This window comes from Monodelphis domestica, chromosome 1 (genome assembly GCF_027887165.1).
Source record: "Monodelphis domestica isolate mMonDom1 chromosome 1, mMonDom1.pri, whole genome shotgun sequence".
Lineage (NCBI taxonomy): Eukaryota > Metazoa > Chordata > Mammalia > Didelphimorphia > Didelphidae > Monodelphis > Monodelphis domestica.
Window position 1 is genome coordinate 738,379,582 of NC_077227.1, and position 143,616 is coordinate 738,523,197.

General features: G+C 43.3%; 2 protein-coding genes across 2 annotated transcripts; one reads left to right on the forward strand and one right to left on the reverse strand.

The window, feature by feature from the left end:
- Positions 1-15,241: 15,241 nt before the first annotated feature.
- ALMS1 (ALMS1 centrosome and basal body associated protein) lies at positions 15,242-115,754 on the forward strand. Its single transcript, XM_007477862.3, has 17 exons — positions 15,242-15,343; positions 20,380-20,559; positions 26,389-26,548; positions 45,462-46,625; positions 48,136-48,269; positions 61,951-63,524; positions 72,801-72,967; positions 85,757-85,882; positions 93,940-94,104; positions 95,616-96,586; positions 100,253-100,367; positions 101,052-101,258; positions 103,415-103,662; positions 103,869-104,052; positions 107,924-107,984; positions 113,733-113,832; positions 115,362-115,754. The coding sequence occupies exons 4-17, from the start codon at positions 45,602-45,604 to the stop codon at positions 115,404-115,406; spliced, it is 5,121 nt and encodes a 1,706-aa protein (XP_007477924.1). The 5' UTR covers positions 15,242-15,343; positions 20,380-20,559; positions 26,389-26,548; positions 45,462-45,601; the 3' UTR covers positions 115,407-115,754.
- Positions 115,755-122,580: 6,826 nt separating this feature from the next.
- LOC103099638 (C-type lectin domain family 4 member K-like) lies at positions 122,581-132,214 on the reverse strand. Its single transcript, XM_056818973.1, has 6 exons — positions 132,089-132,214; positions 129,067-129,310; positions 128,405-128,551; positions 126,519-126,670; positions 124,884-124,999; positions 122,581-123,626 (listed from the first exon to the last, which is right to left on the reverse strand). The coding sequence occupies exons 1-6, from the start codon at positions 132,212-132,214 to the stop codon at positions 123,476-123,478; spliced, it is 936 nt and encodes a 311-aa protein (XP_056674951.1). The 3' UTR covers positions 122,581-123,475.
- Between the last annotated feature and the right edge of the window lie 11,402 nt (positions 132,215-143,616).

Consider the following 143,616-nt stretch of genomic DNA (forward strand, 5'->3'; position numbering starts at 1 on the left):
CCATGTAAGAATAACTGCAAACAAACCCATTATCATTAGAATTCACATGACTTGCTCTATGATACTTAAAAAAACTTTGAAATCATGAATACTTGTCACAGTTTCTACAGATTTAGCCAGTTTTACAACTTTGGCAAAGATATTTTTAACAAAGTCTATTATTACCATCATTCCAAAATTTGGTAGGAGAGAAAGCTGAAAAATCTCTGTACTGTTGAAGAGTTACAAATACAAGAAATCCATTTTGAAGCTACTAGGCTTCACAGGAATAATCATTCCCACCTCCCTGATGAGATTATAACATCACAGGGTAACTAAGCCACTTGGGCACCTCCCTCCCTCTTGGTATGAGACTATAACAGTGTAACAGAACTGTTTTCAATATGTCCCACTCATTTTCATGTGGAGCTGAGGACTAAAAAGCGAAAATCACTGCAGATGGGACATCCATTACATTTACAACAAATGCAGAGATGGGAAAATACAATACCATTGCGCTCTACTTCAGCTACAAATAGACCCTAACCTCTTGTTACAAACAACTCAAGAGGCAGGTGAATGATTAGAGGTAGGGATGCTCCCAGATATCTGAAAATCATGTCTGAATACCCATTAAAACCAATTTAACTTATTAAACAAGTAAATTCCCCAAACTTGTATGCAGGTTGAAACCAATGTTATGTAGTTCATCCATCAGCTCTGTATGACAATTAACAATGGCAAAAAAAAGGAATAAAATGTTGTTTATGCGCTTTTTACAAAGATATTCTTCAGTACAATCACAGTCATAGGAGAGGTAGAAATAAAGACAACATAACAGAATATTTCAATTTTGATAACTCATGAAGTGGTTAAGAGTAAATTACATACATCATGTATTTAGAATTGAGCTACAGAGACTTCTTCATTCTGGTGAGGGGAACAAACTGAAACAGTTAACATCACTAAGGCAATGAGGTCTGAAAAGGCTTAAAAATGTACCTCCAGACTCCTTGAGGTTCCTTCTCCTCCCATGTTTTTTTCGCCCATTTAAATTATTATTTTGAGGGATTATTGTTTTTCTTTCATGTTCATGTGACTGACCTGGAAAAAGCAGGCCCAGAGAGAAGCTGATGTCCAGTGCCATTCAGTCTTCTGAACTTTTGTTGCATGTCAGAGATGGAGATTTATTCCTCAGAACCTTCTTGCCTTTGTTTGTTCTAGCTTTTCTCAAGGAGTGTTTTTGGGTGTACCGTAATAAATAGTAGTTCATTGCTAGTTGGGATTGTTTTTGTCACTGTCTTTGTGTCTTCAGGGCCTAGGAGCATTCTGGTACATTGTAGGATATTAATAAGGCCTGGTGGATCCTTTGATGGCTAGCATCCTTTGAGTGTTTGACTGTTTGAAAAAGCTTATTTTAGAAACAAACTTTGAGAGAGGCAAATCAGATAATTGTCTTAACAAGTGGTTTATTAATGCTAAAACACTATTTAAATATGCTCAGGTAGAATAAAAGCTCCTTGAGGGCCAGCATTATTTCAGTTTTTGCCTTGAGTTAAAATAGCAGCTGTTGCTGTCACTGACATTTTCTAGACAAGGAAAATGAAACTCAGACAAGGTCAGCTTGCAGCGTCATCATGGCTAGTGTCAGAACTGGGACCCAACGGGAGATTTTTGGGTCTGTCTTTTCCAGTGTTCCCTTCTGCCAGGAATTGATGATCCTTAAAACAGTTTTAAGGTTCTTGACTTTATTGTAAACATTCAATTTCTCAAATTTGTCCATGATACAAAGAGGCAACAGGGATAGAGCCTAGGCTTAGAGTTTGGAAGAATTGGATCCGTAATCTACTTCTTCTAGTTATTTACTTTAGACATGTTAGAGAAGGGTTGCCATCTGCTTTGGTGGAGGGTGTTTGCATAAAAAGTGTCAGTTAATATAAAGACATGAATTTAGAGAGCCAACCAGAATTAAAAAAATTTTTGTTGTTGTTGTTAGGAAAAAACAAACAGCCAATCCTCCCCAAGAAGCTTGAATCTAGCAAGGGAAATGAGATGTGTGCATAGATAGAAACTCTAGTACAGATTAGACCAGGATTAGAATAGTTAGGAGAGGTGGAAATGCTGTCTTACATATGACTCGAGATAGGGAAGAGATTCTTTCTGTGAGGAGCCAGGGCTTAAGGTTTCTAGTTAGTAGGGTCTGAAGTAAAGGCTATTATTCGGTAATGCCAATATCAGAAAGCATCGATTCACAGTAGAAATGGAGCTTCCGTCGTGGTTTATATATGACTAGGTCTTCCTTTGTAGTGAACATCTGCCCAAGGGTCTCTAAGGTAGAATCTGGTTGTAATGAATACCTTACCAGAAATCTCTTCATTAAGAAATGCTTTCCCATTGGCTTTGAGTTTTAACATATGGTCTCTCAGCATTGTGACTACCTGGCACCATAATGAATGTACTTAACCAGCCTGCTAGAGATAAAATAGGTAAAACGAAATACTTTGTAGCCAAGTCAGAGAGGGGAAGGCACCCCGCTCAAACTACACCCCCCTTTTCCCTTCTTAATTTCTGCATATTTTGATGTGTTTAATTGAGAGGCTGCTCCTGGCATTATTTGAGGTGCAAAGTGACTTGGGATGTTAAATTTTAACTATTCTTCAAAACCAAGAATAAAGAACAATAAAAAGAGGTCATATTTATTATTATTATTTAAACCCTTACCTTCAATCTTAGAATCAATACAGTGTATTAGTTCCAAAGCAGAAGAGCAGTAAGGACTAGGCAATGGAAGTTGAGTGACTTGCCCAGGATCACACAGCCAGAAAGTATCTGAGACCAAATTTGAACCCAGAACCTCCTGGGAGTCTTTGGGCCTGGCTTGTTATCTACTGAGCCACCTAGCTACTCTCCTCCCCTGCTCACCCCAGAGGTCATATTTTATACATAAGTAGCATGCATTCATCAATTTTCATCATGGGGAGAATCAGCTGGATTCTTGGGTCAGGGACCAGAGGAACTGTTCTGGAAAATTGGTTATGACCCAAATCACCAAAACACTTTACCATGGATATATCAAGGGCATAGCAATGCTTTTAACCCTGTTCTACAGAACCTTTTGTAATATTGTTGTAATGATGTTTTACTTCTAAGACCAAATCTATGTAGTACTTGTCAAATAGAACAGAAATAGCTAATTGTCTAAACTCGGTAAGAGAAGAGTCTAGCAAGCATAGTGGGGCTTGAAGGAAAGGGAGAATTATGGTGGACACGAAAAATTAGTTACTCGGATGGCTTATTTTTTTCCTAAATCTTGATGAGAGTGGGATTGGAGAGGTTAGATATTCAGGGGTGGTACAGATGTGTATATGGATAGCTTTATCAGCAACATCACCATGTATATCCAGTTAATAATTTAGTACTTTTTCCTCTTATGCTCTTTTTTTTTTTAAAGGAAATGGAGTCTTGGCAATCCCCTAATCGAGAAGAGCATAGTTCTTGCTTCCAGCTTACTCCTTCCACCAGGCTTAATACCAGGAGGGATGAGAGTGACTTTTCTGAATTGCCCTCTGTGGAGGAGGGATTATTGACTATATTGGAAGAGGATGAAAAAGATGAGACCGGAGAGATTTCATGTTCCCAATTGCTAGGTAATTCTCATATAATAATAATGGTTGGTGATAAAGGTGATTATAATTACAATAATAAAGCTTCACATTTTTGTAGAGCATATTGTGCTTTTCAAAATATTTTCATGTATATTCACTTTTTAAAAATTTGTGTGTGTTTTTTTTAAACCCTCACCTTCTGTCTTAAGAGTCAATACTGTGTTTTGGCTCCAAGGTAGAAAAGTGGTAAAGGCTAGGCAGGGGGGGTTAAGTGACCTGTCCAGGGTCACACAGCTGGGAAGTGTCTGAGGCCAGATTTGAACCTAGGACCTCCCATCTCTAGGTCTGACTCAATCCACTGAGCTACCCAGTTGGGTTTGGGGGACATCTGGGTAGCTCAGTGGATTGAAACAATTAAGCAAAGCAGTTTCAACAAGTGATTTGGTAGTTATGTATGCAGTCGTATCCTTCTCTTACCATTTGTGAAAAGAAAGGAAGAATGGAGGGAAATACAGTTACTTATCACTGAATATGAAAAGGATGAACTCACCTATAAAATGGAAGGGAATAGTACAATGGATTATAAAGCTGAATCCAACAATGTATTTTATACACACGTTGAGAAAAGAAACACTTGTAAAGATTCACAGAGTTAAAATAAGGGGCTGGAGCAAAGTTCAGTATACTTAAGCTTATGAAAAGCACTTAAAGAATCTGATCAGTCTAATAACCAGCCATGACCAGAGGTCTCAGATGAAGGATACTCCCCCTTTCTGACAGAAAGAAGATGAACTCAGGCTATAGAACAAAACATACATTTTTGGAAATGGCTAATGGGAGAATTGGTTTTCCTTGACTACATTTTTTTTAAACCCATACCTTACATCTTAGAATCAATACTGTGTATTGGTTCCTAGGCAGAAGAGCGGTGAGGGCTAGCCAATGTGGGGGTTAAGTGACTTGCCCAGAGTCTGCCAACTGGGAAGTATCTGAGGCCAGATTTGAACCTAGCATCTCCTGTCTCTAGTCTTGGCTCTCAATCCACTGAGACACCAAGCTGCCCATGACTACATATTTAAAAAAAACAAACAAAACCCTTACCCTTTGTAAGGGGTAGAAATGTGAGGGGTTTTTATAAAAGGTTGGACTGGATTATTATTATTATTATTTTTATAAAACCCTTATCTCCCCTCCGTCTTGGAATCAATACTGTGGATTGGTTCCAAGGGAGAAGAGTGATAAGGCAATGTGGGGGTTAAGTGATTGATTTGCCCAGGGTCACACAGCTGGGAAGTGTCTGAGGCCAGATTTGAATTTAGGACCTCCCATCTCTAGGTCTGACTTTCAGTCCACTGAGCTACCCAGCTGCTCCCTGGATTATTTAAGAATAGGGTCGCCAGGAATTTAATTAATTCCAAAGAGATTTATTTTAGCAATTTATTTATAAAATATAGAGTGAAAGTAAGAAAACCAGAGAGAGGATAGGGTAAGATATCTAGGCTACATACTTAGTATTTTGCTCTGGCCCAGGCAGGGCTAGTTAGTCCTTAGCTGGAGAGGCCTCGACCTTGAGCCAAGGACCTGGGGATGCAAGGAGCCTCTCTCAAGAGGGTAGATCTCTCCTGAGGCTAGTCCCTTCAGAAATCCAAGGAAAGGGAGTCAGCCTTTCACTCACCATGTGTCAGTCCAAAGGGAAGCAGTTTGAGATCTCAAGCCTGAGCTCCTCCAAAGTCAAATCCAAGACAAAAGACCGAAGAGAGAGCTCATAGGAAGTCCTTGGCATTTTAAAAGATCATTCCTTTTCATTACTTCCTGTGATTTTCTTCCATTTGAAGTGTACCAATTAGAGCTAAAGCTTTGCTTAGGATTGCCCAGGGGGTAGTCAGTCGATTCTGATTCGTCATCCACTGTTGCACACATGGGTCACAGACCTCTCCCACTCAAGTGTGATTAAATCTAAAAATGGGCAGGGGAGAGTTAATTTAATCTTCACACTTTAGAATCAATACTGAGTCAGTTCCAAGACAGAAGAGAGATAAAACTTGGGCAATGGGCCCAGGGCCACACAGCTAGGAAGTTTCTGATATCAGACTTGAACCCAAGACTTCCCATCTCAGGCCTGGTTCTCTATCCCTTGAAGCACCTAACTGCTCCTGTATATTGCTTTTGGGGAGTGCTTGTCCAAGCTGTGGATTTTATCCTCTTGTTAAAATTACAATCCAGGCAACTACTCACTCTCCATTTTAAATATTCTTCAAATTTATCCATCTTGAAAAATAGACAAAACCGTTCTTTAATTTACTTTTCTTTTTGAGCTTTTAAATGATGTTAAACATTTGTTAGACTATTGTTTCACTACGGAGTTGGCTAAATTTCGTTGCTCCTATATTTTATGAAGAAAGATGCCACAAGAATTCTATGCAGATGATAGATATTGTCTTTCATCATTGACTACATTGCCTACATGATTCTTATTTTTAGCTGTAACAGATAACTGTGTCACATCCTCTTTTTGAATACTTGTAGGCAGAAATGCTTTCTCTTTTTAAAGCTTCAAGAAGGTCTTGTATTTGTAAATTACATTTCATATTTTCCTGGAATTTTAACTCTCTTGAGTGCTTCTGAAAAGAGAGCAAGAACAAACTCCAAAGTAAATTTAAACCCAGAATTCAGAAATGAAGAAAAAAATTATTTCATATCTAAAGAAAGTCAGAATTTAAACTTTAGAATATTGAGTTTCCTCCTTATTCTTTTTGTTAGAAAGAAATAAAAAATCACTCATCATCTTAGCTGGATTGACTCAAGGCAGGATGTAGACTGATAATAAAAAGGGTTAAATATGTAAAAACTTTTTTAGTATGAAATATGCCTGAAATTTGTAGCAGTTAGTCTGCATCCTTCAGTGGTGACCACAGGACCTTGAGTAGCAATTTTTTGTCATCTTTGGAGCAAAGTTGGAGGCATTACCTCATCAATGACTACATCTGGTTGATTCCATTTCCATCACTATAGTCAGGGCCTCTTCATGTATCTCCTGAATTACATAGTTAACCTTCTGGTGGGCTTTCCTGCTTCAGGCCTTTTTTATTCCTCCTCTGCACAGATGTCAGAGTAACCCTGCTCAAGTGGTCAATCAGCTAACATTAATATTAAGGAAGACTAGGAGAACCTTTTCAGACCTGACGAAGGAAAGCCAGATGGCAGAGGTGAGGAAGGAGAGCATTCCAGGCTTGGGAGATAGCAGGTGAAAACGCTTGGATTTGGGGGATGGAGGGGTGTGTGAAAGGAGGTCCATGTCACCGGATTGAAGAGGATGTTTCCTGGAGTAAAGTGCAGGAAGACTAGAGAGGCATCTGAGTAATGTGGAAGGAGAGGGTTTTGTTTTGAGACTTGAAATTCTGTATTCATGAGAACAGATTCTTAATTGAAAAAATAAAACTTAATAAATAAAAATTTCTTTATCAATATTTATTTCAAAGAAAACCAAAATCCTTGTAACAAATTTCCATATTAACCATGTTCCAAAAAGAAAAAAAGAAAAGTAGAAAAAAAGAGGAAAAAAGTTTGAACCTGTCTTCTGAGTCAACCTGTCCTTATCTAGAAGCAGGTACCATGTTTGGAATTGTGGCTAGTCATTTTTTTTAGTCTGTTACTAATTATCTTTACAGTATTGCTTTTGTTGTTGAAATTGTTCACCTGCCTGATTCTGTTCACCTCACTTTGTTATTAGTCCATGTAGGTCTTTTCAGGTTTTTCTAAGACTTTCTTCTTCATCATTTCCTATAGCACAATAGTATTTCATCTCATTTATATACCATATCTTATTTGGCCACTTCCCAATTGATGGATACCTCCTTAGTTTTCAGTTCTTTGTCACCACGAAAAGAGCTCCTAGGAATATTTTTGTACCTGTGTACCCTTTTCCTCTTTCTTTGACCTCTTTGGAGTAAAGCCTAGTGGTGACATTGCTGGGTCAAGGATATGGATAGTGTTTTCACCCTTTGGGTCATAGTTCCAAATTGTTTTCCAGAATAGTTAAAATGAATTCACAGTTATATTGATAGTGTGTTAGTGTCCCTATTTTTGCACATCTACTGTAGCATTTTCTGTGTCATTTTCCAGTTTTATAATCTTAGACAATCTGGTGGATGTAAGGTACATCAAAGTATCTTTTAATTTGAATTCTTTAATTATTAGTGATTCCAGGCATTTTTTTCCCTATGGCTTTTGATATAGAGGACCAGCTCCTACATACAATTCTCATGTGGGTTTAATCACCTGAGGAGGGAAGCTGAAAACTGGGAAAGCAATGGGTTAAGATTAAGAACTAGAGAAAGTGAGGCATAGATGAAACAAAAAGATAAAGAACACAGAGAGAAAACTTTAGTGTGGTGTCAGCAGGTCAGTGCTCAGGAGTCAGAGAGTGAACTGAGCAAGCTGCACTGTTTATTATAGGTTTCAAGGATGGAGGGGTTTGCTGGATGTCAATTAAACAAGTGGCACAACAGAAATATTGACATAATATTGACAATCAATTACAAGATAAAAGAATTGGAAAGGAACATAATAGTATAGCCGGGTACCCAGGAAAGAAGATCATTTGAAAGTCCTTCCTGACTGGAATCCTGGCTCCAAGACATCCAGATGTTAAATGTATGTCTTTGACAGTACAAAGAAGCTATAAAAATTGCTTGTTTTAGCCTTTGTTAAATTTATGGTTGGACTGAATATTGAATTGGTCGCCAGGGATTTAATTTCTAAATCCCAAAAATGAATTACTAAAGTAAAATGGAATTAATGGTAGTTTATTTTACAATAGAGGGGGAAGGTATTAAGGAAGAAAGAGAGAGAGACAGACACAGAGAGAGAGAGAGAGAGACAGAGAGACAAGATAGAGACAAGACAAGATAGAGACAGAGACAGATACGTGCTCTGGCTTCTTCTGATACAGATTGGGAAAGGAGTCTCAAGATGATAGACCTTTTATGAAATGGTTGTTCACACCTTTTTGTGATTAAAATCCAAAATGGGTAGGTCTCCATACTCAACTTTTAAGTACTATGCTTACATTTTTGGGGTTTAAAATCCAAAAATAGACAGGGGATTACAATTTAATCTTCACAATCAAGGAAGAGCTTAGTACCTTCATTATTACAATCGGGAGAGCCAAATCCAATCTTCACCCCTTATAGACTGCAGATAACAGTAGAGACTTGATTTTTAAGTTCCACAAAATTTAATACCTAACCAATTCAAGGTTTCAGAAATAAATCATGTGAACTATTAGAAATATATCTATAAGTCTGGTCCATGAACACTTTGCTCAGCTTTTGAGTACATCTTTAATATCTTTTGATTCGTTATAACTGAAACCTTTCATTTGATAGCTAAGATTTCTTCCTCTGGAAACTGCCTATTCATATCCTTGAGACAATTACAGTTTTCCTAATATTGAGATAGTCTTGCATTCCTGCTATAAATTCCTCCTGGTCATAGTGTGATTATTGTGATATGTTGCTGTAATCCACTAGCTGATATTGTATTTAAAATTTTTACTTCACTTGTCATTAGGGATAGTTTTTTTTCCCTTGGTTTTCACTTACCTTGATATGGGTATCAAGATCATATTTATGTCAAAGGGATTTGGTAGTAGAAATCTTTCTTTTCCTATTTTTTCCATATGGTTTATGTAGTCTTGGAATTAATTGTTCTATAAATGTTTAGTAATATTCACATGTAAATCCATCCAGTTGTATCTTCTCCACTGGAGCATATTTAGAGCTTCTTCAATTTTTTTTCTCAGATATCATTATTAAAGTATTTTATTTATTGCTTTTTTGTCTTGGACAATTTATATTTTTGTTAGTAGTCATCTGTTTCATTTAGATGGTCAGATTTATTGACATGATTAGGCATAATATTGCCTCATAGTTCCTTTTATTTCTTTATTGGTTGTGAATTTACATTTTTCATTTTTGATGCTGGTTGCTTGATTTTCTTTTTTTTTTTTACAATCAAATTTCAGTTTTTTAGTTGATTCTGTTTTCTAAGTATTCAATCATATCTGCAAAGGTAATGATGTTGTTGCTTTGTCTAAGCTTATTCCCTCAATATCTTTCTTTTTTTACTGTAATAGCTAACATTTCTAGTGCAATATCAAATAATAGTGGGATCAGTGGACATTCTTTACTTTGTCCATGATTGTATTGGAAAGGCCTTAGTTTATTCTCATTCCATATGCTGTTGGTTCTTGGTTTTAGATATATATTCTTTTCTGAGTCATGGAATGTTAATTTCCAGGAAGGCTCTGTCCTCTGAGGAAAGCAGAATTGCAGTAGCTTAAAAGAGATGTGAGATGCACAAATTTAGAGCCATGTCTATTCTAGATGTTCATTTAGGCTCTTTGTGCACGTCCTTGGGTAGAGTCTTTGGAGCTCCTGTTGGTCTGATCAGCCATAGTCAGAAACATTGGACATTGCCCCCAAACATAGTGCTGCATTTTGACCTGTTGGAGTACAAAGGACAACAACCAACCAGCCTCTCTGCTCTCCAGTTTATAGTTCACACAGCCCAATCCCTTCCTCTGCCTGAAAACTTTTGGTATCTCCTTATGCTCTCTCAGCTTCAATTTACACTCCTGAGCCTACTATTTGAGACTTTCCACTTTCTGGGTGTCTCCTACTGCAGGGTGTCAAACAAATAGAAACAGAGGCTGCTTATGCATACAGAAGAATGTCTGTGGACCACATATTGATGTAGTTTTAAAATATAACAGTATCAGGGGGCAGTTGGGTGGCTCAGTGGATTGAGAGCCAGGGCTAGAGACAGGAGGTCCTGGGTTCAATCTGGCCTCACTCTTCTTAGCTGTGTGATCCTGGGCAAGTCAATTAACTCTAATGGCCTGGTCCTTACCATTCTTCTGCCTGGAACCAATGCATGGTTAATTCTAAGGTGGAAGGTGAGAGTTTAAAAAAATATAATAATATCTGTGTTCTTATATTTTTACTCATTTTGTTGGATATTCCCCACTTAACATTTCACTCTGTGTTGGGTGGCACTTGTGAGTGTGGTGGGCTGCAGGTAGAGGTTCATGGGCTGTGTGTTTAACATCTCTGTGGTATACTCCTGCCTGGAATACATTCCCTCTTTATCCAGGGGAGTGCTTTCTGTCCCTGATTCCCAAGAGCACTTTGGATGCTCTTTCTTGCATTCATGCATGTCTTTTCTCTTGTTTGGGCATTTGCATTATGTGCAAACTTTTAGAACCCAGGAGTTTTATACTGGCTTATTCTTTTAGTTTTGTCTCATGAATTTTTAGGTGTCTCAACTGCTATTTTTTTCTTCTCTGTATCTATTTTCATGCATCAATCTGTGTTCCATGTATTCCACCTCTGGCTAGTAATCTGCCATCCCTCTGTTTTAAATTGTAGCCCAGGCAACAAGCATTTCTTTACACTTGCTGTGTCTTAGGCACTGTGCCAGGTTTTGAGGAGTAATGGGGAGAGAGCCATCCTGCAGCTTGGCATGTTCACATAGGAAGTGTGCAGGGTAAGAGGAGTTCAGATACCATTCCCAGACTCCTCTTTCCTTTTCTTGATTTCAGGGGGCCCTGGTGAAGAGAGGGACTTAGACTCTAGACTCTAGATTTCACGCAACATGTGAATGAATTATCAGAAGTCCAGATTCTATTTCTTAATTACATGCTCCATTACCAGGACAACAGATAACTTCTTTTGAGATGGAATCTGTCTTTGTCCTTCCATCTCATCCACTGACTAGACAGAACCAGGCACTCCCAAACCTTCCTTTAAGTAGGGACCTTCCTTGGACTTCTCCATCATGACTCTGTGCCTGGGAGCATAACAAAGAACTGAGTAGAGAAACCACCTACCGACTCTTCTTGTCGGAACTGTTCCCAGGTCCTCTCTCCCTTGATCCTTTCTGTACCTTGGCTGGATTGTTCTTGGGAGGAGCAGCTCATGGGGATCAATACCTTTTCCTGCCCTTTCTCCTGGATGGATTAAGTGCTCTTCTCCCTCCCAAAGCCTGACAAAGGCCACATTTGCCTTCTTCTTGATTGGGTGAAACTTTCTTCTCTTCCCTTATGGATACCTCATTCTCACTCTTGTGCTCTAAGGAATGACGTGGGGGATGGTTTCAGAAAAACCTGGGAAAGCTTCTATGAACTGATGCCAGGTAAAGTGAGCATAGTGACCAAGACTGTAAAGTCATGATGATTACCTGGGATCAAGACAGTTCCAAAGGGCCTTGATGGAAAATGCTCCCTACCTCCAGAGGGAGAATTGATGAACTCTGAATGGAGATTGAAGCAGCCTTTTGTAAATGCTTTTATTTTTAATGTGTATTCTCTTTTTTCAATACGGCTAATATGGAACAAAAAAATTAGGCAGCAATCACCAGGATGAGCAAAAAAAAAAAAAGAATACTTCCTTCTCCCTCCCATTGTGGAGCATTGGAAGGTGATCTTCTACTCTCTTCTCCTTCCTCTTGCTTCCTGCTGGCATTTCTTCTCTCTGGGCTGGTTAAGATTTCTGTCCTCATGATGCAGACTTGACTTGACTTCCCTGCTCACAGCCTTTAGAGGACAGCCATTTCCCTTTCCTCCTGGGGCCGCCCTACTTCTTTCTTGGCTTATCTGCTTCACATCTTTTCCTCTTCCTTGTAGTTTTTTGATGGTTCTGTGTTACAGTTGGCTCACCCTACCATGTATATCTTTAGTACTCTCTGAGCTATGATACATTCTCATTTGATTTTTAGTAATCCATGACTGACAGTCAGAACTTCTCTGGATGTTCCTGAATATTGGTTCCAGTGCAGAAGAGTGGTAAGGGCTAGGCAATGGGGGTTAAGTGACTTGCTCTCAGGGTCACACAGCTAGGAAGTGTCAGAGGCCAGAACTGAACCCAAGACCTCTCATTTCAAGGCCTAGTTCTTAATCCATTGAACTCAATCCAACCTAGCTGCCCTCCAGATTATTAGTTTGAAGGTGATGACCCTTTGGATTAGGGACCATTAAAGGAGTTTTGCAGTGTGTTTCAGAGGCTGGTCAGCCACTCTTTCTTGTTTAGTTCAGGCCCTAGTATGTTTTCAGACTGTCCAGACCTAAAGACATGTATGTATGTATGTATGTATGTATACTCATGAGTGAGCTCTCAATGTTATCTGCCACAATTACCACAAGTGCTGTCACTTGGACAGAAAACATTCTTTATTCACTTGGTTTTCCCTGTGTTCAGTTGGGGAAAACTCTTTGGTCTGCTTCTGGATCTTGTCCAGGAGTCTCTGCAGGGGCATTTGGAATACTTCATTTTGCAATGGGAATTAATCATCATCCTTATCCTATTGTGTTTTTCATTGTCATATTCTGATTTGGCTTAGAGTCAAGAGCACTGTTATTCTTAGGATATTTTCTTTTTAGGTTCCAGAAATTGCTGGTTAATGATGAAACTTTTGAGACTTCCTTCATGTTTTCAGTTTAAGGCTTTGTTGAACTATAAGCAAAGTTGGATCTGTGGATCATGACTTTAAACCAAATGAGGACTTCCTTTCCCTGAGGGCATTTTGTCATATGGCAGTGTCCTGAGATGCATAAAGAACTATGTAATAGTTAATAACTATCTTTAATATCCACTAATGTTTTTGTATTATCAAACTTTTCAGTGAATGAGGATACGAATAACTCCTCCTGTAACCCTTTGCTGGCATCATCTACGACCCAAGAGGTCTGGAATGAGACGCTGTTTCAGCAGAATGAGCTGGAGTTTGTGCCTCTGAGGTAGGACTGCTTTTCTTTGATTTTGTGAACTATGGATTTTCCTAGTAATTTTTTTTCTTTAGATATTAATAATTTGGGCCTAAGAAAAACATCCCACATATACTTGCTTGCCATTTTGTTCTGTTATGGATAATATAGGTAAAAATTCAGTTGTCATGCATGGAAAAAGACCAGAGTTTAAAAAAAGAGTGGACATATGTCACTTAATGTTAGATTTTAAGAAGAAATTAAAAAATATATTTTTTGCAGTTTTTTAGCTTTTCCTTAGTTCAGAGTACATTTTGATTTTTCCTTTAAAGCTTTGCCCTTCAAGGTTCATTTGATGACTAGTAACCTGGTTGGGACAAGTATTTTCCTCCTCATGAATGGACAAATGGAGTTATCTTCCTTCTCTTACCTGCTAGGAAGTGTCTGTATAAAAAAGAAGGAAAACACTGTTTAAAGGCAGGATATCTGTCCCTAGGGAATCCTCTCAAATGATTGCTGTGAAGTAGACATCATTTGGGCATTTCTCTGTCTCCTTGAGGTCCCTTTCAGAGCCTCTTAACACTAGAAAATTAATCCGCTACTTTGCAGTCAATGGAGAAGGTTCTATACACATAGTGGGTTTGGTAAAGAAGTACCTAGGTTGCTGTCCCTTGGGATCCATAATTCATTGTATAGTTTCTTTTCCTTCCTTCCTTCCTCCCTTCCTCCCTTCCTCCCTTCCTCCCTTCCTTCCTTCCTTCCTTCCTTCCTTCCTTCCTTCCTTCCTTCCTTCCTCCCTCCCTCCCTCCCTTCCTCCCTTCCTTCCTTCCTTCCTTCCTTCCTTCCTTCCTTCCTTCCTTCCTTCCTTCCTTCCTTCCTTCCTTCCTCCCTTCCTCCCTTCCTCCCTTCCTTCCTTCCTTCCTTCCTTCCTTCCTTCCTCCCTTCCTCCCTTCCTCCCTTCCTCCCTTCCTCCCTTCCTTCCTTCCTCCCTTCCTCCCTTCCTCCCTTCCTCCCTTCCTCCCTTCCTCCCTTCCTCCCTTCCTTCCTTCCTTCCTTCCTTCCTTCCTTCCTTCCTTCCTTCCTTCCTTCCTTCCTTCCTTCCTTCCTTCCTTCCTTCCTTCCTTCCTTCCTTCCTTCCTTCCTTCCTTCCTTCCTTCCTTCCTTCCTCCCTTCCTTCCTTCCTCCCTTCCTCCCTTCCTCCCTTCCTCCCTTCCTCCCTTCCTCCCTTCCTCCCTTCCTCCCTTCTTCCCTTCTTCCCACCTTCCCCCCACCCTCCCTCCCTTCCTCCCTCCCTTCCTCCCTCCCCCCTCCCCTCTCTCCTTCCCTCCTTCCCTCCTCTCTTCCTCCCTCCCTCCCTCCCTCTTGACTTGCCCAGGATCGCATAATCAGGGACATCTAAGGTCACATTTGAACCTAGAACCTCCCTTCTCCAAGCCTGGCTCTATTCAGTGAGCTCTATTCATTCAGCTGCTCCTAGTCACTTAACTATTTACAAATGATGGGTCTCATTTAATCAGTAAATATTCTAAAGGTGCTTAGAGTGAGGACATTGTGTCCTTTCAAGCACATTTCCAACATAACCCTGATTTCTCTTCTGTGAGATTCTCACTCAGAAGGCAATTTGAGGTAGAGTGGAAAAGAGGGCTGCAGCTATTCTCATGGACCTCAGCTTCCAGTGACCTGGTTCAGTCACTTTAGGCAAGGCTTTCCCCTTCTGCTTCTCTGTCTCTGACCCTTTGAGATACATCTATATCTATCTATATGTCTGTAGATTGATAGAGAGATATGAGTAGATAGATACTATCTGTTTATAAAAGTAGATAGATACAGTATGTGCTTACATTTGAAAAGAAACTATTTCCCCCCACCCCTTTTTATCTTCCATGAATCAGGGGGATTCCAGATCTATGTGAAGTTAGAGAAACGCAGTCCAGGCAGTCTCAGCTGTGTCTGTCCAGCTCCGAAGGCCCCTCCGACTTCTGTGACAGCACTGTCAGTGGGTATCCTCGTCCGATGCCCAGGGTCTGCCCCCCCACCCCTTGTGATCCATGTTGCTATTTATCTAATCCTGTATCCAGTTACTCAGAACACAAGCCTCTTTGTGCACCTGATCCATGTGATGAGTTTTCGACATCATACACAGCGGACAGCGATGAATGCCTCAGTTCTCCTCTGTCCCCGAGGAGGTGGGGGGCTCCCTTGAAGCCAGAAATGTTTCTGAGCAGGACGTGCCAGAGCACACTTGCAGATGACGTGGCCTCCATCAAGCTTTCACCTGCTTTCCTCCTTTCTTGCTTAGAGAAAGTCAGACAAGGTATTTCTTCCTCTTCAGATAGCTCTGTTGGTGGTGTGAGTTTTAGTTATAAGAACCCAGAAGAACATGAGACGAAGCCCAAGCCTGAGGGTTTGAAATCACCAGAGACCAAGCAGAAAAAGCTGGTGGATGCGCCCCCTCCCCTTTCTTCCCGGTTTGTGTCTTCCCACGGCCAGTCTGGCCAGAGTTCTCTATATCCTGGTGTGAGGCCAGCACAGCTTCCAGCAGGCAGTGATGGTACTGCGACAAGGTCAGCATATCTCGGCCCTGGTGTGAGGCCAGCACAGCTTCCAGCGGGCAGCGATGGTGCCGCGGCAAGGACAGGTCATCTCGGCCCTGGCGTGAGGCCAGCACAGCTTCTAGCAGGCAGCGACGGTGCTGTGGCAAGGACAGGACATCTCGGCCCTGGTGTGAGGCCAACACAGCTTCCAGCGGGCAGTGATGGTACCGCGGCAAGGGCAGGACATCTAGGCCCTGGTGTGAGGCCGGCACAGCTTCCAGCAGGCAGTGATGGTGCTGCAACAAGGGTGGGATATCTAGGCCCTGGCATGAGGCTGACACAGCTTACAGCGGGCAGCGATGGTGCTGCAACAAGAATGGGATATCTAGGCCTTGGCGGGAGGCCGGCACAGCTTCCAGCGGGCAGTGACGGTGCTGCAACAAGGGCAGGACATCTAGGCCCTGGCATGAGGCCGGCACAGCTTCCAGCGGGCAGTGATGGTGCTGGGACAAGGGCAGGACATCTAGGCCCAGGCATGAGGCCAGCACAGCTTCCAACGGGCAGTGACGGTGCTGCAACAAGGGCAGGACATCTAGGCCCTGGCATGAGGCCGGCACAGCTTCCAGTGGGCAGTGATGGTGCTGGGACAAGGGCAGGACATCTAGGCCCAGGCATGAGGCCAGCACAGCTTCCAGTGGGCAGTGATGGTACTACGACAAGGTCAGCATATCTAGGCCCTGGCATGAGGCCGGCACAGCTTCCAGTGGGCAGTGATGGTGCTGGGACAAGGGCAGGACATCTAGGCCCAGGCATGAGGCCGGCACAGCTTCCAGCGGGCAGTGACGGTACTACGACAAGGTCAGCATATCTAGGCCCTGGTGTGAGGCCGGCACAGCTTCCAGTGGGCAGTGACGGTACTGCGACAAGGGCTGGATATCTCGGCCCTGGCATGAGGCCGGCACAGCTTCCAGCGGGCAGTGACGGTACTGCGACAAGGGCTGGATATCTAGGCCCAGGCGTGAGGCCGGCACAGCTTCCAGTGGGCAGTGATGGTACTGCGACAAGGGCTGGATATCTAGGCCCTGGTGTGAGGCCGGCACAGCTTCCAGCGGGCAGTGACGGTACTGCGACAAGGGCTGGATATCTAGGCCCAGGCGTGAGGCCGGCACAGTTTCCAGTGGGCAGTGATGGTGCTGCGACAAGGGCTGGATATCTAGGCCCAGGCGTGAGGCCGGCACAGCTTCCAGCGGGCAGTGATGGTGCTGCGACAAGGGCTGGATATCTAGGCCCTGGTGTGAGGCCGGCACAGCTTCCAGTGGGCAGCGACGGTGCTGGGACAAAGATAGGATATCTAGGCCCAGGCGTGAGGCCTGCACAGCTTCCAGTGGGCAGCGACGGTGCTACAACAAGGGTGGGACATCTAGGCCCAGGCATGAGGCCTGCACAGCTTCCAGTGGCCAGCGAAGGTGCTGCAACAAGGGCGGGACATCTAGGCCCTGGCGTGAGGCCGGCAGAGCTTCCAGTGGTCAGTGATGGTGCTGCAACAAGGGCGGGACATCTAGGTCCTGGCATGAGGCCTGCACAGCTTCCAGTGGACAATGAAGGTGCTGCAACGAGGGCAGGATATCTAGGCCCTGGCATGAGGCCAGCACAGTTTCCAGTGGTCAGCGAAGGTGCTGCTGTAAGGGCAGGACATTTAGGCCCTGGTGTGAGGCCGGCAGAGCTTCCAGTGGTCAGTGACGGTGCCTCGACAAGGCCAGGACATCTAGGCCCTGGCATGAGGCCAGCACAGCTTCCAGCAGGCAGCAATGGTGCTGCGACAAGGGCAGGACATCTAGGCCCGGGCGTGAGGCCGGCACAGCTTCCAGTGGCCAGCAAAGGTGCTGCGACAAGGGCAGGACATCTAGGTCCAGGCGTGAGGCCGGCACAGCTTCCAGTGGCCAGAGATGGTGCTGCGACAAGGACAGGACATCTAGGTCCAGGCGTGAGGCCGGCACAGCTTCCAGTGGCCAGAGATGGTGCTGTGACAAGGGCAGGATATCTAGGCCCTGACATGAGGCCAGCACAGCTTCCAGTGGACAGTGAAGGTGCTGCAACAAGGGCAGGGTATCTGGACCCTGGTTTGAGGCCTGCACAGCTTCCAGTGGACAGTGAAGGTGCTGCAACAAGGGCAGGGTATCTGGACCCTGGTTTGAGGCCTGCACAGCTTCCAGTGGACAGTGAAGGTGCTGCAACAAGGGCAGGGTATCTGGACCCTGGTTTGAGGCCTGCACAGCTTCCAGTGGACAGTGAAGGTGCTGCAACAAGGGCAGGGTATCTGGACCCTGGTTTGAGGCCTGCACAGCTTCCAGTGGACAGTGAAGGTGCTGCAACAAGGGCAGGATATCCAGGTCCTGGCATGAGGCCGGCACAACTTCCAGTGGACAATGATGGTGCTGAGACAAGGGCAGGATATCTAGGCCCTGGTGTGAGGCCAGCAGAGCTTCCAGTGGTCAGAAACAGTACTGCAACAAGGGCAGGACATCTAGGCCCTGGTGTGAGACCGGCAGAGCTTCCAGTGGTCAGTGATGGTGCTGTGACAAGGGTGGGACATCTAGGCCCTGGTGCAAAACCAGCACAGCTTCCAGTGGACAACGAAAGTGCTGCAACAAGGGTGGGATATCTAGGCCCTGACATGAGGCCAGCACAGCTTCCAGTGGACAGCGACGGTGCTGCAACAGGGGCAGGATATCTAGGCCCTGACATGAGGCCAGCACAGCTTCCAGTGGACAACGAAAGTGCTGCAACAAGGGTGGGATATCTAGGCCCTGGCATGAGGCCAGCACAGCTTTTAGTGGACAGCGAAGGTGGTGCAACAGGGGCAGGATTTCTAGGCCCTGGCATGAGGCCGGCACAGCTTCCAGTGGACAGCGAAGGTGGTGCAACAGGGGCAGGATTTCTAGGCCCTGGCATGAGGCCAGCACAGCTTCAAGTGGACAGCGATGGTGCTGAGACAGGGGCAGGATATTTAGGCCCAGGCGTGAGGCCGGCACAGCTTCCAGTGGCCAGTGAAGGTGCTGCAACAGGGGCAGGATATTTAGGCCCTGGCATGAGGCCAGCACAACTTCCAGGGGCCAGCGATGGTGCTGCAACAGGGGCAGGAGGATATCTGGACCCTGGTTTGAGGCTAGTACATCTTCCAGTGGACAGTGAAGGTGCTGCAACAGGGGCAGGACATCATCTAGGCCCTGGCATGAGGCCAGAACATCTTCCAGTGGACAGTGAAGGTGCTGTGACAGGGCCAGGATATCTAGGCCCAGGCCTGAGGCCAGCACGGCTTCCAGTGGACAATGAAGATGCTGCTACAGGGGCAGGATATCTAGGCCCTGGCGTGAGGCCAGCACAGCTTCCAGTGCCCAGTGAAGGTACTGCTCCAGGGGGAGGATATCTAGGCCCGGGAGTGAGGCTGGCACAGCTTCCATTGGATAGTGAAGGTACTGCTACAGGGGCAGGATATCTGGACCCTGGTTTGAGGCCTGCACAGCTTCTAGTCACCAGTGACAGTGCTGCAACAAGGGCAGGATATCTAGGCCCTGGCATAAGGCCAGCACAGTTTCCAGTGGACAGCGACAGTGCTGCGATAGGGGCAGAATATCCTGACATCACTTTCCACCCTGTCAGTGGTCAGCCTGTCCCCTCCTCACCTGTCAGTATAGACAGCCCAATGGAAGCTCTTGATAAAATTGTGGCATTCCATGAGGTGGCAGCTTCTATAGAACCTGCTAGAAGTAAAACCCAGTCTATACCTGTTCAGGCTTTCTTGGGGATTGATCTTGATTGGAAACAGAACCTTTCTTCCTCAAGTTCTCAAACTGAAAAACCTTTGCTGACTCAAGAAGCTCAACAAGTCCTTCCGGTAACTCCTTCAGTAATTCCGCGCCAAAATATCACTCCAGAAGCATCTGTGAGGACATTTCCGGTTCTTCCAAAACTTGTGTCTGCCTTGGTCTTATCTCATGAAGAATCAGCCAGACCAAAGTCGCCAAACATTACTGTTTGGAAAGCCCCGTCATCTCTGGACAACCAGGATGTGGGCAGCCAGCTGAACGTGCATCCTCTTCCTTCCATTGATGCCACGTCTCCTTTGGGAGAGCTGCCCCATGCTCTGTCGCAGCTTCAGGTGTATTCTTCCACTTTGACAAATCGCATACGCCATGCTCTCTCACCTAGTTACATGAGTCTAAGCGAAGTGCTCCAGCCTCAGGCCTCGAATGCAGTTCTGAAGGATGACAGCAATACCAGAAGTCCAACCCTCAGCGAAACTGGAATCATAACCAGCGAGAGAGTGACTGAACTGCTCAGAGGGGAGAAGTACAACATGAGTGATGTGCCGAAGCCCCCCATAGCTGGAGCTTCCCAGAGCAGCCACGACAGTGCCAGGGACTCCAAACTCCAGGCTTTCACGGGCCAGTTCAGAGAAGGGGCTTTGGATTATAGCGTTCCTCCATCTCTCTCCCAGGCTGACTTCTACGTGAGCACGTCTAGCACGTCCTCTAAGCCAGACCCTGTGGAGCCGCTGCTTTCCAAGGCAGAGCACCGAGAGTACCAGGACGGCACTTCTCAGACAGTGCCTGACATCCAAGACCACACTTCCCAGACGTCCCCTGAGATATCCCAGACGCGACTGTCTGAGGCCCCGGTATGTCTTTGGTGGGGAGGCTGTCTGGGGGGATGGAGGAGGGGAGCAGCTAGGTGGGAAGTTCAAATCTGGTAACATTGTTAGTAAGGGAGGGAACTGCCTCCGTGCATATCTGGCTCCTTGTCATCATAACCCAGAATAGACCCAACATTTTAAGGCCAAAAGGGACAGGAGAGGTTCCTTGGTCTAGCTCATCCTTTGTTGGAGCTGTAATAGTTAAAATTAAATTATGAGGCTGCTAGTAGCTTAGGAGCTTTATTACATCAAAGTAGTGATAGTAAAGAGAGGGAAATATAGGAAAGAGGTAGAGAGTTGATTAGTTGACTACCCTATTTGCCATTTGATGGATTGAAGCTCACCACCATCAGGGGTTCCTTCAGGTTCCAAGCTCCAGCCAGAAGAGAGTAAGAGAGAGCCCGAGCAGTGCCTTGGCCACACCTCATAAGCAGTTTTCTCTACCCACTAGCTTTCCCACATCACATCTCAGGAACCAGTCATAGTTCCTTAATTTGCCTGGTACCGCCCAAGGGGGCAGTGCCTGTGGCATCAGTTTCCTGTCTCATTGGTTTCAACTTCCTTTCTCTGAGGGTTTGTTTATATCTACACATTTCAATGGTCACTGATTGATGAAGTCAAACAAAGCAACATAATGGAGAGGAAAATTCCTTTTACACAATCCCTTCGGTGATTTTATTGGAAAATGAGCATGTTGTAGTCTTCCCCAATTGAGAGTTTTGGGAGATTAACATGCTTAGTCACCCTAATGAATCATTTCCACTAAAAGATTCTCTTACTAGAGATGTATAGAATATTGCACTTTACCTAGAGGGAATTACAATAATTTGGGGATAAGAGGGAATTAAAATAATATAATAAAAATAAAATAGAAACAAAAAAAAGATTGATAGACACATTGACATAAAGCCAATTAGAGAGCATTCCCCTTTGTCATAAGAGTTTACATTCAGAATAAATGATATGTTCAATCTTCTTCAATTCAGTTCATTATATCCCAAAGTTCATTCTGGACCTTTTGATGTAGTGTGTGGTTTCCACAGGCTTCCTTATGGCACCTTCTCCAAAAGATCTGCTTTCTTGATTTGGGGTGTTGGTGAATTTCCTTTCCTAAAATTTCTCTAAAAGATTTTAAACCTTGGATTTTAGGATAATTGTATAATCTCCCCTGTGGAGGGTGTTGACCAACACCAGAATCACATGGCAGAGTTATGGGGTATATGAATCAGTTGTCAAAAGAAAAGCAAAAAAACATACACACAAACAAAATAGAAGAGAAAAAATTAAATTCTGGAAAAAATATGTCAAAAACGTATGTGTACAAAATTATGAATAAAAAAGAATAAATCCATAACAGGTCCTTGAATCAGCAGCAAGGCACACTTAAAGTGATTTATGTCCTACAAGGCTGCAGGACAGATGCGGCAAAACCACACTACCCATTGGCAGCCAGGACTACAGAAAATTGCCATACTAAAAAGAGAAGGGTCTAGATTCTGAGATAAAAGGGAAGTATGATTTCCTGGTCTGATTTTACCTTCAATCTCAGGAACAAGGGAGCCAAAATGAAAACCAAACCAAAGTACTTGTAGGAAATAAGGCATGGGAAAGTTCTGCATCTGCAGTTGTCAAACAGCTGCTTCCTTGAACCTCAAAACAAGTCCTCTCTCTTAGTGTAGATTCTAATCAATCCCATAGGAATTGGTGGTCTACTTGCCCTTGTACTTCTTGGCACTGTGCAGTGGCTTTTTTGTGATCCCTTCTTCTGGAATCAGACACAATTATTAGTAAAAGTCCCATAATACATAACAATCAGTGACAGGTTTCTATAGTCTAAAGCTTTTGGGAATGCATTTTTATTAGGGCTAATAGATACTGTAAACATCCTTAAAAATCAAAAGCATTAATATTGATTCCATGTACTTGACGTATAAAAAATATGAAGAAAAAATTCAAATATCCTATTGCAAATAAAAAGAAAAACAGTAAAATAAATTTCAAGAATTCAGTGTCAGCCAAAATAGTGTCCAACTTGTCTATGGACTTTTATAATGGTATTATCTCCAGTCCAGTCATAGGAGGGTACAAATAAAGACAATTGCATGGGACAGGACAGTGTCGATAGAAGGTACCCAGTTTACATGTGAGCAATGAATCCAAGAGTCCTTTTCTCCAATTTTGATAGCTGTTGGAGTGGTTAACAGTATTTGAAACAGACCTTCACAGGAAGGCTGAGTTCCTCCAATACGCTGGATGGAAGTTCTTTATGTATACCTTGTCTACTGAGTGTAAGTCACAGAGTGAGAAGTCTGGAGGTTCCGCTTGTCCTGTAGCTCCAGATGCATGGAGTTCTTGCAATTTGATCTGTAAGTCTTATATATAAGAATCAGTAGAAGTGTCCCCTCCCTAGTAATGATGTATATTTAGGGGAAAAGGGCTTAATCTGTATGGGGGATGCCCAAAAAGCATCTCAAATGATGAGATATGTAGATCTCCCCTGGACCTGCTTCAAAGATAAAACAGAGCTAAGGGGAGAACCTCAGACCATTTAAAATGAGTCTCAGTGTACAATTTTCCAATCATATTCTTAAGATTTCTATTCATTATCTCAACTTGTCCTGAGCTCTGGGGGTGATATGGTAAATGAAATTGGGGAGCGATCCCCAAATGAATAAATTTGAGACAAAACAGAATCAGTAAAATGAGTTCCCCTGTCTGAATCAATTTGTTCCCCTGTCTGAATCAATTTGTTCTGGTGGGCCAAAGTGAGGGACAATCTCCCTCAAAAGCTGCTGTGGCCCAGGTGCTAGGAAAAGCTTCCAGCCATCTGGTCAGCTGATCCAGTATGACCAGACAAACTTTATAATGTCCAACCTTAGGCACAGCAATAAAGTCAATTTGTAAATGCTCAAAAGGTGTGTAAGCCAGAGGATGCCTACTAAAAGCCTTGCCACAAAAAGCATGTTGATTGTATGCCTGGCAAGTGGGATAGACTGTACATTCTTTAAAGGCTATGGTAGTCATATCAGGGGCTATCCATAGTTTTTTAACAGAGTCTATAATACCCTGAGTGCCAAAGTGACCAGGGATAAGCATATTTGATGATAAAAACTTCTAGGGAGTAGGGGTTTTCCTTCAGATGATACCCATACCCCATTGATCTGTTTTGCTTTAAACTTTTGTTTCTATTTTTCTACTTCCTGTTCATCATGAGAGGTATATGTAGGGAAGGAGGTAGAGAGTTAGGCTCCAGCCCAGAAGAGAGTAAGAGAGAGAGCCTAAAGTGCCTTTGTCTTGCCTTATAAGCAGTTTTCTGTACCCGCTAGCTCTCCCACGGTACATCTCAGGAACCAATCATAGTTCCTTAATTTGCCTGTCACCACTGAAAGGGGGGGGGGGCAGTGCCTGTGGCATCAGCTTCCTCTCATTGGTTTCAACTTTCTTTGTGGGTTTGTCTATACCTACACATCTTAGTAGTAAACGACCTCCAGGTCACTGATTGATGAAGTCAAACAGCAACATAATGGGGAGGGAAATCCCTTTTACAGAGGTCTGAGGAACTTGAGGGCCTCACTTGTGTTAAAGCATAGCGACAGGCCTATTGACAGTTCTGTGAGGAAGTAAATCAGACTCCTGGGGTCCCCCATCCAGGACATGGCTGACTCTGGATTTGAACTCCTGATCTTGAGAGATCCACCAGACTTTGCCTCCCCAGGAGCAAGTGTGGCTATTTGAGGGCACATGATCTCTGCTAGTAAAAAGTTGAGGCTCTGTTGCAGTGTTTGTGCACGTGGAAGAGAAGGTTCTCTCTGTGACCCTCATCAGTAGCCCAGGCCAGGCTAGGGGCATCTGGAGGGAGCCAGAGGAGAGAAGAGATGCTCTAGGGAACACTTTGGGAAGTGGGGAAGAGGAGCTGGTTCTTTTTGAGACAGGTAGGCAGTGGGGATGAGGGCAGAGTGCTGGGTCTTGAGTCAGGAAGATCTGAGTTCAAATCCAGCCTCAGACACTTCCTTGTGAGGGGTTCCTAGGTAAGCCATATCCTCTTGTTTGCCTCATTTTCCTCAGGTGTAAAATGAGGAGAACAAAGACTCTACCTCTTTTTCCCAACCCAGTGCCAGCACACAGCAGGCACTGCAGTTGCCTGTCAGAGTGATTGCATATCATGCTCCTTCATGCCCTTCTCTGGCTTGGCCTTGAGGATGCCCTGCTGGGGCACCCTGGAGTTTGAGCTAGAGGGGAAGGAGTTGCCTGGGGTAGGGGGTCATGACTTTCCCAGACAAGAGCTGGGTGGCCCTCTGCCTCCCCCTCTCTGCCATCTCCCATGCCTGCAGGCCTCTGCTCAGCCTCCTGGACTCCCTGGCTTCCTGTGAGGTGCTCTCTGGAAGAGTCCAGTTTTCTAGGGGCAGCTAGATGGTTCAGTGGGTAGAGAATCTGGAGATGGGAAATCCTGGGTTCAAATGCAGCCTCTGACACTTCTCATGGCTTTCTGCCTTGGAGCCAGGACACAGTGTTGATTCTCAGATGGGAGGTTGGGGCCAAAGAGGGTTGGGCTTTGTTTTCCTGGGCATGATCAGGCCTCTCCACACCTGCTCATGCCTTTTACCTCCGGGAACGCCCTAGAGCTGAGGCTGGCCTTTTGGCTTCTCCGGTCCCCCAGACCTCCACCCTCATTCTTCCTTCGCTTAGCACAGCTTGGGACCATTTTCCTAAAGCGTGATGTCTGTGTGAGGTGGCCTATGGCAGGGCCAAAGGCTAGGCCTAGCCCCTCTCTGGGTAGGAGGAGTGATGGTGGGGGGCCTCAACCTGGTCCTCAACCAGGAGTCCTTCTAGGACTGAGCCAAGGTGGGGGGCAGCCCTGGGCACTGGCAGTGACAAGCAGAGGGAAGGCCCAGCATCGGAGCCCCTGGGCATGAAGGATGGCCGGGGGGGAAGCAGGAAGTGCATGTCCAGGTGTGGGCACGTGTGTATATATGTGCATGTGAGTGTGTGAGAGTTCATGTGAACATGTATGTTAGTGTGCATATGATGTGTGTATGTGAGCATGTGAATGTGTGAGCCACGTGTGTGAGAGAGAGTGTGTGTGTGAGCGAGCAAGCATGTGCTCCTAGATATAGAACCCTAGCTGGCTGAGGCATCCAAGGCTTTCCTGGCTGACTAGGAGTCTGTGTGATAGTGATGGCGCTTGAAGAGCATGTGGCCAGGGCGGGCATCTTTCTGCACTCGCATGTGTCAGGTCCTGGGTTAAGTTCCAGGGACTCGGGTGCAGTGCACATGCCCAGTGCCTGCCCCCAGGAGCTGGCAGGGCTGGAGAGGGCCAGGGGACCAAAGAGGAGGCAAAGGCCTGGGCTGCGGCAGGGGGATAAGCAGGAGAGGGGGCCTCTCTCCCCGCAGGGCCAGACGGAGTCCGGTGGGAAGGAGGAGAGAATCCCTGAATGCCACTTTGGTGGGGATGGGCCGAGATCTGCATGGGGGCCCGACCTCCCTACTAATGGGCAAAGTGGGTGGCCTGGGCTATCCCCAAGGGACTGCGGGGGCCGCTACTTCATCTGCTGGACTGAATGCGGTAAAGCTCAAACCTGGAGAGCAGCGGAGGCGCAGTTCTTGCTCTGTCAGAAATTCCCTTAGAAAGCCAACCCGACCTGTGTGACGGAGTCCCTAAAATGCTCGTGTTTAGCAGCCTCTGGCTGGTCAGCTGAGCGTTCAGTGGTCTTGCCTCCCTTGTGAAGTCACAGAAGAGACAGGGCCTCGGAAGTTAGCGTGATGGATTCTAAGTCGCTTTCATCTTTTCTTTTTCCTCACACTCCACGCCCGTAGGTCCGCCAGCAGCATTTCATTAAGCCGCATCCGTGTATTCCTGTAATCTCGTGTGTTCCTCCGGTTCCGTGTGTTCCTTCAGTAACAACCTTAGCACCTCGCTTACTGTGTCCCAATACACTGAGGATATTTTATAAGAGCCCAAGGACATCTTCCTGCGGTAAGTGGAAAAGGAGACTGAAACCTTTCTGTTAGACTAGAAATAATAATCCCTTCCCTTGGCTTGTCCCTTTGCCCGTCTTCAGCACATCTGGGCACATCAAAGCCGTTTTCTCTAATACCATTTTGGGATTTGGATCCTAGAAGTCTCCTTACAAGTAGCTTGATTTAGAAATGAGAGCATAGCTACTGGAAAGTAGTTTACATACTGTATGGCCATTGTCTTCACTGGGGCAGAAGAGCAGTGACATTTTAGGGATTTCATTTGCATGTGCAGCCAACCTCAAGGGGGCACAACCTGTTGGTTTGACTACATTGGCTATGAAACTTGGTTCTTTGTTTTTGAACGGAAACACGGCAACTCAAAGCCTCTGTAAACCTATTAGGGAACAAAATCAACAAAAATCCCGTGATTATATTATTAACAAATGCAGAAAAGCTGCCGACAGTATATAATGTCTGCTTCTGGTAAAAGTACTAGACAACATACAAATAAATAGGTTTTTGCTTCAAGTGATAAGTATTATGTATCTAAACCCACGAGCATGTATAACAGAGATAAATATACTTTTCTAGTACATTCATGGGTGAAAAGGAGTCTCCTTTTTGTGCTCTCTGACATTGTACTAGAAATGCTGGCTGTGGCAAAAGACAAGAAAAAAATTGAAGGGCTAATCATTGGTAAGCAAGAAGCAAAACAGGCCCATTTTACACATAACAGGATGATGTACTTAAAGAACCCTAGAGAGTCAACTTCCAGTGTCTTCTTTTATTTATTTATTTATTTATTTTTAAGCATTATTTTATTTGGTCGTTTTCATACATTATTCACTGGAAACAAAGATCATTTTCTTTTCCTCCCCCCTCCCCCCCCCCCCCCCCCCCCCGCCTTTCCCTCTCCCATAGCCTACGCATGATTCCACTGGTTATCACATGTGTTCTTGACTCAAACCCATTTCCCTGTTGTTGGGATTTGCATTATAGTGTTCATTTAGAGTCTCTCCTCAGTTTTATCTCCTCCAACCCTGTAGTCAAGCAGTTGCTTTTCATCAATGTTTTTACTCCCACAGTTTATCCTCTGCTTGTGGGTAGTATTTTTTTTTAGATCCCTGCAGATTGTTCAGGGAAATTGCATTGATACTAATGGAGAAGTCCATCACCTTCGATTGTACCACAATGTATCAGTCTCTGTGTACAATGTTCTCCTGGTTCTGCTCCTTTCGCTCTGCATCACTTCCTGGAGGTTGTTCCAGTCTCCATGGAATTCCTCCACTTTATTATTCCTCTGAGCACAATAGTATTCCATCACCAACATATACCACAATTTGTTCAGCCATTCCCCAATTGAAGGGCATCCCCTCATTTTCCAGTTTTTGGCCACCACAAAGAGTGCAGCTATGAATATTTTTGTACAAGTCTTTTTGTCCATTATCTCTTTGGGGTACAGACCCAGCAGTGCTATGGCTGGATCAAAGGGCAGACATTCTTTTATCGCCCTTTGGGCATAGTTCCAAATTGCCCTCCAGAATGGTTGGATCAATTCACAACTCCATCAGCAATGAATTAGTGTCCCCACTTTGCCACATCCTCTCCAGCATTCATTACTTTCCTTTGCTGTTATGTTAGCCAATCTGCTAGGTGTGAGGTGATACCTCAGAGTTGTTTTGATTTGCATCTCTCTGATTATAAGAGATGTAGAGCACTTTTTCATGTGCTTATTAATAGTTTTGATTTCTTTGGCTGAGAACTGCCTGTTCATGTCCCTTGCCCATTTGTCAATTGGACTTCCAGTGTCTTCTAAATCTTCTGCATTTGTATTTCTTTCCCTTTAAATTTGAAGATTTTTCTCCTGGTTATTACAGGACTTATTTCTGAATTGATTGTTAAATTTTAATAACTATATTCTTGGAATTTGTAGCCTTGAAGTTTTTCTGGCAGCAAATTATTCTTTTAATTAGTATTTCATTTTCTGTGTTGAGAAGTCCTGGGAAATTATCTTGTTATTTTCTGAATGATGGTGTTATACAACTTTTTGTCTTTTGCTCTTCTGGGAGAAACCATGACTCTTCATTGTGCCTTTGAGATCAGCATGCTTTGCTTGCCTAGTGAGCAGCATAAGATGCAGTGACACAGGCTTCCTTTTGTCCCTCACATAAACTCCATCTTCCAACTTTGCTTTTTCACTGTCTGTCCTGGGTGCCCTCTCCATCCTTCATTTCTTGCTCCTTGAATCATCTCAAATCTCTCTTTCCAGAAGAGACTTTTCTCAGTCCCTACTATTGCCCACGCCTTCCCCCTGGTCTTATCTTCATTTGCACAGTTGTAGCATTTATCTTGAAAGGACATAACTGTTTGGTGTGGTCTCCCCTGCTGGAGCAGGAATTGGGGGAAGGGACTGGTTTTTACACTTTCTTTGTACTCGTCATTCGTAGCACAATTCCTAGTACCTAGGAGGCACTTAATGTTTGTTGATGAATTGAATTGGTCTGGTATCTCCTCTTGGACTTTTCTAAGTGTTCAAGTCAGTAACTTCTTTAAATCAAGGTAAATTTCATTTCCCAAAGTGAGATGCTGGACCTAGAAAGGGAAAGCCATGGAATCTATTACATGTGGATAATGTAGGAAGAGATTGTGAATGGAGTATGCTCGTGCCTGGTTCCTTTTGACTAGACCATATGATCATTGATTCAGAGCAGGAAGAAAGGGTCCCAGAGACTATATGGCTCAACTATATTTTATAAAGGTAAAAATTGAGAGTCAGAAATGTTAAGTGACTTGCCCAGGGTTACTAGCTAGTAACAACACTGATAGTAGCTGCCCTTTGTATAGAGCTCCTCACCCCCATCCGATGGTAAAGGTGCTGGTTATCCATATTTTATAGATGAGGAAACTGAAGTCCACAAGAAACCCAGTGACTTCCCTAGGTGCACCCAGCATCAGATATAGGATCTGAACTTATTTCTTCTTGACCTCAAATCCTCCATTTGAAGCAATGAAGAAGCAGTCTCAGGCTGCTAATTTTTTAAGCTCTTCATTTGAAAATTTATAAAATTTATAAAATTAATAAAAATTGTTGATTCAATTGAATCAATTTAGATTCAGTTTCTTGTTTTGTGTCAAAGTTTTAATGTTGATCCTTCAGTTCTATAATCTTTGGTATCTAGAGCTTCTGTGAGGATATTTATTTGGGTGATTGTTCTTTTGCAATGTCATTTGCATCGCATCTTCCGCTCCTTACTGCTCCTTCATTCCAATCTTTAATCTTACTCTTCCTTACTTGCTCCCAAATTTTGTCCTCTCCTAATATTGGGGACATAAAATTTCCAGCTGCTCTATCCCCTTTTCCATCCCTTTTTAGTACTGTCTTCCTCTTCTATTGGATCTTCTGTGTTAACTTCTCTTCATATTCTTTCCTCTTGCAGTTATGGAAACCTGCCTTCTTCCAGTGGGTTACCTGGTCCCTGGTGACCCATCTACACAATATTTTGTTAGTAGGGATGGGCAGGAATGGGCAGGCTTCCTGCTCCTTAGCCCTGTTGACATTACCCACTAGCTTCTCCTCTTTTGAGTTCACTCTTTCTAGATTAGTCTATCCATTTCTTTGTGGACATTCTTTACTTACCCCTTACACTTTGCTTTCTTTATTTTTTATTTCACAAATATACTTACATTTATTAATAAAGAACTTCATAAGACCAAAGTAAGAATTCTTCTCCTTTGTGAACTGGTCCAGTCATTCTGGAGGACAATTTGGAACTATGCCCAAAGAACTCTAAAACTGTTGCCTCTCCTTTGATCCTGGAATTCCTCTACTGGGTCTGTATCCCAAAGAGATACTAAAAAAGGGGAAAGGACCTATTGTACAAAAATATTTATAGCAGCTCTTTTTGTAGTGGCAAAGAATTGGAAATTGAGGGGAGGTCCATCAGTTGGGGAATGACTGAACAAATTGTGGTACATGTTGGTGATGGAATACTATTGTGCTATAAGAAATTATAAGCAAGATGATTTAAAAAAAAGCTGGAAAGATCTACAAAAACTGATGCAGAGTGAATTAAGCAGAACCAGGAGAACATTTGTACATAGTTCAGTTGTGAAAACTTTGCTAGTCTTAGCAATGCAATGATTGGGGAAATCCTGAAAGACTTCTGATAAAGAATGCTGTCCACCTCCAGAGAAAGAATTATTGGAGTCATATGAATGTGGATCAAAGCATACTATCTTTCACATCAGTGTATTTAAGGTTTTATTTTGGGATTTTGGTTATGTCTAAGGTATGCTTTTACAACAGTGACCAATATGGAAGTGTGTTGTTAATGATAATTTTAAAAATCACTGTTTTTTGAGTTGTGCCCAAGGCATATAGAAACTAAATGACCTGTTCAAGGTCACCCATTCAGTAATTATTAAAGGTAAAATTTGAAACCAGGTCTTCCTGATTCTAAGTCTAATATTATATTGAATGAGCTTTTAAAAATACTATTATCATATAATCTTATAGTTCTAAGGGAGGCTGAAGATCATCTAATTCAATGCTCCCATTTTATAGATGAAATGCACTCCATGTCCTGGCTTTAGGACCATACAGAACCTAACTGTGGACTAAATGGAAAACCCATGATAGCACAGACACAGCTCGCAAGCACCTGACTCTCTTTCCAAGAATAATAATATATAGGAGCTATACACATCACTAAAGAAGAGAGGAAGGAAAATCAGAGCACCGTAGTCAAAGTGGCCATTCACTTCCCATCTTGACCATATAATGTCCTTTGAACTTCCCCAGTTGATCCTCCCAAGATCAAAACTGACTTATATTTTTAAAATTTGATAATAATTTTGTTCCTCAATTACATGTAATAATATTTTTAAACTTTTAAAAAAGATTTTGAATCCCAAATTCTTTTTCTCTCCTCCTCTCCCTCTTCACTGAAATAGTAAGTAATCTTTTATAGATCTTACATGTACAATCATATAAATCCTTTTGTGGAAGAAAACTTGAACAAAGTGAAATATAGTATGCTTTAGTCTGGATTCTTTCTCCATCAGTTCTTTTTCTGGAAGCAAATGGCTTGAGTCCTTTGAGATTATCTTGATTGTTGTATTGCTGGGAACAGCTAAGTCATTCATAGTTGTTCACTGTACAGTACATTTTTTTTTTTACCATTCCACATTCCCCAATTTACCCTGTTTTCTATCAGCTTTCCTCTGTCAGCCTCCTCCCTACCATTTCCCTGCTCTTATCCCTTTCCTCTCCTACTTTCCTATGGAGTTGGATAGATTCCTATCCCCAATTGAGGGTGTATGTTCTTCCCTCTCTGATCCAATTCTGATGAGAATAAGATGTAAATGCACCCTTCTCCACCTCCCCCATCCTTCCCTTCACTGTAAAAGCTCTTTCCTTGTCTCTTTTATGTGAGATAATATATCCCATTTTACCTCTCCTTCCTCCTTCTCTTCTCTTTCTCATCCCTTCATTTTATTTTTTTTTTAATATATTATCCCATGATACTCAATTCACACTTTTGGTCTCTGTCTATGTATACACCTTCTAACTGCCCTAATAATGATAAAGGTCTTTGGAGATACAAGTACTATCATCCCATATATGGATATAAACAGTTTAATTTTGTTGAATCTCTAATGATTCCCCTTTCCTGTTTATCTTTTTATCCTTCTTTTGAGTCTTGTATTTGGGAGTCAGATTTTCTATTCAACTGTTTTTAAAAATCAGGAATGCTTGAAACTCCTCTATTTTATAATAAAACTCAATTTTTTCCATTGAAGGATTATATTCAGTTTTTCTAGATTTGATTCTTGGTTAAGTGATTCTCTACCTTCAGGAATATCATTCCAGGCCTGTGAACCAGTAGAATAGAAGTTGCCAAGACTTGTATTGTCTGTGATAATTTGAATTGTTTCTTTTTGGCTGCTTGCAATATTTTCTCTTTGAGCTGGGAGTTCTGGAATTTGACTATGATGTTCCTGGGAATTTTCATTTTGGGATCTCTTTCAGGGGATCATTGGTAGATTCTTTCAGTTTCTATTTTACCCTCTGGTTCTAGAATATCAGGAAATTTTCCTTAGTAATTTCTTAAAGATGATGTCTAGGCTTACCCCCCTCCCCCCATCATGACTTTCAGGTAGTTCAATAATTCTTAAATTATCTGTTCTGGATCTGTGTTTCTAGATCAGTTGTTTACCCATTGAGATATTTCACATTTTCTTCTATTTCTTTCCATTCTTTGATTGTTTATTAATGTTTAATGGAGTCATTAGCTTTTACTTACCCAATTCTAATTTTTTATGAAATTATTTTCTTCAGTGAGTTTTTGTACCTCTCTTTCTATTTGGCCAGTTCTGTTTTTAAATAATTTCTTTTGTTCACTTAGTTTTTGTACATCTTTTTTTTTTTCCATGTGGCCAATTCTGCTTTTAAAGGAGTTCTTCTTTTCAGAAGATTTTTGTGCCTCCTTTACCAACCTGTTAAATCTTTTTTTTGTTTGTGATTTTCCTGCATCACTCTCATTTCTTTTCATGATTTTTCTTCTATCTCTAATATTTGTCTTTAAAAATATTTTTTGAGTTCCTTCTGTAAGTCTTTTTGGCCTCAAGACCAACATATTTTTCTTAAAGATTTTGGATGCAGTCATATTAACTTTGTTGTCTTCTTCCGAGTTTGTGCTTGGTCTTTACAGTTGCCAAATTAGCTTTCTTTGTTGAGTTTCTTTTTTTGATGTTTATTCATTTTCCATTTCTTATCTTTTACCTGAACAAAGTTACAGGTGGGTTCCATTTGTTATAAATAAAAATTAATTTGGAGGCTTATTATAAGATTTATAAGCATTTATTAGTAAAGAGACAGAGATAGAAGAGTGTTTGCAGGCTTCCTAACTTTAGGGAAAGAACCAATCCTCCATTGCAACTGGCTCACTGCTTGCCATAGATCAAGATAAAGCTCATAAAAAAACTGCCAGCTCAGAACAGTACGGAAGCCAAGAGACTGCCTCTGCTTCCTGTGCTGGCTTTCCAAAACCTCTCACTCCTCTTCCTGTTCCTTGGCCAAAAGCTTTTAAACGTGGTGATGTTATGCCAGGTTGTCAGACATGACACATCATTCTGTGACTCCTGTGTCCCATTACTGAGGTACATGGGATCAAAGCTACAACAGAAATCCCCTAGATATTTTACTTCACACACATTCCTGTGATAAGGGGACAGTGTCCCAAGCTTCAGCTTTTTGTGTAGCTACTTTCAGAGCTAACTGTGAGAATGTAAAACTTTTCAGTTCTTCCAAGGTGATATGATGTAAGGAGAGATGTGTTTAATATTCTCCCAGCTTGTGCTGTGGTCTGTGAGTGTCCATAAACTCTCTTTTTCCCTGGTGGATCCATGTGCAAAGTCTCATACTCTCCTGTGACTGCAAGCACTGGTGTGTGTTAGTGCTCTTCCTTACCCTCAGACTGCACCCTGGTTCTGAGTTATGAGCAATTCTGCAACAGAGGCCTGTAGAGAGACCCTTGTAATCTTCTAACCAATTGTCTGGCCACTCTTGCTGTCTGTGACTGGGAGCTCTGAAAGCTGCTGCTGATTCAGTTGGTTTGCTGAGGGAGTACACCACAGCCTTTCTGCTATAAGATTCAAATCAATATCAATAACTCCCAAGTATTGATTTTTTAATGTTTATTAATAATCGCTTGGAGTAGAAGGAATAAAAAAGAAAATTGAAGTATAAAAACTAATTATTTAACAAAAATAAGACCACGTGAGTAAATTCTGCCTTAGTCAAAGCCAGCTTCTGCAGCCATGATCAGGGGAAGAGAGAGAGAGAGAGAGGTGGGGTCAACCAGAACTTTATCCTACATAGGGATGTATGCAGTGTTTGCACTCAGTGTGAGGACACAAATGGAATTAATGAATCATTACAAATAACTAACTTATGTTTCTAAAGATCTTTAACTAGAGGTACATATAATATTGTACTTTCTAAGGGGAAATTACAATAATTTGGGGATAAGAGGGAAATAAAAGAGAATAGAACCAATGATTGCTAGGCACATTGACAAAAAGTCTATTGGGGGAAGTCCTCTTTGGCATAAGAATTTACGTTCAAAATAAATGTGTTCACACCCCACCCCTCTCCCCCCATCCAAATTCTATTCACTGCATCCCAAAATTTATTCTGGATCTTTCGGTGCAGTGTGTGATTTCTGCAGGCATCTTCATGGCACCTTCTCCAAATAGTTCACTTTCTTGATTCAGGGAGTTAGTGAGGTTCTTATCCTAAAATTTCTCTAAAAGATATTAAACCTTGTATTATAGGATAATAATACAATCCTCCCCTGAGGAAGGTCTTGATCAACACCTGGATCACCCTAGGATATTTGGCTGAGTTATGTGGTACATGAATCAATTGTTAAAAGAAAGTCAAAAACAAAAAAAAAAACAAATAGAAAAAAAGAAAGAAAATAAAAATCAAATTGTATATAAAAATCACAAGTAAGCAAGAATAAGTCTACAACAGGTCCTAGAATCAGGGACCAGTAAAGTGATTTCTGTCCCACAAGCCTATAGGACCATTACGGTAATATGCACTTACCAATTCAGCAGTCAGGACTAGAGAAAATTGCCATACTATGAAAAAGAGAAAAGGGACTAGACTTTGAAGCAAAAGGGAAATAGCATTCCCTGGTCTGATTTTACCTTCACTCACAGGGATAGGGGAGCCAAAATGGCAGCCAAACTGAGGTACTTTGTCTGAATCTGGCTTAGGGAAATTCCGTGTCTGACGTTGTCAACTACTTCCTCAAACTGTAAAACAAGTCCTCTGTCTTGGTGCAAATTCTCATCTATCCTACTGGGATTGGTTAGTTTACATGACCTTGTGCTTCTTGACAGTGTACAGTGGCTCTTTTGTAATTCCTTCTTCTGAAATCAGACATAATTATTAAAGTCCCATAATATTTAACAATCAATGGCAAGTTTCCATTATCTAAAGCTTTTGGTTATGCATTGATATCAGGGCTAATTGACATTGTAAACTTATTTTAGTGCAAAATTAAAAAAAAACATTAATACTGGTTGCATGTACTACAAGTACAAAAAAAATGAGAGGAAAGAAAATTCAAATATCCTATTGCACATAAAAGGAAAAACAATAATAAAATAAAAAAAAATTCACAGAGGCACAACACAAAGGTTTCTCACTCAGAAATGAGATCTATTGCCTTTTAACTTGGCCATGATCCACAGCATGAGTGTACATAATTTTCTTACCAAGTAACAGATTTTTTAAAAAAAAGAATAGTATAACAAGTAATGCACATTCTTAAGAAGTACAAAAATCCCCAAAACCATAAGAGCCCCAATTCTACTGATATAGGTTGTAACCAGTTTAATGGAGTACATTCATTATCATCTATGTCAGTGGTTCTCAACCTGTGGGTCGTGACAACGAGAATACATAATGCATATCAGGTATTTACATTCTGAATCATAACTGTAGCAAAATTACAGTTTTGGAGTAGCTACCAAAATAATTTTTTGGTTTTGGGTCACTGCAACATAAGGAACTGTATTGTGGGGTCATGGCATTAGTAAGGTTGAGAACCACTGATCTATGTGAAAATTAAAAAAGGCAAAAAAGCACAAAAGGCTATTTAGGCAATATGTGACCTCAATGGATCCAGTGACAAACCCAGTATCTATAGGGACCTCTGGCCAAGTCATGGAAAAGTTTGCCGAACTAGACTATGGGGGGTATTAAAATGGTATTATCTTCAGTTTAGGCATAGGATATTACAAATAAAGACAGTGTAACAGAACATAGAGCTAATAGCCAAAACACAGTAACTTAAAGTCATACAGTATAACAGAATATATTAGATTAGTTCAATATGTGAACTTAAAAACAAAATAAAATCTTAAAATAATCAGCAAAAACAATAAGCATGACGATGTCATGTCACTAAGTGTCAGTAGAAGATACTCTTTACATGTGAGCAATGAATCCAAGATGCCTTTTCTCCAATTTTGATAGCTGTTGGAGTGGTTAACAGGACTTAAAAATGGACCTTCCAACGCAGGCTGAGTTCCTCCAGTGTGCTGGAAGTTCTTAATACACACCTTGTCTCCTGGGTTTAGGTTATGGAGTGAGAAGTCTTATGGGTCCTGCTTGTACAGCAGCCCCAGATTTGTGGAGTTCTTGCAATTTTATCTGTAAATCCTATATAAATAAATATATATATATATATATATATATATATATATATATATGTATGTATGTATGTATATATGAAGCAATAGAAGTATCTTCCCCTAGTAGTGATGTGTATGCAGGAGAAAAAGGCTTAGCCTGTATAAGGGGTTGTTAAAAAAGCATCTCAAATGGTGAGATGTGTAGATCTCCCCTGGGCCTGCTTCTGAGAGAAAAAAACAGCCAGAGGGAAAATTTCAGACCATTTTAAATGAGCCTCCATGCACAATTTGCCAATCATAGTTTTAAGGTCTCTATTCATTCTCTCAACTTGGCCTGAACTCTGGGGATGATATGGTACATCGAATTTGGGAGTGATTCCCCAAACAATAATATATCTGAAATAAAACCAAATAAATAAAATGAGTTCCCCTGTCTGAATCAATATGTGTAGGCAGGCCAAAGCAAGGAATAATCTCTTTTAAGAGCACTTTGGCAATAAAAGCCACTGTGGCTTGGGCAGGAGAAAACACTTTTGGCCATCCGATCAGTTGATCAGTATGACTAGACAAAATTTATACCGAACAGCCTTTGGCATAGTGATAAAGTTAATTTGTAGGTGTTCAAAAGGTGTGTAAGACAGAGGATGCCCACCAAAAGCTTTGCCATGAAAGGAGTGCTGATTACATGCTTGACAGGTGTGGCAGGCTGCACACACTTTAGAGTCTATAGTTGTTATGCCAGGGGCTATCCATACTCTTTAACAGTCTACAATGCCCTGGGTACCAAAGTGGCCATTTCTGTGAATGGATTGTCATATTTGGTGATAAAAACTTCAAGGTAACAGGGGTTTTCCTTCAGATGATACCCATACTCCATTTATCTGTTTTGCCTTAAATTTTTGCTTCCATTTTTTTCACTTCCTGTTCATTGTAAGAAAAGGATAAATTTAAGTAATTACTAGTTGTCAATGTTAAAAATTAATTCAAGTCCTTCTAAGGCAACTAGCTTCACTGCAGTGCCTGCCCAATGGTTCCCTGTAGAAACAGGGTCAGTTCCTGTATAGACAGAGCAATGAATCACAGCTAGGTCTTCAGGGAGCTGGGGAGCAGAAATAACTTTAATAATTTCTGCATTTGTATACATTTTCCAACTGAGGTTAAAAATCCCCTTTGAAGCCATAGCATACCCACTGCATTATATATTCCAGAGGCATAACTAGAGTGTGTAAATAGTTGCCTTCTTATCTTTGGCATTTATACATGCATGTTTTAGAGCTATCAGTTCTGTATCTTGAGCACTTATATTTGAGGGCAGTAAAGTTGACCACACGGTGGCAAGTTCTGTGACTACAGCAGCTCCAGTGTAGTGTATGCCATCTCTCATGAAAGAAGAACCTTCAGTGAATAAGACTAATTAAGTCTGGGTTGTCTGAAGGAGGTTATCTTGAGGCTTTTCACTCTTGAGGCTTTTCACTCATGGACACTAGAGATTCACAGCTGTGCAATGATTCTCCTGAGACTGGTAAATCAGGAAGCAAGGTTGCAGGATTTAGAACTAAGTGTTTTAAGATAATATTCTAATTACCTAACAAGGTTACCTCCTACCTAGCAAATTTTTTATCAGAAAATGTCTGTGTTCTATGTCTTAGCAACAATGCTTTGACTTCATGTGGGCATATTATGGTTAATGGGCATCCCAAGATTAAATCAGCAGCTTTAGATACCAACAAAGCTGTGGCTGCTATGTCTTGAAGATATGGTTGTGCTCCTGAAGCTACTGAGTCCAGGTGGGCCGAATAATAAGCCAAAGGTTGAGTTAAAACACCTGAAGCTACCCCTCTCTGTTCATGTATGTACATACAAAGTACATGACTTTTTATAATCTGGAATTCCTAGAGCAGGGGCAGACAGGATAGCCTATTTTAATTTTGAAAGAGCTGACTGGTGTTCCCCCTCAAATTTAAGTAGTTCAGGAATTGAATGTTTTGTCAGAACTATAAGGTGCTCGGTGATTTCCCCATAGCAAGGGATCCACTCCCTACAAAATCCTGTTGTTCTTAAAATTGCCCTCAACTATTTCTTAGTGGAGGGGGAACTCAGTTTCTGAATGCCTTCAATGAGCTTAGGGGAAATGGAGCAAAAAACAGCAGTTAAAATGAACCCTAAATATTCTACTTTGGGGAGACACCACTGAACCTTTGCCTTAGAAATCTTGTGGCCTCTTTTATGTAGCTCTAAAAGGAGATGTTTGTTATCTTCCTGGCAAACCGTTGTAAGGGGAAAAAATTATGGTTGGACTGAATATTTGAGAGTTTGGTTGCCAGGAATTTAATTACTAAATTCCAATGATTTATTCAAGTCAGAAATGGCTTTTATGGTAGTTTATTTACAAATAGAGAGAAGAAAGTAAGGAAAATGAGAGAGAGAGACACACACACCAGGCAGAGATTCAGAGGCCCCAGCAAGGGGAGGCCCAGTGGATTAATTAATTTAACAAGGCTTCCAGCCATGAGGCCTCCTCCTAGATGAGGGGCCTCTCCAGAGGCTAGTGCCTCCAGAAAAACCAAGGAAAGGGAATCAGCCTTTCACTCACCAAGTGTCAATCCAAAGGGAAGCAGTCTGAGATATCAAGCCCAAGGCTCCTCCAAGGCCAAGTTCTAAGACAAAGAACCCCTCACAGGAAGTGGCCACCAAATTTAAAGGCAGTTTTTTGCATCACTTCCTGTGTCTTCCTTCCACCTTCATGTGTACCAATAGTTGCTTAAACTTGGTTTTGGATTGCCCAGGGGGCAGTCACTTGTTTCTGATTTTTCACTCACTAGCACATCTTAATCCTTAAATGAGGGTATATACATTCCTGGTGGATAAAAATCTGAAGAATAAGTACGGTGGAGTTAATCTCATTTTTACACGGTGGCATTTGGTGAGACCAAGAGTAAATCATCTCAAACTGTATCAAATAGCTCTCCTTAAACCTAATGCTTTCCAAATCCTGTCTTAAAATCGATGAGAACAATATGGAATTTTCCATGAACCCTTGTGGTAACTGATACCATGGCCTCTGGATTCCTTTCTAGGTGAAGGCAAATATATTCCTTGAATTTTCATGAATAAGGATTGAGAAAAATACTGAGAACAAGTGTACCACAGTAAAATACTTTGCTATGTTGGGAATAGAGGAGATAATTGTGACTGGGTTGGGAACCACAAGAGGTCTCTTAATGACATGATTATTTACAGCCCTTAAATCCTATAGAAATTGATAAGACAATTTTTCCATCTGGGACTAATTTTGTTTTTTTTACAGGTGGGATAGGTGTATTAGATTCAGATTTGCATGAAATTATTACTCCTTCCTCAGTTAATAAATCTATCACTGGGGTAATTCCCTCAATTGCCTCTTTTGATAGAGGATCCTGAGGAATGGAAGGAGGACCACCTTTTGTTTTAATTTGAACAGGAACAGCTGATTTAAGTAGGCCAACATTGGAAGACAATGTGGTCCAGAAAGACTCGGGTATATCTGCTGGAATTTTAACGGTGGGAGTCTCCTTCACCTTCTGACTGTCTGAAAGAAGTACAGAGAGCAAATTTTCCTCAGGCAATTCTAATGTCATAGAGCCATCTGGAGAACATGTTATTGTGGCTCTAAGTCTGCATGAAAGAATTTTCTCCCTAACAAATTTGTAAGGAGCTAGGTATTAGAAGGAAAGAATGTTCTTTTGGTAGGGGTTCCACAGACACCATTTGAGGGGAAAGCTTTAGGACTTTTAGGGATGGCCTGATATCCCCACTACATTTAGTGAGACAATAGAATTGCATTCAGAATCAGGTTTACTCAGCAATACCGATCTGAATGCTCCAGTGTCTAAGAGGCAATCATAGTGCATGTTTCTAACTTTTAGGGTTAAATGAGGTTCATCATTATGTAGGGGAGAATGGACTGGGATAATTGGCATTAAAACCTCAAGGTCTGAGAAATCAGAGGTTTCACTCTCTGATTCCAGAACCTTTTCTCCCCTTGTCACATTTTCATAAAGATCCTTGATTAAATCTCTGGGATCCCTCATGCTGAGGGGGATTTTTGCCCTGAGTATATGGATGAGCCCTATTTTGGGTATTTTGGTGTGAGTTATCAGTTGCCTCATTTGGGTTATTTCTGTAATTGTTATTTCTAAAGTTGATATTTCTATTTGCCTAATTCTACTTCTTACATGACCCCTTTTCCCACAGAGGTAACACATTAATGCTTGATTTGTGGATTCCTGCAATGGGGCTATGACCACTCCATGATTTTCTTTTTCTTTTTTAATTTCCTCCTTTAAACTCTATTTCCTTAAGTCTTTCACTAAGTCATTGTTCTCTCCATCTTTCTTTTTATGGCTTGTAAAGACATAGACTGCTAATCCCCTCAATTCCTCAAGATACATAGGGTCCAAATTTGGACAGCTAGTCTTAAAATTGTTTCTGACCACTTTGCAACAATTTTTAATGAATTGTCTTCGTATTTGTCTAACATCCCTTTCTCTGTACAGATTCAGGTCTATATATCTACTTCCCAATTCAATAAGTCTATCCATAAACTGGGAGGGATTTTTCTTTTGTTTTTGTCTAAGATTTTCAAACTTTGTCATCATAAGTACTTTGGATCATAAGTACGATAAATGGTTTCAAGCTTTTTAATAAATACAATAGGCTCATCTTCAAAAGAAGGGGTATTTTGCTTGAATCTAAATATCTTTGGGGTGAAAGGTGTATAATATCTTAGGACACCCCTTCTTCAGTTTTATTTCAGGTGGGCACGTCCCTTAAAGGGAATCGGTATTTAACTGAATTATTTGTGATTTCTGCCTCTTGGCTGGATTGGTTTGGGTTGCTATGGAGCAGGGGAGGGGAGGGGGAGGAGTAGGTGAGCTAAGAGGATGAGAAGGTAGGGAGGGAGGAATGGGGGTGGGGTTGTGGGTGTGGCTGTGGGCGTGGGGAAAGGCCAGGGGAGGGATGGGCTGGGACAAGGGTGGGGGCAGGGGAGGGGGTGGGTGGGATAGAGGAGGGAGGGGCTGAGAAGGGAGGAAGAGGCAGGGCAAAGGGAGATCTGGCAGGGAAGGAAGTGGGGAGAGGAAGGGGTGGGAACTGGGTGGGGGGAAGGGGAAGGGGAGAGATGGAGAAGTTGAGCAAGTTGGGGAGAGGGTGAAGTTGGGCTCTGGGCTTTCAAGAGTTGAGCAAGACGAGAGAGCACGTATTCAGCTCGAGGCGTAGTCAGGGCAGGTTTGGATGGAGGGGAATCTTCCTTCTGAATTTTGAAATTACTCAAGTGTTTCTCAGTGCTGTCTATTTGAGTCTCTAGTTTAATCAAGGTAACCTTTTGTTGATTTTTCTTGAAGAGAAATAAAGGATAAAATAACCTACGATTAAGAGCCCTCCCAGGAGCAGTGCTAAATAAAGCCATTCTGAAGTGTTGAAGAGTTCAAACTTAGTAAAGTTCTCTGGGAACAAAAGCTGTTTCAAATGGAGAGGAAACTGTTCTTTCATTGCCAGCATGATTTTAAATACCATTCTTAGACTTGCCCCTCTTAGGTAGTTTAAAAAATGAAGGTTGTTTGAAAAGTTTTAGCTAACAGAAAAGGCAAAAGCTTTCTCCCCATCCTCATAGTCAGGAGTGTGGAAGCCCCCCTGGGTTAGTTTAAAATTGGCTTGGTAGCTTAATGGGGGTGGGGAAAGGTGGGGATGGGCAGTATGGAAGGGGTCCAGGATCTCCTACTCTCCATACATCCATGCTGCACTGCTAGGCTGCTGCTATTCTAAAAAGCTATTTCAGCTCCAAGTTGGAAATTCAAGAGGCACGCTTGAGACCCACATGGTGGTGGAGGGAGTGTTGTAGCTCTTCTAGGAGGCAGGACACCAGCTACTTAGCTTCTCACCTTCCATGCAGGGGCAATCTTCAGTGCTTGGGGGCAGCATCAAAGAATGGTGGAGCAGGCAGATGGGCTTAGGTGGGATGCAGCAGGAAGCAGTTTATCTGTTTTGGCTAAGAGCCCCAGGCTTAGTCCCACAAGCAAAGCAAACCAACGGGTGGAGACACCACTACCCAGCTCCTGTTATGGGTGGTTCCCCACCACCAGGAAAAAAAGAACTTCCGAAGAGAGTTTCCTAGAGGGGAAAAGGTGAAAAAGCAGCAGGAGAGAAACATGGTTTTAATTAACTCAGAGAGAGTAAGGGTCTTAAATTCCAGACTTCGTGTCACCAAAAATGTAAGATTTAAATCAATATCAATAACTCTAAATATTAATTTTATAAAGTTTATTAATAATCACTTGAAGTAGAAGGGATAAAAAAGAAAAAGAAGTATATAAACTAATTATCTAAGAAAAATAAGACCACATGAGTAAATTCTCCTGCCTGGCTCAAAGCCAGCTTCTGCAGCCATGATCAGGGGAAGAGAGAGAGGAGGGGTAAATCAGAATTTTATCCTACATAGGTACACACGCAGTGTTTGCACTCAGTGTAAGGATGCAAATGGGATGCTGGGTAAAAAAGCCCTGGGAGCAAAATTCTAATTACACACTGCCAACCTTCTAAAATGTCTTAGCCTGAAAATTTGTTTTACCTCATCTTTTTGTGAGTTCTGACGCTCCAGAATTCATTTTGAGATGTTAGGTCCAAGTTGTTTGGAGGGTAATTTGGTAGAGATCAGGAGGGGCTGTGTCCCCTCTCCACCATCTTAGCTCTATCTCCCCTGCCTCCTTTCTTAAGGGGTTTAGGAACTGGCTATCTCAGTCCTTCACTCTAACTTCATTTCCAATTTCACTGTAGCTAAAATCTGCCCTCATGTTTTAGGACTTCAGGATACATGTTTGGGACCTCTTCAACACCTTGGCGTTAATATTCTCAACTCCCATAACCTTTAACTTCACTCTGCTTCAGCCCCACACAGAGTTGGCCATAGCATTTTATCTCACTCTCACCAATGAACATTCTTCCATATTAAGAACTATGAAATGCTTCTAACCATCACATCTTTCCTTGTCTTCTTGAATTGTAATTCTCATGAATTGAGTGTTCTAAATTGTGTCTTTCTGCCTTTAGTATTCTTTCTGACCATCATTCCTATTCTAATCTCTTTCCCCTTCTTTCCATTCTTGACCCTGTTTCTCTACTGGCCTCAAAATGTTTGAACCCCTCACTACCATGATCACTGAGTAGGCTCTGCCAATCCCCAGCCTTGGATCTTTCCTTGCTCCAACTTATCTGCTGATGAACGGCATGAGTGGAGCCTGGATACCTGTGGTAACTAGGTTGACTCCAGATTTATTTGATATAATCTTAACTGGGTTCTCCTGACTGCATAGCACTACCTTTATTCTTTCCTAATTGGGCTTTTGTATCCCCTCCTAGTGGCTCTTCTAAACATCTTCAAGTCTCTTGTACCACCTTGTCCTTCCTCCTAGCAAAGGGCCTTGCCTCATGTATTCCTGAAAAGTGGAGGCTATTCAAGAGCTCCCACTCTTTTGTTCTATGCCCCAACCCCCTCAGTATCCTCCTCAGTTCTCTTTTTCATCTCAGGAAGATGTGATCTTTCTTTGGGCTCTCCAACTTGTCTTTGTCCTTTGCTAGATTTGGTCATGGCTCCCCCCACGCCCTTTTGTATCCATCACTTTCTCTTATTTACCTCACCATCAGTCTAATTCAGATTCTCATCCCTAGCTTTACCTTCTGTTCCACTTTAAATCTGTCCTACACACAGCTGCTGAAGGTTCAGGTCTGAGAGGTACAAGCTATACTAGACAATGTGTTGGACTTAATTCCGGAGACCTTTGACTTTATTTGTATGCCTGTGGGCAAGTCACTGAATTTGTCCTAAGCTGTATATCTCATGAACAATGTCCGCATTTCTCCTCTGTAAAATAATTGCATGGTCTCTTCAAGTTCTAAATTGAAGCTCTTGTGAGCTTTGGCCCTGCAATGATGTTCCTTGGCGGTCCCTTGTTGGCTCTGTGATCACACAGAAGCATGTCTCCTGCCTTTGAAGGCCCTTTGCTTCTGAGTGCAACCTCTCCCTGTGCTTAGTCAGACTGGCTTTCTTTTCCTCAGGTGTGACAGTGCATTTCTATTCTCCCAGACAATTTGTCCAGTTCTGCCATCCACCCAAACATATAATGATGTTGGTGTGTACTTTATCTGTGGCATCAAGCTCTGTGAACTTTTATCAACTGCAGGCTGACAAGAGGGTTTGCTTTGGTCTTTGCATTCCCAGGATCTAAGCCAGTGCCTAGCCAAGGGTCGGTGGGTGATACATGGGGCTGCCCTAGTTCATGGGGCTCTGATGTTGTGCCTGGGACATCCCCTGGCTCCAAACTGCCTGCCCCTTTGGAGCTTGCTGCTTGGTTTTGGGTCTACCGAATCAGCCTCACTTTCTGCCTATTCTGCTGTGGCTTGGACTTGAACCTAGAATTTTGCCTTTAGTTCATATATTTGTGTTAATGTTAATCAACAAGATAATGTAGGGATTAATAAGCACAATCATGTAGTTTGTATAGTTCATTTCACTGCAAATCTTTATTGCAAATAAGTAGGGAAGAGGGAGGAGAAGGAGAATGAAAAAGGTACCTGACAAATGACTCAGGCAAGCATGCGTACATATTACCCCCCCCCCCTTTAATTTTACTATCCAGCATTAAAAAAACCATAACAGAAACCAAACCCTTCTTTTTCCCTTTCAGTACGTTCCACCTTTAACTCTGGCAGATCTCATGTGGGCCAGCCCATTGTGGAGTTCCCGCTATGCCGTGATTCTGTAGTACCCACTGAGACTTCGTGGCGTCTGGATTCCCAGAAGAAAACAGTCAGTGTGGTTGAGAGTATGCCTCAGAAGCAGGAGGAGCAGGCCTCTAGCTCAGAGAGTGCCCCTGGTGACATCCCCAAGTCTGAGCAAGCTGAGAAGAGATCGGTGCCCCTAAGGATTCCTTCCACAACTTTCTATTATAAGGAGGATTTAAAAATTGTTTCTGAACGTGTCCAAAGGCTCATCGATCGTTGGGATTCAGAGCTCATTGAGATCAGTGCCCACACTGCCCCTAAGCCTACCCTGAAGACTGTGAGTAGTGGTAAGGAGGCAACCAAGCTCACCTTTTTTGAAAGTAAGGAGATACCCGTGACTGTCGATAAAGCAGGGAAGGTCAGGTCAGACCTTCAGGACATTAAGGAGGTATCAGAGTATGAATCCAAAACAGACAAAGGGCTCCACTCCCTCCTGGTGGAGGCGGAGAACAATGCGAGGAAGCGATTCAGCAATGCCTCAGCTCTTCGAGCTGACACCGTGTCTCCTTGGCCCAGCAGGCTGGACGACTCCAAGGAGCCCTCTTTGAAGAAGGACTCGGTGGGCCTTTCCCAGAGGTCAACGAGGGAAGAAACCCTGGTCTCCACTGGGAAGGTGGAGACAAGTGCCCTCAGTTATTTCCCTTCTCAGAGAGAGTCTGGGAGAACTTCTGTTGAGGAAATGGAGAGTAAGGCCCGAGTGGCCATGAGGGAGACCCTCAGACAGTACGAAAACGCCCGGTCGGTGCCAAGGTGTGATCCGGGCAGAAGTGGTGCCATCACTGGGCATCCAGTGCCTCTGATGCCTTTTGTAGATAGCCATTCAAGTAGTGACATCAGTGATGGGAGAGTTTCCTATGTCTGGGACCCCTTTTTGGGATACCTGCCAGCCATCCCCAGCCATGCATATATGGGAGATGTCCGGGATCTGTCTGATAGTGATGATGGCAGCAGTGATGACTCCTTGGCTGCCCATGTGGAGCATCTTCTCAAGTGCGAGTCCCCTGTGAGCTTTGCCACACAGGTGCTGCGGAGTGCAGAGGAAGAGGAGTGCAGAGTTCGTGCACGTGGTAAGAGCTCCCCTGCCCAGGCACCTCTTGTGCCAGTTGGGCTGAGCCTATGAGTCTAGCTGGGAAGAGAAATGGCAACATGCTTGGAGGTACTTGTATCTTAAAGGGATGTTGGGTGACACTGGGAAAGAGCGCACACACCAGCAGGAAATAAACATTTAAAGAACCCTGGTCTTTTGTCTTAGAGTCAGTGCTGGGCAGTGGTGTCAAGACAGATGAGCTGTCACAAGGCTGGGAAGTAAGTGTCTGAGGCTTGAACCCAGAAGCTCCTGGCTCCAAGCCTGGCTCCATCCAGTGAGCCACTGAGCTGCCCCATCTTCCCCCCCCCCCCCCCCCCACACACACACACATTCTTTGGTAGCATGACTGGGTTAGGCCAGCTCTGCCTGTATATCTGCCTTGGATGTTTGAGCCTGCCTTTTTCAGTCTTACAGTTTTGAATGTCTAATGTTGAAGCCGTGATGACAGTGACAGGAATGGGGAAAGCTGAAGGGAATTTGGAATGTAGGTCACAGTTTAGTGGTTTGGAAGAAAGATCAGAATCCCAAACTTGTCTTGTCTTTGACCTCTGTTTTTTCAGCAGTAAGTGTTGTAGACTTTGATTGCAGAATAAATAAAAATATTTTTGTTTAACAGTCAGTGAGATGGTTACTAAATAACCTGTTTGTCATGGGCTTCCAGATGGATGAATCCCATGTTTCATGCTCATATGCCATTCTTGGATAATTTCATGGAACAGGGCTTCAGCTCATGGGAAGAGATAAATCCCACACAGAGTGAGGAAAAGGAGAGATGAGGGCATCCTTTTTTGTGACAAATTTTCTCTTTGGTTGGAAATAGCGTGTCACAAGGACAGGCCAAGAGTGACCTGGCAAGAGTCAGAAATTATAGCATCATCCTGTTTAGCCCTTTAGACATCAGTATTTTGCTCATGTCCTCATAGAAGCCTTCATTTTGGTCTATTTTATTTAAGTTTTAGTGATGACTTGTTTTTTAACCACAGATCATAGTCATTTCCTAATACCTTCCCTCTCCCTGGTCTATCTGGAGCCTTCCCTGTAGGGGAGGAGAACAAACATACAAAATGTCCCTCAAATCAGCCCCATATTCCCTCTGTACCCTCCCCTTTTTTCTAGGATCAAGGTTAATCATTGCAGAGGGCCATCATTTTAGGTAATTTTGCCTCATTCTCCCAGATCACCTCCTTTCTCCTTGGGAAGACATTCCTGTTGCTCTAGTGGGAAGTGAACTGTCTCTGTATCTGGAAGGTTTGAGTTCAAGTCCTGCCTCAGACATCTAGTGAATGAGCTTCTTAAACCATCACAGACACCAGACCAATTGGCCTGCCTCCTCACTGAGAGTTTGCTCCCCAGGCAATGACCATTTCCCCTTAAAGATGGTCCCTGTGGGAGGGAGCTCCTCCTGACTGAAAATGAAAGTCAAGGCCTGAGAGCCTTGTTGTGTTCCTAGCACTCTTTCTTACCTCCACCTTGTGCTGCTCTCTTCCCAGCTTGGAATCTCAAGTTTAACCTGGCTTCCAAGTATGGGGACTTCATGGCGGATCTGGACGAAGAAGACATGAGGAAGATGGAGGAGATCAAGGCTAGCCTGTTTGGCTGTGAGAGGCCACTGGACATGATCCAGGTATGTGGGAGGACCCGGCCTGGACCAGGGCCTGGGGAAAGAAGGTTCTCTGACCCTGGATCCCCAGGGACGGACATGAATGCCCTCCCATGGTCGGCTGATTGTCATGGTCTTGGGGATTAGGATTTAGGCCTAGGCCCTGGGGACAGGGAAAGGGGAAGAGCCTTGGCTGCTGGCAGTGAGCTGATTCTTCATTAGAGGACTTGGGGGTGGGAGGGCACCAACTTGGTGGAGTGTCATTGTGGGTAGGGGTGAGTCAGCTACTGGTGGCTGTGGAACCCTTGAAAAGCATCCTGAAGGAGGTAGCATTTGGGCTGAGCTCTGGACTTGGCATCAAGTACAGGGACAGAGCGCCAGACTTGGAGTCAGGAAGGCCACTAACTGTAGGATCCCAGGCAAATCACTTGACCTCTATTCACCTCAGTTTCCTCATCTGTAAAATGGGGGTGACAATGGTGCCTCCCTCCCAGGTTTATGGTGGTGAGGATCAAAAGAGAGAATATTTGTAAAATGCTTAACACAGGGCTTGGCATGCAGCACATTCTGTGGAAATACTTTCATCACCTGCATTATTTCCCCAATCTTTGTGGTGGGTAAGAGCTGCCCAGACTGGCCATCCCTCATTCCTCTGTGTCTAGCCACTCTCATGTCACTAAGTTTCAGCTGCTTTCTCTTTTGGTCTCTTCCCAGTATCCCCATTGTGGGGAAGGGCCCCAACCTGTCTCCAACTTCTCAGCTCCCCATATTAGAATGTGAGCTCCTCAAAGGCAGCCACTGTTGTTTTATACTACACCCCCACCCTCCCTCCTTTGTGCTGCTTCCCTCCCCACCAGTCTGTTTGTTACCCTTCTACTTCCCATAGGGCGCACATCAATTCTCTGCCCCAATGTATTTGCTTGTTCTTCCCTCTTTGAGTCAATTTCAATGCACATAGGAGTTGAGTATTTCCTATTTCCAACCTCTTTACCCTTCCAGTTGTTGTGGTGAAAAATCACCTTTAAAGATTGTTATAATATTAATTTATGGTTGCCAAGGAATTTACTTATGAAATTCCTAAAATGAAAACTCAAATCAGAATGGAGTTTATGGTGGTTTAATCACAATGGGAGTAAGAAAAAAGGACAAGGAGTGAAGGAGAGAGGAGGAAAAGGGAAAAGGTTAACTCAACCTTCTGGCAGAGCCAGAGGGAGTTTAGGCCCTAAGGCCAAGGTAGAAAGGAGAATCAGTCCTTGACTCATGTGACCGATCTGAAGGAAAGCTGTCTTGTGGACCTCCTCTGCTCCAGTTCCTAGCACCAACTGGCGTCTAGCTCTGTCCACAGAAAGTGAGCGAATTCCAGAGGCTGTTCCCTACTTCACTTCCTGTGCCTCACAAGTGCCAATGGTGGTTCAAGCTTGGCTTAGGGCAGCCCAGGTGGGCAGTTAGTTATTTCTGATTTGTCATTGACTAGCACATACCCGTGTAGTGTGGGTGTGCACAATTTTGGGTGCTAGACCAAGCAAGATGGAGATTTTAAAATTCACATAGTGTATTGATGTTCTCCCCCCTTCTGCCATGAGCTATATATATATATATATATATATATATATATATATATATATATATATATATATATATATATATATATATAATATAATATATATAAATTTATCCCCTTTTGTTTCTTTTCCCATTTCTTTTAGTATTAACCTCTTTTTTTTTTAGCTCTAGTTGTATATATATATTATATAACTTATTGGGTTTCTTAAAAAAGTTTTTTTTTGTTTGGTTTTCTTTTTCCCCCCTTCCTTAATTACCTTTTTATGATTCTCTTGAGTTCTGTGCTTGGGCATCAAATTTTCTGTTCAGGTCTGGTCGTTTCTTTACAAATGCTTGGAATACTTCTATTTTGTTAAATGACCATACTTTCCCCTATAAGAATATAGTCAGTTTTGCTGGGTAATTGATTCTTGGTTGTAGACCTAGTTCCCTTGCTTTCCAGAATATCATATTCCATGCCTTTTGGTCCTTCAGTGTAGATGCAGCCAGATCCTGTGTTATCCTCATTGTGGTTCCATGGTATCTGAATGACGTCTTAGCAGCTTATAATATTTTTTCCTTGGTCTGATAGTTCTTGAATTTGCCTATAACATCCCTAGGTGTTGTCAATTGGGGATTAAGTACAGGAGGTGATCTGTGGATTCTTTCAATCTCCACTTTTCCCTCTTGTCCTAGAATATCAGGGCTGTTTTCTTGGATAATTTCCTGTAGTATGATGTCCAGGATTTTTCTTTTGTCATGCATGGTCTTCCAGTAGACCGATGATTCTTAAGTTGTCTCTCCTGGAACGGTTTTCTAAATCTTCTGTTTTGTGAATGAGGTACTTCATATTTTCCTCAATTTTTTTATTCTTTTGATTTTGTTTTATAGTGTCCTGCTGCCTTGTGAAGTTGCTTGCTTCTAGTTGTTATATTCTGGATTTTAAAGACTGGATTTCATCCCTGGTTTTTTGGTCATCCTTTTCCTTCTGATCTTTCATCTCCTTTGTCTCATTTTCAAGCTGATTGATTTTGCCTTTCAAGACACTGTTTTCTGTTTCCAGATGACTTATCTTACTTTTTTAAGTTCTTTTCCCAGTTGTATTCAACCTCTCTTAATTGTGTTTTGAATTGTATTTTGAATTCTTTCAAAGCCTGTATCCAATTTGCTGGGTTTTCTGTTTTATTGCTTGGTGTTTCCTCCTCTTTCTCTGTTCTGTTTGCTCTTTGTTCATTGCCTGTATAGAAGCTGTTGATTGTAATTTTTTCTTTTTCTGTTGTTTGCTCATATTTACCCCTTCTTTATTCCCTGCAGTTGTCCGCACTCTTGCTTCTCTCTCTCTCTCTCTTTTTTTTTGTTTTTTTTTTGTTTTGGGCTTTTCTGTAAGTCTTCTTGGAGCTTTGTCAGCAAATTTCTAAGTGAAGTCTGTGGGGGAGGGGTGTTGGAGCTTGAGCTTCCTGGCCCTCTGAAGATTTTGATGGGATTAAGTCCAGATGGGTTGGACTGGATATTTCCTGAGCCCAAAACCTCCTGGAGGGTCTCTGCTGCTGCAACTAGGCTGCCTGCTCTGTGCTCCTTCTCTAACTGCTTCCCCATCACCTGTGTTCAACACTCTGAGCCTGGCACAGCTTTGCTTGTAAGATACTCCCTCCAGACCAGCGCCTTTGCCCACCCAGAGGTTCCAGCTGCCACTGGAGGCTTAGCACTCTAGGTGGGGGAGGGGTTCTGGGACCTTCCTTTTTCTTTCCCCTTAAACCTGAGTGTTCACGAATTCTGGCTTTTGTGGGGCATAACATTTAAGTTGAGTCCAGTAGGAGGGTTCCTTGGCTCTGTCTTGTTGTTAGGTTTGATTTTCAGTCCCCTAGGAGCATTTAGTTTGTAATTGGCAAGGAAGGGTTTTCAGAGGTCTGAACTTTTGCTGTCTCTTCACCACTATCTTGACTCCACCTCAACCACTCTTGTTTTAGCTGCAATTTCTGTCCCCAGTGCTTAGGGCAGTAAGGTGCACAGAGTAAGCCCTTCTGAGTGCTTGGAATATGGCAGGGGGCTGCTTCTTGTGGCAGGATTGTGGGAGGGAGTCCCACTGTAGAGGGCGGATCTTGGCCCAGAGAAGCATCATTGGAGCTCCTGAACTGGACTCCCAGATCTGCATTGCTTTCAGGACTGCTCTGTACCAACCTTTTCTGACATTTATTAATTCCTCTAGTTCTAGGTGAAGCTCCAGTTTGTGGTGAATTTAGACTGTGTTACAAGGGAATCACTTTAAAAGACTGATATATATTAATTTAAGGTCGCCAAGGAATTCAGCTATGTAATTCCTAAATGAAAAACTCAAGTCAGCTGTCAGCCTTTTTTGGAGTTTAATTACAATAGGAGCAAGAAAGGAATTAGAGATAGAGAGAGAGAAAAAGGGAGAGAAGGGAATAGGGCTTAAATACCCCTTCTGTTTAGGCTGGGCCAAAAGGCCCAAGCCCTTAGATAGCTGGGGCAAAGAAAAGAGATCAGTCTCTATCACTCACGTGACCAAAATGGAGAAACAGTCTCAGAGGCCCCCACCTTCAGCTTCCTTCAGCGCAAGCTTCTCCGAGTCCACCGCAATCACACCGACCAAACTCCTCAACCCCCCTCAAGTCTCCGGCTCCTCCTATCTTTAAGGAAAACATCCAAGTTCCTCCTCTCAGTTCTCCCATCTACCAATCACTGTTCATCAATTTCCCTGTGCCAATGGAGGCTCTAGCTTAACCCAGGACCGCCCAGAGGTTTCTGGCTTTTGCACATGTCTGTTGAAGGTCATATTTTTAAATGATTAAATCTTTGATCTAGGCTGCAGCCCTTACTCAATCCTGTTAGGACTGAATAGGGTGGAGATTTATTCCAAGTATCTCCATTGTATCAATTCTAAAATCAATCATGATTCAAAGAAATTCCTGTTCTATGCTTAAGCATAGGTCAAAGTCCTTTCAATTGTTCAGCAAAAGGTTTCTGTCCTAAAGTAATCTGAAGAAGGGAAGAGAAGGAACCTCCCATGCCAATGGGGTTCCCATTCCAATAGACTATCAGTAAGAAATTTTCCAAGTATGAAATATCCCAATGGTGAAATTTCCAACATTTATAAGTCTAAGGAATTTTGAGGTTTACAACTGCATTTGTTTCACTATTGGTGAAGTTGAAGGTTTCAGTTTTATTTGAGGCGCAGCATCACAGACAGCTTTTTTCAGATTTCTGGCCTGTCACTCAACATATATGCAGCTCAGGAATTACAAATATTTGGTGGTATCCACCACTCCCAATCCCTAGAAGGACAGTTCTTGCCCTCAAGGATCTTAACATGTTTATGGGAGAAGCCAATACAGAAAAAAGGAGCTGAAAAGTGGAGGATAGGGGAAGGATGGTGGTTAAGTCTGGAGAATTAAGGATAGCTGGTCAGGACCCTTCTGGATGGAGTATCTGGGAAGAACCATTCAGGAGCTGGAGGGACACAAAATATTTATTTTTGAAAGCCTGCTTTTCACAGCTTTTTCTTTTTTTAATTATTAAAAAAAGAATTTTTTCCAGTTTCTTTCTTTCCTTGTGATTTTCACTGCAGTTTGTGCGAAAACTTTTAAAATAAACTTCATGTAATCAAGATGATCCATTTTACCTCCTGTGATTTTCTTTCTCTTTCTTATTTGGTCATAAACTTTTTCCTTATCCATAAATTTGACAAATACTAATTTATCGATGATATCAAGTTTCATGTCTAAATCATGTACCCAATCTGAACTTATTTAGGTGTATGGTGAGAGATAGTTGTCTTTGCCAAGGTTCTGTCAAAGTACTGTCCAGAAGTTTAGTCAAATGGTAAATTCTTGCCTCCAAAACTTGGATCTTTGGGTTTATCAAATACCAGATTTCCATGGTCATTTACTGCTGTGTATTGTATACCTAATCTATTCCACTCATCAACCATTCTAGTACTAAATTATTTTGATGATTATTGTTTTATAGTATAGTTAAGATCTGGTACTGCTAGGTCACCTTCCTTCATACTTTTTTTTCCATTAATTCCTTGCTATTTTTTACCGTTTGTTCTTCCAGATAAATTTTGTTATTATTTTTTTCTAGTTATATAAAATAACTTTTTGATAATTTGGCTGGCATGGCACTGAATAAATAAATTAATTTAGGTAGGATTGCCACTTTTATTATATTAGCTTGTCCTTATCCATGATCAGTTAATATATTTCCAATTCTTTAGATATGACTTTGTGTGAAAAGTGTTTTGTAACTGTCTTCACAAAATTTCTGTGTCTGTTTTGACAAGTATTATTCCCAGGTATTTTATGTTGTCTAGTTATTTTAAAGGGAATTTCTCTTTCTATATCTTGCTGCCAGACTTTGTTGGTAATATATAGAAATGCTGATGATTTAAGTGGGTTTATTTTTTATCTTGCAACTTTGCCAAAGTTATTAATTTTTTAGTTGATACTGTTAAGGTTAAAATCATGCATTATCCTCCACCATATATTAGTATTAGTAATTTCTTATAGAAAATTAGTGAAAGTTAGGTGCCCTTCAGAAGAGAGATAGCAATCTCTTCTTATGAAGAGTAGAGAAATCCCTCTCCCCAAGCAACTTTATATACATAAATGTACATCTTGAATTCATTCTTTTTTAATGTGGTTAAAACCACTTCTTTCCCCCCTTTTTCTTAATAGCTCTAATGGCTAGTATTCAAAAGGTTAAAAGAGGTTAGGTTCCTCTGGGAAAATTCCTTAAACTTATAGTAACAATCTTGACTTCATGTCCCAAATATTTCAGCATGAAAGGCTTTGGCCAAGTCTAAACTCTTACTCAACTTAGAAATTGCAAACTTGAGGAATGCTCCCATGAGTTTCAGAACACTGGGAAACATAAGGAGGTTAGGAAAAGATAAAGAAAATATAACATATACAGACATTGTGTTACACACAGGTGGTGGACAACAAAAAAGAGGAGCATTATGTTAATTTCCTATAAATTTTTATCTCATGTGAGTATCTTTGGACATTGTTTTGGGTCAACCACTTAAAACATTGCCTCCATCTTCTCCCCTTCCTAATAAAGGCTTCATTTTCTCTGCTAGCATCTTATCTACGTCTCTCCTGTCTGCTCATTAGAGGACTTTGGGGTGCAGACCTGAGATTCCACTCCACACGATATCATCATATCATCTTCTAATATTTAATTTTTGCCTCTATATTTATTAAATGGAACTGACCTGTAATTTTCTTTCTCAGTTTTTGCTCTTCCTAGCACGATATTTGTGAATATAAAGAATTTGGTGGGTCTTATTCTCTGCCTAAATAGTTTATATAGTATTGGGATTAATTGTTCTTTAAATGTGTGATAGATTTCACTTGTGAATTCATCTGATCCTGGTGATTTTTTCTTAGGGAGTTCATTGATAGCTTATTAAATTTCTTTTTCTCTTCTTTCTGCTTCCATTTTATGGGTGAGTTCATCCTGTTAACATTTACAGTTATGATTACCAACTGTGTATTCCCCTCCATCTTATTTTCCCTTTTTGATCCTGTTCTTTCTCTCCTCTTTCACTCTCTCCTTCCTCATAAGTGTTTTGCTTTTAACCCCCTCCCCCAATTTCCCCTCCCCTTATAACCCACTTTGTTTTATTCCCCTCCTGCTTCCCTATAGGGTAAGATAGGATTCTATATCTCAGTGAATCTGGCTGTTTTGATGAGAGTAAAGTTTAAGCATTGTCTGTCTCCACCCTCATCCTCCCCTCCATTGTAATAGGTTTTCCACACCTTGTTAGGGGAGATAATTTACCGCTTCTCCCTCTCTCTTCCCTTTTCCAGTGCCATCCTCTTTTTCACTCGATTTTTTTTTTGCCTATTGTGTCATCCTAATCAACTTTCTCTGTGAATTCTCCTTCTAAGTGCTCAGGAAGTCATTAGCCTCTGTTTGCCCAATTTTAATTTTTAAGCAATTTGTTTCTTCTGTGAGCTTTTGAATCCCTTTTTCCTTTGGTCAATTTTGCTTTTTATGAAGCTCTTTTCTTTGTTGGATTTTTGTATCTCTTTTTCCATTTTAGCAATTCTGCTTTGCATGGTTTTTTTTTCTTTTTCTTTTTAGATTGCCCTGACATAATCAACTTGCATCTGTGCTCTCTCTCTCTCTCTCTCTCTCTCTGCATAGGAATTAACATGTACCTTTTTCTCATGTAGGACTGTAAACATTTTTTAATTGATGAATTCTCTTTCTTTTCACTGTCTCCTGCTCTCTGTCCTGATCATTATCCAGGAAAGCCCCCTGATTTCTTGCAACCGCAAATGCTTGTGCTCTTCTCTACCCTGCGGAGCTAGTAACTGGGTAATGGGGGGGGCGGTGTTGTAGTTGCCAAGAGCTTTCAGGCCTGTGCTTAGTTTTTGCACTAGCATCCCCTGTAATGTCTGTAATCTTTCTGGCTGATTTTCTAATCCCTTTCTCATCTGTGGCCATGATAACTGCCATTGCCACCTCAGGCTTATTGGGTTGCTTCCATGTGTGCTCTGGACTGGCTTCCATCCCATTGTTATAGACCTCTCTTTCCAATGTCCTGAGTTGTTTCGGACAGGAAAAATGCTTCACCTAACATTTCTTTTCCAGAAGTCACTTGATGCTTTAGTTGTTTGGAGGTGAATGTTGAAAGAGTTAGACTGGAATGCTTCCTCTAATTTGTTGACTGGGCTCTGCTTCTTCTCAGCTCTTTCTGATTGGTTTCATCCCTTTTACTCATCCACAAGCCTTCATTTCTCACCTGTCCCAATTCTTAATTTTGCCCCTAAGGCTGAAGGGCAAAATGTGGTCAGTTATCTTTTCATATAAAATTTCTGGATCTAGCACAGGGGTTCTTGACCTTTTCTTGAGTCTCTAACCCTTCTAGTAAGTCTATGCACTGCTTACAGAAGAACGTTTTTTAAATGCTCAGAGGGAAATACATAAAATTAAAAAAAGAAACTACTTCTATTGAAATAGTTAAAAATATGTGGTGGGAAAAAAGTTATTAGACCCCAGGTTAAGAACCCATGCATTTAGCAAAAGGAAACCATTCTCAGCCACTCTTAATGCTATTGCCTTCCTTCTGCAGATTATATTCTTTTTCTGCTGCATGTCACTTATTTATACAAATTGGTTTTCTTTTTGTCTTCACTTTAGGAGGGGGAGCTCTCTGTGAGCAGGGATTATCTTTTGCCACCAGCACCAAGCACAGAACCCTGTGCTTATTGACTGACTGGTTGACATAAGGGTGGCACGGGAAAAGCACAGTCAGGAAGGGCATGTGTGCTGAGGTCCCTTTTCTGAGCTTTTCAGGAAGACCCAAGCCTGAAACTGGGGAGGCCACATTTGAGGGCACGTCGTGTTTATAATAATGAATAAAGGTCTTTGAAACACCTGAAACAGGTGATGGGCCCATTGCATGTGATACCTACATACAGGGCAAGACAATATACAATGGAGAGTGGTCTCAGATTCTACCACCACCACATTCCTCTGAAGAAAATTCTTGTTTCCTTGTTTCTTCATCAGGAATCCTACATTTGCTTAGACTTATTTCATCAGTACTCAACATGGTTGGCATAAAGTAAATGCTTACTAAATGCTTTGTTTGTCTGTCTATCTTATTTGCCAATTGATTGATTATTCATCTTTCTCCTCTTTATCTGCCATCTCTCTCTTGTCTCTTCTATCTGTTTCTATAATCTATTACCATCTTGATCTGTCTTCCAGCTCTTATCTATCTGTTCATCTATCTGTCTGTCTTCTCTATGTACCACCTATTACCTATCAGTCTGACTATTTAGTCTCTCCTGTATGTCTCCACTTCTCTCTCCCTTCTCTCCTTCCCCCAACCTCCCACAGTGGCAGAATCTCAGCTCAGCTCTGGAAGGGAGATTAGATGCTGCCTAGTTCAACTCTTACTTGAGATAAAATGTCCTCACTAACATAATCCAATACTCAATTGTTCATGTCTTTGCTCAAAGACCTGTAGTGTTAAATTTTTATGGTTGGACCTGAATAATTTTTAATTGGTAGTTGCCAGGGATTTAATTTCTAAATCCCAAAATGAATTACTCAAGTAAATGGAATTTACTAGTAGTTTATTTTACAATAGAGGGAAGATATTAAGGATGAGAGAAAAGGAGAAAGAGAGCTCTGGCTTTCTCAGAGCCAGGTAGAAATTCTAAGCCCCAGCCAGGGGAAAGGAGTCTCAAGACGATGGGCCTTTCTCGGAGGTTCACACCGCCAGAAAGGCAAGGAAACTAAGTCAGCCTTTCACTCACTACGGTGACCGTCTAAATGGAAAGCAGTCTGAGGTCTCCTGCAGGAGTTCCTCCTGGGGGTCCAGTTCCGTAGCCAAGTGCCTTCACTCCAAGTCTGAGTGTCTGTCTTCCAGTCTCTCCTCAAGTGTCTGTTTTCCAGTCCAACTCCAAGTGACTGTCTTCTAGTCCAACTCTGAGTGACTGAATCTTTCGATTTGCCTCGTGTGCCTCTGTTTCCTCTATTTAAAGACCTTTTTCTCTTGTGTCACCTCCACTAAAATTTTACATCTACCAATCATAGTAGGCGTTCCTCTCCAGGACTTCCCACTCAATGCATGAAATGGGTGTTCACACCTTTTGTAGTTAGTTATACCTTTTGTGGTTAATTAACACCTTTTGTAGTTAGTTAACACCACCTTTTTGGTTAGTTAACACCTTTTTTGTAGTTAAAATGGGTAGATCGACTTCAAATACTGAGTTAACACTTTGGGGATTAAAATCTAAAAATAGACAGGGGATTACAATTTAATCTTCACAATAAAGGAAGAGCTAAGTACCTTCATTGTTACAATCAGGAGATAGCCAAATCCAATCTTCACAGTAGTGAAAAGATATCTCACCGTTTCCTGAGACAGGTCATTTTACTTTTGGAAAGCTAATTTTTTGGAAGTCTTTCTGACTTGAGACCAGATTTTGGTTCTGTAATTTCTATCTTTTGCTCCCTTATGGAACCAGGCAGAGTTATTCATTCACTGATATAGTGTGCCTCCTCCCTCTTTCTAATCCCCACCCCCTAATACCCCATAAAAATTAAATGTTGAAGCCTGGTAAGATCAAATTGCCGGGGAGCTAGATAAGATATGATGCATAGAAACTTAGCCTGCTCCATGTGTCTCCTTAATGACGTCCTATTCCTCCAACATGACTGGGATGAGATAGAGGATTCTTTTCTGCCTTCCTCCTTTCTTCCATTCCAGCTATAATCACACTGAGACCTCCCACCTTAGCTCTGCCACCTTGCTCTCTCCAGCACAAATTTGACAGACATCTCAGTACAGGTAATAAGGGCAAACATTTCTTTTCTTTTCTGACACTCTCCAACCTCATCTTATTGTTCTCATTTCAATCTTAGCTTAGGCTGACATCTGTGTTCTTTGGAGATTCTGAGCTAATGGTGCCACTGTTCTGTTAAAACCCATTAAAAGCTTCTAGCTCCTCATTTTAGAGACTTCATTGAATGGCAGTACAGATGGACCAGTTAGTTTTCTTCCTTCCCACCATGAACTCCCTACTTTTCTTACTTCACCCAGGTCTAGGTGGTAAGTCTTACCCTTAGTAGGAACTTCATAAAATCTGAAAATTGCCTTGAATTCTAAAAAGATTCCCTATAGGCCATCTAACTTATCCTATGTATCAGTAGGAATTTCTACAATCTTCTTGACATGGGATCTTTAGGCTTGTACTCATAGACCACCTATTGGAGAGGAGTAGACCACCTCCTGAGACAACCTTCTTTCAATTTGAGATCAATCTAATCATTAGGAAATTTTTCTTATGTCAAGACAAACATTTCTGGGTTGAAATCTTATCTCTTGAATCTTTTCTCCAGGCTAACATTCCTATGCCACATGAAATTAATCTCTGTCTCTTTTCTGGATATTCTGTGGTTACTGATGTTACTCCAGAAAGTGTGGGTGCCAGGACCAAACCAGGCATGGTTGACTAATGCACAATGCTGAAGCTCTCACTTCCCCCATCCTACATAATTTGCTATCCTTTTTCCAGTACACTTTTTAATTATATGGAGTTCAAAGTCCACAAACTGCTAACCCAGTCTTTCATGACTTTCTATGTTGGATGTATAAAGTTGACTTTTTAAAATCTGAGTGTAAACATTTCATTTCTTGCTCTTATGGTATGAATTTATCTAAAATAATTATATACTTGTCTAGCCCATATCTTTTTGTTCTTTTCCAGAAAAATAGCATGGGTGATTTTGTAGTCTTGCTCAAAATCTAGGTAAACAGGGCTGAAGGAAGACGATACGGGGGCGTGACAAGCAAGGAAGGGTGATTATTCCAAAGCCACATTTAATATTTATATTGCAAAATGATGGAGGAGGAGAGGTTTGTGGTTTTAGATGTAGTCTTTTTTTATTTTTTATTTTACTCTGCATGTGGAATTGCGTTTTTTGCCATTTGTCATGTTTATGGTAAAAAGAGGAAAAAAATAAAACAGGTAAACTTTTGATAGTGGAGGACCTCTTCAGGAGTCTGTGAATAAACTTCAGGGGGTCTGTCAATGGCCTGGAGAAAACAATTTCATCTTTGTGTTAATGTAGTTGGCTTCCTTTGTGATCTATCATAGTTTATTTTGTGCATTTAAAGACATTGAAAGAAGTTAGTTTCCCTTAGTTTCCCCCCAGATTCCCAGAGGGGACTCCAGGGCACAAAGAATGTTAGAAAGAATCTATTATTTACAGACCTTTTTTTATGAAGACATTTTAGTTTTAACATCACCTTCATTTCTGAATGTATTCCTACCTACATCTCTCCCCTCCTCCCCACCCCAGTAGACATCCACTACATGTGGATTCCATGAGCCTTTGTGGAACCCAAGGAGTATTTGGTGTTCACCACAATTGTGAGTCAGGGATATGGATGAAATTGTAACCAGTGCCAGGAGTGGTCACATCTCTGTCAGTGCCAGAAGATGGGAGAGGAGCAAGAGGGAGACAGGAGCAGGGGCTAGGGGAGTGCAGTGGAGGGTTGGGCAGGTCCTGGAGTGGTTCCTGGGAAAGGGTTGGGGTGGATGGCCAGGAAGGCATGGCTGGTGGGTTGTGGGGAGGAGCCTCTTTTTCTCTGGCCTGGGGATCGGTATTCTGAAGCTGGGTAGAGTAGAGGCCGTGGGAGAGAAGTAGTTTTGCCTGCCCTCTGCCTTGTTGCTCTGCCTTGGTAGGTGTTTGGATCCCCATCTTGTGGCAAGTGTGAGGTGGGTAAGGGCCTAGCCAGTGGGCTGCTATGTCCTTGGGCCAGCTCGGAGCAAGCCTGGAGACCTTTTCTGTATGCGAGGGCATAGCAAGGAGGGCAAAGGTGGTGGAGATGGATTAACTTAACCTCATATAATACGAAATACAAAGTTCATGAGTCTGTGGCCTCTGTCACCGTGCTCTCTATGAGCTTTCAGTAGGGTGCCTAAAACAGTGCTTTAAGCCAACTGCTTCATTTTATAAATGAGGAAATTGGGGCTGAGGCAGTTGCCCAAGATTATACAGGTAGTCAATAATAAAGTCAGAATTAAAGCTCAAATCCTGTTAATTCAAATGTAGTGCATCTCCAGTACTCACATAATGGAAGAGATGGACGTTCCAATCCTCCACCATTTAGGAAACATAGAAATGACAGAGCCAAAGTGGCTAATATATGAAGATGAGAAAGGGGGGCCCTTGGGAAAGGCAAAAGATGGGATGCTGGTAGCACCTCAAAGGATGGTGGAGGGTCTTGGCTAGCAATTGGTCAGGGTGGGGAGGGGGTTCATAGTGAAAAAAGCACCATTTGGTGTCAGTGAGTAGAGGAGCTGAGGTAGAGCCTTCCTACCACTGTGGTCTTAGGGCGGTCCCTTAGCCTATTGGGCATGCATTTCGTCTTTCTGCAAATGGTATCATTCCACCTCTCAATCAGTAATCCTTTTAACCTGTTCTAGTGCTAGGGGAGGACCTGGTCTTTTGAATCCCATGTACTCTTAGAGTTGTTATCTTTCCTGTCTTACCTTTTCTGTTGGGTGGTAGAATGTTCCTTACAGCCATGCCAGATCTTAGAGAGTAAGCCGATTTTCACATAGTGCTTTGCTGCTACTTTAACAAAGCTTTTGTATTTTCTTAGGGTTTGCCGTGCCCGGTGGGGATAAGAAATATCCCTGAAACATTTTGTAATCATCTCTTTATTGAAGCTCATGATAAAGGCTGCACCAGAAATATGGCCAATGACCAATCTGAAAGCGCTTCTCATGGCTTCAGATCTAAGGAGTCTGCAGAGGCGAATCAAGGACAGTCAGCAGCATCTTGGAGTGTGCAGTTTGCCAGCCATGAAAAGCCAGCTATCCAAAGCTCTCAGGCAAGAGCGTGGAGCTCTTCTAGGACGGGAAGCCACCAGCCATTCTTGAGCTCCACATCTGAGGCTCTTTATGTTAGCAAGGTGGCAACAGGGCCATTCCATGAAGAGGCAGAGACACAGCTGGTGAGATCTGTGGGACCTGCCCCCGGATCCTCCCAAGAACCCATCAGTTATCCATCTCATCCGTCTGCGGGCTACTCCGAGTTCCACAGAAGCTCCCAGGGCTTCTGTGATGCTCCGATTGTGGTTCAGATTGACCAAGCGCAAAGCCCTGTCCATGCCTCCAAGAGACTGACTATGCAGGCACTGAAGAGCCCTCCCACAATTACAAGCCAAGCCCTGGCAAGTTCCCTAAGGAAAGATCCAGTGCTCACAGGAATTCGTGATCGGGTATCCATTGATTTGTCTGTCACCACAAGAAGCTTTCAAGACAGAGGACCACCAGAAGCACCATCTACTAAAACTGCGGCTGAGCTCCAGCTCAGTACCAAGGACAGTTGGCCTGCTGACCCCCGGGACCTTGGTAGAGGCTTGAATGCCAAGTCACTTGGAGGAAAGGAGCAAAGTCTCCCTTCTGGCATTGCCCCTGAGGAGCATCTGAAACAGTACCGGCCTCGGGAAGTCCTGCCTGGAGAGAGCCAGGGGAAACCTGGACGCTTCTCCCAGATTCCTTTTTCCCAGCCTCCTCTTTCCCAGCCTCCTCTTTCCCAGCCACCTCTTTCCCAGCCACCTCTTTCCCAGCCACCTCTTTCCCAGCCACCTCTTTCCCAGCCTCCTCTTTCCCAGCCACCTCTTTCCCAGCCACCTCTTTCCCAGCCTCCCCTTTCTCAGCCTCCCCTTTCCCAGCATCGCGGCCGTATTGTGGCAGAACAGGGTCAGCTGAAGCAGAACCCACGTCATGTAGCAGGCATGGAGGCAGAGGCGGACTTCAGGATACGTCCAAGCTCCCCACCTCTAGATGGAGAAGTGTCTTCTCCATTTCCATGCTCTTCAAGCAAAAGGGCCATCTCTTATCTTCGGATTACACTCTCCCCCAACCCTTGCAGTGGCATGCTGAATGGGGAGACCTTCCTGAAAAGGCAGCACACGATGGATGCTGGCACTAGAACAAGACTTCATAATTCACTGAGTGTGGCCCCATGTCCCCCAAAGCCTTGCTTGCCTGTGCCTATACTGCTGTGCCCTCCAGAATCGACCATACCGCTACCAGATAACGAGTTCTTAGATTGTCTACCTCACAGGAGTGGCCAGCCCTTGAAATCTTTTTCAAGGCAAACCCAAGTTAATTGTTCAGATTTGGAGGCTTACTCACATTCGAAAGGAGTGCCGAACAATGATAGCTGGTAAGTAGCCCTCACCCTTGGCGGCGCAGTACCAGGCAAGCTGATTAAAGTCATCATAAAGTAGTAGAGTAGATCAAACTCAATGGGGCAAAAGGGAAACTAATTTCTTTTGGCAAAAATGAGAGTGTTTTAGGTGGGTTAACAGCTTTTTAAAGAGGCAACAGTTGTTGGTTATATTTTATCCATGAGCCTGGTCATGGTGGTATTAAGAAAATGGAGAGCAAAAACAAAGAATATAATAAATTTCTTTGGTTGAAAAAATTGAAACAAATTCTTAGAGGGAATTTTTAAAATAAATAATATGGACAAGAAATTCCATAGTGAAAGATGACAGGCAAACTTTGGATTAGTGAAATCCCTACTCTGGATACTACTGTGGCAAGATTTTACAAAACTCTCTGCTTGGTTAGAAAAATGGTGCATGAGTTTTTTAGGACAAATTGAAAACAATGAAAACACATAGTCAAAAATAGTCCAAACAGCACTTAGAAAATGATCAAGTTGAGTTTCTTAATTCTTCTCTTTCAGGAAGAGGTAGACTTCATTTTTAGCCAGTGTACTGATGATGTTGTTGGCACATTGTGCTTTTGTGGCCTGTCTAGTATAAATTCTTGGCACCCCCTAAAATATTCAACAAAGTTGGATCTGATTTCCCTTTCACTCGCTTTGCAGATCTTGTGATAATTTTTGCTGCCACTATCCTAGAGTTCGAAAAGGGAATATTTCTCTGTTTAAGATGATTCCTTTGAGTCCTACCCTTCCCCTTCTATATTTCTTCTTTGCAGCCACCTTTATTACGTTTTTTTTCTTATGAGAGTCTACCTCACAGATCAGATTTAAGAGTCACAACAAAAATTTACTACCCTTTGAATGACTTCTAAGATATGTTGACATAGTTGATATCTTCTCAGCTTTGGTTGTGGGATTGACTGGCCATAAGAATCACACAGCTGGAAGGAACTCCAGTCAAAGCTCATTTAATCCGTTTAATAATATTTAATATTAATAATGACAAATATCTCTTTTTATAGTTAAATTGAGGTCCATCAATTGGTCCAAAGTCACATATCTGAGTCCATGACAGAATTAGGATTCAGGTCCCCCAGTTAAATGCTGTACTTTTTTGCCTTGTACTTAATAGTGCTTTCAACTGGATCAAAGATTTAAAAATATTTTAAAAATATTAAATAAAAAGAAAAGTGAATCTATCCTCAATTATGAAGAAAAACTAGTTATAGAATAAAAATTACTAAAGACAAAATTGATAGACCTGATTATATAAAAACAAAAAGATTTTTCATGGCAAAAACAAAATATCCAAAATTAAAAGAAACTTTATGAAACTGTTATGTTAAATGCTGAAATAATACATGCGATTGAGTGGTTAATGTTCTTTCTCTAATGGACAAACTATATGAACAGGTAATTTTCAAAGCAGTAAATACGATTTAAAAATCACTTGAAAAAATTGTTAAAACTTTAGTAATCAATGAAATGTAAAGGAAAACAACTCCGTACTCATGAATTTCCCAAAGGGAGTACAAGAATCACAAAATTCTGTGTCATTGGAGTTGACTCTTTATTTTCTTTTTTACAAAAAAGGGAACTGAGCTGAGAGGCTAAGTAACTTAATAATAAATGATTTGGCTAATGAACATTGAGGCTGGATTCATAGCCTGGTCCTGCATTCTCCATCCCATGTTAAAGTGGGCAGTTATGCCCTTTGTTCCAGGAGTGATTCTTCTAGGATGACTGTAGATTTGTGACATTATTAAAAAGAAAAAAAGTGAAAACCTTGGAATAACTTCTGTGCCCCCCTTGCCTGAAGCAAGGTCGCCCCCCTCCTCCCTGAAAGCAAGACTAAGGACCACTAATGCACATGTGAGGATTGCTGCAGGCTGCAAATTGACTTAGTTTGGAATGTAATATTATCTTTGCTTTAGCTTATTTTTTTTTAATTATTTAAAAAATATTTTCCAATTACATTTTAATCTGGTTCTGACCATGTTCAGGAGTGCTACAGATCACATCTGGGCTGTGAGCCATGTTTCAATATCTCTATCCTAAAACTTCTTTGGGAAATGGTTGGACAAACTTCAGTGTATCACCATTATTGAAATTCTGTCATCCCATTTAAAGAAATGGCAAATATGAGGAATAGAAGGAAATAATAAAACATACAAAATGGTGTTGGGAGAAGTACAAGATAAGAAACTTTCATTTTAATTATTTAAAAGTAAACAGAACAGAAATATATGAATACATAGATACCTCATTAATAATAATAGTTAGTATTTGTATATTTTAAGCTTTGTAAAGCATTTATCTGATTTGATTCTTATAATCACCTTAGAATGTGGATCTTTTTATCTCCATTGTACAAGTGAGGAAACCTAGATAAAGAAGGGTAAAATGCTCAGAGTCACAAAGCTAGGAAGTGTCTATGGCAGAATTTGAACTCAAGTCTTCTGGACTCCAAGTTCAGCACTCTGTCCACTATGCCATCTAGCTATCTTAATTTTTTTTTCAAGTCATACATGCCATCGATTTTTAAAATTAATTTCTTACTTACTAGCTAGAGACTTTGGATAAGTAGTTTGTCTTTTCTTTTGTAGTTAGTGGGGTTTAGAGCAAGGGAATGATATTGAAAATAATGTTTTTGATGACTGGAGGAAATGTGCAGCTTAGTATTAGACTGGAAGGTCAGTTTTTTACATTTTGGCTGTGTTTTCTGTGATTCTTCAAAATTCTGAAAGATTGGGTTCCAGGTAGGGAAATCAGTATATTGATCAGGCCAGCAATAACCAGTAAATTAGTTGGTCAGTGATCAAAGACATCATTATTCCGTCTTCCCCAAGACATTTATAATTGGTGAATACCTAATAGGTGGGTGTAATAATTTTTCAATCCCTCCCTGATCATTGGGTTCCAATATCTAGATGAAGAAATCAGGTTCAATCTGGCCAAGTGGGTCTTTTTTCCATTCACCCCAATGGGGGACTTGAAATCTCAGTGTTTGTGGCTTGCCATGTCCAAGGCTTTAGAAGGGAAGGGCATCTCTGGGTCCCTCCTTGTAGTTCAGCCCCATGATTGATGAGGGAATCTGGTGATCTGAGTTGTAGGGGTGACATTGATTTCACAGGGACCCAGTAGTTCTTCCCACAGGATCAGAATTTGAACTCTCTCTCTGACTTTGAATCGGGCTCTTTCCAGTATTTCAGTATTTTCTCTTAGTCAAAGAAGGTAATGGCCTGGACTAATAATAAAGATGCTGATAGCATTTTTGTAGTACATTTGACCAAGTTCATACCAGTAGTTTTGGCAGAACTGACTCCAAGCTCACTTTGTTTTCTAGTACATCTTCCTGGCAGAGATGGGGGTGTAAGGGACAGGAGACATTTTGATGAAGAACATGAAAGGCCTCAGGGAATAGCTTGAGCTGTTATGAGTGTGTTGGGACCATTAACAGAATAGGAATATCAGGAGTGGAAGAAATAATAATGTAGTTCCCTAAGGGCTGATTTTATGGTGGTTTTCCCCTATCCCTTTTTTTTTTACCTTTGTCTTATCTTAGTTCTCTGTCTTCACCAGTGTTTTCTTCTATCATTTCTAATTATGCTTGTTCCCTAAATTTCTGTCTAGGGGGTAGCCTCTTCTCTCCTTTTCTAGCATCTGTGGTCAGATGACTCTCTTGTTTCTCTAGTTTCAGCTTTTTCCCAGAACTCTAATTTCATGATTTATTTTTGACCCACCCATTCTTTAGGATTGTTATTTACTTTCTAGTTAATTTTTACTATTTGCTTCAAAAGGCCCGTTATTGAATGTAATTTTTATTGCATTATTGTTGGTAAAAGATGCATTAAATTTTTATGTTTTTCTCTATTTGTTTTTGAGGTCTTTATGCCCAGCACTTGGTCAGTTTTTGTAAAAGTTCCATGCACAGCTGAGAAATAGGTAAACTTTTCTCAATTCCCATTCTATATTCTCCAGAAGTCTGTCATATCTTAACTTTTCTAAAATTCTGTTCATCTTCTTAACTCTTTTATTTTTTGTTAGATTTAATCTAAGTGTGTGAGGGGTAAATTTCAGTCCCACACTATTATAGTTTTGCTGTTTTTTCCTTTTAACTCATTTAACTTTTAAGATGCTATACCACTTAATGCAAATATGTTTTAAATTTATATTAATTCATTGTCTGTGGTGCCTTTTATCAAAATATAATTTTTCTGGTAATCTTTTGAAATTTGATCTTTTTTTGTTCTTGCATTGTCTGAGATCAGCATTCTTCCCCAGCATTTTAACTCTGTGTATCTTTCTTTTTCAAATGTGGTTTGTGTTTTAGTTGTTTCTGTGTGTGTTCCACTCTTCTTGACCCCATTTGGGCTTTTCCTGGCAAAGATACTGTAGTGGTTTGCCATTTCCCTTTCTAGCTCATTTTTCAGATGAGGAAACTGAGGCAAACTAGGATCTCATAGCTATGAAGTTCTGAGCCCAGATTTGAACTCAGAAAGATGAGTCTTCCTGACTCTAAAGGCTTGTTCTCTATCCATTGCACCATCTAGTTGCCACATCAAATGTAATACTTATAAACAGTATATTGTTGGATTCTGGTTTCTAATCCATTCTGCTGTCCTCTTCTTTTTTATGGGTAAGTTCATCTCCTTCACAGTCATAGTTCTGATTGCTAATTGTGCATTTCCCCCTATTGTATTATACTTTCCCTTTTCTTTTTTTTTACTTGCCCCTCTTTGAGAGTTTGTACCCCTTAATCCATCCTCCTTATCTGCCTCCATTCTTTAATCTCTTTTCTCCTTATTTTCCTGTTGAGTAAGATATATTTCAGTAAGGAGTGGTGGAAATAGATGTAGTCTTAACCTTGTAATCAGTTGAGATTAGAGTGAAGCTCAGGTGTTGCTCATTCCCCTCCAGTGCCTTCTTATTTGTATAAACTCCTCCTTGGGCATTCCATTTATGTGAGAAAATGTTCCCCATTTTTCTTCTCTCTTTTCCCTTCTTTTGGGGTCATTCAGACATATCAAAATCACACTCAGGCGCTCACCTTTTTACTCACCTTTGGTGATGCTGAAGTTCTGAAGGGCTCTATAGGTAGCATCTCACAATATAAGTATATAAATAGTTTAATCTTGGTTAATCTCTAATAATGTTTTGCACTCATGTTTACTTTTTTATGCTTCTCTTGATTCCTGTGTTTGTATATCATTTTCTGCTCCCCTTTAGTTATTTCATCAGGAATGCTTAGAATCCTCAATTTTTTCCAATAGGATTAAACTGAATTTTGATGGGTATGTCATTTTTATAAGCCTAAATCCTTTGCCTACTAATATCATCTTCCAAACTCTCTAGTTCCTTATGGTAGTGGCTGCTAAATCTTTTGTGATTGGCTTTTTAGTTCTTGAATTCTTTCTTTCTAACTACTTACAGAATTTACCCCCTTACTTTGGAATTTTGGCTATAATATTTCTGGAAGTTTTTGTTTTTTTCTCCCTGAAAGTAACTAGTGTGTGTGTGAGTGTGTGTGTATGTGTGTGTGCATGTACACATACATATGTAGGTATACATATATGCACACATTTATATATTTATATAATACATAATCCTTATATTTTCTTTATATACATTATATATAAATATAAATATGTAATAAATAAAATTATATGAATAAAAACAGATGAAAACTACATATTTATATAAATCTCATTCAAAAGATATATTTAATATTTTATTTATTGATTTAATAAATTAATAATATATATATTTAAAACCCTTACCTTCCATCTTAGAATCAACATTATGTAATGGTTCCAAGGCAGAAGAGCAGTAACGGCTAGGCAATGGGGGTGAAGTGACTTGCTCAGGTTCACATAGCTAGGAAGTGTCTTGAGGCCAGATTTGAACCTAGAACCTCCTGTCTCTAGACCTGGCTCTCAATACACTGAGCCACCCAGCTGCTCTCTAGTATATTCTTTGAGGTTCTGCTTTGCCCTTTTGTTCTATGATATCCTGGTAATTTTCTTTTATGATTTCTTGAAATATGATGTCCAGGCTCTTTTTTGGTTCTTGACTTTCAAGTAGTCTATTGATTCTTTAAAAAAAATTTTTTTTAATTTTAAAATTTTATTTAATTAGATGATTTAGAATAATTTTCCATGCTTACAAGACTCATGTGCCTTCCCTCCCCTTCCTCCACCCCCCCCTCCCATATATGACTCATAATTGCACAGGGTTTAACATGTACCATCGATCAAGACCTCATTTCCCTATTATTAGTATTTGTACTAGGGTGATCTTTTAGAGTCCACTTTCCCAGTCATAGCCCCACCAACCCATGTGATCAAGTGGTTGTTTTTCTTCTGTGTTTCTTTTCCCACAGTTCTTCCCCTGGATGTGGATAGTTTTCTTTCTCATATGTCCCTCCAAATAGTTCTGGATCATTGCATTGATACTAGTAGAGGAGTTTGAATTTACATTTGAATTTACCACAGGGCATCAGTCTCTAATGTACATTGTTCTCCTGGTTCTGTTCCTTTCACTCTGCATCAATTCCTGGAGGTTGTTCCAGTTCACATGGAATTCCTCCAGTTCATTATTCCTTTGAGCACAACAGTATTCCATCACCAACATATACCACAATTTGTACAGCCATTCCCCAATTGAAGGGCATCCCCTCATTTTCCAGTTTTTTGCCACCACAAAGAGTGCAGCTACGAATATTCTTGTACAAGTCTTTTTCCTTATTATCTCTTTGGGGTACAAACCCAGCAGTGCTATGGCTGGATCAAAGGGCAGACAGTCTTTTAGCGCCCTTTGGGCACAGTTCCAAATTGCTCTCCAGAATGGTTAGATCAATTCACAATTCCACCAGCAATGCATTAATGTCCCCACTTTGCCACACCCCCTCCAGCATTCATTACTTTCCATAGCTGTCATGTTAGCCAATCTGCTAGGTGTGAGGTGATACCTCAGAGCTGTTTTGATTTGCATCTCTCTGATTATAAGAAATTTAGAACAATTTTTCATGTGCTTATTAATAGTTTTGATTTCTTTATCTGAAAACTGCCTATTCATGTCCCTTGCCCATTTATCACCTGGGGAATAGCCTAGTGATTCTTAAAAGTGACTTTTCCTTGATTTGTTTCCCAAGTGAGTTGTTTTTCCTAGGAGATATTTCTAATTTTTTTTCTCCAGACTTTTGACTTTTATTTTTTCTTGCTCTTTTATGGAATCATTAGTTTCAATTTGACCAATTCCAGTTTTCGAGGAGTTATTTTCTTCAATAAATTTCTCTTTTCATATCTTTTTTCCCAAATGCATCGCTTTCCTAAGTACTGCTCTGATTTGATTTTAAAATAGTTTTAGCTCTTTGCCTGTTGCTTTAATGTTTCTAGGAAATCTTGTTGGACTTCAGCATAGTTTTCTTTTTAGCCTTTGCTTAGTGATGTTTTTGAGACATTCTCTTTTTTCTGTGTGTGTCTTGAATTTCCTTGTCACCATAATAACTCACTTGTTTCACTTCTCTTCTCTCTCTTTTCTGACATTATGCTAGTACTGGTCGACCTCCCAAGTAGCAATCAATTGCCTAACAAATTGGCACAGGCCTCAGTTGGGCACTGGACCCTGAATTTGGGTGGTGGTGGCATTTTTATGCATTAAAAGGAAACATTTAATAGGAGATAAACCAGGACACAAGATTAAGTTATATGATTTCTTTTTGGAGAAAAGATTAAGGGCTTTCCCAGGTGGGAGAGGGATGAGTGGAGAACTGGGAGAGGAGAGATCAGACAGGTTCAATTCTCTGAAATCAGAAAAAGAGGTTTCCCATTGCCGCTTGGGTCCATATTCAGGTAAAGGATCAAGGAAACAGTAACTGACCAGTAAAGAGTGAGTTTTCACAGAATACACATGATGAATTCCTTGAGATGCATAATTGTGAAAAAACCTCCTTTCTTCAGACTTCAGATCTGACTGGGTTTCTGGTCAGCATCATCTCATTCCTTAGTCCAGGATCTTGAAGCAGCAGAGAGAGATGGTCCAGCTTCACAGTCATGCTGTGCTAGGTTCAAACAGTACATTTAAGCTCTCTTATGATTCCCTTGTTTTCTCACAATAAAGAAATTGAGCTAGACCAATAACTGAATAGAAAGGGGATTGAGGTGTCTCCAGAATTGAGGCACAAGGTAGAGTCAGCATAGTTTACTCAATTCCCACAGTATTGACCATCTTGTTTTCCTCAACCAAGAACCTCCATCTCCAGAATCCTGTTGTTTTCATTTGTTCTCCCCCATGCCTACAATATTCTTCCTTATCATCTGATTCCTGTTCCCTGGCTTCCTTCAGGTATCACCTAAAATCCCACCTTTTATAAGAAGGTGGTATCCTTGTGTGTGCAGTGCCCGTAATCTAGTTGGTACCTAATAAATGCTCATGCTTGCTAGAAACCCTAGTTTCCTGTAGGACTTGAGGTCTAGGAGCACATCCTCCTGTAGAATGTTCTACAGGAGGCCCTTTCTTTCTAGGTCGCTCCACTTAATAGTGCCTTCCTTTGTCAGGTATCCTCTCCTCATATATGCTGTTATCTTATAAGAACCTCTGTAGATTGTTAGCTTCTTATGGACAAGAATAGTTTTTCCCTTTTCTTTGTGCCCTGAGCATTTAGCACAAATCCTCAATAAATGTTTGCTGACTGACTGAAATCATGCCCATAACATTGAGATCCTAGCCCAGATGCCATATTCTTGATGAAAAATAATCACTCCCATTTATTTAGCTCTTCACAGTTTACAAAGAACTTTCTCCTTGACACTGCAGCCGAAAGTGAGCCTTACCTCCTCTGAACTTTTGTAACATTTTATTGTTTATATCTTGTCATAGAAGAATTGGAGATGCAGGGACTTTAGCTGTGGAATTCATTCAGCTCTCTCCCTTTGTCCATCCTGGTGCTTTCATCATCTGGAATTCTGTTTCCCAGGAAAGATCATCTTAATTCCTCGTGAAAATTTATGCAGAATAAATACATTTTTGCAACTTGTTTTACCAAGGGACAAGTCTAAGGTTAACGGGCAAGCAGGATCCAGAAGGGTTTTGATAGAAAGATATGGAATGGGGCATTTGTGGGGGCGTGTGTGCCTGTGTGACCGTTTGATGTTGATGTTATCAAATATGACCTTGGCTTTTTTATTGAAATAGACTTTTTCCAAAGACACAAACTGGTTTTGCACAGACTGTTACATCTTACCCTGTGTGCCATTTCTTCTTCAGTGTAACATTCGATAACTCCAGGAATGCATATCCTGCCCCTCCTCTCAAGTTATCATCGGATGCCAACACTCAGATAACAACAACTGAGGGTTCAGAAAAGACCACAATTTCATCAGAGATTTTTATTAGTTCTCACATCCCTAACAAGCCATCTCATGGCCCAACTGGTAAGAAAGCTTGATTTTATTAATCTGTTTATGCATTTAAATGTCAAATCTGTTTTTATGCATATGTAATTAATAGACCAACTGTCATACTTTTGAGTCATCCTGGAGATTTGTGATGACCAGGGCTAGAGAAACTTTTAAGTTTTTTTGTGGCTTTTAAAAGTTGGCAATAAAATCAAGTTTCAAGAATAATAGGATCTATTGTGCTTTTTTGAATTTAAATTTTTTACCTTATTAAGAGAACATGATTTATTCATTCTGTTAGTGTTTGTCATCCCTCAACATGAGAATCCTGATCATGGAATACTAGAATTGGTGTTTATCTTATGTATTATAAAGAATTTATTAGTCATTCTTATATTTGGACTTTGAGTGATTCATTTCAGTTCAATTATCAAAAATTTATTAAGTTCCTACTTGGAACAGTACATATGCCAGGGATAGAAAGGCAAAAACCTTGAAGATTTTGTATCCTAAAAGAGCAGATTACTGGGGGATCCACTACACTATATACTTAAGTAAATATGTTGGAATTTCAAGAGGGAGAGTGCTCATTACTTGCATGTAATAAGTTCTCAGTAGAATGAAGCTATAATCTCCTTCCCCACACTCTGCATCCCTCTACTGTCTTTGGGCCCTAGTAATTCTTCTCAAGAGATTGTCGTCTTCTGGGATTCCCAGTTGGTCAGCCTCAGTGGGAACCTGCTATTTCTGCTGGGGGAGTATCATGTGAATGGTTGAAAGTGTTGAGCCACTTTCCAGATGCCACCCTGCCACTTTTTTTCTCTTTTTTGGTCTGTCATTGAGTTCTCTATCTGTGCATTTGTTGCTGCTTGATTGCCTGTAGGCAGTGTCAGGTGCACTGTGGATCCCAGGTATCTGGGCTGAGCCCAGGACCATCGAACATTCTTTTCTATGACTTGGATTAAAGCATAGATGGCATAATGGTCAAAGAGCAGACACCTAGGGAGAAGTCGGCATTATCCAAAGAGATCTTGAGAGGCTAGAGTTGTGGGATAAAGCAAAGAAGATGTCAATTCAGTGAAATAGATAGAGGAGACTAGAATACCAAAAACAATCACCATCATGGGCCAGCGGGGTGACATGGAAACCAAAAGGCTAACAGTTCCTTGGGCTGCAGTAAAAAGCATGCCTGCCAGGGTAAGGTAGGATGATGGCTCCTTCGGGAGCTTAGCCTTTTAGCTCTGGCTGCTGCAGAGTCAGGTTCTGGAAAAAGTGACAACTGTCCAGAGGAGCATATTCTCAAGAATCAAGGAAATTGGGGGTGTTTAGTCTGGCAAGAGGAGAGGCCAGAGCTGGGACTGGACACTGCCTTTGAGAGTTAGAGGTGGAAAGGGACCTCAGAGGTGCTCCAGGCTATGTCCCCATTTTATAGAGGGCAGTGTCAGAGCTGGGAGTCAGACTCCAGGCTTGGGACCCTGGTTTGTCACTCGCTTCATTACAGCAAACGGTGCCTCCTTGATGTAACTGTTAGTGAAATCTTTTGGTGGAGTGTGGAGGAGGATCATGAAGAGTACCCACTCATGAGAAAGGGAAATGCAGCACAAGGTAAGCGAGTTTACAGAAGGCTTGGTGAAAAGACTCACATAAGTCATATCATCTTGAGAGCATTGGAGACAAACCTGGGACCCCAACATGCGACCAGTCTGTTGGGTTCACTGTAGCCGGCTGTCTTCTCACCAGTGATGGTGGCTCCACCACATTTAGATTCTTGTCCAAGCGCAGGCCTTGAAGTGCAGCTTCAGGAACTAGAAATACTACATGATTAAGAAACTATAGAAAGGAAAGAAAGGTTGGCTGGACCAAGTGGTCTGTGCTAGAAGTGGAATCATTTTGAGCAATATAATTGGTTGAGAGATTACCTCTTAAGATAGCCCCAGGGAGGGAACATTCCAAATGCTTAGAAAACATAAGAAACTTATTTTAGAATGGCAGTTGAGAAAAATCGGTAACTATTAGCCTTTATGCTTACTTTCCTATGTCTATAAAATGTTTATATTGGTGAATCCCATGTGTACATATGATACCACAGAAATAACATACAATCATTGCTAAAGATGACAGAATCATAAGCAAGAGGTTGAAGGCTTTGGGACACATGGCATTTCATCCCTGCCACTCGCTGAACTTAAGGGGGTCAAAAAAGAAAGTCGGTTTATGAAATGGACACCTGGCTAAGAAGATGTATCTGAGAAGGAGATTTGGATTTCCAAACCAGGGCTTCAAATGTGGGAATGACGGGATCTGGTCAGGACTGGAGGCTCAGAGAGCTGATCAGCATGCATAAGCCTTATAAATCTAATCTAATAGGCTTCAGGCTGAAAGAGGAAGGCTAGGGGATGAATTGCCTACGTGTATCCGCCAAAGCTGATTCTTGAGAGAGTAACTACATTGGAGGGGAAAAGCAGTAGGTTGTCCCAGAAATTTGCAGTATCCAGAATTCGAGGAAAGAACTGGTAATAAATCCCGTGGCTTGCTGGATCAGTACACAAATGCATCAAGTGCTTGTTACAAACAGTGACATATTGATCTTTCTGTGAGAGGTATATTTGGCTATCTAGTGTCATAGAGACTAAGATGGGACCTCTAGGCCTAGAGTCAGTAAACATTTATTTAGCCCTTCTTGTGTGCCAGGCACTATGCTAAGTGCTGGAGAGACAGATGTGAGGAGAGATGCCCTTAAGGAGCTTACAAGTCCTCCAACGAAACTAAAGAGAGTGGGGTGGGGAGGAAGGTGCCCAGTGCCAGGTCCTAGTGGAGAAGTCAGAGCAGGCTGAAAAGGGCAAAGTCAGGGAATCAGTGATGGGACACGGGTCATAGCAGAGGTCAGAAGCTCACTGTGCTCATGTGGGGAAATCTAGGGAGCAAAAGGGGCAAACCGAGGCAGAGAGGACAGACTTGAGAGTTCCACAAAGTGAGCCCGACTCTCACAGAGTGAAGTAGTTGTTCTGGGGGAACTTCAGATATGTGCCAGATGTCTACCAGAGTTCTCCCTATCCAAACCAGAGTGACTTATCGTTTCTTGACTTGCTTTAATGATAATTAAATCCTTCCAAGAGCTGCAGGAACCAGTAAGGAAAGCTTATGTTTTGAACCTGATTTTTCACCAGGAAGAAAATCTTGGATAAGAAATTATAGTAAACTTTTGGGTAGGTAACTGGCTCTTCATATAATTTTTGATACATAAAAGGAAGACTGGATGTCCAATGACATGTACCTTGGGTTTGTTGTGAGCAGATTTCAGTGTTCAAATGATGGATAGATAGGATCTTAAAATTCCGTAGGGGAACTCCAACCAGGAGGGATAGGAAGCCTCTTTCAAATGAAATAAAAAACAAACAAACAAAGCAAAACCCTTGTATTCTCTCTTAGCATTAATGCTAAGACAAAGTGGCAAGGGCTAGGCAAAGGGGACTCAGGACCACACAGCTAGGAAGTATCCAAGACTAGATTTGAACCTAGGCGATCCTGACTCCAGGTCTGGCCTGGTGCTCTGTTCACTGTTTTACCTAGCTGCCCTTTCAAATGAAAATTTGAAAACAAATAAAGAAACAATACCAGTGATGAGGAAGGAGTGAGAATTGTCTAAAGAGACCAATGTGATGTGCCAATAAATTCCAAAGTCTTGTGCTGAGGATGGAAGCATGGACAATTAGAGTTGCTGAGTGCAAAGCATGGTCTAGCTGTGGATTATGAGGGAATCTGGGCAATCACAATGGTGTGTTTTCCTGAAAGGAAACAGTCCAGGAGGATACAGGACCCTGCTCAGGCTGAATGGAATAAGCAGGGAAGGCAGAAAAGAGAGAGCCAAAACTAGGCCATGAGAGGATGCCCTGATAGCATTCTGGCCTCAAGACCTCTCCTAGCTGTGCATTGCTGAGCAAGTCCCTTGACCTCTCACCCTCCACTTCTTCATTCCTGGGAGCTCCTCTTAGGTCCCTCTGAACTCTGAAGCTCTGACCCTTGAGTGGACACTAGAGAGTTGATTCCCAAGAGAAGGAAGTAATATGAAGAGAGAACATTGTTCTGGAGGAGTTAAGTCACGTAAAGAAGTGGCAGCAGTGATTGCCGGGCTCCTCTCAGTGATAGCTAGGGGACTGTGGAGCAGGGCCCAGGACCACAGGATTGGGGAGGGCAGAAAGGAAGAGATGAGCGCCTCTCTGCAGACCGTGGAATGAAGAGTGCCCTGGCCTGGGGCTCATGCTGCAGGGCTGGAAGGATGGATGTCAGGGGATGTCTAGGAAGAGAAAAGTAGCTGTGACCGTGAAGAGGGAGCATGGCGGGATGCTAGGAGGGATGTTTTAAACATGCTGGAGGCATGGCTTTCACGGATTTTAGCAAAGGAGTTGATAAAGTTACTAGTGTAGTTTTTTGGGAAACAATGGTGTCGTAGGAGCTTTGATTCAATCCAGTTAGATGGATCAGAGCTATAGAGAGTAGTCTAAATGGTTCATGTTTCTTTGCAGGGATCCCTTTCGTGGAGGACCCTCTGCAGTTCAGCGTTTTTGTCTGTAAAGGCCTTGCCAATGATGTGTGTGCATGGGGGGAGGGGAACTGGGACTGGTTAGCCAACACACTTGATGACCCAGTTAGGAGGTCTTTGGTTGGGGGCAGGGTGGGTGGAGAATGAGCCTCTGTTTAGTCCAGGATGGAAGTGCAACAGTCACTCCCAGGGACAGCAGCTTTAACCTGCTCTGTTTGTGACCTGGACTAATTGACATCTTCTTGGGTATCTTGGGTGCCTTCCAATCCTGGGGCCCCCAATAAGGAAGCTGACACTCAGACCTCCTGGGCTCCCCAGATCTACTTGCCTCAGCCTCCTTAGGACTAGGATCTTTGCTACCATACCAGCCACTTGGGATTAAAAAAGATCCCAATAGTCTAGAGCAGTAATGGTGAACCTTTTAAAGGGGTGGGTGATGTGAGAAGTGTCCTCAGGCAATAGGGAAGGGAGCAGCCTGGCCCACGTCCCGCTGGGGCAACGATGACAGATGTGCCCACAGAGAGGGTTTTGAGTGCCCCCCTGGCAAGCGTGCCATAGTTTTGCCACCACAGGTCTAGAGCTTTGGGAGGAATCTAATACAATAAAATTCAATAAGAATACATTCAAAATCAAGCACTTGGGATAAAAAAAAAATTAGTTTCACAAGTACAAGATGGGGGAGGCATGCTAGATAGCAATTTATCTGGAAAAAAATTTGGTTTAAAAAATTTTTTTTTAGTGGGCTGCAAATCCATTCTGGGTACGTGTCATTGTGCTAAACACTGGGGATAGGAAGAAGGAGGAGACAGTCTCAGCTGGGGAAGACCTCATTCCACGAGGAGTCTCATGGTTGGGAAACAAGCCAACCCCTTGGTACCAACACATTCTAGTGGAGACCGTCTCAGGCGGAAGACCCTTCATTCTCCCCCAGGTATGATATGCTAGGCAGCCCAGGGAGCTCTTCTAAGTGAAGAATGAGGAGGTGGCAGCTTCAGTAGTAGCTGCTCAGGGCAAACTAGGTGTGAAATGAATGGTGCCCTGAATGCTGGGACTACATTTTGTGAAAGAAAGTGATAAGATTTGTCTAGAGAAGACCTACCAAAGAGCCATGGCCTGAGGCCCGTTCCACTGAGGCTGTTTGGAAAGGAGCCAGGGGTGTTTACAGATGCCTTGGGACAGGTTGGTCCTGGAGAAGAGGGATTAGGCTTAGTTTGCTTCCCCCTGGGAGGTGGGCCTAGAAGCCATGGATAGTCCCTTTAGGGGTGATGGAAAGTTTCTAGACTACCTCCGTCAGGTGAGCCACCATGCTGGGTACTAGAGATAGGAAACCCAAAAGAGATCAGGACCAGTCATCTAAGAGCTGACCCTCCATTGTGGGCCAATGGGCCACCCAGATGAGTAAATGCAAAATAGTGTGGATCCTAGGGAAGGGCCGCAGGCAGGAGGGGATGCTGCAGCTTCAGCCAAGTGGAGCCTTTCAGGAAACTGCAGATTCCAGGAGGCCTGGATGAGGAGAGACTAAGTGCCAGCCATAGTGCTAGTGTTGGGTTCAGAGTAGGGTGGTTGTAACAGAGCGAGGACATGGGGAAGAGAGAGGAATTCACGCATGACATAGAGCTTCACCCTGATTTTGGAGACGGTCCACATGTGCTTGGTAAGAGCTTACTCTGCTCCCTGTTGGGAAACAAAAATGAAATAGGATTTACAGAAAGCCTGTCCATGTCTAGGTATCGGTCACACAAGGGACCAGCAGCAGGCCAGGATGGTGGGGACAGAACTAGGGGCTGAGGGGACCCAGGAGACATCCATGGTAAGGGCAGGGGAGATGGAGCATCATCTGGGAGGAGTGGCAGGCCGGCACGACTTGACGATAGAGGGGGTAGTGGGGAGGGATGGCTGGGAAACTGGAGGGTGTATGTAGGAGACATTGGAAAAACGATTTGTGTTTGATCCCAGAGGGAATAGGGAGCCCATGAAAGTGGAAGGGATGGGTGAGGTCACAGCCAGGCTTAAGTTTAGGAAAATCTTTTGGTCTCCTGGATGAAAAATGGATGGGAGTTGGGAGAGACTTAGCTGTTTGTTAGGAGGCTGGAGATCAGATGAGAACTGGCTTATGTGAGATAGGTCATAGAGATAAAGAGAAGAAGCAAGATTTGTTTACAGATTGGTTATGTATGGTGAGTGGGGAGTGAAGAGTCTGGGATGATGATTCGTGAACCTAGAAGGCTGGAAGAATGGTCCTCCCCCTGGCACCCCCCTACCCCCCATGTAGTAGGGAGATTTGGAAGTGGAGTGGGTTTTATGGGGGAAAAATAATTCTGTTTTGAAATGTTGAATTTGAGATGCCTATGTGTCATCTGATTCAGAATTCCCAATATGGCGATTTATGATGCAAGTCCTTAACCCCCAATAAATTTGCCAAACTTTTTCCTAGAATGTTTAATAAATTCTGAATCCTTTTTAGCCTTTACTTAAGAAAATTTAATTCCTTAAATCATTTATGTACATTTGGTTGGATGTCTGTTCCTTATATCCTATCCCATTCTATTTTTTGCCCAATTTAATCTACATTTATTGGTAACTATAAAATGTTAAAAATCTGAGTGAAGGACCTTCTTTTTCTGTGTTTCTTCTCATTAGGACATTAGTAGTTTTACATGCTTTTATTTCCTTATAAGTTTCCTTATGATTTTCTCTATTTCTATGGAGAAGCAACCCCTTCACCTAAAAAAACAAAAAACAAAACCCAAACCAAAATAAAAACTATGGCATTTTCTTTGGTTTAGTACATGAGTGATAAAAATTAATTTGCCATTTTAATTATATTAAGTTTACAGTTATTAAATTCATTTGGAAACATAAGTTGATAATAAATGGATGTATTTGAAGAAATTTTGAATAATAAATGTTTTAAAAGAATTAACTAGAACCTTTAAATTTATTTTTAAGCACTGGAGAAGAAGTAAAAGAATAGTTAGGGAAATTGCATCACGACATTGGAAAAAACTAAAACCATCAATAAAAATGCCAAATAAGAATAATAAAAGAAATTGGATAATACTCTATAAAAATAAAGTTGAAGAATAAGACCAAGTATTAATAGAACAACAAATGGTTACATAGCACAAAGTAACAGAATTGGAAGACATAACTGAAGCGCAAGCCTACAAATAATTGGCTTCCCAGAAGACTTTGAAAAATCAAAAAAAGCTAGACTATACTTACTACTTAATCAGAGGAAACGTTTCTGCATGGATAGTCTCCAACCTACAGATAGAGGTAATACCAAAGGTATTAGCATGCAGAAATCCTAAAGTTGATTCATGAAGATATAGAATTGAATATCTATCTAGAATTACATAGAGAAAAATGTCCCCCAAAAGTAAGAAGAAATGTTTAAAAAGAGAAATTATATGAAAAATGTTAATTAGATCAACACTGGGCTTTGTGATCTTAGACATATTACTTAAGCTTCAGTTTCCTCATCTGAAAAATGGAAATTATAATTAGCCACCTAATGTGAAGATTAAAAGAGGGAAATTGGAAATTTTCAAGTACTGAATAAATTTGAGCAAATGTCAGTGGCTGTTTTAGAAACAACAAAGGAAAAATGTCAGATGAACAAATATCTACAGAGGCATTTTCCCCTCATGCTCCCCCTTCCATAGCCACATATTTGGCAAACATATCTATGCTTTTGGAAAATAGAATTTTCTCTAGAGGGACATGAACTGGAAGAATTTATCAACAAATTTCCTCAACTGAAGAGATCAGAGGATCATAAGTTTAGAGCAGGAAGGAATATGACAGATTTTCTACTACAATGTTCACATTTACAGAGGAGAAAACCAAGGTCCACAGAGGAGAAGTGACTTTCCCAAGGTAATGTGGCAATTAATTCTTGGGGCTGGCTGTGACTTTAATTGGGATCCCTTGACTCTAAATTCAGTAGTCTTTCTACTTCATGAAATCTTTGTGATTAGTTCATAAATAATCCAAATTGACCAAATGAAAAGTCCTTAACAAGAAGAATATGCTTTTTCTATTACTAATTACTGTTAAAACATGCATGTGGACATAGATGTGTATATATGTATGTTTGCAGATTCATGTACATGTCTACTTTTGTGTGGATGTAAGAATAAGAAATTACTTTAATAATAATAGAGACTATCAAGTTAAGAATTTCATTTAAATGTAATATCAATAACAAAATGGAAAATTAAAATGAAAATGCATATAAATATTCAGAATTGCTAATAAAAAGCTACCAGATTAGAAAACAGCATCATTAAAAACTGAAGAGGACAAAGGAAAGAGTTGGAAGTCCCTAAGGGAAGACCTCTCAACTTATAATTAAGCCTCAGGGAAATGTAAAAATGAATATTTTAATAATCAGAAATATCATTTTTATAGAATAGTTTAATAGTTGAAAAATATTTAGAAGACTGAGATATATTTCACTTCCTCTAGTTAGCTTTAGTCCCAACCAGAAGGAAATTTTAATAGGCACTTCTTATATATTCCTATAGTAAATGTAAATGGATTGAATTTTCCCATTCTAATAGAATAGTTCAAATAAAAAAACCCTATTATTTTGCTTATAGGAAAAAACCCTTTAGTGCAAATAGATATACATAGATCCAAATTAATAGGTTTGCCTAGATATGAGATGCTACTTCATTTTTTAAAAAATTCAAAAGTGGTGGATTAGGGTCTGATCAAATAGAATTCAAATTGGAAAAAATTGAAGGAGATAAAGAAGACTTTCACTTAATAGTGAGAATAAATAAGAATAACTAGTTTTTAACAGTTCTCAGTTTATATGCCCCAGATAATTTGGCAACTAAACTTACTGAAAAAAGATGATCAGCAATACAAGAAATAGACAAAAACCTATTATAGTAGGACCCCATAACATTCCATTGATGTAATATGACATGATGTAATATGATGTAATATATATTATATTATATTATGCAGACATTCACACGAGAGAGAAAGTGCAGTGAGTGAAACAGGGAATGTTGTATTCTTTTCAAGTACACAAGGAACTTTCACAAAAATTTAAAACATAATAGATTGTAGAGAAGCCCTATGTGAATTCAGAAAGTCAGAAATTATTATAAACCATCTTTTGAGACCTTCTATAAGTTCTTTAGGTAGAGAATTATATTTCTTTCTTACTGATCCTTAAAGTTACTACATTTTCATTTGTGCACTACTTTGTCACTACTCCATAAATTCCATTATGTTTATAACTTTCTTTATAAACATACTATTGTTATGTTATGGATAACCTCTCCAACTTAGTTCGTAAGAGAAGAATTTTAATTTCCATATTATTATGTGCCAACTTCAGAATTTATAAAGTCCTAGTCTGAGCTTTTCTTATGTACTTTGTTGATTGAATCACCTTATTAACTGATGGAACTTTCCCATTTAGTGGTTGGTATTATAGACATGTTTGAGGATACTATTCATTTGAAGAATCCCATTACTTAATAATATGATTGGGAAAATGTTGACAAGACATGAACTTTCCTTTGTCAATGATTAAAGTGGTAGATTAAAGTCTCCATATGGCCATCACAATTGGGGAATAGAGTAATATTTGGATTAATAGGCAGGTATAAATACCATATGGTATTATAAGTTATCAGTGAATTAGAGTAAATGATATATACTGTATAGAGCTAGATGGCTCAGTGGATAGGGAACTCCAAGCCTGGAGATGAGAGGTCCTGGGTTCAAATTTGACCTCAGATACATCCTAGCTGTGTGACCCTAGGCAAGTCACTTAATCCCCATTACCTAGCCTTTACTACTCTTCTGCCTGGAAACTAATACTTAGTATGGATTCTAAGACAGAAGGTAAGGGTTTTTATTTTTTAAAGGTATATATTGTAAGTTCACTTTTTACTATTGTTTGATGACTAAGGAGGTATTTCCAAGGCCTGTATTTCTTCATGACTATTATTATTAACATGGACAGAAATTATGGTGTTGGAGATTGAGCATGTAGGAGAATTAAAAGTGTTTCAGTGACAGATTAATTAAGTTTTTACAACAGTACAGATGTATTGCAGTCAAGTTCATCATGGATGAACCCCTTGAAAATCTCTTCTCTTGATCTAATTCTGCTTGTAGAAGGTTCATAGAAGAGATATTTATTTTTAGAATGCTATAAAATTGGACTCATTTGTATCTCCGCTAGTTTAGCATTGTTAATGACTTGGATGACACAAACATGGAAGAGATAGCTAACACATCATGAAAAGAAACATTATGATGGGTTAGACCATGGGGCCAAGTCTCATAAAATGAAATTGAATAAATCAATAATATTTAATTATGCTAATATGGAATAATTCATTCTCAAATTGTTGACCACGTTGAAATGTTGACAGTTTTTTGCTAATATAAATATTGCTGCCCAGAGTTTTAAAAATTCCCTTTGCCATGTTAATGTGTTTAAGTCATTAAGTCATTTTACATATTTCTAATTACTTAAAAAATTCAGCTAGTTAAATTAGTAATTTTCATATTCTTTGACTACTTATCTTTGAGAAATATGTATTCTCAAAATTCGTTTCAGTTTCAGGGGCAGTTAGGTGACTCAGTGGAGACAGGAGGTCCTGGCTTCAAATGTGACCTTAGATACTTCCTGGTTGTGTGGCCCCTGGGCAAGTCACCTAGTTGCCTAGCCCTTATTGATCTTCTGCCTTGGAGCTGATACTTGGTATTGATTTTAAGACAGAATTATAAGGTTTAAGAAATAATTAATTTCAGTTCTCAAATTTTGACAATTGGATTTTTATCAAATAACATTTATAGCAAAGATTTTCCCCTACCTTGTTTCTTTTTTTACTTGTGATTTTTGTTGCTGTTGTTGAAATGTCTTTTTTTTAATTTAATTTTTTCCCCTTTTGAATGCCTTAAAAAACAAAACCAAACCCCTTCTTTCTTTCTTAGTATTAATTCTAGGATAGAAGAGTGGCAAGGACTAGGCAATTGGGATTTAGTGACTTGGCCAGTGTCACATAGCTAGCCAGTGTCTGAGGTCAGGTTTTAGCTCCTTCCTCCTAACCTCAGGCTTGGTGCTTTAGCGAACTGTGTTACCTAATTGCCCCTTTGTTAATGATTTTTGGTTTATATTATCAAACCCATCTATTTTGTCTGCTACAATTTATTTCTTTGTTTAATATCCAAAAGCTTTCCACCTCTCCATAGTTATCAAGATAGGCCACTTAAATATATTCTAATTTATAAATATTTGTATCCTTTCCTGTGTTTCCCCTGGTTCTTTTTTTGTCACTTTAATACCAGTATTCTACTGGCATGTAACTGTGAGCCATGGAACATAACCATCTCTAAAGAACTGGAAATGGAAATCACATGGAGGCCAACGGAGAGGCATATGGTGGGTGTGAGCCGGCACATACATATGAAGAACTTCAAAGAGAAAAGTGAGATTAGAAGATTCTATCAGGGAAGCATATGAGAGAAAAAAAGATAGATTGATAGGTCCTTTGGCAAGGAGAAGAGACAAGAGGGGGCTTGCCTGGTTGCTCCCCTTTGTATCCTCACCATGTCTGAGAAAGCAAGGCAGGCTTCCTGTAATGTGCTTAAGGACATTAGCCGAGAGTCACATAGGATGAATGGGAGGGTTGGGATCTGCATCACTGGAAAGACCATCCAAATTATTGAGATCACAGATCCATTTTAATCTTTTAGATCAGTGATCTTTTTGGACTGGATGGTGGAATATGACTCAAATTTAAATCTAATCCACTGCTCTTAATTTTTTCAGCAGCTTTTGTTGAACAATTGCTATCTTCTCTGTTTTGTGATATTGGATATATAAATCACTAGTTTACTCTGTATCTTTGCTTCTAGTTCTGCATTATTAATCTGTTATTTTTTATCTAGTATGATATACTTTGGGTTGTGGATGATTAAATTAGAACCTTTTAAAATAATAACATCAATTTAGGTAGCAGTGTAAAACAACTGTTCGAGCCACCCACCGAGCTCCCATGTTATGATCACCTATTTGGCAGATAACAAAATTAATCCTTACGGAGTTTAATTGCCTTGCCTCTGTGTGTAGTCTGTCTGTGTGATAAGTACTATATTTCAGGTACTCAAAGGCGGTGAGGCAATGGGCATCTGAGAGTTTCTGTCCTTATGATCAGAACAAAGCCTTCTCTGTGTCCTTCTCCAAGGCCTACTTTATTTTTTGTTTTTCATTAATTGCACTTTGATGCCTTCCATCTTTACAGCCCAGCCTTCACTGCTGCCATACAAGCCTCCTGGAAGCACCACCATGTATTATGTTCCAAACTCAGCGGAGCCACTTCTGTACCCTGTGGCCAAATCCGATACCACTGTGGAGAGCACCCATTCAGGTATTGCGTCAATCTTTGATTTACCAAATAGTGTTTGTGTGAGTTGAATATGATGCAGTATGGAAGGTGGGAAGGATTTAATAAATTAGGAGAAATTAATGTGTTGCTGAGGTTTGTTCTAACACAGAGATACAATGAAAAATTTTCAAAGAATTTCAAATAACTGAATAATTTAGGCTTTGGGGTTAATCTAGGAAACAAACTTACTTTGTTTTATCTCCTCATTCTTGGTCTATTTTGTTCAAAGAAGATAAGCTTTTTGAACTTCAGATGTTGTTTTTAATAGACCTTCAAATTCTTCTGTTGACTGAGTTCCATCTACTAAGTAACTTCATTCTTGTACTGTAAACATGCCACTTGACTTCTGCCTTCCTTACAAATTCCTCAATACCTGCCATCCAGTTTGCTATTGTAACAATTAAAATAGTGGAAGCCATAAACTGTGGCAGATAAAAGAGTGTTTGGCTTAAATTGTGACTGCAGAAAATATGGTTTCAAGACAGTGTCTTGTTTTAAATCAAATATAAAGTGGTTGCCAGGGAAAAATTCCCAAATATTAAATATACCCAAGTCAGCTGGGTTTTATAGAGATTTTAATTAATACAATTGAGGAATTAATGAGAGAGAGAGAGAGAGAGGGGGGGGGGGGGAGAGAGAGAGAGAGAGAGAGAGAGAGAGAGAGAGAGAGAGAGGGGGGGGGGAGAGGGGAGAGGGGAGAGGGGAGAGAGGGAGAGAGGGAGAGAGGGAGAGAGGGAGAGAGGGAGAGAGGGAGAGAGGGAGAGGGGAGAGAGGGAGAGAGGGAGAGAGGGAGAGAGGGAGAGAGGGAGAGAGGAGAGAGAGAGAGGAAATAATGAGAAAAAGGGCTAGACCAGCCTAGGCCAGCATGAGCCAGCCTAGGCTGAAAACCCTAAGAGAGAGATCAGTCAGTCTTTTATCCACTCACCATAAGATTTGTCCAAGCAAGATTCTAGTGTTCAGAGAGACACCAGTTCAGCTTCAGCTAGCTCAATCAAGTTCAGCCATCAAGCCCTTCAAGGCAATGTTGACCAGCTGCCTCCTCCAATTCAGCTTTTCCCAGCTGAAACTCCAGAGACCTCTTTTTGACCTCCTTTTAAAGCGAATTTTCTCCTATGTCACCTCCCCTAAGTTCTCACATCTACCAATCACAGTAGATGTTTTCCAAAGGACTGACCATTCTTAATTCACACCTGAGTAGACTTAAACTTTTGATTAAGTTCACACCTGAAAAAAAACCTCTTGAGTAAGTTCTCACCTCTTTGCTTCTTGTAAATTCACAAGTTGCTTGACCTTTATAGGTACTTAGCACCCTTTTGTATTTGATCTAAAAATAGGCACAGCTTAAGAGCTTTTGCCTTACTATAAGTATGGGTTTCAGTACTTTTCATTGTTCAGCAAGGAGTTTACAACTTTATCTTCCCCTAAAGTATGCTTAAGGAGGGTGGAGTAGAGATCTCACATTCCTGATCTAAGTCCCTTCATTGTTTAAAATGGGGAATGGTCTTAACCAAGTGTTCTGAAGTAGGGTCTGAGAATTTTTAAGGTTCACACTATCCTAGATGGAAGCTGCCTGCCCCTACTTTCTCCTTCTATTCCCACTGGGCCATCGCCAGATCAGGCCCACAGTGACCACCTCCATTATTCTCTTAAATTCTAAACAATTCCCTCCACATAAAATGTCAGTTAGGAAAGACCTCAGAAACCATTTATTGAGATTCATGCTTTAACCAAATTGTTCCTGTAAAATGTATCCAGCTGTTCTTTAAGAATTCTAGTGGGGAACCTAGTGTCTTTTTTAAGAAATAAATTTTATTAATATATTTAGTGATTGAGCATTTACTTCCTCCTCTCTCCCCCTTTATTCCTGAGGGAAAAAGGAAAAGACAAGCCTTGTATCAGATAAGTATAGTTGATGGAATGAATGCCTGTATTATCTGTGCCCAAAAAGGTACATGTTGTTCCAAATATGAATCTATCATACCCTCTCTGCCTGGGAGTCATTGTTCTTCATCTTCAGGCCTTTGAACTAATAGTCCATCACTGGCTTGATCAGAGATCTTAAGTCTTTCCAAATGGTTTGTTTTTACAATATTGTTACACTGTGTAGATTCTTTTCCTGCTCAGGAACTTGCTGCTTTGATGCAGTACAGAACTTGGGAGCTGCCCTTGTTGTAGGGAAATACTTCCTCAGAGTGTGCCTAATGTACACTCTAAAGATACTACCAATTGCTTTTCCCCTTCCCATATCTTGGAGATAGCATGGAACAAATTTGATCTTTGTTCTACATGATGCCCCTTCACAAGCTTCAGGACATTTCTGTGTCTTCTCTTCTTCACCCTTATCATCCCCACTACATTCTTATAGGCCAGGCAGTTACTTGCTTTCACTCTTTATATATATTTATTTTTAAAATTTCATTTGTGATGGTTACACATTCTGAGAGACTATATTCCAGGTAAGAAAATCAATTTATTGGTCAGTGATCTCTCTCAATGTGCATTTTGAATCACTAAATTTTCGAAGCTCTTTATTCAGCCCTCCCTGGGGCATCTCTAGGTGAATGAGGAGGAGGACTACTTTTTTATTCTTGCCCTGATTTCTTTATGGTGGTGGTGAGACTCATGCCTTTCCATAAAATTCTGATAGCCTTTAGTGATCTAGACCACGTGGGGTCTAGTTAAGTTTTGACTTTCATCGCTCACGTCAATGGGGGACCCAAGGATGCTGTCCTATTGCCTCCTGACATAGTTAACTTGAGCCACTTCTTGTTTACCTGGCAAGATGGAGCTCACTATCATCAATTTTAGTTCACTCCAATTTATAAGCGGTTCTGGGACAGGGAATGGGAAAGCATCTCTTGGATTTTTTTTTACAAATAGAGAAATGAAGAAAGATGTTTGAAAGACAGACTGAGCTCAATTTAAAACTTAGAAATAAAATACAAAAGGATGCACATTTTTCCAATCAGCAGAAATATTCCTTCTCTTTCTCTCTTTGTCGTCCCCCCCCCCCCCCCCCCGTCTCTTTGTCTCTCCCTCTCTGTCCTTCTCTCCTCTGTCTCTGTCTATGTCTATGTCTCTCTCTCTGACTTCCCTGGCTTCTCCCAAGTCCCTGTTAACATAATACCTTCTACAGGAAGTCTTCCTCAACTCTTCTTACTTCCAGTGTCTTTTATCCTGTTTGAAGTTTCTTTGCATATATTTGTTTACTTATTATCTCCTCTGTTAAATGATGAGCTTGTTGAGTGCAGGGATTTTCTTTTACTATTCCCAGCACTTAGCACAGTACCTGGTATATAGTAAATGCTAAATAAATACTTCTTCATTATCCGAAGATGCAGCAGGAGGCAGATCCTAATCCTGGCATATGGGATTATGGCCAGAAAAATAAGAAATGAAAGATCCTTTTTTAATAGAAAGAATGGCTATACACAGAGCTCTCTCCAGAAGGATGAATCAGCTGTAAACAGAGACTGAATCCGTAAAAGGATGGAGCAAGAATGTACAAATGAAACTAATCTAACCAAGATCAGAAGGGAAACAACAAACTGGGAAAACATTTTTGTAATAAAGTCTCTGATAAAGGTCTCATTTCTCAAATTTATAAAGAAGTAGGTCAAATTTATAAGAATATCTCAAGCCATTCTTCAAAGGCTATGAACAAGCAATTTTCAGATGAAGAAATCAAAGCCAAATGCAAATTAAGGCAATGCTGAGGTAGCACTTCACACCTATGAGATTGGCCAATGTGGCAGTAAAGGAAAGTGGTAAATATTGGAGGGAATGTGGCAAAATTGGGACACTATTGCATTGTTGGTGGAGTTGTGAACTGATCAAACCATTCTGGAGGGCAATTTGAAATTATACCCAAAGGGTTATAAAACTGTGCATACCCATTGATCCAGTAATGCCACTACTGGGTCTGTATTCCAAAGAGACAATAAAAAAGGGGAAAGCACCTATTTGTACAAAAATATTTTTAACTTTTCTTTTTGTGGTGGTAAAGAATTGGAAATTGAGGGGATGTCCATCCATTGGGGAATGGCTGAACAAAATTGGGGTTCATGTTGGTAATGGAATACTATTGTGCTATAAGAAATGATAAGCAAGATGATTTCAGAAAAAGCTAGACAGTTCTGCGGGGACTGATGGAGAGCAAAATGAGCAGAAATGGGAGAACACTGTACACAGTAATTGCAATATTAGATGATGGTTCTCTGCGAAAACTTGGCTATTCTCAGCAATGCATTGATTTGGGACAATCCTGAAAGACATCTTATTCTGGGGAATGCTATACCTCCAGCGAAAGAACTGTTGGATTTGTCTTTCACATAAGTGTATTTTTGGTTTTATTTAGGGGTTTTGGTTATGTATGACTGCTCTTACTGCTCTGACCAACATATCTGTGCTTTGCATGACAATAAAAAATTTTAAAAATGAAACAAAAAAACCCCAACAATGGAATAAAAGTTCTCAAGGAATGATTTGAAAGGAAAAGAAACAGCTTAGAACAGAAAGTGGTAAGCCTCATCCAAGTAAGGAACTCCAGAAAACTTGCATAGACCAAACAAATCAATGACTCTGAGATAAAAAATGTATTTTAAAAAATCAAAACAGTGAAAAAAACAGATGAAAATGTAAGGTATCTGATATCTAAAACAACTGACCTAAAAAACAGATCAGAGAGAGACAATTTGAGAATTATTGGATTACTTGAACACTGATTTAAAGAAAAAAAGCCTCCGCAACAAATTTTGAGAAATCATAAGTCAAAATTGTCCAGAACTGTTAGAAACTGAAGGAAAAGTGAAGATCATGGAATCACAGATCACTTCCTAAAAGAAACCCCAAAAGGAATCATTCTCACAATGTCAGAGCCCAAATCAAGACAGTACAACAAGCATCCAGAATGTAGTTCAGATATTGATAGACAACTGTTGACTTCCTAGAACAATGTCCTGGCAGTTTCTACCATAAAGAAGAGGAGGTCTTAGAATATTGTATTCCAGAAAATTTAAATCGTGTGTGTGTGTGTGGTTTTCCTGAGGTGAGATGGGAGAGAATAAACATTAAGTGCTTAATGTGTGTGAGGCACATGTATTCTCACAGCATTCTCCAGAGTAGGTGGTATTATGTTCCCCATTTTACAGTTGAAGAAACTGAGGCAGGAGGTCTAATTTGAACTCTAGCCTTTCTATCTCCATTTCCAGCACTCTCTCTACTGTGCCACCTAGATGCCTCAGAATATGGAATAGCTAATTTTCAAGCATTACTAAGGAAGAAATCAGAGCTGAGAAGGAACTTGACAATCACAAGAGACATGTACATTTAATAATTGGAAGGGACTTTCTGACGATGAAAGTTCTGATTCCCATCAAGGGAGTCTGATGTCTTTCCAGAACCTAATGTCTTCAGAGAGCATGGTGGGAGTGAAGTAAGAAAAATGGAGAACTGGGGAATGAATTGCTTCTGTTTTGAAGGTTTTAAGAGGAGAAAGAAACAGGAGGATAAAAGAAATACTCTAGAATGGAAAAGAGGAGGAAGCTAACTGATGCTTTCTCATTCGTGGCTATGAGAGCAGTTTATTGAAATGGAGGAAGTAGGCATTGAGAGTCTGATGAATCTTGTTCCCCTCTGAAGTAGACAGTATAGAAATACATCGCACCCACCATGGGCATCAGGGATGGCATGCTTAAAAGGGAGGATGTGATGGGACAGATTTTCTGGTCCCGAAATAAGTGGGACAAAGGGGAAAAAAAAGAAAAGAAAAATGGAAGCTAGTGGGGAAGAACTGAATGCACTGTGGGAGATGAATAGGATGAAATAGGAGCATCTTTTAAGAAAGAAGGAAAGAGGCACTTTGAGAGGGATCCAGGAGATAGGGACCGATGGTGAACTGAGAGAGAATCTAGAGAATAAGACAGCAGCACAGCCATTAAGGATATTTGGAAAGGTCTCAAAGCTTTGTCTGTGGAGACCTCACGTGGAAGCATGTTGCCCACCTTCTGTGAGGGAACTGGTGACTCTGGGTGGAGGAGATGATGCACCTTCCTGGACATGGCCTTGGTGGATTTGCTTTGCTTGCCTCGGCAACAAATTACATAACGGATACTTGGTTTGGAAGACATTGAAAGAGGGATAGTGATGATAATGCCAAAGAGGAAAGAAAAGAGAGGAGGACCCTCAAGACATTTAAAAAGTGCCAGGAAGAATATGGAAAGGAGCCCAGGGAAGAAGGACCAGCTTAAAGAAATGAAGTGGATTGATATGTTTTATTTATTTATTTTTTAAAACCCTTATCTTCCATCTTAGAATCAATACTGTGTATTGGTTCCAAGGCAGAAGAGTGGTAAGGGCTAGGCAATGGTGATTAAATGAATTGTCCATGGCCACCCAGCTAGGAAGGGTCTGAGGCCTGATTTGAACCTTATGTGAACTTTAGATTACTCCATCCTACTTAGTCTAACAAAAAACAGGAATGTCTACACCCATACTTAAGGATTAAGTATTTAGGAGGATGGCCTATGACAGACATGTGCTAGCAAATGACAAATCAGAAACAACTGACAGACCCCTGGGCTGTCCTAATTCAAGCTTAAGCCAACATTGGTACATGTGAGAAGTAGGAAAGTGATGTAAAAACTGTCTATATATTTCCCATCACTTCCTCTCTCTGGCCTCTTTCCATGGAGATCTGGTTCTGCCTGGCAGCGTGCTAAGCATTCTGGCATCTTGGCGTGGCAGCAGCTATAGTCCGGTTTGGCAGTGAGTTTTTCTTGATACTATCCTGGGAGAAGCTGAGTAGCTTAGTTCAGGTGAAGGCATCTTAACTCTCTTGGAGTTTAGGTTGATTTCTTTCTCCTTTACCTTCCAAACATTATCCTCTTAGGAAGCCTCTAATCTTCTTTAGAGACCTTGTGGTGGAGGTTTTTTAACTTCCCCTGGCACAGGCGGTATATGTGTGTGTGTGTGTGTGTGTGTGTGTGTGTGTGTGTGTGAAATATGATTTCACAGCATTTTCCAGAGTAGATATTATTATGTTCCCCATTTTACAGTTGAAGAAACTGAGGCAGGAGGCCTAATTTGAACTCAGTCTCTCTATCTCCGTTTCCAGCACTCTCTCTACTGTGCCACCTAGATGCCTCAGAATATGGAATAGCTGATTTTCAAGCATTACTAAGGAGGAAATCAGAACAGAGAAGGAACTTGACAATCACAAGAGACATGTGCATTTAATAATTTTTTGTCTTTGAACTTCCCCTGGCACAGGTGGGAGAAATCCTATACCCTCCTCTCTCTTCTCCTTAATTCCTTCCCTCTATATTAATTAAAAATCACCACAAATTTCCAGCTGGCTTGGTTATTTTATTTGGGATTTCCTCTGGTGACCAAAATTAATTTAGATTAGGTCACAACCCTAAAATGATCCTTACATTTAGGATCTCCCATCTCTAGGCTTGCTCTCAGTCCACTGAGCCACTCAGCTGTCCCCAGATTGATATGTTTTAAAAGAAAATTATGAGACCAGAAATTCATAGTTTCATTTACTGAATTCTTATTCTGCTCTACTTTGTATCTAAAATGCTTCTATTTTACATATTTCTCCTCTTCCTCCTTTTTTTTTTCATTAAATCCAGGACACATTTGTTTTAAACAAAAGAGGGTTAGAAAAGGAGAACACCTAGCCCTTGAATAGGCAGATGTTGGGTCCGCCATCTTTCCTGGACTTTGAGAGTGTGTGTGAGCCATCCCCTCAGATTCCTGAAGCTTCTTCCAAAAGCTTTATTTACAAGGAATTCTCTCATTGTCATTGTAAGCTTTGTAGATGGGCTTCATTTTGTGTTGTGTTGAGATGGTGCCTTTGACAGTTCTACAGGGAATTCGCCCCCTCCCTAATTTCTCAAAGAACAACACTTGAGGAGAGAATGAGCTCTCTGGATTTATTTTTCCCTTGCTTTTTTATGTTGTGTTTTCCAAAGATGATAAAAGCTGATGATGGCCTTTCAGCTTGTATTCACAGTGCCCTTCTTCCCCCATAGGGTCCAATGATGCTATTGCTCCAGATTTCCCCCCTGAGGCTCTTGGCACAAGGGATGAAAATGTGTCTGACATTGTAAACATCAAACATAAAGAGGGAATCTATAGCAAGAAGACTAAGTCAGCCTGGACTGAAGAAGAAAATCCCACTACAAAAAGTGTGGCAGGTAAGTGGATTTTCTCTGTGTATTTTACAGCTTTTACATCAGCCTCTCCTATTTCACATGATCTAGCTTTATGGTTTGACAGTAAGTCCTATTATAGCCCTTTTGTTGCCAGATGAGTTCTTTGCCTTTTTGGTTTTGGGCTTTAATTAATACATCTCTCTGACAAGCAGGAGATGGAGGGTCAGACAAGTTTGAGCGCCAGTTCTGTCTCTCATGTACACTGGTCCTCTGATCCCAGACCCAGACAACTCTGTAAGACTCCACATTGTAAGGGGATCAGTATCCAGGTCCAGAGACGGGAAGTCCTGGATTCAAATGTGGCTTTTGATCCTTCCTAGCTAATGTGACCCTGGGCAATTCACTTCTCCCCATTGCCAGCCCTTACCACTCTTTTACCCCAGAACCAATGCACAGTATTGATTCTAAGATGGAAGGTGAGAGTTTCTTTAAAAAAAAACTCACTGTTTTAGAACAGTTGTTGGTCTGCGTTGGCAGAGGGGGACTGTTTTTAGTAGTAGGTACCACGGAGTCACAGAATCGTCAGGGCAGAGGGAAGAGGGAGTTTTCGTCACTCTCCTCTGGGGAAATTAGAAGACCAGATTTTTTTCCCTAATGGATACAGATGACTTCATTGCGTAGAACAGTGGTGTTTTTTTTTCAGGATACCTTTGAAATACTCCTTTGTCTTTTGTTTCTTTATTACAAGTGCAGTGTTAGGAGATGGCTTTTAAGGCAGAGTCGCAGTTAGCTGGGTGAGCTTCAGAATTGGAATCATTAGGAAACCCAGAGGAACTAAAATGGTTTTGATGCAGTGCTGGGAAGTGTGCAGACAGGGCTGTGCTGATTGACAGTGATTGGCTTGTGAGGGGCCCCTCAGTGTCTGCCCTTTGACCTGGCCTCAGTGCTGATACCAAAAGAACATCTCCAACCTGGGAGGAGGAGGGCACAGTGCATTGGGAAACCAGGCTTTGAGGCAAAGGAACCTGCTAGCCTTGCATGGCGAAAGACTCCCCAAAGGGTTGTTTGGGCCGGGGTAGAGGCTGATGGAGGAAGGCAGTGCCCAGAAGGAAGCGGAAGGGGGATTCCCTGGGCAGAGGACACTAATGATGAGTGAGCGCTTTAGCTGCTGCGATCTGGCAGGAGGTCCGAAGCGGAAGTCCAGAGGACTTGTTTCCACCTAAAGAAATGCTAGTGTTGCTTGGGAACCTCTCTGGGATTCTTTGGTTTCTGACTCTTTGGGCTTTGGGTGTAGTCAGAGAATCCCTGAACTTACCAGTCATCCAGCCTCACTCCCTCCTCTGAGAGGAAGAGACCCAGGCTTGGGGGCGATGAGTCAGGCGCCCATGCCCAGTACCCCTGGGGTAGAGCGCGGGAGGTGATACAGCGCGGGAGCCACCGTGCAGACCGTTGTTTCTCACCGGCATCCTCACTGACAGGGTTTGGTGTTTCTGAAGACAATAATGTCTGTTTTTGAAGTCTTTCGAAACCAATTCTTTTCCTTTTCTTTCCAGAATCCAAGAATCAGTTGGAAGCTGAAAACACAACTCATTCTGTCTTCAAGTCAGCCCAGTTTTACTTTCACCATCCGGTCCACCATCACGATTTCTTCTCCTGCTGTGAGCCCTGGGGAAGGGGCGCTCAGCTGCTTAACTCCAGAGGAGTCCCCGGGCTCTGTCCTTCTTTTGATACTTTTGAAGACAACAATGGGTTCTACCCGTTACAGACCGAAATGGATTACACCAGAATAGAAAGTTACTGCGTGAACGTAGGGGGCTCTGAAGAGCGGGGGGCCCGGCAGCAGCCCGACAAGAGTCATGAAGTCAGAGTTCCCACAGGGAGCCCGAGGATCAGCTTCTCGCTAGCCCCGACGCTCCAGCCCAGCGCTAGTCTGAATGACCTCTGGAACAGGTTTCAGGAGCGACAGAAGCAGCAGAAACTGCCGGCTTCCAACTCCTCCAAAGAGTTGTCCTTGGTTGACCGTCTAGATCGCCTGGCCAAGGTCCTTCAGAAGCCCATGATGCTTTCTCTGCAGACTTCTGGGCCTGCCCAGGCTGATGGCAGCGGGGAGGGCACCTGGCAGCAGCAGCAGGACACAGGGAAACACAAGCCAAAGAAGGATGAAAATGAACCCCACTCTCCCTGTGAATTGAGATGGGTCTCCCGGGCTTCGTTTGTCCTGACCGGGCGTCATCAGAACAGGCCCGACCATCCCAGAGAGGCAGGGGCTGATTCCATGAGCCTCATCTCTTCAGACTCACTCATGCCAGAGCCCTTGGACACCATGTTTGAGTCTGACTCGATGACCCAGACCGATGGAGAAGCAGACCCGATGGGTGAGGCAAGCAGCGATGTATCCATGGCCCAGAAAGTCCTGGAAAGGAGGCATGGATCCCCCAGACGGCAGCACAGGCAGACGGAGGGGAGCAGTAGAGGAACAAAGGCTCGATCAACCGCCCCTCAGGTCAGAAGAAAAGACATTCAGGTATGTGGATACTAGGATTAAGAGAACAGGGCTGGGGGCACTGAGCCGGGGGCAGGGGCTCCTGGAGAGCAGTCCAGGGCAGGAGCAGTGATAGGACAGAGGTCAGGGACTTTGGAGCTAGAGCTGGACATCCAGAGCGTCAGGCATCAAGATGGACAGAGGCACTGCCAGAGCATCCTTTGCTTCCTTCTCTAGAGACTGACTCCAGCTCTCTCGGCTGCTGCTTCCTTTTCTTCCGTCAGTCACTGTCTCAGTCCCCAGCATTTTTCCACTGAGCAGGGACCCTCGGACACTGGCCGTCACTCTCCATCCTGGCTTCATTTTTGTGGTTGATTGTTCAGTTCGAGCCTTTTAATCAGTGTTTCCTGGCACTCCAGGCAGCCTCGAGCTCAGCAGGAGTGAGGCCTCCCCAGCTTAAGGTCTAGAACACCATCCTCCTGCCTGGTTTGGCTTTCTGCCCCGGCTTCACCCTCCCTGGCCTCAGTGAGCCCTCATGTGCCACCTCTGCTGCTTGCAAACACAGCCTGTCCTGTCTTTTGGAGGCATCGCCAAGGGGATGGCCCGGGGCTCTTTGGTGCCAGGGCCCTGGAATTGGCTCCTAATGTTGTGGGTGACTCCCTGGTGTCGGGCTGCTCCTGGCTCAGGACGCAGAAGCTTTGTGAGAGGCTGCTGGGCTCACACTCTTGCTGTTCCTTCCTTGTATGAGCATTCAGGGTGTCATCAGGGTGTGTGTTCTGTTCCCAGCTGAAAACCAGGTTTCAGTAAGGATAACGTATGGCACAGAGCAGCTCACTTGGTAACTAGCTTCTCTTGGGGGGGGACGGCAGCTCCCAAGCCCACAATAGGCATGTTTTGGCCTGGACCGAACACTCAGGTGTTTGGGAGCCAGAGCCGACCTCTTCTGGGGCATTTTTGCAGATGTGCCCAGGCCTGGTACAGAAATGCCAGCTCTCCCCTGTGGGTGCCCTTGCCCAGACCTCAGGGAGGGAGCCGCGCTCTGGATGGGCCTCTGCCTCTGTCCTGCTCACCACTATGATGTGGGCATCAAGGCCCCAGGGCAGTCTCTGAAAGGCACTGCGATGTCCAGCTGGCTGACCTCTGGTTAGCAAATGCAGGCAGTTCTCCCACTGCATTTGATGGTAGAGAAGAGGATTAGGATGAGAACTAGAGGGCAGTCAGACGACCAGATGGGAAAGGAGGAGAATGTGGGCCTCTGGAAGGGAGCCTGGCTGATGCCTTGTGAGGGCTCAATGGCCCATTTACCTCCATGTGCCTGGCTAGAGCCCGGTGATGCACAGAGTAGGACAGGGCTGCTGGACATCTCTACCTGCTGGCCTGCCTCTTTGTTTAACAGTTTTACTGACATGCTCTTTGTGCGGCTGAGCTGAAGAGAGTGACATGTGGTCCGTCTTAGGTGTGCATGGACATCTGTGTGGTGGATGGCAGTACCTGTTTTTCCTTTGGTCACTTGGATAAAGTTCCTCCTCTAAGCAGTTGAATGCCTTGGACCCAACCACCAAAAGGCCTGCTTCTGCATCCCGGCCATCACCCAGCTCCAAGCATCTTCTCTGCCCCTCCTGCCTGGGATTCTCTCCCTCCTCATCTCCACCTCCTGGCCTCCCTGATTCCCTTCACATCCCAGCTAAAATCTCACCTTCTGCTAGAAGCCCTCTCCCCTTTTATTCTAGTGCAATTCCTCTGTCGATCGACCATTTCCACATTATTGCAGCCATAACTTGCTTGTACACAGTTCTTGCTGGTTGCCTTCCCATTAAACTGGCAGTTCCCTGAGGGCAGGGACTATTTCTTGGCCTTTGTCTGCATTCCCAGCTCTATATGCAGTGCCTGGAATATATATAGTAGGCTTTAATGTTGGTTTCTTCCCTGACTGCAGGTTTTAATCAGATAAAATAATGGGGATACATTTGCAGTCCCAGGCCCCCCTCCCAGGCTCCGCTGAGGTGGTTTGTAAGTTTATATGTTCAGAGGAGGAAAGGTAGATGGGGTAATTGCTAAAGGTCCACTTAGAGGATTTGGAGAAGTAAGAGAGAAAATGTCCATGTTTAGAGACTTCTGTTAGGAAGGGAAGACTGGAGCATTACAGCCCTGTCTTATACCTGCTCTGTTAACCATCAGATCCAAATAGAGGCTTGTTATTCTGATTGCTGCATGGTTGCAGGGAGTGGGCTTGATGACCCTTCTACCTGGAGAGTCCTTGACGTGCATCCTTTCTGTTCTGTAAGAATTGGAACACTATTTCTACCCAGATATATATTTTATAAGGTTTATTGGAAAGGGTAGACAATCCTTCCTATAAGTAACCTGACCACGTGGTCCCTAACCTGCAAGTCTCTTCCTCCATCCCTCTCACCTGCCTGCTCTGTTCCCAACTTCTTCCTTCTTCCTTCTCTTCTCGCTTCTCCCCCTCACAAGCCCAAAGCCTTGACTTTTATTGATGTACAGCACATAGAAGGATGCAAACCTGGCACAACTGTGTTATGTCAGGAACGTTTGATGGACAGGTCAAGCTACTCAGGAGGGGGAGAGAATGAACTTCCTTGACAAAGTACTCCAGTATTGAAGGGACCAAAGAAAGAGGCTGCTCCTGGAACTATTGGTACATGTGTGAAAGGGAATTTTTTTTTTATCTTAACTTATTCAAGTACTTGGAGTGCTCCATCCTTTTAACTTAATCAGTCAGGAACTCCAGATCCTTTTGATAAAAGTTCACACCCTCAGAGGGTCCTGAGACGTGATGGGAGAGCTGATGGGTGGAGAACACAGTGTATAAGTGGGGGTCTCTGGGACCCAGAACTCTTTTGGAGGCTCAGTCTTTTTGTGGCTCAGTCTGGTGCAGCTCAGCCTGATTAGGCATTCAATTCTGCCTTGGATTCAGTGTTTCTGGCTCGAGGAGTTCCGCTTCAGTGACTTGCTTGGGTTGAGGAGACTGGCTGGAGACACTGGTCTCTTCTGTCTTCAGTGGGATGCTCTCTCTCTTCAGTGAGGCACTCGGATATGGATTTAGTTAATTTAGCTAGGCAATATTTTCTACCTCCTTCCTATGTTTCCTTTTCTTTACTGTCTACCCTGCTACCCTGTCTACCCTACAGTCTGGTGACTTAAGAGTTAATTTTTATGAATGGTGACCACAACAATTTAAAAAATTCTTATATTTGTCAAACCCATTTTAATTGTTACACATGCATGGTGTCTTGGACTGAAATTTGCCCTGGGTTTTTTCAGAGAGGTGAATGTGGCTCTTTTTCCTAGCCCTATCCCAGCCCTCCTGTGTTACGAGAGAGTTGCAGGAGACTGAGGCAGGTGCCATCAGTCTGTTTATGCAGAAGAGTCCTCTACATGTCTGAATCCTTTTCTAAAAAGTCCGTTTTGTTCAGACTATCAGCTCCCGAATGGCGGTTTAACTAGCAGTGGTGGGAGATTGCTTGGCGCTCTGGGATCACTCTTTAGATTCCTCTTCTCTCATCCAGCAAGTGTGTGATGCAGTGCCCTCAGTTCTCTTTGTGAGCCCAAAAAATGTCTGGTGAGCCTCACTGAGTGTGGTCCTTGGAAGTTGTGTTGGCATCGATGAGGATGAGCCTTTGGGCATTCTCTGCCTAACAGTTAAGATGCAGGCAGCCTTGACCAGGTGTGAATGATGCTTTGCAGGTGGATTCTGTCACTTCCTTGGACTCTGGCTCGACTGACAGTAGTGCTTGCAGTCTACACCCTACTCCCAGGAATAAGCAGAATGTCCGGATGTTAAATAAGGCTGTTCAAACAGGTGAGTGGCTCCCATTGAAGTTCCCGTTTGCCTTGGTCACTGGTTCTGTAAGATTTTTATGATAATCTGATCAGTTTGTAAGCATGTATTAAATGTCTAATGTATTCTAGACATTGTGCTAAGCTCTGGGGATATAAAAATAGAGACAATCTTTGCCCTTGAAGAGCTCCCATTTTTGTTGACTCTTCAAATCGCCCCCTCTAATCTAAATTCAGAGTACTCAAAGTCTGGAAAGTTCATGAGCTACTCTTGGCCTTCTGAACACTCACTGGTAATTTGAATGAGAACTATTTGTGTGACTTTTAGGAGTTTTAAATCTGTAGTCTGGATTAGTTTCTTCTGATCATTTCAACTCTTACTTGTCAGCCAAAGAGTAATTCTATGGTAAACTAGCATCCTCTCACAGTAATGCCCAAGGTGACCCCCAGTCAGGGTTGGGAGCCTTATTGTTTGGTGTTTTACATACTGGGGGACACAGAGATTCCCAGTGGAAATCTCATGTTTACAAGTTTTCAGTAGAGTTGGGTTGGGGGGGAGGGGGGCGGGTTACAGGAATTCTCCAGCAAGGGACAGGAGGAAAAACTACCAGGAAAAGACTCTTAGACAGAAATTTCCATATTGAAACCAGTCAGAATAGTATTGAGAGACAGACCTCAGAGTGATATATGGGCCTTTTCTTCTTAGGGGAATTGGAGATGGTGAGAAGTACAAGGAAGCATACTCAGGATTTTGGGGTGACTTTTCCAACCCCAAATCATAACGTGACTGAAAAGAGAGCAGACAATTATGTGAACTATTCAAAGACAGGAAGCAGTTCTGAAGAAAAGAAGCCTCTGACTCTGTACCTGTGGACCAAGAAGTCAAGGAAAAGTAAACCTAATTGTTGTGAAGGTAAAAGCCCATAGTTTCAGGTTAACCTTTGCAGCCAGCACTACATAACTTTCAAGCGTTTCCTTCCTGACTCCCCCTATATCCTGACCCATCGGCAGGGTTGGAATGATGACAGTCTTAATGTCAGAAAGGTTGTGGCTGTGACATTGCTGTCAGTGTCTCCATGACCAGTACTCTCAGAGACAACAAACCACTGTCCAAAGTTTGGGAATCTTGATGGTTTGGTCCCGAGTCTTTGGGCCTATGTTGGGCTGGCATCTGTTCTGTTCTGGTTTTCTTTGCTTTGAGGTTTCCATTTTCCTTGTCTTTATCTCCGTTAGTACTTAATCCTCTCCAAGTGCTTTGAAAGCAGAGGTTCAGAACTCACCTTTTCCCTTCTACCACCTCCCTTGCAAAATACATTTAGTAAACTGAGTCAACTTGAGGGAGGACAATTGAGCACCCCCCTCTTATCTTCCCCTTCTTTCTGCTCCTCTGGATATTGGCAAGTATTTTCCCCCTCTGGCTTCTAGAAGAATGCCTCAGAGAGGGGTTTCTGGACTTCTTGTTTTGATAAAGACTCCATGCTGTCCCCTCCTCAAGTCTGAGCTAGATTTGGGGCACCAGGTACACTTCTGTCCCTGCCCACAGGAATACTGCTGCTTGAAGTTCTCCAGAGCCCTCATGGTGTCTTTCCTTGACCCTATTCCTCTGAAAGAGGTCACAAGAAAGAGCTTAGATGGTAAAGAACTTTACCTTCCTGGTCTTGAGATACTCTAAAAAGGGGCATTAAAAGCAGTTGTGAGCTTTGACCGTTCATAGAGATGGGAACATTTTGTCCTTGGCATCCAGATGTCATGCTCACTTTTTTCCTCCAAGGTCATAGGCCATCTGGAGGAGGTGGCATGGATTTTTGCCTATCCCCTCTTGTCCCCCTGAACCCCTCCTGCCCTCGTGGTCTGAGACCACATGAACAGTATCAAAGGCCCAGATTCCTTTCTCCCTAAGGGGAGATGAAGGCCATGATTTCTCCCATTGACTCAAAACTTTAAGTCCAAAAAAGCCATCATCATTTGGTGGGAGGAAAGGTGTCTTATGCCTGTTAGAGGTGTCTGAATCCCTGACGTGGAATTTTCCCCCATTTTCCCCCTTTCGACAGCGTCATCCGTATAGCTGCTGAAACGTTTGACAATGTAATGCGTGTTTTCCGTTTGTTGGTGGCATTAAGCGTCCTCACCTTTGGCTTAACATCACAGTTCCTGGAAGGGCAGGAGGTTTGGTTAGAAAATTTACAAAGAATATTCCTCCTATTAGATTAAAAGTACAGTGCTCTCTAAACTTGCTGTTTCCTGGCACTCCTGTGCGTATTCTAGCTGGGTAAGATGTAGATCAGACTTCGAGGGTTCGCAGCCCCCTGTGCTGTAGGTGCCTGTCCCCTTCTGATGGGTGAGGAAGGGTCTGGAGCTCCAGGAAAAGCTAGATGGGTTCCTGACCCAGGCTGCCCTAAAAGCCCCTTCTGCCATGTCACTAACAATTATATTTACATCCACCCTGCATTTGTCCCAGTGAGTCACCTGGGGGGATTTAGACCCTCATTTCCCTAGGCCCACAGGGCCTGCCCACAGGCCCTGGACACCCCAATTATCTGGTTTCCTACCCCTTGCCACCACCTCTGCTGCTGCTGCCTCTCCTCCTATCTTCACCTGCTGCTGTTTGCTCACGCCTGGAGATATCAGCCTAGGTAGGACACCTCTGTTCTTGAAGGGAATGAGGGAGGGAATGAGAGAGAAGGGAGGAAGGGGACGGAGGGAGAGAGGAAGAAACAGATAAGGCATTAAGAGCAAGAGGGAGGGAAAGAGCCCAGAGATCCCTTCCCTCACATACCTCCAGCCTTCCTGGCTCACATGTTCCTGGGATGGTAGACAAGTCAACTCGAAGAACCTAAATGACCTCCATACGTAGTTAATGTGTCCTGTAGGAAACGTTTTGCTTTGAAGGGCGAGATGTCTGTGACCGTCACTGCCTGGAGCCCGACCCAGGGGCCCACTCACGGCCTCTGGTCCCTGCCACCCTGGGAAGCAAGTGTCAGGTGGATAGTGAAGGTCTCTGGTGAGGAACTCCTGGGCTGGGAAAACTGAACACTTGTTTTCTTCTCTTCTTAAAAATATTTCCCATAGGGGTTTCCTGGTTTATTCCTGCAGAAAACTTGAGATGTGCCTCTAAGAAGGAGAATCAGGCCAGTTGTGTCCGTGGCCCCGGCCCCTCCTGGTTCGCCTCTCTCACTTACAGCAAGCCCTGGAGGCAGCCCCTTCGAGAAAAGAACTGCCAGACCGAGAGCAGAGTGAGTTGTCGCCTCCAAGCCATGTCGCCCGATCTCAATGATGATAAGGAGGCCCAGAGACGATTTGTGAAGGCGGGCCTGCAGGTACGTGAGGCTCTGGCCTTGGGCACCATTTTCCATGAGCTTTGGGGATGGAGGAGGAGGGACCCAGCAGCCACTGCCAGGCATGCCGTAAGACAGATCGCTTCTTCAACCCTACCTTATCCACATCAGTTCTGATCGCCAGGGCGTTAGAAGAAGGGGCCTGGATCTCTGACCTGGGGACGCCTGTTCCCTCCTGTCTGCTCTAGGAGTGCCTGGAGAGGAACCGTCCTGACTTCATCTCCAGCTCGGGAGCCCGGGTGAAGCGGCTGAAGTTAATCACAGAGGAGAGGAAACTGCAGCATTTGTTACAGAGGGAGCGAGATGCCTTGTTCAACACGACTGAGCAGCAGAAGGTGTCTCAGGATTTTGCCTGCTTTCTCTCTAAGAAAGGTACGATAGGTACTCCCTGCTCTTAGCTGTATGCTCTTGGTGCCTGAATGAAAGGTAAGCTGCCCACCCTGCCTCCCCTAGTGAAAGGCCTGAGGCTCCTTGTTATGTGTAATAAAAACCTTGGGATATGCTAAAGACTCCTTTTCTCAATGAGGAAAATTGCTTGGGATAGAAGGGAATTCAGAAGGACATCTCTTGACTTCTTTCTCCTTCTCCCCCAACTTGGGAGATGCTGCATAACTGGCCAGGCCTGGAGAAAGGCATTGCGGAGGAGTGGGGTGTTAGGAGGAGGCAGGAGACTCCCCATTGAGTCCTGTTTTCACCGAGTTCTGACTTGGGCAAGATGTGGACTCTGCTCATTTGTAAAATGAGGACCTTCGAAGATTTGCTCCGGGTCCAGGAGTGTGTGCCCCTGAAACTTTTCTTCAATTGGCTACCCGTACATTGGTTCCTTTTACTGTCTGGAGCTCTTTTCCCCCTCACAGACAGTTGCAGTTCCACTTTCTCATGCTCCAAAATATCAGGGTAGCAGAGCAATGTTACAAGAAACACAAAGAGAATTTTAAAAGAACCAGGTGAACTCCTCGGTTAGTTTGTGGGCAGCTGGGCCAGTCCTGCTTGCCACCATTCTGGAAAGAAAGTTATCTGGACCTCGTGTTGGAGTTTATCAGTCAGTTCCTGACCTCACTTCGAATTGATTAAAGCCCTTTGTGCTAGTCTAAGCTTACTATCATCTACAGTGCCATCTGTAGAAAAAGTGGTGTTTTTTTTAAATTCTGTCTTAGAATCAGTATTCTCTATTATTGGTTCCAAGGTAGAAGAGCAAGTAATGGCTTGGTCATGTCCAGGGTTACTCAGCTAGGAAGTGTCTGAGGCCACATTTGAACCCAGGACCTCTCATCTCCGGACCTGGCTCTCTATCCACAGAGCCACCTAGCTGCTCCTGGACACTCTTATTCTCACACAATAGTGCAGTGTGGGATAACAGGTATGAAAGTGTCCAGAAAATAAGGATGACTCCACTAAAACCAGGCTTCGTTGTTAGTCTTTCCTTTGTTCTCTTCAAATCCAAAAGTAAGTTCTAGTTTTGATAGTGACAAGCCTCATGCCAGGGATGAAGATGCTGTTGTTAGGTCTGAGCGTGGCTGGCAGTGGCCTAGATTGTCAATTGACCCTGAACTTAGAAACTTAAGGGTTTCTTCCTGCAGGGCCCAGAGTCAGCAGATGAAAAAAATGCTTTTTGTTTTTGAACAGTCTTGTGGGGGATCTCAGAAGGGCTATAGACTTCCCAGGCTGGAGAGTGCGGGAAGAGGACGCAGACATTTGAGCGGCTCAGGATGAGCAGTGGTGCCTCTCACAGAGCTGGGGCCAGGGCAGGATCCTTCAGAGCTCACAGAGAGGCCTCCGAGAACTCTGGAATAGGAGCACGTTTTGAGTTTGTTGGGGCACTCCAGGCCGCTCTTTCCTTTTCTCTGACTGTCTCAGCATGACTACTGAGAGGCATTTAAAAAGCCTATTTTTAAGTCCATTCAGAGAACCATGACAAAGGAACTCCTGGTGACAAATGTACTTGGTTTGGTAGCTGTTCTGTTCAAGCCAGCCTCCATTTATTGAGTACACGGTGTTAGGGACATTGGTGGCTAAAAAAGGAGTTGAATATTTGGTCTTTAAACTCCAAGAGCTTCAGTGTCTGTTTGGGGAAAAAAGATGTATATAGGTGGAATGGTCAAAACGCCAAGGCAATGCACAAGGCCTTTCCTTCATTTCCCTTCCCCAGGGTCCCTCTGTCCTGCCTCCGTTCCTGATGTTTCTAGCCGAAATAAAAGCTCACATTATCCAACCTCCTGCCCAGCGAGAGGGGACCCCTGAGTTACCAGCCCTCCATGGCTCCTGTCAGGATGCCTGTCACACCTTCCTTAAGCTTGCAGCAGTGTACACTCCCATCCTGTCCAACCTGGCACTTTTTACATCTGGGAAGTTAGCCATAGGGATATTGCCAAGACAGCAAGCATCTTTTAAGCACCTACTGTATGCATGCCAGGCTGGGGATAGAAAGCAAGGCCTTGTCCAGGAGTCCCCAGAGTAATAGGACTGCTAGAAGGAGATGGGATACACAGGAGATGTCTCAAGATGGAGGATTGGGGTGGGGGACTGGCTGCAAAAGGAAGGGTTTTATTTAACACTTGAAGAAAGTCAGGGAAGTTGGGAGGGGGAGTTGAGTTTTCTGATGGTGGGGAAGGAACTGTGGAAAATGAATGCCTAGACTTGGGGAAATGGAGGGGCTTGTGCTGGGGGGCAGTGGCTTGAGGCTGGTGTCACTGGGTCAGAGGATGGGATGGGGGTCACAGCTGTGTGGACAGGGGAAAGCAGCAAGGGGCTGAGTTATGCAAGCGGGATTAGGTATGTGGCCCTGGAGTCGGCTGAAGGAGGCAGTGCTGGGACCACAGGTGCACCATGGCCATGGAGTGGGAGGGAGGGGATGGATGGCCTGCGGTGGGACCTTTCCCATCTGTGATCTCTCGGTCATTGCCTCATCCGAAGAGGCTCCCCACAAATAGGACTAAGACCCAGAGGAACTCCGACTTTCAGGGTACCCCAGTGCCATTTTCTCCTCTGAGCAGAGTGCCTTCTCTGCTCCAGGATCAGGCTAGCCTTGTCTGGTGTGCCAGACTGAAGAGTATGTGAAAGACTTTCCCCTGAGGGTTACCATTTTTCCTGCTCAAGGAGGGAGGAAAAGGGTTTAGATAGAGACAGGGACCCCCTTTTCCACTTTCCTTTTCCCATTCTTCCCTGCCTGTTATTTCTTTTGTATTATCTGATTGAGTTACCTTAAAAGTTATCTGTTCCCCAAGCTGACTGTGAGTGAACAGATCAAGGGGAGACCTTTTGCTCTCAAGTAGTGGGGGGAGGGGGGGACCAAGAGGGACAAAAGTGAATTGGGGAGAGCAGCTTTAGCTAAGGAGGGAAGGCAGAAGGGGGGGAATCTTCAAACCCCCCTCCTCTCTCTGAGCCAACCCGTTACATCTGCTATCTCCCCTGTACCCCACTTTTGAGGAAGGGGGGTTCTCCTCTCTTTCCCTCTCTCCATAACTCGGGGGTCCAACCTCATCCCTAGGGTACATCCCTTCTTTCTCTTTTTTTTAAACAGTTGGTACCCTAGATTTAAAAGGACCCCATTTATTTAAAAAATAACCTTTAGTGACTGTCACCAACTGCCATCAACTGTCAGTTGTGAAGTTTGTCAATTACAACTTCTGAGGCAAGCAGCCTTTGTCACTGCCTCTGCCTAGCAGTTTCCACACAGGATCAAAAACATCTTGATTCCTTGGGGGGGGGCAGAACAAGTCAGTTACCAACTGCCACTCTGTCAGTTACGAAACTGAGAGAGAGAGAGAGAGAGAAAAGAAAGTGGGAAAAGGGGGTCCCTGTCTCTTGAGTTTGGGGGAAACTTGGGCCTTGGCAGCCTGAGCCCCCTGAGAAAAAGTCAGGTTGACTCAGCCCTGGGCAGCAGGAGCTGAGGTAAAGTCTGCTCAGGTTTCTCTTCAGAAAGTCTCTTCAACTGGGAAGTGTTGGGGGGAAAGATTTCCAGTCACCAGCAGGAAAAAATGGGTAACCCTCAGGAGAAAGTCTATCCACCTAATCTCTTTGATGTCTCAAGACCGAGAGACCCTCACTGCTCTCCCAGCCAGTCTTCCCTCCTCTGGAAATTCACTCCTGGGGCCCCTCCCCTGTCGAGGTGATCAATTTCACATACTCTTTAGTCTGGCACTTTGTCTCTAGTGCCAGCCTCTGTCACACTGGTGAATGTTGCTTTAGGAATTTTGTTGGCATGAAACCACTGCTGACCTGGACCATGTCTCCCCTTGCCCAGGTCACGTGACTTCGAGGAACAGGACAATTACCAAGAAGGAAATGGTGCAACGCTCAAAAAGGTAAGGGCTGAGGATCCCCCAAGTAGAGGTGTTAGTGATGGAACTATTTTCTGAGCTGTAGCCACACTACCTTAGGAGAAGAAATCTAAGTCGATCTGATGAAGCATAGACCTGGGCTATTTCCTTGAGAAAGTCTGAGTCCTAAAATATACAACACTGAAAAGCCAAATCAACAAATAGTCACAGAATGCCATTTGATTCCATTCAGGTGCACCCCAGAGAACTAGAGCTAGGCTCGTCATGTATTCCCTGATGGAAGTCAATAGGAGCCCTGCTTTAATGAGGATTTTCATTATCATAGGGCTCTTTATAAATGGGTACTTCTAGAATGCCTGAAAAGAAATTAAGCTTGAGTTTAAGCCTCTGGCCCAAAACCTTCTCTGTATATTCAGCTGAAAGGTGCTAGCCCTCCCTGAACACTACCTACACTCCTGTGGTCTCACAGATTTGGCAGTTCCCTCTGACAGTCCTCCACGTCCTTCCCAGAGCGCTGCCGGCTCCTCAGGCAGTCCATCTCTGCTTGCTCTGTCTCACTGTGTGACTGGGCCATTTAAGCTTTCTCACACGGTTCACTGATGATATTCTTTACTTCAGCTTTTCCTTGGAGACCCTTTAGTGCAGCCTGCCCACACCTGCCATGTGTCTCAGGTAGCCACTGTATGGTGCTCTTCTTTAGTTCTTGGGAGACAGGGATGTTCTGGGTCTCACTGTCATGCAGCAGCCCTGCTAAAATGTTTGTATTGAAAAGACAGACCTTTCCTTTAATCTTGGTGCTATGTAATTTTCCCAGAGCAGTCTATCCTTCTCTCTTCCTCGTGGCTCTCCTCAGGGCCCAGCTCATTGTCTGTCCCAGATAGCAATACTTTGAGCACACGCTCACTATAGCATGTCCATTCTGATGGATATTAAAATCTGAGCAAGCAGAGAGGCTGTATCCATTCAGTCTTTTCTGTGGGGATGGATGGGCCAAACTCATTCTGAATCATTACAGATCACTCCATGTGACTGCAGAGCGTCTTGGTATTTGATATAACCAATATAATATCATCCATAAAGAACTGGAAGAAAATATGAAATAACTCATTGGAAAAAAACAACTGACCTGGAAAACAGATCATGGAAAAGAATCATTAAAACTCTCTGAATACCATAACTAAAAAAAAAAAAAAAGAGTCTAGGTATTGTATTTCAAGAATGTAAAATGAAAACTGCCCACATCTTTTGGACCCAGAAAGCAAAATAGAGTCTACCTTCTACTTCCTGAAAGAGACTTCAAATGAAAACTCACAGGAACATGATACCCGAAATCCCATAAAGAAAGAATTCAAATATGGAGGAGCCACAGACAAGATTACATACAACTGAGCAGCAACCACTCTAAAGAAAAAGAGAACTTGGAATACAGTATTCCAGAAGGCAAAGGATATGGACTTAACAGCCAAGCAGAACATGCCCAGCAAAACAGCACAATTCTTCTGGGGGTAAAAAATGAATCTTTAATGAAATGTGGGGTCTTCCCAAAGAAAGGCCAAGCTGTGGAGAAACTTTAAAGTTCAAATACAGGATTGAAGAGGAACAAACAGTGAAAGATGAACCACTCACATTCAAATGTGGGGAGATGCTGAGTGCCCTCTCTGAATCCTGGCACCATCAGACAATATCTGGCAGTGGTTTGTTGTTTGACTCGCTCTTAAGAGGGGAAGCAAGGTTGGCGTTGGACAGTGAAAAGGTTAGGGAGCTGGATCAAGCTATATAATCAGGTGCACAAGTAGATGTTTCTGCAAATGACAAGATGGGATCAAGAAACTTAGAAACTTGCACCTTATTCTCATCTGACCTGATTAAAAGAAAGAAAAGTGCACACATGCACAGACACACTGCAGACAAAACAGAGAGTTGGGTACAGAAATAAATAGGGAAACAAGGGGTACAGAGAGGCTTTATTATTTTTTTTTAACTAATTTTTAAACCCTCACCTTCCATCTTGGAATCAATACTGTATGTTGGTTCCAAGGCAGAAGAGCGGTAAGGGCTAGGCAATGGGGGTCAAGTGACTTGTCCAGGGTCACACACCTAGGAAGTGTCTGAGGCCAGATTTGAACCTAGGTCCTCCTGTCTCTAGGCCTGGCTCTCAATCCACTGGGCTACCCAGATGTTCCCCGCCCCCCCCCCCCCCCCCACACACACACACAGGCTTTAGAATGAGGTTAGGTAAGGGACAGATTATTCCTGAGCCAGACAAGCTCTGAGGAAATGCAAAAATATTTAATGTTCTTTTTTGAGATTAAAAAGAATGGGAATCTGAATTGGGAAATCTGAATTGGAACCATATATTGGGGAATGGATGAACGAGTTACATTAACATGATAGAATTTTATTGTGTTGAACTCTGACCAGTCAGGGTTCCAGAGGACAGGTGCAGAATGATTGGAAGGCCTGACCTTTTTAGGGGGAAGAAAGCTTAACTTGAAACTGGATTCTTGTTGTTCATGGGAATTCTATACTGAGATGATGTCACAGAAATGAGATTGATTATATTTGAATAGATAGGAAAGGACTGACTGATACGGGAGCCATTCTAGACTCGACCCTTTGAGTATAGTCACACCACTGACTTGCTAGAGGGCACATATCAAAATTAATACAAAGAAGGAGAAGATAATGATAAAAAAGAAAGATAAAACATGCAGTTAAAACAACGTTAGCCATGGTTTAAACAGTCTATTAATGTTCTTAAAATGATATTGATGAGAGTAGCTAGGTGGCTCAGTGGATGGAGAGCCAGGCCTAGAGGTAAGAGGTGTTCCTACGTTCAGATTTGGCCTCAGACACTTCCTAGTTCTGTGACCATGGGTAAGTCACTTGACTCCCATTGCATAGCCCTTAACTGCTCTTCTGCTTTAGACCCAATACTTAGTATATTTAGTATTGATTCTAAGACAGAAGGTAGGGGCTTAAAAAATGATACTGACAGAAGAAAGGACACAGACACTAATTATAACAATTTCATATGGGAGAAACCAAGAAAACATAAAAACTTACCTTAGTAACACTTAGGATCAGTTTAGAATTTAATCTTGCTTGTCAAAATCTTCCAGAGAAAGATAATGTTAGATTAGGAGCAGTGAAGAGGGTAAAAACGGAAGGAAGAGCACAGATAGACAAAAGATGGAAAAGATATTCAGAGATGTTTGTAACCAGTCAGTGCCAAGGATGATGGACACATCACCCTTGGGATGATGGACATCATGCTCCTGAACTGTTTTAAGGAAGAGGTAGAGATGGCAATGAAAGAACAAAGCTGAGACAGTGAACTGAAATCAGTCCAGTGCATACAGAAGAGAGCCCCGTTGGAGATAGCACAATGGGAAGAACGTTGAGGGATAAAGTCTTAAGGTACCCAATGGAGGGGAAAGTGAGAAAAAGCATGAAGAAAAAGAGGACCTTATTACTAACAAGACAGAATGTCAGCAGCTACCAACCTCTATGCCTATTCATCCAGAAAAAAAAATTGTTTTTAATGAGAATAATCCATTTATGTGTTGAAGGCACAATAGATGAGGAAATCAGGAGGGAACAGGCAAATGTATGCAAGCCCAGTTCTATAGTAAACCTCATTGTTACCATAATTCAAATGACTGAAAGATGTGGATGATACAGGATCCCAAACAGGCATCTCCTATGTGGGCATCAGCATGATTGACAGTTTCTTGAAAGATGTGGCGACAGAGCTGACCTCATTTGACCCTGTAGTTGTATCAGGGAAGGCATAAGACAGTAAGATCAAGACTTCATTTAGCGGACCCACATGAAATGTGTAGCTCCTTGAACATTCTTGTGATCCTTCTCAGAATGCCATGAGACGCCAGACTTCATGGTTAACTTTGCCACTATCATGGAAGAGAGCCAGCCTAGAGAGTATGAAGCCCCCAGGGAGTTTCTGTCCATCCAAGTGGCTTCTGTCACCGGGGCAGCAATGCTGGACAGAATTTACAACAGTGATGGGTAACCTTTTGAGCTTGGTGTGTCAAAATTTGCCCAAAAACTGAGCATAACTCGGGTGTTGTGGTACTTTGAGAAAAAAACCATAATTTCAAGATATTTATAGTTTAAATAACAAAAATGTAAAATTATAATATATAACTATTTAATAAACCAAAAAGTAATTATTTAACTTACCTGCTTAGTGACTTAGTTCATCTGTCAGTCAGTTTCTTTTGTTGGTCTTGATATTATTTAACTTGTGTGGGGTGCTGTGAACTAAGATAAGTGAGGGGGAGAGGAATTCTTTAACTAACCTGTCTATTAGTGACTTTTTTGTTGCTGAATTTCATTGGCTAAATCTTCAATTGAAGGTTGGTATTTTGTACACTTCAAGCCCAAGTAAGCACTACTAACTTTATCCGTCAATCTGTTTCTTTTGTTGGTTTTGATATTATTTAATGCTGAGAATAAGGTCTCACAAAAGTACATAGAGGGAAAAATGTGAGTAAAGCCATTGCTATATTTTTCAGTGTGCTAAAAGTGTCTGGTAATTGGTTCCAGGTACTCCTCTGTTGCACATGGGCCGGAGCCCTGCCCAGTCTTCCACTGGCCCAGTCCCCGCCCCTCCCCAGCCAGCTTGCCTGAGGGTGCTGCAAGAGGCTGCTGCCCACCAGCCTGCCATGCTCCTCCCCACCCCCGTGGGAGTTCCATGCACTCGCCCCCCACCCCCGTGGCCAGCTCATGGAGTAGCCCTCTCCTGGGCTGGGGCATGGCCACCGCCACAGCCACAGCTTCGGATGTGCTGCTCCCTGGGCAGCTCCCGGGCCCCGAGGCATACTGAGCCCACATGAGGCTGCAAGTCATTGAAAATGGCTTCGTGTCATAGGTTTGCCATCATGGCTTTACAGTGTCCTGAAAATGGACATTTTGTTCTATTCTTTTTTGGACCTGTGTTGCTTTGTCCATAATAGCGAGCCACATTGAGCTAGAATAGAGGCCATCTTGGCCCTGATATCCCCACTAGGTGATGAGGATTGGAGCAGCACCTCTTTAAAATAATCTGCCTGAGTCTTAGGCCAAACTGGGCCTGGTGACTTGGATCCTGAAGTGCAGCTGAATTTCTTCTACTCTCATCATGTTAGTTTCGTTAGTGTTTTCCCCTTAATTTCTGTCTTCCTACTTCATCCTGTTTCCTCAGGAGAGTTCCTGGGGCTTCTGGAGATGGGAGTGGGAGCATTAAGCTGAGATAGTGGAACCATCTAGACAATAGCCACAGCTGCCAAATAAATCAAAGCAGTCTAAATGTGATCCTGGAAGAAGTGACTTTCTGTCCCTTCCTTATTGTTGACAGCTCCCTGTGATGCTGAGCTCTTGATTATTTCTGTGGGAATTCCTGCAGTGTCTGTGACCCCGATGGCCCCCCTTTGGCAGGTGTCATGGAGCAGGTCCTGCAGACGGTTGGTGGACAATAGGGATGACTCTGTTCTCCCTGCCTCTGAGGGTGGCCCTCTCCACTATGACACAAGGCTTCTCTGTCTAGTGGCAGGCATTTATCCCAGCCTCTTAGAGATGCTCAACTGAAAAAAGGGCCGTGTCAGCCTCCATTGTTTCCTGGATCTCTCTCCTGTCAAGCTGCCTTGAAGACGATGATAGGGATGATGTTCTGAGGCAGTAGGAAGTGGCTCAAAGGCGACTTATGTGGTGGCTGCTGCTGTGATTCTGAGGAGTAGTAGTAACCGAGTGGCCTCTTTCCCCTTTTTCAAGGATGTATGAGCAGCTTCCTGAGGTGAGGAAGAAGAGGGAAGAAGAGCAGAGGAGGTCGGCCTACACTGCCTACCGCTTTAAGGCTCAGCTCTACAAAATGGTGAGTCCATTCACCGGAGCTGGAAGGACTCCATTTGTTGCATGAGGCACCGCAGCATTCTTGTCAGAATCAAGGCTTCAATCTTGATGGTGGGGCTGCACCAAGAAGGGGGCTCTGAGAGAAGGGGGAGTTTGTTCCCTGCACCCCTGCCAAGGGGTGGGAGGAAGGGCCTCGGTGCAGCCCAGACAGCTCCATGTCTATGGCAGCTCAGAATGATGGTGATGGTGAGCCCTCTGCTGGAGGCCTTCCTGACTTTGCTAGATTTTCACCTCACACCTGCTACTAGAATATGGAAGACATTTGGCTTTAGGCATTGTGGGAGTGTCGGTTGTGTGGACTTTAGGGTCCCAGACAACAGATGAGGTGCCTTACTCCTAAGGGGCTCACGTCGAGCCCACACCATCATGGAGAGCGTTAATGTCTGCCTGCCTCCTTTTGATGGAATTAGCTGAGGTCAGAGAGGCTGCGAGCAAAGCTGGCATTTATCCTCTGACCTGGGGGCTTTTCCCATGAGCAGGGGAAAGGTGAGCAAGAAAGCCCAGAGGAGACCAGATAGAGGTGTTAGAGGAGGAGGGGAGATAGGGCCATGTTTGTAGGTAGAAGGGGAGCAGCCAGCAGTCTCAGAGAAATGGAAGAGGAGAGGGAGAGAGAGTGGACCTCTGGAGGAGAGGGCAGGGAGAGAGAGGGGTCAATGGCAGAAGGCATCATCTCACATTTATAGTGGACGGTCAGCCTGCTTGGTGGTTTTCTCCAGTGCTGTTCTGTAGCACGTGAATTGGAGGGAAAGCAGCCAGTTCTGGGAGTGATCTTCTGTAGGATAAGGGGGCGTGGGAGTCAGCAAAGAACATGGTCCCCAAGGGGTGAGGATGAGGAGTGGAGAGCGAGTCAAGGGCAGGGGAGGAGACCCGGGAAGAGCCGCAGGGTGGGGGTGGGGGGGGGGTCATGGTGAGGGTGAAGCCAGGGGAGAGGGTGTGTGGCAGCCGAGAGAATTTTGAACTTTCTTGAGCAGGAGTGATGGTGAGATGAAGAGGGTGACCATTTTGGGGGAGGAGTAGATTCTGGGAAATGAGGAATGAATGAAGAGGGAACAACGGCAGGAGTTAGGGGTAAGAGAAAGACTGTGAGCCAGGCCCTGAGCTCACTGAAGAAGCTCAGAGGAGGCAAGCTTCCTGAGGCAGGAAGTCTCCAAGGCCCTGCCCTCAACCACTCAGTGAGTGTTGGGAAGGGATGCTTGTTTGCTTTTCTCTAAACCCCAGAGCAACAGAATAGCCCCAGCTGCTCTGGCGGAGCACTCCGAGCAAACCCTTCTGCATGGAGGTCTCCACTTGCTGTGGCTGCCCACATCCCAGCTGAGGATTCCTTTGGCCTGCCATAGGGTTTATGAGTTCTATTCCTCCACCATTTATAGAGTGATACCAGGATTTCTGGAACTGAAAGAGGGGATTGTGCCAGTGTCTTCAGGGCCAGCCCCGTGGAACAAGCAGAAGCGGCCTCAGTAACCATTCTTCCCGTCTCCTTTCTTTCCCCAGAAAATCACCAACCGTGTCTTAGGGAGAAAAATCCCCTGGGACTGACAAGCAAGATGATCTCCTTTCAATTCCTAGATGTGGATTTTAGGGTTTTAAAAATTCTAGACTTCTGTCTGGGTGGGTACAATGTGTGGATAGTAGTTGGATAAATGTTTTTGTGTGTGTTTAATAATAGTTCATTTTCTTGTGCAGATTAGAAATAATCACTTTGAGGGGACTGGGGAGTCCGGGCTGCTGATTCGAATCACTAGTGGTGGGTGGATGTTGCTTTCTCTTGGTGACTCTTCCCCACGACTGGAAACGATGGCTCGCTCTCATTTCCTCCCAGAAGCAGGGCTGTTTTGTGTGTTTTTGTACTTAAAAATAAATGACTTTTGACTTAAAGCAAAGAAAGTGGCCCAGGAGTCCTTTTTTTTCCCAGATGGAAATGTGCAGGGGCCCAGGGGCTCTTGCCATGGTGTGTCCAGGAGCCAGGGATGTGGCTGAAGGCCGGGAAGCTCTGGAGGCTTTGGCCAGGGCATCTTGAAGCCATTTGGGGAGGACATGTTGATGGAGGGAAGATGATGAACCCCCAATCTACCTCTTGAGTCCACAAGGGAAGCTGGATGGCCCAGGCCCCTCATAAGATGCCCCAGGCAGAACCCACTCACCAGTGGTGGAAGGGAGGGGTCAGGGGGAGGGCTGAATGTCGGGCAGAGCTGAGGGGGGAGCCTGTGGGGTGTCAGTGAGCAGCCTTGTCCCCACTTGCATCGTGCCTTCGTCATGGGGCAGACTGTCCAGGGCCCTCCTTGGTGGGATCCCTACCCCCCGCCCTGCACCCCAAGAGAATGGAGTCTCCTCAGGGTAGTGACTCATTCCTGTGTGTCTTCCTTTTCCCCTTGTCGAGTTCAGTGCCTGGTAGGAGCTCCTTCAGTTGACTAGAGTAAATAAGACCTCAGGCTCCTGGGAGAGAGCCTCATGGGCCTTTGGTGCCCGAGTTCCTTCACTGGAGAAGCCCCACGTGGGGTGTGGACGGAGGACAGAACATGGGCCGGACCGCCTCGGCTTGGCTCTGGCTCCACATTAACTTTGGTAACTGGGAAAGTTCCTTGGCCTCTGGGTGTCAGTTTTATCATCTGTAAAATGGGTACCACAACAGCATCTAAAAATCATGGCATTTATATAGGATTTTTCAGTTTGCAAAACATTTACAAGCGTTTGACCCTCACCACCACGCTGGGAGGTAGGTGCATGTATTATCCCCGACGTCTCTCCGGATTCCTCTTCTGCCCTGCCCTTTCCAGCCCCTCCACATGTCTAATCTCTCATCCCACTCCTGGAGATTCTCACTTCCTATTAGCCCCTGGTGAGTCCCAAGAAGGCCCTCAGGGGCTCCACAGGAGGCTGGGGGAGAGGCCAAGTCTGTGACTCCCTCTCTCGGGCTTCTCCGGGGTCTGGCTCCAACGTGCTCCTGCTGGCCCTCGGCCCTCCCTCCCCCAGGTGGACCACAAGAAACGCCTGGTCCGTGCGGCAGGCGTCCCCAGAGCCTGGCTTTGCAGAGACAATGGCCACGGGCTGGCCCGGAGAACTTGGCCTACACGTGGCTTTTGCCCTTCTCTTCTGTGCCAGCCGTCTGGTGAATTGGCCGCGTCAGAGGCCCCTCTCCCAGCAGTCGGATCATGGGAGACTGTTAAAGCCCTGGGAACCGTCTCCTGTGCCTCGTCTGCTACCATGTAGGTGGTGCTTTACCAGTCTTGTGATTGTCCCCCATTTTACAGATGAGGAAACGGAGGCAAACAGAGCTTAAGTGACTGCCCAGGCTCTATCCATGGTGCGATTTTCTACTCAGACATTGTAAAGGAGGCAGCGATACAGAGCGAAACGAAAGAGATCCCGCCATTCCCTCCCAAGGCAGAGGAAGAAGGCGGAAGGGGCAGCGCTGGGGGGCTGGAGGCGGGGGCCCCAACACTGCTTTTCCAGCCTCCACGCCAGGTCTCTGCCCAGGTGAGGCCCCGTCCTCCCACTGGCACGGAAAGCCTGGCATGGATGGGGGACCCAAGAGAAGAGGAAACTCTGGGATGCTGGGCCGTCTCTGGCCTCCTCCGCATCAGCTCCTCTGGAGAGGTGCCAGCAGGATCGCCTGGGGAGAGGCGCTGTGATTAGCCCCATTTTACAGTTGAGGAAACCGAGGGAAACAATTATGACCGGCCCAACGTTGGGAGCCAGTAAGTGTCTGAGGTCAGATTTGAAGTCTCGGGACTTCCTTCCTGTGAGCTCAGTTCTTAAGGAGAGCCCAGCGTGGCCGGAACAGATAGACACGCTCTCTTGGATCCAGGCTCGTCCTCTTCGGTGGCAGAGTGAGCCGGGGATGTCCGGCCCTGTGGCTTCCTGAAGCAGAGGCCGGAGAAGCTCGTCCCCTTCCCTTCCTCCCCCTCTGAGCTTCCCCTCTTCTGGGACTGCTTTCCTTGGACTGATTTTTGTTCTAGACATGACACCCGATGGAACTGTCGATGCTAAATCGTGCTCCGTTTGTAATATTGGAATTAGTTGTTCTTTAAACACAATATAATCCACTCATAAATTCATCCAGGTCTGTGATGTTTTGTTTTCCTTATTGAGTTTATAGCTCACTCAATTTTATTTCTGAAATTGGGTTGTTTAATTACCTTTTTAATTCTTAATTTGGTGTCTTGTATTTTTGTAAGTATTCATCCATTTTCTTTAAGTTTTGCATTTTATCGACACGTCACTGATAATAATTTCTGTGATAGTAAAGGGAAGTGATAAATGTTGGAAGGGATGTGGCAGAAAATGCTTTATTGGTGGAGTTGAATGGATTCAACCATTCTGGAGGACAGTAGGGCTATAAAACTGCCCTTTGATCCACTTACGCCACGACTAGGTCTAAAACCCACAGAGATTTTAAAGACTGGGAAAAGGACCTATTTGTACAGAAATATGTCTAGCAATTATTTCTGTGGTGGCAAAGAATTGGAAATTGAAGGGACGCCCATCCGCTGGGGAATGGCTGAACAAACTGTGGTATGTGATTGTGGTGGATTATTATTGAGCTTTAGGAAATGATCAACTGAATGACTTCAGTAAAAACTGGAAAGATCTACATGTGAAATGATGCCGAGTGAAGCAAGCAGAACCCGGAGAACATTGCTCACAGTAACAGCAACATTGTACGAGGATCAACTGTGCAAGATTTAGTTTTTCTCAATAATACAATGATCCAGGGTGGTTCTGAGATAATTATAACAAAGAGTGCTATTCACTTTTAGAGAAAGGACTGTTGGAATCTGAATGCAGATCAAAGCATGCAATTTTCGCTTTATTTTATTTGCATTTTTAGTTTTATATGAATATTCTCTTACAAGCACCAATATGGAAATATATTTTGCATGATCATAAATGTACAACCCAGCTCAAATTGATTTCCATTTCAGGAAGGAAGGGAGGGGAAGGGAAAGAGGGAGATAATTTGGATCTTATAATTTAGGAAAACATGTTGAAAATAATTATATGTAATTGGGAAAATATTTCCCCAAAAGAATAAAATTTGACAGTTCCCTTTATTTTTCTTTATCTATTATGAATTCTCTTTTTCCATTTTGATTTTCCTCTCTTCAGAGTAAATTGACTAATGTTTTGCCTATTTATTAGAATTAAAAACAGCTCTTATTTTTATCTACATGATTATTCATTTTGTTTTAAATTTTAAAATATGATCTCTATGATTTTCAGAGTTTTCACTTTTTGTGTACATTTGGTGATGAAGTTCATTTAAAAAATTTTTTTAGTAGCATGCTTAATTCATCGATAACTTCTTTTTTAAAAAATCCTTAGTCAGGGGTCTCAGGTTTTGAACTGGGAGAAAACCGGCAGACCTCTAGCCTGATTTCTGTCACAATAAAGCCATATCTTTATGCAGAAAGGTCTCCCAGCATCTTATTTTTACATGTCTGAGTTCATATTTGAACCCAGAACCCCCAGTCTTCAGGGCTAGTTCTCTTATCCACTGGGCAAGTCACTTAAACCTAATTGCCTAGCTCTTACTGCTTTTCTTCCTTAATACTGATCCCTGTATTGATTGTAAGACAAAAGGTAAGGGTTTTATAAAAAAAAAAAAAACAGTCAAAGTGACTTGTCCAGAGTCATATAGCCCATCTTTGAATCCAGGAACTCCCATCTCCAGGCCTGGCTCTCTATCCATTGAGCCACTTTGCCACCCTTGAACTTCTAGATTATTAAGGCTCATTCTTACCTCTTGAAACTCCACAGATTGGCTTTGCCTCTCATCAGAGTCAAAAAATGAAGTCTACACCACTGGAAGCAAAAGGTGAAGAGGTGGAAGTTGGCAGGCTTTTTTGCATGCCTTGGAAACCAATGAAATGACTTCTTGACCAAGTGATTAGCCCGCTGGACTAGAATGTCTATGTGGGCTCCACAATGGGCCTCTCCAAGGTCCTTTGTTGATGTATCATCCTGGTTCTCTTAGAAGCAGGTTTCCTAGGTTCTCCATGTACACAGATGGCATCCCTCACACTCCACATTTATCCATTATGAGGTAGAAAGGGAAACATTTAGTGACAGATTGGATAGATGGAGGGAAGGAGAGGGAAGAGGGGTGAGTTTAGAGGGAAAGATAAAGGAGTTGCGTTTTAGACACATTGACTTTAAGATGTTCCTGGGACATCTGGTTGGATTGTCCAGTAGATGTGAATTGTGAGACTGAAGTTCAGGGGAGAGATTGGGTCTGGATTTATTGGGTCTATGAGTCACTTGTGTACAGATGAGTAAATATTTGGAACTGATGAAGTTCTACAAAGAGTGTATGTAGAAAGAAAATAGAAGGGGGCCCAGGGCAGGACCTTGAGGAACCTCTATTTAGTGGGGGTGATATGGATGATGGACCAACAAAAGAATGCAAGAAACATAGTGGGATATCAGGAGAGAATAGTCGTAAAAACCAGAAGAGAGATTACCCAGGAGGACAAGGTGGCAACAATGTCAAATGGAGCTGAGAGGCTGAGAAGAATGAGAGCTAAGAAAAGATCACTAGATTTGGCAATTATGAGATCATTAGTTGGTGCAAAGATGTGGCTGAGTGGATTAAGAGCCAGTCCTAGAGATGGGAGGTCCTGGGTTCAAATGTGGCCTCAGACCCTTCCCAGCTGTGTGACCCTGGGCAAGTCACTTAACCCCTGTCTCCTAGCCCTTACCGCCCCTCTGTCTTGGAACCAATACACAGTATGGATTCTAAGACTGAAGGGAAGGGTTAAAAATAAAAGATCATTAATGGCTTTGATGGATGATGAAGTTGGAGGCTAGATTGCAAAGTCTTGATAGATGAGTGAGAGGAGAGGAAGTGGAGGCAGTGAATGTAGGTGGCTTTTCCAAGGAGGTTGGCTGAGATGGGATGCCAGCTTTTTGGGCACGTTTGAAGGCAGTAGGGAAGGAACCAACAGATAGGGGGGGGTTGAAGATGAGAAGGAAGGTGGGGGGGGAGGTAGAAAGGAGAGGGGAGAGGGAAAGAGTACAAGCTGCTAAAAAGTGGGAGAGGATGGGATAGGGCACTGATGCAGAGGGAATAGCTTTGGTGAGGAGAAAGAAGGGTCACCCCCTTGTCAGAAACTAGGGAAAAGAGAAGCGAGTAGTAGCTGATGCCAAGGGCTTTGAGATGAAGTTAAAGGGAGCTCCAATCAAATGGCCCAGTTTTTTTCAATAAATGTGAAGCAAGGTCTTTGGCTGAGGGAATGGAAGCTGTGTGGTTATGAGAGGAAGGACTTGGGGAAGGAAGAGGCTTGGGGTAGCTTTGCTGGAGAAATAAGGAATCAATTTGGAAGGAATAAAAGGATGTTGGACGTCTGCATTCTATCTTCACTTTGCTCTCTGGTTCCTGTACTTTGGGGCAATTTTTTCTTATGATATCTTGAAATATGGTATCCCTGGAGTGAGCTAGGACTGAGTAAGCACAAACAATGTGAGGACGGTTTTTTTTTTTTCTACTCTGGTAGCTTTTGAGGGAGGAAGATGACTTTGGACTACCAGTAGGTGGGAGGCAGATGCTTTATCTCCTCACCTGGTCGTCACGTGTCCCTGAGCCCCCGGCGCCTGTTTCTTTTGTCTTATTTTTCCTAATCTTTGGTGAACAATAAGTTTTGTGTATATGTATAAAAAGAGCATTTGTATGGTTTAAAAACAACCCAAGTGTCTTTCCTAGTAATAACTGAGAAGAGTGAAGACTAGGCATGTGGGGTTAAGTGACTTGCCCAGGGTCACACATATAGGAAGTGTCTGAGGTCAGGTTTGAACCCTGGACTTCCTGTCTCCAGGCCCAGCACTTTTTCCGCGGAACCCTTCAGCTGTCCCTTTATTTCTTTTGATGTTTATTTTGGCGATTCAACTAAAGGCGGTTGTCCTGTAGCGCGGGGAGTGACTGAGCTCCCAGTCCTCCCTTTAGAATGGAGAGCCTCTTGCCATAGCTGACCTCCTCCAGCCGGGGCCTGAAGTGGAGATCCTTGGAGCCTCGGCTTCGCCCTGTCCTAGGAGGGAGGGACGATAGGAAGTTGTGTTCTTGTCCGCCTTTGCCTCCTCCTTCCCCTTTGAGGAGGGGGCGCCCGCAGCTCCTCTCCCTTGATGTGCTTCTGAGGCAGTGCCGGAGACCTCCTTTCTTTGATCGGACACCGAGGCGCCGGGAGCCTCAACCACTCTCGTCTCGCGATATTTTGTTTCTGTTTAGGGGGAGACCCATCTGCGGCTGTGCAGGCTTTGGTTCCTTCAGCAGCGCCAGCCGGGGCACGGTGGGGGTCTTCGTTAGACCGATGAGGAGCTCAGAATTACGTTGTGAACATTTAGCCCTTCCTTCCGTTCCGTTCCGGAAGCAGCCGCCTTCTCCACGTTGTCAGGCTCGCTCCTCCACTAAGGTCCTTGTAGGTGGAAGGGCACAAAGGGCTGTTTGGCGGGAATGAATGAGGCTCTCGCCTAGAGCGAGCCCTGGGGCCAACGCAGGCCAGCTCAAGCGGAAGTCCCTCCCCAAGGATTCTTCTGCCTTTGCCCTTGCTCCGGTCATCTGGCCTCCCTCAGGGCCGGCGAATAGAGGGTCCCGATTTAGGTGGTTCTGATTTTCTAGTCCAGTGACACAGAGAACATCCGTGAATTGTCGGAGGAGCATCTGAACGTCCCTGGGTGAAGGCCGGTCAGCACTCCTGGCTGCCCCTCCCTCCCCCACCCCACCCCCAGCCCTTCCTTTGCCCTGCTCATTGTAGGCGAGCTGATGGTCGCCTCACTCCGAACGGGGGCCTCCAGCTGCCACGGCTGCGCTCCTTCACTCCAGTGATGCTGGCTCGCTGGCTCACTGGCCTCTGTTGGGCACGTGTGGAGGGCCCGGGGCTGCTGGGGATAGCCAGGGGGAGTGTCCATTCGAGGGACGGCCTGGTACGCCTCCATCCATACTTCATCCAAGTAGCTGCCTGGTTCGGACCTGAGCCGGACGCTCTTCTTGTCCGCCCTGGGCCTGAGGCAGGATTTGAAGGATCCCCCCGAGCGAGCGGCAGGCGGCAGACGTGTGTACAAGATGAGCAAGTGGAAGACACACACATGTGTGTACACGCATCACGGATGCACCTAGATGTACGTGCTGTGATAGACACACAGAGCCCATACATAGTACATGTCTGTGCATGTGTGTGTGAGTGTCTGTATATGAGATAACTGTAGAGACATTCCAGGGAGGGGGAGGCGGGATGGAGCCACCATATCAGGGGTTCCCCAAGGCAGAGACAGGGAAGAGAGAATTCCAGAGGGAGAGCTGGAGCCGAGGAGACGGGAAGGGCCGGAAGACGAGAAACAAGACTCGAAACGTCTTCCACGTCGGGCTGAGGGTTTCGCGTTTTGTCCAAGGCGGTGGGGAGTCCAGGGGGGACTCCGGGAAGGTCTGCCCATGTCAGAGGCCCCGGAGACGCTTCTCCCCCCTCAATCGAGTCTCCTTCCATCGTGCCCTTCCTAAGGTCACTCAGGGTCCCCATCAGGGTCCCCAAATATCTGTGGAGCCTTTTCTCTTCTGCCTGGTGCCAGGGTAGGACAAGGAGGCTGGCGGAAGAAGCAGCCCAGGCAGCCCACCGGAGGCTCTATAGGGACACCTTACAGATCCACCGGTAGGGTAAGTCGCAGTTGGCATCATTCCAGGATCCCCGATTTCCGGATATCAAGTGGGCGCAGTTTTCCCCCTTCCCCTTCCCGTCGTAGTCCCAGTTGTCTGGCTGATTGGACGCCCAGAACCTAGGCACAAAGAAGAGCTTCATTCAAGGTGCCCCAGCCTGCCTGCAAGGATTCTTCCAGAACGAAGCCCTTAGATAAGGAAGACCCCTTGGGTGTATCTGGGGCCCAGCCAAGAAGAGTGAAGGGGAATGAGCTTCCTGGCAAATACAGCCCCAGAAAAGGAATCCTGTCCTGGCTGTGTGACCCCGGGCAAGCCACACCCCTTGTTTGCCTCAGTTTCCTCATCTGTAAAACGAGCTGAAGAAGGAAATGGCCAACCACCCAGAATTTCTGCCAAGAAAACGCCAAAGCAGTCACTGAGAGTCAAAGGAGAGTGCAAATGACTGACACAGTGAGCTCCAAGTCCTCTTTTCCCTGCTGTTTTGGTCTAATGTAATAGTTAGAATTTATGCCGACTTTACGGTTTAAAAAGCTCATTTGATCTTCACAGAGGCCTAGTAATGTAGGTGCCGTCAGCATCCCCACAAAGGGGATAATGATCGGGCTGCCCTCCCAGGGACGCTGTGAAGATTAAATCGGTGAAGAGCTGCCAAAGCCCGACCTGTAGTCGGGAAGACCTGAGTTCAAATCTGCCATTTCTCATCTGTAAAATGGGAATAATGAAAGCAGCTACCTTCCAGCGTGGTGAGGCAGAGGTGAGACAAGCGTGAGGTGCTATAAGAACATTAGCTCTTATTATTATAATACCAATAACGGATTGTTTCCTTCTATCCGTTTTTTACAAATAAGGAAACTGTGTCAGAAGCAAATTAAGCAACATCCCAGGTCCTCCTGCTAGTAACTGTCTGGGGAGTGATTTAAACTTGGATCCTCTGGACTCCCAGACGGGCAGTTTTTTTCTCTTAGAATCGATCCCCAGGAGAGGCTCCGAGGCAGAAGAGCGGCCAAGGCCAGGCAATGGGCTGAAATGACTTGCCCAGAGTCCCTGCCAGGATGTAGGTGAGGCCAAGATCTTCCCCTCGGAGGCCTGGACACCTGAGCGTCCTGTTTCAGGATTGGCCATCCCTGGACCGCCTGGCTTCTGCCTCTGAGCGAGCGCCCAGAGCCTTCCTCCCAACCCGGAGGCTGCGGGTTCTTTCTAGGCCTTCCTGCTGTTTAGGCTCGGGAAAGGGGGGAGTTGGGGTGGTTCAGAGTAAGGGTGCACACACACATGCACACACATGTACACACATGTACACACGCATGCACACATGCTCTCTCCCTCCATCCTAGAGCCGGAGCAGGGGAAGCGCCGGATTCGGGGTGTGTCGGACTCACCGCGGGCTCGTGGACGCGTTATACGGGGTCCCGTCCACCCAGTGCCACACGCCCTCGCTGCCCGCGTCGGTCAGGCCAATCCAGTGACCATCTTTAACTGCCTGGCCAAGAAACTCCTGTGGGAGAAAGAAGCGCGTGTTGTTGGGATGCTTCCTGCGGCGAGAGCCAGTGGCCAACCGGCCCCTTTGGGTGTCGGGGGGTGGGTGGGAAGGGGCTCTGCTTTCTGTGCGTGGATAACCCAAGAGGGCAGATCAGAGGAGGTTCTCTCAGGGCGTCCATCAATGTAACGGAACCTCAAAGCTTGGGGCGCCCTGGGGGGGGGCTTCTTTCTTGCGTGTCTGAAAAGGGGTCGTGCAGGTAAAAGAAGCGCCGGGTCTGTGGGAGGGGTGATCGCGGCCCCTTTCGCAAGGACTCCATCCCAGTAGAAGAGGCTCTAATTCGAAGGACTTTTTTTTTTTTCCACTCACCTTCTGTCTTAGACTCAGTCCTGTGTAGTGGTTCCAAGAGAGGTCAGGGCTCGGCCATGACAGTGAAGGGACTTGCCAAGGGTCACCCAACTAGGACGTGTCTGAGGCCAGATTGGAACCCAGGACCTCCCGTCTCTAGGCCTGGCTCTCCATCCACCGAGCCACCCAGCTGCCCCCTAGGATGATCTCTAGTGCTCTGCAGCCTTCCTTCCTGTCACTCCAACCCATTCATTTTATTTCTGCCTTTGAGAACGAGGTTTGCTAGCCTGCCCCCCCTCCCTGGCCCTTTGCTCTCTGGGCAGCTGCTTCTCTTCTCATCCAAGGCGCTTCCAGACGCCCCATCCTGTGAGCTGGTACAAGAATGGAAAATGGGTCTGACCGAAGGGACCCAGAGAGCCGATGTGTTCCTCCCCGGCGCCCTTCCGTGTAGCCCAGAGCAGGCTGGCTCCTGCCAGGGGTCTCCAGGGCAGCATCGGAGGGGGCCTCGAGAGCCCAACGGGGCTGGGGGAGCCTTTCCTCCTGCATCACCCGGCAGGGAAGCCTGAGGCAGCCCCTGAACAGGGAGCGTGTGAGCCCAGAGAAGCCCATTGCAGGGGCTGCAGGTTCCTTTTCTAAGTCCATATTTTATTCTCCCAATCACAGGCGACGAGTTCTGGACATGTTTTCTGAAAGGACATGATCCTCCCCATCCAACCTCCCCATCCAACTTCCCCACCACTTGCATTTTCCATGTCGGTCATTGTTGTAAGCTCAGACACATAGAAAACCAACCCCAAAGAAAGGCGCTCTTTTCGTGCCAATAACCAAGTGTCGGTTCCAAGGTAGATGGGCAGCAAAGGCTAGGAAGTGTCTGTGGCCAGACTTGAACCCAGGACCCCCCGTCTCCGGGCCTGGCTCTACCCATTGAGCCACCCGGCTGCCCCTCAGGCTTCAGGTTTAAGTGGCATTCAACTCCTTGACTCTGAAGCTCCTTCCCACCCTGAGCTCTCTGCTTCCACAGGACAACGGTTGGATTCTGTTTCATTCCCAGAATCCCTCTATTTCCTTTCTTGGGGTGCTAGTGTGAGAGGAGGCTGTTTGCATCTCCCACCCTCTCCTCTGTCTCTCTCATGGTCTGTTATTGGTGTTACATGTGTGCATGCCTGTGCCCATACGTGCATGCATATACCTGTTCTTCCCTTGAGGTCACTGAAACCAGGTTGGAGTTCTTGGACTCACAGGACTGCTGAGCCTTTTCCCAGGACTTTGTTTCACTGGAAAAATAGTAGATATTCCAGTTATGCAGCCTCCAGCCTTCAGAGAGGAGTGTGTAGACCAACCCTTAAGAAGCGGGGAGACAACCAACATGTCAATAGGGGCTGTAGATCCGCCCAGCCCAGGGCTTCTGCGTCTTTCTTTACATGCCTCTTTGGCCTTTTCTTTTACCAGAGCAGTGGCTAAGTGCATGATGTGAGACACACCACACTACCTACCAAGGGAGCTGAGCATATTGAAATAAAACTACCCACATTTTCCCAAAGCTCCCTGACCCGGAGGATCTGAGGAGGAGGCAGCCTAGGAGACTAAATGGAACTCTCCTTCCTTCCTTCCTTCCTTCCTTCCTTCCTTCCTTCCTTCCTTCCTTCCTTCCTTCCTTCCTTCCTTCCTTCCTTCCTTCCTTCCTTCCTTCCTTCCTTCCTTCCTTCCTTCCTTCCTTCCTTCCTTCCTTCCTTCCTTCCTTCCTTCCTTCCTTCCTTCCTTCCTTCCTTCCTTCCTTCCTTCCTTCCTTCCTTCCTTCCTCCCTTCCTTCCTTCCTTCCTCCCTCCCTCCCTTCCTTCCTTCCTTCCTTCCTTCCTTCCTTCCTTCCTTCCTTCCTTCCTTCCTTCCTCTCTTCCTTCCTCCCTTCCTTCCTTCCTTCCTTCCTTCCTTCCTTCCTTCCTTCCTTCCTTCCTTCCTTCCTTCCTTCCTTCCTTCCTTCCTTCCTTCCTTCCTTCCTTCCTTCCTTCCTTCCTTCCTTCCTTCCTTCCTTCCTTCCTTCCTTCCTTCCTTCCTTCCTTCCTTCCTTCCTTCCTTCCTTCCTCTCTTCCTTCCTTCCTTCCTTCCTTCCTTCCTTCCTTCCTTCCTTCCTTCCTTCCTTCCTTCCTTCCTTCCTTCCTTCCTTCCTTCCTTCCTTCCTTCCTTCCTTCCTTCCTTCCTTCCTTCCTTCCTTCCTTCCTTCCTTCCTTCCTTCCTTCCTCCCTTCCTCCCTTCCTCCCTTCCTCCCTTCCTCCCTTCCTCCCTCCCTTCCTCCCTCCCTCCCTAAATCTCCTCAATTCTTGCACAACTGAGCAGGCACTGGAGGTGTCTCCAGAGGTGATGTGACAGAAAGATGTGGCTAAAGGCAAAGGTAGGTCCATAGTGACCCCGCGGGGCTAGGATACCCAGGAGTCTCTGAAGGGTTCTGAGAGAATGAGAGAAGAAGGCTGGAGATTCATGGTCTGCTTTTGGGATAAGGTCAGAGGCAGCGCCCAGCTTTTAGACGGAGGTCACATCAGATGGAGCCCTTGCCAGGGGTTTCGTGCCATGTTTTTTATGGTTGGATAGCCACTGCCTAGGGGGCACCAATTTTCTGAGTGTCCTTCCTGAAGAGCCCACCATCCTGATGGAAGTCCTGGGAAACATTCAGGGCTGCTTTCCATGGGGAGTTATGGAAAATATGGAAGTGGGGACTCAGTGGCCAAGCAAAATCCACCCTGATTATAAGTGGGAAGGACAGAAGTCTAAACAGACCTGAGGCCAAGCGACTAGATGGGTCTGTGAGCAGGTGGAGGACGGCCCACAAACGGACAGAGGAGCCGTCTGGGGCTAGCGGGCAGCAGGAAGGGAGCTGGGCCCCTTGACCAAGAAGTGAATGTTGTTGGCGAGGGGGAGAAGGTAGCAGGTAGCGTCCATCTCCAGACAGTGGCATGGAGGAGTCTGAACTCTCTCCCAGGGCATCGTTATGCTGTTGTTGGACTTCTGTTCCACCCCCAGAGAGACCCCAAAGGAAGAGTCTGCTTGGGGCCAGGACAGGCTCCCCATTGAACAGAAACTTACGGTATTTACGCTGAAGGGCCTGATAGGAAGCACTGGTTTTCTCCAGATGGTCCTTTTCTGTCTTCAGGGCCAGCAGGGTTGAGTTATCCGTGGAGTTGCAGGGGACTGGTTTCCCATGGAGCCATGGGCACGCGTTTTCCCATGTATCTAAACATTGTACACAAATGAGATGGCGGAAGCCCGAGGCAGGCTCCCGAGACCACCTTCCAATTCCTGAGAAAAGTTGGGAAGGGACGAAAAAGCTCCAAACCAAACACTCATCGGCCTGTTCACTGATGATGGGGGAACGTAGGGGCTTCGACGGAGACCTGGAAGGGACCTCTGAGGCCGGCTAGAGGACCACCTCCTTGCTTTACATATAGATAATAGGCCAAGGGAGCTTAAGTCACACCACTAAGACATGGAGAGGTTGGATTTGAACCTGGGTCTCTGTCTGGGAATCCAGTTGTCTTTTTCAGCACACAAGGCTATTCTGGGGACTGGGTGCTGTCATGGCAATGAGAAACTAACAAATGAACCCCCCAACTTTTTCAAGGAAGCAGTAGCCCAGACCCTCGAGTCCTTGGGAGGCATCGCTGGTCAGATAGTTCCTCTTGGACTTTGCTTTGTTCCTGGCTGCCCAGACCCAGATTGTTGGAGTCCAGACCCCTGGGGGGACTTACAAAGAAGAACAGTAGCTGCCAAGGAAGCAACCAGGAGCAGAGCCAAGAAGGCCAAGACAGCATAGAGGATCTTGAGGTTCTTGTAGGCTGGCTGCGTCTCTGCCTTTGGCTCTAAATTTGGGAAGGAAAAGAAAGTGTCCGTGAGAAGCCCTGGCCAGCGGCTGCCCCGCTCAGAGCAAGCCTGGAGCTGACCTGCACCCAGGGAAGCCTGAGGAGAGAACCAGAGAGCCTCAGCTCTCCAAGGCTGGTTTCTGCCCCCCCCCCCCCACTCCCGCTGTCATTTCCTCTCTCCACCCTCCAGATAGACTCATTTATGCCAACCTGGTTATTTTTGGATAGACGCATCTATCTGCGCTGGCCAGAGGAGCCCCGGCCAAATAGAGAAATGCATGTTTGATAGTTAAACAATGGCCAACGTGACTTCCTTTTTAACCCTTTCCTTCCGTCTTAGAATCAATACTGTGTGTTGGGTCCAAGGCAGAAGAGCAGGAAGGGCCAGGCCATGGGGGTTAAGGGACTTGCTCAGGGTCACCCAGCTGGGAAGTGTCCGGGGCCAGATTTGAACCCCAGTCTGACTCTCAATCCACTGAGCCGCCTCGCTACCCCTCCATTGTGGCCTCTAACAACAATAGCTAACATTTAGAGAGCACTTTGTTTTCTAAGTGTTTTACCTATGCTGCCTCCTAACTGCCCTGGAAGGGAGGTGCTGTCATTATCCCCACTTTGTGGATGGCAAGACTGAGGCTTAAGTGATACGTCCACGGTTCTAGAACTAGTAAGTGTCTGAAGCTGCCTGAATGAGACACAGGTTGCGTCTACAAGAACTCTGATGTTTGAAGACCAGGATCAGTTGGGGTGGAGGAAAGGGGGAGGGAAATACTAGAAGGAACCCAGGCAACTGAGGTCAACTGAAGCAGGGCCAGCCATGCTGCTCAAGATTTCAGAAGAGGGCAGAACCTTGTGCTGGCCCAAATCCCAATTCAGAACCGAAAACTGGAAAGATGAATAATTCAAAGAAAATGCTGTCCAGTACCAGCAATTATTGTGCATGTAGAGATCCCCCCAAAGAAGGAGCAACTCCCTAAGAGCCACCAACACGGATTCAAGGAGAAAAAGGATTTTCCATAAAGACTACATGAATGTCTGACTCTTTGTGACCCCATTTTGGGGTTCTCAAAAAAGTTCCTGGAGTAGTTTTCCATTTCCTTCTCCAGCTCATTGTACAGAGGAGGAAACTGAGGCACTAGATCTATCTCACACACACACTTCTCAGCGTGATCAAACAAAAAGAAGAGGAAACTGAAGGGAAGGAGGAGAAAGGAGGGAAGGGAGATAGATGCCTGGTCGTGTTCCTGCTTTGCATACCTCTCCTCCCCTTGGGCAAGCCAGCTATTGCCCTCCAGTCCTTCCCAACCCACACAGGGGCATTTGGAGGATTTACTCCTCCTGGAACAAACCCAGCGTGGCAAACCCTGGCCATCAACCAGGACAAGACAGACGGAGCATTACAGCTCCACCCCAGGCGTTCTGGACCCAAGGAGAGATTTCAGGGGACCTGTGAACTTGGATGGGAAAATAGTACAGTGTTGTTTTCACTAACGTTCAACTGAAATTTCATATTTCTTTCAAATGTTATTCTGAAGACTTGACCAGATTGCCCAAGGGGTCCAGAACAGACACCCCCAAACCTCTGCTCTGCACCCTTGGGCTAGGGTCTGTGTCCTTCAAGCTCTCTAGAGACTAGCATATTCCTTTGAGTCTACTGAGGTAGCTGGATCTAGAGTCAAGAAAACCTGAATAAAAAATCTTGCCTCAGAAACGCTGGGCAAATCAGTTAACTTCTGTTTGCCTCAGTTTCCTCAAATGTAAAATGAGGATGATAACAGTACCTGCCTTGTAGGGTTGTTGTCAAGATCAAATGAGACGATAATTGTAAAAAGCTCAGCTTTCCCCCTATATAGTAGGTGCTATATGAATGCTTATTACCTTCCCCTCTTCATTTTCTATCTTAATAATGCCATTATCAGGAAGCTATTTAAGCTTTGAACTTCCCTCGAGTCAAGGAGCATTCATTAAGTGCCTCTTGTATACAAGGCAATGTGCCAGCCTCTGGGGATACAAAGGGAAATTCATTTGTACTTGCTGTTGATGTGTTCTGCCCACATCCCCTTTGCCAGGATTTCTCTAAGCATATCTTCCCAGCTTTTTTGTCTGTTGGTGACCATTGGGCAGCCTTGCCCCCTGACTCTAGATTCCCTACAAAAAGCACCAGGGGTAGGCAGGAAAATAAATAAGAGCAGCCTCTGTTCCTTTCCTTTTGGCTCTCCTTCAGAGTATTAGTCTCTGAAGAGTCTTGGGCGAGAGCTCAGGAGGTGGGATCTTGGTCTAATAGAGTCCAAAGTTGGCCCAGGAATTCTGGGAGAAAGAAGGACTCAGATCCTGCCCAGGGACCCTGGTACTTACTCAGTGACTTTGGAGGCGGTTTTCTCGTCTGAATATTCATATAGATGTTCTCTGTGTCCATGGTCCTGCCTTCCACGGGGCCTCCAAGCTCTCCGAGTTTCAGGGACGAATGTGAAAAATGGAAGTTGGTGCTTTGGCTTGGCTAAAAATACTCCCACCACAGAGGATGTGTGCAACTATGCATATATGTAGCTGTGGTCTCCCGACAGCCAGTAAGTGGCACCCTCAATCAAAAAGAAAAGCCAGCCCTTTCTTTTTGCAAGACTGAATGTTGGACGCCATAACTGCCACCGATGTGGTCCTTTAGGGCTAGAAAGAGAGGGGAGGAAAAGAGAGGCTGTGCCCTTGGAGAGCTGATTCTGAGGAAGGGACAGAGCGTGCCCAAGCCCTCAGCTGCCACTCTTCCCTTTAATCCCTATAGCAGGTTCTCTGTTAAGGCCATGAATTTTCCTAATAAAGTCATAATTTATCAAAATGGCTCCTGCCCCATTTCCATGAAGTTCCCGTCTTTGGAGCTTCCTATGTCCTAAAAGGACCTCTCCCTCACCCTTTGACTTACTCTCCATTTGCTGGATGGAATCATGAGTAGAAATACAGGAACGCTCCTCCGTGGCTGACCCAGAGGCTCTGAGAAGGGTCCAAAGTCTCCATGTCCAGCACCCGCCACCTCTGTTTCAATCGCCATTCTCAACTTTCACCAAGGACGAAGCAGTGGTCGTTGGATAGGTAAGATGGGAGGATGTCCTCCTGGGCATTGCTTTGAGTGTGGGGTGAACGAGGGGCCACTGAGATCCCTGGCCAGCCTCTCCATCTTGCGTTTCTGTCCTTAGAACACAGGACTTTGCATAAATCGGAACACTTATGGCTTCTCTGCTCTAACCTCCATATTGTAAGTCCGGTGAAATTTGGTTATGGCGCCCAGCATAGGAAAGGAACAGAAGCCATGAAATAAGAGGCCAGGTAAAGGAGGGGTGTGGGGACGGGGGGGGGGGGCTGGAAGCTTGGACTCGCATATTTTTGGATTTCTTAGGGGTTCTAGAGATGAACCTCAGAAATGTAGTCACCCCTGTTGGCCGAGTTGCCTCTTGCTTTTCTACCAGAACTTCCCTGCTGCTGCCCAGTGGCTGGCAGATATCCTTAATAGGACATCCATCAGGAGCTCCCTTTGCTTCCTGCCCCCCAACTAAAACTCCTTCTACAGCTTATGCTTATCTGGGAAGAAGAGGTGGCCCTTCTCCTTGCAAAGTGCTCTACTTGTGGATCTCATCTTCTCCCACCTCCTCTAGGAGTTGTCTTCTTGGTCATTCCCTCTCTCTCATTTCAGTCTTTCTTATCTACTACCATTTTCTACAAATACACCCAAGTGTTTTTTTTTTTCCCACAGCAGTGGACCAGGTCTGGAGACAGGAAGACCTGAGTTCAAATCCAGTCTCAGATACTTAGTGGTTGTGTGATCCTGGGCAAGTCACCAAATCCTTGTCTGCCTTGGTTTTTTCATCTGTAAAATGAGCTAGAGAAGGAAGTGGCAGACCGATCCACTGTCTTTGCCAACAAAACCCCAACTGGGATCACAAAGAGTTGGACACAACTAGAACAACTCAACACTAACAACGACACCGAACACACTCAGATCTGCCTCACCCTGAGAAAAACACTTTCACTTGATCCCTCAAGCTCTCTTCCTCTAGGTCTCCTTCCCTTCACCGCCTAATTCTATGAATAAGTTACCTAAATTCAGGTGACCGTGACCTCCTTGCCACTCATCCACTTCTCAGAGCTTCAGAGCTGGCTTCTTGTCCCGCCCCTCAACAGAACCCGGCTCTCTCTGAACGTTATGAATGATTTCTTTAAGAAATTTGATTATTTGTGCTTTCATTCTGTCTTCTTTTTACCCTTCTCTTTTCCCTTCTCTTTTCCCACCCCCGAAAACATCCTTATAACGAAGCTGGGGGTGGGGAGGGGGAGAGCAGTTCAGCAAAATAAACTTGGACTCAAACAAGTCTAAACGCATGTTTAAAGTCTCCAATCTAGTTTTCCACCTTTGCAAGGAAGTCAGAGGAAAGATGCTTTTCTACTCGCTATCATCGGTCTCCTCGGAGTACATGCCTGAGTGGAATCGCTGGGTCAGAGGCTTTGGAGGTTTTGTCCCCCTTCTTCAACTAGCTCCAAACTGCTCTCCAGAATGACTGGACCAATTTCCAGCCCCACCAGCGGCATCTGCGCGCCTGTCTTGCCACAGCCCTCTACCAGCCAGCCAACACGTCTGAACTGATCCATTTGGTGGCTTTTCTTACGCCTCATTCTTGTCCACTCTCGATTTTTTTGATACTGTTGGTCACCCTCTTCTCCCAGACACCCTCTACTCCTTTGGTTTGATGGAGAGTCTCCCAGTTCTCCTTCGCCTTGTATGATTGCCTTTTCCTAGTCTCTTTTCCTAGGTCATTTCTATCTCCTGATTTTATCTTTTGAGTCCCTTACACTCTCTAGGAGTCATCCTGGATCCCTCCACTGTCTCTCATCTCCCATATCCAAAATGTTGCCAAGGCCAGCTGATTTCACGTTTGCAGCATCTCTGAAATTCACCCCCTCCTCTCCTCTCCTCTAGCACTGCTCCCTATCCTGGTACAGGCCAGGATTATTGTAATAGCTGTTGGGGATGGGGCCTGCCTCAAGCCCCTCCCCACTCTAGCTCATTTCTTGTTCAGTCACCAAAGTTGTGATCATGTCACTCCCTTCCAACTCAGTAACTCCAGTGGCTCCCAGAGCCTCAGGATTAAATACAAAATCTTTTGTTTGGCATTCAAAGCCTTCATAACCTGGCCCCTCCTATATTCCCAGTCTTCTTACAGCTTACTCCCCTATCTAGTGAAACTGCCCTTCCTTCCTTCCTTCCTTCCTTCCTTCCTTCCTTCCTTCCTTCCTTCCTTCCTTCCTTCCTTCCTTCCTTCCTTCCTTCCTTCCTTCCTTCCTTCCTTCCTTCCTTCCTTCCTTCCTTCCTTCCTTCCTTCCTTTCTCTCTCTCTCTCTTTCTCTCTCTCTTCTCTTTCTCTTCTTTCTTTCTTCTTTCTTTCTTCTTTCTTTCTTTCTTTCTTTCTTTCTTTCTTTCTTTCTTTTCTTTCTTTCTTTCTTTCTTTCTTTCTTTCTTTCTTTCTTCTTCTTCTTTCTTTCTTTCTTTCTTTCTTTCTTTCTTTCTTTCTTTCTTTCTTTCTCTCTTTCTTTCTCTCTTTCTCTCTCTCATTTCTCTCTCTCTTTCTTTCTTTCTTTCTTTCTTTCTTTCTTTCTGTCTGTCTGTCTTTCTTTCTTTCTCTCTTTCTTTCTGTCTTTCTCTCTTTCTTCTTCTCTCTCCTCTTCTTTCTTTCTTTCTTCTCTCTCTCTCTTTCTCTCTTTCTTTCTTCTCTCTCTCTCTCTCTTTCTTTCTTTCTTTCTTCTTTCTTTCTTTCTTTCTTTCTTTCTTTCTTTCTTTCTTTCTTTCTCTCTTTCTCTCCTTCTCTCTTTCTCTTTCTCTCTCTCTCTCTCTTTCTCTCTTTCTTTTCTTTCTCTTATTTCTTCTCTCTCTCTCTCTCTTTCTCTTTCTCTCTTTCTTCTTTCTTTCTTTCTTCTTCTTTTCTTCTTTCTTTTCTTTCTTCTTTTCTTTCATTCTTTCTTTCTTTCTTTCTTTCTTTCTTCTTTCTTCTTTCTTTCTTTCTTTCTTTCTTTCTTTCTTTCTTTCTTTCTTCTTTCTTCTTCTTTCTTCCTTCCTTCCCTTCCTTCCTTCCTTCCTTCCTTCCTTCCTTCTCTCTTCATCAGTCAATGTAGGTTTTTCCAGCTATTTCTGAAATTATTCTGTTCATCATTTCTTACAGCACAATAAGTCTTTCATCACCTTCATCACACTTCATCACTTTCATCACATTATCATTTCTTTTTATTTTCAACCAAGCTTTTAATGAAAAGATCATAAAATAGCAGTTTCTCGTCATCACTGTACATTAAGACTGCACGCTTGCTTCTGAATGGAGATCGTTGCTGAATTTTGCTTCGAACGCTTGGGGGCCACAAGCTCTGGTGGCTCTGACCTGAATTCCAGAACCGGGAGGGAAAGAAACGGGCCATGTGGTATGAGGAGGGCAGTGGCCGGTACAGGAGTGGCAGTCCTGGGAGCCCTCTCCTCCCTCCCAGGAATCGAGATCCCACTTCCAGTTTTACTTAAATAAACAGCTAGAACCCTCCCCCCACCCCCCAGTTGAGGTATTTGCAAAATGGGTCAGTACCCAGCCTGAGGCCCAATACTGAGCCGGCAGGGACGGACATGGGAGGTTCCCCTCTGCACCAAATATACCAACATATTTGCTCAGCCATTCTCCAAATTGATGGACATCCCCTCCATTTCGGGTTTGTTGCTACCACAAAGAGAGCTGTTATAAATAGTTTTGCCTTTTTTACGGTCTCTTTGGGATGCAGAGCTAGTAGTGGTCTTACAGGATCAAAGGTGTGCCCTGTTTTATAGCCCTTTGGACATAGTTGCAAATTGTCCTCCACAATGGTTGGATCAGCTCAGCCTCACCAACAGTACATTAGAAGATACTCCATTTGTTAGCTCCAGGCGTTTTCTCTAACTGTCCTCCATGCCTGGAATGCTCTCCCTCCTTTTCTCTCCACCTATTGGCTTCTGGGCTCCATTGAAGTCCTGACTAATAATCTCACCTTCCACAGGAAGCTTTTCCCAAACCTTAATTCTAGAGTCTTCCTATTGTTCATTATTTCCTGTCCACTCTGTACAGAGCTGGCTTTGTTCACATTTGCTTGCGCAGTGACATCTCCATTAGGTCATGAGCTCCATGAGTGTGGGGACTGTCTTTGTCTCTTGTATCCCTGGTGTTTAGCACAACGCCCGACACATAGTAGGTATTTAATAAATATTGGTGGACTGATCGTCTGACAAGAAGCGAGATATTTCTTGCCCTTGTGGACCTGCCATTCTAGTAATGGAAGACGACCCATCTGGGAGAACCGTAGCTAAGGAGTCTTCATCTGGAGAGTCACAGGAATGGAGCCGGTGCTTGGCAGGCCCTTTCCAGAAGCAGAGACACTATTGATCTGATTACTATGCTGAGGGCAAGAGACGGCAAGTGGGAGGAAGGGTGGAGAAGGGCTAGGGAGGAAGCACTAAGCTACTTATTGGGTGAATGGAATCCAAAGGGAAAGTAGGGTTGGGGGAGTCTTCATTAGATCTCTCTGGATATAGACTTAAGATAGGGATTCTGCAGGTCCTCAGTAGGTGTCTAGTGCAGAAACCTACATCATTCCCATTGGATTTGCTTCAAAAATAAAGGTCGAGGACTGCTAAGTGACTCAGTGAATGGAGAGCCAGGCCCAGAGATGGGAGGTCTTGAGTTCAAAAGTGACCTCAGACACTTACTAGTTGGGAGACCCTAAACAAGTCACTTAACCCCATTGCCTAGCCATTCACACTCCTCTGCCTTGGAACCAATACACAATATTGTTTCTAAAATGGAAAGTAAGGGTTAAAAAAGTTGTAGCAATAATACCTTTAACCTATTTTTTTGCTTGACTTCACAGGTACACTTGTGATCATTTTGCTTGGCCTCTTAGAGAGGAGAATTCAGACTGGAGGAGGGAGAAAATTCGGAGCTCAACATTAAAAAAAATGCATGTGAAAAGTTAAAAAATGACCAAAAAAATGCGAGACTTTAGTTAAATGGCCACAATCCATATACACGCACTGTTCCTATTATGTCTCCAACATGTGCTTAGCAAAACCATTTCTTGTTGTGGGAGTATCTCTGGCTTGTGTCAGGATCCCCTGAAAAGATTTCTTCTTTTTTTCTAGTGATGGCTTTTAGGACGTGACCTTTTTTAGATGGGATGCTCTCATTGTTGGTCACTAAAAATATCAACATTTTTAGGGTTTGGTGCATAGTAGATTTTATTTTCTTTACTACTGGTGAGAGTTCTCCAACTCATTTCCTTTTCTCTCTCTGTCTCTGTCTCTCTCCCTCCCTCTCTGTCTCTTTCTGTCTCTATCTCTCTCTGTCTCTCTCTCCCTCCCTCCCTTCCTCCCTCCCTCTCTCTCTGTCTCTCTTTCTCTCTCTCACTTTCTCTTTGTCTCTCTGTCTCTGTCTCTGTCTCTCTTTCTCTCTCTGTCTCTGTCTCTGTCTCTGTCTCTCTCTGTCTCTGTCTCTCTCTCTCTCTAACTGTGGGAGCTACCTGCAGTTCCCATACAATTGACTCGTGGGTGCTGACCTGAGAAGGAGAAGGAGACTGGAGGAAAATGGAGGAAGAGGTAATAGAGATAGAGGGAGAAACAAAGGAATAAGGACTCAGAGGCAACGAGTTAAAAATCTGGGCTACCTGTGGCCGTGCTCCCCAGACAGAAGTGAGAGATGCTCCACATGTGTCCTCCAACTCTTATTGGAGACTTTAGGAATGAGGAGTGGGAGGTAACTGATGAACATGGGACATGGCAGAGGCTTTGACATTGGCTCAATTGACAATCACATAATCAGAAGAGGAGGAGGTTAATCAAACATGTGACTTGGAAAGGAATGTGGTCTAACAAGGTGGGAGCTAGGACCCTGTGGCAAATAACGTCCTGCTCAGGAATCCTTTTGTCCTTTGGACTGAAGATTTGGCAATATAATAATCGATAATCAACACGACCATGAGTCTGGTATATGAACACATAAGATACAATATCAATGCATCAATCATACTTCCAAGATGCTAATATGCCTGGTATGCTACATATCCTCCTTTTTGTTTAAAAATTAAAATGAGATAGTATAGTGGCAAAAAAAATTATAAACCTATCAAAACCTAACAAAACAAACAAAGTAACAAATATGGCAAAAATGAGAAAAACATGAATTCTAGATCCACTATCAAAATCAAAGGTATAAAGTTCATGAAAGACCAAAAATAATATATAAAAATAATAAAATGATCTTAACTCCCTAGTGATCCTAAATGAATGTGATATCAGTCCCGCAGTCCGCAGGACAGGTGCAATAATATATCATTCTACCCATGTATGGCCAAGACTGTAAGAAGTTGCCAGATATTTAAAATCAAAGAAAGGGACTCTATCTCGACATGAGAGGGAAGTCTTTCCCTTCCCTTGGTCTGATCATGCCTAGTCTTTGGGATATTGAAGCCAAGCCTCATAGGTAATTGATTGGAACTTTGGTACCAGGCCCACCTGTGTTTGAGGGTGTCAAAACATGGCATCCTTTTACCTGCAACCTTAGCAGCCAATAGTAATCCATCTCATATGGAATATAGGCCTCTCTATGACTTAGGCTACCTGGCAAAGTGCAATGTGTCCAGTGCAATACCTTCTTCTGCAATCAGACAAAATAACACCTCAGTCCCATGAGGTTTAACAAATTCTTGCAGGTTCCTACAGTCTCAAGCTTTTGGGTAAGTATGTATAGTAAAGCTTATCAATGTTAACTCATATTTCAGGATCATAATATTAATACTGCTTTCAATGTACTTAGAGTACTTAGAAGAAAATATATAGGAAAAATAATCTGAAAAATAATCAGGGGAAATAAAAATAAAATTAATATAAAATTTTAAACTCATGGCTCACATTTCATGTGGCATGTTTTAGCTGAGCCAATGTGTAATACCAGAATTTTCATTCAAAAATTATTTCTATTTCCCTAATTTAAGTTGATCAAGATTCACTTTGTAAGTGTACAAAATTTTTCATTATGAAAAGCTTTATTAAAACATTAATACAGCAATTAACACACAAAAAAATGTATTATTTTAGAAAAACCCTTACCTTCCGTCTTGGAATCAATACTGTATATTGGCTCCAAGGCAGAAGAGTGGTAAGGGCTAGGCAATGGGGGTCAAGTGACTTGCCCAGGGTCACACAACTGGGAAGTGTCTGAGGTCAGATTTGAACCTAGGACCTCCCGTCTCTAGGCCTGACTCTCAATCCACTGAGCTACCCAGCTGCCCCCATTAATGCAAATTTTAAAAAGCATCAATATTCCCATAAACATTACATTCTGATTGGTTGTTGCTCTGTATCATTTTTTTAAAAAAAACCCTTACCTTCTGTCTTAGAGTCAATACTGTGTATTGGCTCCAAGGCAGAAGAGTGGTAAGGGCTAGGCAATGGGGGTCAAGTGACTTGCCCAGGGTCACACAGCTGGGAGGTGTCTGAGGCAAGATTTGAACCTAGGACCTCCCGTCTCTAGGGCTAGCTCTCAATCCACTGAGCTACCCAGCTGCCCCCTCTGTATCATTTTTTAAAGAACAAGAATGATGAGAATAAAGTGACATTGTAACTTCTGGCTGCATATTTCTGATATAAACCTTATTTAAACCTCTACTTCTGTAGAAATAAACCCATCAATATAATAACCAAGAATACGACATTTCCAATGTTTGTAAAATTAATTCTACCAAACCAATTTTTTGTGTTAATAGAAACTTAAGTTTCTTTCCATTCAGAAGCAATCTCTATAGCTTCTTGCTCATATAGAATTTGGTCTAACTTACTAATTTCTTGTTGCAAATGTTTAATATCCAATGTGCTTTTGTGAACAAAATGGACAGTTGGAGTAGATGCTCACATCCATAAGACTCATAGTTAACCACACCAATGATGGTTGGTACCTAGTATCTATATATAGGTATTGTCATGAATAGAATCTATACCTAGATGTAGATGACACTTTAAGTAATGTAGGTCCCCAATTGAAAATCTCAGTCTGTTCTACCTGACATCTCATCCTTCCTAGGAGTTTGACCAGGACAATCTGTCCATGATAAATCCCTGTGCAGTGTCTCTCCCTGCTTTAAACACAATTCTTTGTTTTCAGGGCTCCCAGGTCTATGTTGTGCTTGATAAATTCTATCCCCTGTTCCCATGAGAGCCACGCCAATGCCTCTATAATTGTTATCAGCAGCCTTTCTTACAATCCAAGTTTGAATTTTATACGGTATTCAAAATAAATTCCTTTTGTCAGTACATAGTGTAGACGTACAAAATGAAGGGTATACAGTAGTGTCTGAATAATTGTAGCCAGTCCCTTCTGATCCCAGGGGAAAGTCTTTGGCTAAAACTGAGTATGGGATCCATCTGGTGTCATTAACATACACGAGTGGGGGCTTGTCCATCCAAGTTAACATCCTTAATAGTGGGGTTTAGATGTCAGCATGACAAATGTCCATCAGGGTGATGGTAGTGAATATAATTAAGAGAAGTGTAATGTCAGTCTTTGACATGTGTGTAGTCACCAGTGAGCAGCTCGTCAGGTGCGTCTAGAGTGCATCTGGTCTGCTGGTGATCGATGTCATCTGTGTTGTTCATCGGCTTCTCTTCCTGGTCCTGTGTCACATGGCGTGATATGCTTTGTGGATGTCCAGATGTTTCCATTATCTGTAGAAATACAAGCAAACCCTCAACCCAATGTTATCATCCGGTGGGGTCCCCATAGTCTTTATCTCCTGGTAATATTCAACAAAATCCAGGGCTACTATACAGTGTAATCCTTATCATTACATTCAAAATGTTATTGCATAGGAGTAGCCTATAGCCCTTCTGGGATGGAGAAGTGATTGATGGTTATATCCCTTTTTTCATTTAAAAGCTAAAATGCAATTTCCAGCTAAATTGGTTTTTAAATAAATCTGATTCTAATAAAGACATATTTTTAAAAAAAATATAAAATGAACCATTTAAGACAATTATCATAAATACATTTTGGATAATATAAACAATTTCTGTTGTAATTGAACAGTACCCAATGTACTGCTCTACCATTTCCAACTGTATCATTTGTTAGTTGATCAAATTTGGGTAACATGGAACAATTCCAATAAAATAACTGCAAGTTACATATTGTACAAATACCATTTGAAATATTCAGGTACATGATAAGCATTGATCTTACAACAAATACCCATAAACTTTTAGAATAGAATATCTGTAAGCAAATAAATGATATTCTTCTGTAGGTAAACTGCCTCTCAGTAAAAGTTCATTTGTGTGGATAGTGCATTAGACCTGTCTCTAAGGCAGTGGTTTTGCCTTGTTTGTCCATCTGCTGTTTTTTTTCTGGTGTCTGGCCTCTGTGTTGTGCTGTGGTTGGTGCTAGACAGACATCTGCTTTCTCCTTTCTCTGGGCTGGCTTTCTTTGGAAATGCTTGATGGCTTTGGTTTTCTGATATCTGTGAAAACAGAAGCAAAATCTCGACCCCAAAATGAAAGGCTTATTGGGTCTTATTCAGTTAGAAAGTGACTGAAAATATCCGTTATGGTTTTGAATTTGGACTTTTAAATTTCTTTGAGCCCTTTCTCCAATTGCTTGTTTTTAAGAATTTTCTGGAATATCAGTCTTATGAGAGATGTTCCATGATTTGTCCAACTTAGCCCATCTATTGCTGGTAGAAGCATTGTTATTCCAATTTTTTTTTCAAAACTGTTTTGGAATGGCCAAATGTGCGAGATTACTTAAAAGATGTGCAATAGCTTTGCATACTTCTTCATTTTGAGCTTCAGCTCATCCATCATGAGAGTAATTATCTCTGATCACACATTAGTTTTTCAATTTTTACAACAGGAGCATATGGTAATGCATCCCTTTGCCAAAATTGTGCAGTTCTTAAAATTCTGCAGTTACCTCTTTGAAGTGAAGGAGTGACATTATATAGTCCACAAAATTTTCACTGCCAAGTCATTTCACCTGTTTGCATAGAATATTGAGGTCCCATAGATCTGGCACTCTGATAGAGTAGTGAGTGCGAATTATCTGCGTGCTAAAAAGTAGTGTCTGCTAGTCCATTTACCTTAGAAATTCCCTTATAGATAGGTCAAGGGAGGTTCATGTCAGAGTAAAAGATGTGTTAGAAAAATTTCACTCCAACCTTGCAAGATAGTTTTCATTGATGTTTAATATTCATCTTTTAAACAAATAACCATATAAAGAACATACAATGAATCATATGATTTTACAAGTCTGTGCTATGATCTTAAACACGTGTCTAACTGCCATCAACTCTGCTTTCTGCAAAAAACCGTACGGTGCCTGCATCAGCATTACAGGACCGTCTGTGTAGAGCTTCTGCTTTTTCCTGATTTGATGCAGTGAAAGTAGTCACAGCATTACCAACAAGGTGCAGTGACGTTATTATTTTTAAACAATTATATATAATTGTATATATATAATATAATTAAACAATTATATATAAATTCATAACTTAAAAGATTTTGGTACTAGGAATAGAATGATCACTTTTTTTTTTTAAACCCTGACCTTCCATCTTGGAGTCAATACTTCCATCTTGGAGTCAATACTGTGTATTGGCTCCAAGGCAGAAGAGTGGTAAGGGCTAGGCAATGGGGGTCAAGTGACTTGCTCAGGGTCACACAGCTGGGAAGTGTCTGAGGCCAGATTTGAACCCAGGACCTCCCGTCTCTAGGGCTAGCTAGAATGATCACTTTTACCTATAAACTTTGCAAAATTCAATTGCCAAGATCGATGCTGTCCGAGTAACATTTGAACTTGTATTCTTGTCATTGGGTTTAGAGTAACATCAGAATCAGGACGAGTAAGTAGTACTTCTGCCAATTCTAAACAACTAATAAATAACTCTACTGGTTAATAAATTAATTAATAAAGTTAATAAATAACTATTGGTTAAAAATTCGAATCCATCCAATAATGTGTCCACTGTGATGCCATGCATCAATGAAAGTGTGTCTCATCTTTAAAACTGAGACTACATCACTTTGAGAATGATTAATCGTAAGTAATTTGCTTTTGGATAAAGTTGTGTCAAGTTTTACATTTTTTTCTTAGCCTCAGTTGTAAGTTTTCTGGCTTAGGAGAGCACAAAATTTTCTTTTAAAATAACTAATCATTATATCCGCTCTCCTATGTTGTTTTTTTTAATACTTAAGTCAATGTGCCTCATATAAAGTTTCTGAAAAACATTCAGGTTTTTTAAACAACGTCTTACTTATTTCTATTCTTGGTGACCTAATGTCTCGTTAAAAACAATTGTCCTGGGGGCAGCTGGGTAGCTCAGTGGATTGAGATCCAGACCTAGAGACAGGAGGTCC

What these genes read in the sequence shown, in the direction of transcription:
- ALMS1 (XM_007477862.3), top strand. Translation starts at nt 45,602, where the DNA reads ATGCCTCAGAAGCAGGAGGAGCAGGCCTCTAGCTCAGAGAGTGCCCCT. An exon ending in TTGTGAAGGCGGGCCTGCAG is followed by an intron (nt 103,663 to 103,868) that starts GTACGTGAGGCT and finishes TGTCTGCTCTAG; the next exon opens with GAGTGCCTGGAGAGGAACCG. An exon ending in AGGCTCAGCTCTACAAAATG is followed by an intron (nt 113,833 to 115,361) that starts GTGAGTCCATTC and finishes TTCTTTCCCCAG; the next exon opens with AAAATCACCAACCGTGTCTT.
- LOC103099638 (XM_056818973.1), bottom strand. Translation starts at nt 132,214, where the DNA reads ATGGCGATTGAAACAGAGGTGGCGGGTGCTGGACATGGAGACTTTGGA. An exon ending in GGCAGCTACTGTTCTTCTTT is followed by an intron (nt 128,552 to 129,066) that starts GTAAGTCCCCCC and finishes TACAATGTTTAG; the next exon opens with ATACATGGGAAAACGCGTGC. An exon ending in TGACCTCAAGGGAAGAACAG is followed by an intron (nt 125,000 to 126,518) that starts GTATATGCATGC and finishes TTTCTCCCACAG; the next exon opens with GAGTTTCTTGGCCAGGCAGT.